At 53.0% G+C, this 128,415-nt stretch overlaps 14 protein-coding genes, 2 long non-coding RNA genes and 1 pseudogene across 23 annotated transcripts in view; 8 read left to right on the top strand and 9 right to left on the bottom strand.

Annotated features, from left to right (window-relative positions):
• Positions 1 to 12,272: 12,272 nt before the first annotated feature.
• On the bottom strand, positions 12,273 to 19,129 carry LOC123387354. Its single transcript, XR_006601796.1, has 2 exons — positions 18,999 to 19,129; positions 12,273 to 12,695 (listed from the first exon to the last, which is right to left on the bottom strand). It is a non-coding gene; the product is annotated as an uncharacterized LOC123387354 (long non-coding RNA).
• Positions 19,130 to 20,102: 973 nt separating this feature from the next.
• Positions 20,103 to 26,452, top strand: SYVN1 (synoviolin 1). 2 transcript variants are annotated; one of them, XM_004770081.3, is made up of 15 exons: positions 20,103 to 20,239; positions 20,474 to 20,566; positions 20,657 to 20,809; positions 20,952 to 21,000; positions 21,425 to 21,528; positions 22,346 to 22,472; positions 22,571 to 22,670; positions 22,755 to 22,820; positions 22,915 to 23,031; positions 23,143 to 23,306; positions 23,586 to 23,714; positions 23,808 to 23,960; positions 24,037 to 24,223; positions 24,988 to 25,139; positions 25,221 to 26,452. In XM_004770081.3, the coding sequence occupies exons 1-15, from the start codon at positions 20,108 to 20,110 to the stop codon at positions 25,325 to 25,327; spliced, it is 1,833 nt and encodes a 610-aa protein (XP_004770138.1). In that variant the 5' UTR covers positions 20,103 to 20,107; the 3' UTR covers positions 25,328 to 26,452. The 2 variants fall into 2 exon arrangements, with proteins under 2 accessions (XP_004770138.1, XP_012900100.1); XM_013044646.2 differs by having other exon boundaries at positions 23,805 to 23,960.
• MRPL49 (mitochondrial ribosomal protein L49) lies at positions 26,361 to 30,428 on the bottom strand. The gene is made up of 4 exons (XM_004770079.3): positions 30,272 to 30,428; positions 28,735 to 28,885; positions 27,790 to 27,914; positions 26,361 to 27,671 (listed from the first exon to the last, which is right to left on the bottom strand). The coding sequence occupies exons 1-4, from the start codon at positions 30,347 to 30,349 to the stop codon at positions 27,525 to 27,527; spliced, it is 501 nt and encodes a 166-aa protein (XP_004770136.2). The 5' UTR covers positions 30,350 to 30,428; the 3' UTR covers positions 26,361 to 27,524.
• A 50-nt stretch (positions 30,429 to 30,478) lies between these two features.
• FAU (FAU ubiquitin like and ribosomal protein S30 fusion) lies at positions 30,479 to 32,037 on the top strand. Its single transcript, XM_004770082.3, has 5 exons — positions 30,479 to 30,618; positions 30,881 to 30,963; positions 31,054 to 31,198; positions 31,637 to 31,692; positions 31,862 to 32,037. The coding sequence occupies exons 2-5, from the start codon at positions 30,889 to 30,891 to the stop codon at positions 31,985 to 31,987; spliced, it is 402 nt and encodes a 133-aa protein (XP_004770139.1). The 5' UTR covers positions 30,479 to 30,618; positions 30,881 to 30,888; the 3' UTR covers positions 31,988 to 32,037.
• A 2,954-nt stretch (positions 32,038 to 34,991) lies between these two features.
• On the top strand, positions 34,992 to 36,371 carry ZNHIT2 (zinc finger HIT-type containing 2). The gene has a single exon (XM_004770083.3). It carries the CDS (start codon positions 35,129 to 35,131, stop codon positions 36,320 to 36,322), a length of 1,194 nt encoding a protein of 397 aa, XP_004770140.1. The 5' UTR covers positions 34,992 to 35,128; the 3' UTR covers positions 36,323 to 36,371.
• A 157-nt stretch (positions 36,372 to 36,528) lies between these two features.
• Positions 36,529 to 41,064, bottom strand: TM7SF2 (transmembrane 7 superfamily member 2). Its single transcript, XM_004770095.2, has 10 exons — positions 40,830 to 41,064; positions 40,243 to 40,439; positions 40,100 to 40,154; positions 39,477 to 39,671; positions 39,292 to 39,395; positions 37,946 to 38,065; positions 37,690 to 37,858; positions 37,371 to 37,451; positions 37,161 to 37,283; positions 36,529 to 36,882 (listed from the first exon to the last, which is right to left on the bottom strand). The coding sequence occupies exons 1-10, from the start codon at positions 40,879 to 40,881 to the stop codon at positions 36,722 to 36,724; spliced, it is 1,257 nt and encodes a 418-aa protein (XP_004770152.1). The 5' UTR covers positions 40,882 to 41,064; the 3' UTR covers positions 36,529 to 36,721.
• A 124-nt stretch (positions 41,065 to 41,188) lies between these two features.
• VPS51 (VPS51 subunit of GARP complex) lies at positions 41,189 to 54,480 on the bottom strand. 2 transcript variants are annotated; one of them, XM_004770086.3, is made up of 10 exons: positions 54,147 to 54,480; positions 53,536 to 53,665; positions 44,985 to 45,131; positions 44,662 to 44,881; positions 43,843 to 44,560; positions 43,240 to 43,455; positions 42,835 to 43,053; positions 42,359 to 42,480; positions 42,179 to 42,266; positions 41,189 to 41,576 (listed from the first exon to the last, which is right to left on the bottom strand). In XM_004770086.3, exons 1-10 carry the CDS (start codon positions 54,369 to 54,371, stop codon positions 41,316 to 41,318), a joined length of 2,346 nt encoding a protein of 781 aa, XP_004770143.1. In that variant the 5' UTR covers positions 54,372 to 54,480; the 3' UTR covers positions 41,189 to 41,315. The 2 variants fall into 2 exon arrangements, with proteins under 2 accessions (XP_004770143.1, XP_044920695.1); XM_045064760.1 differs by lacking the exon at positions 54,147 to 54,480 and adding an exon at positions 54,069 to 54,121.
• A 3,262-nt stretch (positions 54,481 to 57,742) lies between these two features.
• Positions 57,743 to 58,685, top strand: TMEM262 (transmembrane protein 262). Its single transcript, XM_013044691.2, has 3 exons — positions 57,743 to 58,227; positions 58,333 to 58,432; positions 58,539 to 58,685. Exons 1-3 carry the CDS (start codon positions 58,054 to 58,056, stop codon positions 58,613 to 58,615), a joined length of 351 nt encoding a protein of 116 aa, XP_012900145.1. The 5' UTR covers positions 57,743 to 58,053; the 3' UTR covers positions 58,616 to 58,685.
• Positions 58,686 to 58,757: 72 nt separating this feature from the next.
• On the bottom strand, positions 58,758 to 62,741 carry ZFPL1 (zinc finger protein like 1). The gene is made up of 8 exons (XM_045064729.1): positions 62,577 to 62,741; positions 62,106 to 62,215; positions 61,703 to 61,814; positions 60,350 to 60,543; positions 60,161 to 60,233; positions 59,941 to 60,087; positions 59,613 to 59,736; positions 58,758 to 59,111 (listed from the first exon to the last, which is right to left on the bottom strand). The coding sequence occupies exons 2-8, from the start codon at positions 62,205 to 62,207 to the stop codon at positions 58,925 to 58,927; spliced, it is 939 nt and encodes a 312-aa protein (XP_044920664.1). The 5' UTR covers positions 62,208 to 62,215; positions 62,577 to 62,741; the 3' UTR covers positions 58,758 to 58,924.
• A 55-nt stretch (positions 62,742 to 62,796) lies between these two features.
• Positions 62,797 to 69,332, top strand: LOC101670098 (sororin). Its single transcript, XM_004770097.3, has 6 exons — positions 62,797 to 62,994; positions 63,200 to 63,294; positions 63,372 to 63,437; positions 63,517 to 63,552; positions 67,272 to 67,709; positions 67,879 to 69,332. Exons 1-6 carry the CDS (start codon positions 62,949 to 62,951, stop codon positions 67,957 to 67,959), a joined length of 762 nt encoding a protein of 253 aa, XP_004770154.1. The 5' UTR covers positions 62,797 to 62,948; the 3' UTR covers positions 67,960 to 69,332.
• A 2,504-nt stretch (positions 69,333 to 71,836) lies between these two features.
• Positions 71,837 to 75,757, top strand: LOC123388300. The gene is made up of 6 exons (XM_045067763.1): positions 71,837 to 71,872; positions 73,564 to 73,782; positions 73,899 to 74,005; positions 74,244 to 74,342; positions 75,193 to 75,259; positions 75,375 to 75,757. The coding sequence occupies exons 1-6, from the start codon at positions 71,837 to 71,839 to the stop codon at positions 75,531 to 75,533; spliced, it is 687 nt and encodes a 228-aa protein (XP_044923698.1). The 3' UTR covers positions 75,534 to 75,757.
• Positions 75,758 to 76,312: 555 nt separating this feature from the next.
• Positions 76,313 to 78,278, top strand: LOC123388299 (annotated as a pseudogene).
• A 6,039-nt stretch (positions 78,279 to 84,317) lies between these two features.
• NAALADL1 (N-acetylated alpha-linked acidic dipeptidase like 1) lies at positions 84,318 to 97,100 on the top strand. 4 transcript variants are annotated; one of them, XM_045064705.1, is made up of 19 exons: positions 84,318 to 84,526; positions 84,619 to 84,791; positions 84,881 to 85,002; positions 85,325 to 85,447; positions 87,124 to 87,407; positions 87,506 to 87,600; positions 87,728 to 87,965; positions 89,447 to 89,532; positions 89,649 to 89,768; positions 92,836 to 92,921; positions 93,004 to 93,067; positions 93,152 to 93,219; positions 93,440 to 93,531; positions 93,613 to 93,703; positions 95,588 to 95,669; positions 95,756 to 95,929; positions 96,006 to 96,093; positions 96,202 to 96,294; positions 96,632 to 97,100. In XM_045064705.1, the coding sequence occupies exons 1-19, from the start codon at positions 84,333 to 84,335 to the stop codon at positions 96,816 to 96,818; spliced, it is 2,460 nt and encodes an 819-aa protein (XP_044920640.1). In that variant the 5' UTR covers positions 84,318 to 84,332; the 3' UTR covers positions 96,819 to 97,100. The 4 variants fall into 4 exon arrangements, with proteins under 4 accessions (XP_044920640.1, XP_004770155.1, XP_044920644.1 ...); XM_004770098.3 differs by lacking the exon at positions 87,728 to 87,965 and having other exon boundaries at positions 87,496 to 87,600; XM_045064709.1 differs by lacking the exons at positions 87,506 to 87,600; positions 87,728 to 87,965.
• Positions 97,056 to 99,376, bottom strand: SAC3D1 (SAC3 domain containing 1). The gene is made up of 3 exons (XM_045064722.1): positions 99,264 to 99,376; positions 98,519 to 99,099; positions 97,056 to 97,669 (listed from the first exon to the last, which is right to left on the bottom strand). Exons 2-3 carry the CDS (start codon positions 99,090 to 99,092, stop codon positions 97,167 to 97,169), a joined length of 1,077 nt encoding a protein of 358 aa, XP_044920657.1. The 5' UTR covers positions 99,093 to 99,099; positions 99,264 to 99,376; the 3' UTR covers positions 97,056 to 97,166.
• A 420-nt stretch (positions 99,377 to 99,796) lies between these two features.
• On the bottom strand, positions 99,797 to 112,933 carry SNX15 (sorting nexin 15). 2 transcript variants are annotated; one of them, XM_004770100.3, is made up of 9 exons: positions 112,619 to 112,757; positions 109,193 to 109,262; positions 106,537 to 106,572; positions 106,163 to 106,283; positions 104,881 to 104,996; positions 104,615 to 104,762; positions 104,158 to 104,301; positions 100,671 to 100,922; positions 99,797 to 100,377 (listed from the first exon to the last, which is right to left on the bottom strand). In XM_004770100.3, exons 2-9 carry the CDS (start codon positions 109,238 to 109,240, stop codon positions 100,271 to 100,273), a joined length of 972 nt encoding a protein of 323 aa, XP_004770157.1. In that variant the 5' UTR covers positions 109,241 to 109,262; positions 112,619 to 112,757; the 3' UTR covers positions 99,797 to 100,270. The 2 variants fall into 2 exon arrangements, with proteins under 2 accessions (XP_004770157.1, XP_004770156.3); XM_004770099.3 differs by lacking the exon at positions 109,193 to 109,262 and having other exon boundaries at positions 112,619 to 112,933.
• Positions 112,934 to 115,335: 2,402 nt separating this feature from the next.
• Positions 115,336 to 121,439, bottom strand: ARL2 (ADP ribosylation factor like GTPase 2). Of its 2 annotated transcripts, none has more exons than XM_004770105.3 (5): positions 121,289 to 121,439; positions 118,428 to 118,538; positions 118,163 to 118,325; positions 116,624 to 116,704; positions 115,336 to 115,789 (listed from the first exon to the last, which is right to left on the bottom strand). In XM_004770105.3, the coding sequence occupies exons 1-5, from the start codon at positions 121,351 to 121,353 to the stop codon at positions 115,655 to 115,657; spliced, it is 555 nt and encodes a 184-aa protein (XP_004770162.1). In that variant the 5' UTR covers positions 121,354 to 121,439; the 3' UTR covers positions 115,336 to 115,654. The 2 variants fall into 2 exon arrangements, with proteins under 2 accessions (XP_004770162.1, XP_044920631.1); XM_045064696.1 differs by lacking the exon at positions 115,336 to 115,789 and adding an exon at positions 115,984 to 116,143.
• A 5,625-nt stretch (positions 121,440 to 127,064) lies between these two features.
• The window catches only part of LOC123388690, a 2,435-nt gene continuing 1,084 nt past the window's right edge, over positions 127,065 to 128,415 (bottom strand). The window contains exons 2-3 of the long non-coding RNA XR_006603184.1: positions 127,922 to 128,086; positions 127,065 to 127,628 (exon numbers count right to left, since the gene is read on the bottom strand). This is a non-coding gene — a long non-coding RNA (uncharacterized LOC123388690). The remainder of the gene's footprint in view (positions 127,629 to 127,921; positions 128,087 to 128,415) is intronic.

Here is a 128,415-nt window from a genome sequence, read left to right as displayed (position 1 = left end):
AAAAAAAAAAGGATATAAAGAATTTGGAAGTACAAGGATAGAGAAAAAAATTAGGCAAATACTAAAAGAAAGTTGAAATAGCTACATTAGTATAGCTGTTAACAAATTCCAGGTTAAAAGCATTACCAGGCAGAAAGAGGGTGCTTCCGTAATGATTTCTAAAATATATAGCAATTTAGAATTTATTTATTCTTAAAAATAAAGTCCATGGGGCACCTGGGTGGCTCGGTCAGTTAAGTGTCTACCTTCAGCTCAGGTCATGATCTTGGAGTGCCAGGATCAAGTCCGGCAATGGGCTCCCCAATCAGCAAGGAGTCTGCTCCTCCCTCTGCTCCTCCTGCTGCTTGTCCTCTCTCTCTCTCTCTCTCTCTCTAATCAATAAATAAAATCTTTTAAAAAAAAGTAAAGTCCATAAGCAATAAAAATATGTAACTATATTGGGGTGCCTGGGTGGCTCAGTGGGTTAAGCCTCTGCCTTCAGCTCAGGTCATGATCCCAGGGTCCTGGGATTGAGCCCCATATCAGGCTCTCTGCAGAGAGCCTGCTTCCCCCCACCATCTGCCTGCCTCTCTGCCTACTTGTGATCTCTCTCTCTCTGTCAAATAAATAAATAAAATCTTTAAAATAAAGAAAAGAAAAGGGCAGTAGAGCACATGTATAATAAGTAAGAAATGACCAGGGGAAAAACTGTGGACAAAGAAATATTTCCATCTTAAGGTTCATTTCCAAATCTCAGAGTGAGGAGTGCAGTAAACTCTCTCCCCAACGAAACAACCATTTAACTGGGAAAAAATAATTTTGACAACTCAGCTATTCAGTGTCTGGAAGTTATCCTACAGGCATATCCAACAAACGTAGAAGAATTCATTAAGGAAAATCTCAGTAAGAACAGTGAGAGCTTGTGGCATTTGGGCCACCACACACTTCTTTCTCTTCCCCTCCCCCCCCCTTCTGTCTTCCAAAAGCTGTCTTCTGGGGCTGTGCAGCTGAGAAAACAGGGGCCCCCCCCTCCCATTCCAATCCCTATTTCCAAGTATAGAGTGAGTATTTTCACTCCAGGAGGGGCAAACGCTCAATGGTGTCACCCCCTTGTCACGGAAACTCTCTCTAGTCCAGGAAGGTGCAACAAAAAAGAACCAAGCATCTTCTCCCCCGACACAACCCACACTTGCAGGGAAGAAGCTCTACTCCAGGCATGACAGACCTAAAATACTGGATCCCCAGGCTTCACACCCCAGCCGTCTCCTAGGACAGGTGTTGCGTGCCGGAAGGAAAAGTCCAGAAGACCTCAGGCTACTGTCCCCCTCCCCCACCAGCTTACAGAGAAGAGACTTTACTCATGATAATGGCTGCTCTCCCCACCCCTAAATCCCACAGGGTAAGACAGGGGTTCCAGCCCCGGTGGGTGGAAAGGCAGGCCATAAGGAGGAAGAGCTCCATGGTTCTACCGGAAGGAACTGATTTTATCTGGCACAATGGCAGCCTGTGGCTTGTCTTCTCATTCCCAGTTCCTAGGTAATAAAAAGTTGAGTTTTCCATCTTGGGCCTTTCTCGCTTCTTCTCTCTTGGACCAGTTAATCCTGAGGGAAACAGTGTTTCCATCTTTGGCCTTTCTCACTTCCTCTCTCTTGGATCAGTTATTCTGAGGGAAGCCGTGCTGTAAGCAGTCCCACCGAGAGGCCCACGTGGCGTGGAACCTTGTTCTCCAGCTGGGGAGGAGCTGAGGCCTGCCCATAGCCGCGTGAGGGAGCTTAGAATGGAACTTTCTTAAGCTTCGGCCTCCGCGGAGCCTCGAGTTGACCGCAGCCTTGCTTAACTCATTAAGTTAACTCATTAAGATGAGCTCATGAGAGAGACCACGAGCCAGAGCCCTCAATGAGGCCGCACCCAGATTCCAGGCGCCCACAGAAGTTGCTAGAACACAGGAGATAGATAGCTTCATGACAATAGATTGCTAAACAGAGGACCAGTCCTAGCAGTCATTAAAACAAGTATAAAGCCTCTGCAAGTAACACAATGTGGTAGGGGTACAGGAAAAGACAGACCAGCAGAATAGAAGAGAAAATCTAACCGCAGTACAGGGGAAATCTGGAGCGGAACAGGAGGCACAGGCAGGATCTCAAATCCACCGGAGAAAAGGTGGCCTTTATAATAAATGGTGTGGGACCACCACCAGCTCTCTGGACAAAGAAGAGAAAAAAGACCCATTCTTTACACTCTAGCTGAGAATACACTTCGGGTGTATCAGGAATCGAAACGTCAAATATAAAACCATAGGAGTACTAGAAGAAAATATGAATGATTTCCTTATTCCCCCCTGAGTAGAGACGGCTTTTCTAACTCTGATTCAAAATCCAGAGATAGTAAAGGAGAAGATTAATAAATTCTACCACCTCATGTGAAGAAAAGAGCTTTGCCCGGTGAAAACATGAAGAAGCTGTGACGGCCATCTTGGGATCCTGAGAGGACAGGTCAGGAGACAAAAATCAACACGCTGAGAATGTCAGGGGAGAAAGATAAGAAAATCCTGGATCTCTGATGACATCATTGAGCCATTTAATTACCAGAGGCATTTACCACCTACTCGGGCTTCTCATCGTATGAAATAATAAACGTCCTTTATTTTAAAGCCTTCAGAAGAGGAGACTTTTGCTTGGGTTGAAATGATCTCATGCTAATCCTTGATTCACATAAAACATCCCAGCAAAAGGAACATTGTATACAAACTAGAAAACAAAAGCTTCTGAACAAAGGAAGACACCGGACAAATTAAGAGAAAACTTTTCAACCCGTGTCCTTAGTATAGAAAGAACTATTACAAATTGTGAGGCAAAAGACTAAAACCCAGATTTTTAAAAATGGGGAAGAGATCGCAACAGAAAATTCACTGAATAAAAGAAATAAAAATCATTTTCAAACGTATGAAAAAATCTCCAAACTCAAATAAATCAAATTAAATCAAACACCAAAAACACCTACCAGATTGGTAAAAAAGTAAACAATATGACAACATATTTTGTTGGTGAGGCTGTGGTGAAACAGACCTTCCCATGTTGCCAGTGGAAACGGGAACTGTGTGACCCTTCTGTAGGGAAATTTGGCACATCTAACAAAGCTACGTGTGTACTTACTTTGTGGCCCAGTAATGTCACTTCCAGGAATTTCCCCTGATGTACACCTCCAACAAAATGAAAATATATATGCATGAGGTTATTTATTGAAGCATTGTTTGTCATTGCAAATAATTGAAACACACTTTACATACTATGTCGTACATGGGAGATAAGTGAGGGGATTTGGTACATCCAGACAATGGAATACTATGCAGCTATAAAAGGGGGAAATGGGGGGCACCTGAATAGTCAGTTGGTTGAGTGACCAACTTGATTTTTCAGCTTGTCATGATCTCAGGCTCATGAGATCGAGCCCTGCATCAGACTCTGAGCTCAGCGTGGAGTCTGTTTGAGATTCTCTCTCTCTCCCCCGCTGCCCCTCCCTGCTCTCTCAAACAAATAAATAAATAAAATTTAAAAACAAAAAGAATGAAGAAAATCTCTATGAACCACAAGGGAGTAATTTCCACCATATAGGATGTTATCCTTTATGCAAGAAGGAGGGGCTATAAGGAAATATACCTGTATCTATCCATTTGTGCAAAAAATGGGATATTTGTGCAAAAAAGAAAAAAAAAACAAGACAGATAAAACCAGAACTGATGACATTTATTACCTTTATGGAGTAGGTGGGAACAGGTTAGAAAGAAGCCAGGAATGGAAATAGCATAGAAGGGATTAGGGAGGAATGACCCTTCCCTGAGTGTGTTTTTGTATAGCGTTGACACTTAGATCCATGTTAATGTCTCCCTACCCCCAAAACAATAAATAAATAAAACCAACTGGACTATGGGGGGGGTGCCCAAAAAGGAAAATAAATAGAAAGCATGAACTTCACTGCATGAAAAATAAGTAACATGGGGCACCTGGGTGGCTCAGTGGGTCAAGCCTCTGGTTATGATCCAAGGGTCCTGGGATCGAGCCCCGCATTAGACTCTGCTAGCAGGGAGCCTGCTTCCCCACCCCCAACCCGCCTGCCTCTCTGCCTACTTGTGATCTCTGTCACACAAATAAATAAATAAATAGTCAAATAAATAAATAAATAAATCTTAAAAAAATAAGTAGCAGGGGCGTCTGGGTGGCTCAGTGGGTTAAGCCGCTGCCTTCGGCTCAGGTCATGATCTCAGGGTCCTGGGATCGAGTCCCGCATCGGGCTCTCTGCTCAGCAGGGAGCCTGCTTCCTCCTCTCTCTCTCTCTGCCTGCCTCTCTGCCTACTTGTGATCTCTCTCTGTCAAATAAATAAATAAAATCTTTAAAAAAAAAATAATAAGTAGCATAACCACACTGAAAGGAGTGGGGAAGACAAAAAATTCCCCTAAGTCACTTTAGATATCAGTATTTTGACCACATACTGTAAGGCAAAAGACAGAGGTACTGAACAACACAGGTATTATACTCGAATTACAGTATTTGTTTTTTAGACTGGTATGGGTTAGAATTCTGAAACTATCTAATGTATATACTTGTATTAAGCATTAAGTAACATCCTGTGGGTTTCTCACTGTTAGAATAAGGAAAAGGGTGTCTTGGATTGGAATCAAAAGCATTAGTATAAAGTCGTGATCTGCATATATGTTAAACACATATATAACATGACACATGTAAAACATGCATGTGATATATGTAAACACACATGCACACAGAGGAATAGATCTAGAAACAAAGAGATGTATGCAGGCATAATTATATCCCTACTCTACACACTGACAAGGCCTAGAGAAAATGGCCTCCAGCGGCCGTGAGCATGGCCAATATCCAGATCACAGTTCTTCAGTTCCATTCTCCAATAAACGTATTCCGGGCTCTTTGGAGAAATGGTTCGTTTCCAGGCTAGGGCAGTCCTGGTTGACATCATGAATTCAACATCATCGGAGACCCTGACCAAGAATGACCCACCTAAGCAGCTCCGAAATTCCTGACCCACAGAAACTATGAGACAATAAATATTTGTTGTTTTAAGCTACAAAGTTTTAGTATAACTGTTACATAACAATGAATAATGTGCCAATGATATGCAATTTGGAATCCTGGATTGGATTGTGGACAGAATTCTTTTTCTGTGGACAGAAAAAGACATTAATGGGACCATTGGCACAATTAAAACAAGATTTACAGATTAGCTAATAGTATTGTGGTGCTGTTCATTTCCGGTTTCAAGAACAGTCCTGTGGTTGTGTAAGATGTCAGCAGTAAGAGTGGTTAGGTGACGGGTATACAGGAACTCTTTGCACTGTTTTTGCATTTTTTTGTAAGGCTGAAATTATTTCAAAATAAAGAGTTTTTTTAAAAAGAACCAAAATATGCCTAATGAAAGTTGAAGGAGTATAATAATAAAGAGCAGAAATTAATAAAAGAGGAAAAATTTTAAAGTCAAAATTGGGTTCTTTGATAATACCCATAAGATCAACAAACCTCTGGCAAGACTGATTCAGAGAAATTTTTAAAAGAGAAGGCACAGGGGGGCGGGTGGCTCAGTCATTAAGCATCTGCCTTTGGCTCAGGTCATGATCCCAGTGTCCTCAGATCAGGCCCTGCATAGGGCTCCCTGCTCAGCAAGAAGTCTGCTTCTCCCTCTCCCACTCCCCTGCTTGTGTTCCCTCTCTCGCTGTGTCTCTCTCTGTCAAATAAATAAGTAAAACTTAAAAAAACAAAGAGAGAGAGAGAAGGCACATATTAACAATAATAGGAATGAAAAGGGAGCTAATAACTACGGGTATTAGAAAATAAATATATGAGGATATTATAAACAACATTATGACAACTTTTATATTTATATTTTATATACGAAACATATACTGGAGTGCCTGGGTGGCTCAGTCAGTTAAGCCTCTGATTTGGTTTCAGCTCAGGTCATGATCTCACTGTTGTGAGATTAAGCCCCACATTGGGCTCTGAACTCAGCTTAGAGTCGGCTTGAGATCCTCTCCCTCTGACTCTCCCTCCACTTGCATTCTCTCTCTTTCTCTCTCAAATAAATAAATAACTGAATAAATAAAATCTTAAAAAGAAATATATTTATTTTATATACTTAGCTTTGTTTACATGAAAGTAGACAAGTCCCTATAGAAAAATAGAATTCACCAAAACTAAAACAGATGGAAATAGAAATCCTGCTTAGTCCTATAACAGTAAACAAATTGAATCATTAGACAAAATCTTATAAAGAAAACTCCAGGCCTATATGGTTCCACCAGTAACTACAATTCAAAAAATAAATAATTACAATTATTTATTAACTACAATTCAAAAAATAAATAATTGCATCTCACACAAATCTTTCCAGGATATAGGGAAAAAAAAGAGGGCCCTTCCTCCACACATCATCAGGGTACCATACTTGATACCAAAAAGTCAATAAAGACTACATAAGAAATTCTTCAGTTTCAGAACATAGACATAAAAACCTCAAGCAAGGGCGCCTGGGTGGCTCAGTGGGTTAAGCCGCTGCCTTCGGCTCAGGTCATGATCTCAGGGTCCTGGGATCGAGTCCCGCGTCGGGCTCTCTGCTCAGCGGGGAGCCTGCTTCCCTCTCTCTCTCTCCCTGCCTGCCTCTCCATCTACTTGTGATCTCTCTCTGTCAAATAAATAAATAAATAAAATCTTTAAAAAAAAAAAAAAAAAAAAAACCTCAAGCAAATCAATAGTAAACTGAATCTAATAATATATAGAAAAGATAACATATTGTGTGCAAATTAGATTTATTCTAAAAAGGCCAGGTTAGGGGCACCTGGGTGGCTCAATGGTTTAAGCATCTAACTCTTGATCTCAGCTCAGGTCTTGATCTCAGGGTCTTGAGTTCAGGCCCCGACATTGGGCTCCAAGCTGGGCATGGAGCCTTCTTAAAATCAATCAATCAATCAATCAAGAGGCCAGGTTAGAGATGAGAAATTTAATGAATGCAATTTAGCCATTTAACTTAGAGAGGAAAAATTGCAGCCCTTTAATGAAGGCACAGAGTGCATCTTCCCATGCCCAGTGAAACCCACCCCACAGGGCACATTGCAGCAGTAGCGGACATGTGGCCAAGAGTAATGGAAGAGGCAGGGTCTGGGCAGAAAGTCTGAGCCAGTTGTTGAAACAGGATCTAAATCCTGGGAGCTTGATTGGGCATGCAGTCAGCTTCATACTGAAAAAGAAAATCCATGGGGTGCCTGGGTGGCTCAGTGGGTTAAAGCCTCTGCCTTCAGCTCAGGTCATGATCCCAGGGTCTTAGGATCAAGCCCCATGTTGGACTCTTTGCTCCTCGGGGAGCCTGCTTCCCCCTCTCTCTCTCTGCCTGCCTCTCTGCCTACTTGTGATCTCTGTCTGTCAAATAAATAAATAAAATCTTTAAAAAAAAAAAAAGAAAATCCTTTCAATTCTTAACTGGAATATTTTGACAAGCATCTTTAAAATAAAACAGCCACTCAAGTTTATGAGAAACATGATAGCGAGGGAATGACTTTAAAAATACTATAAATTAGGGTTGTGGGGGTCGGGGAGATGTGCTGGGAAGAGGAAATGGGTAAACAGCGATGTCACTGTTCTGGTTTTCGAGCCGGGTGTTTGTTATTTCACTCCATTGCTTATGTATATCTGACATCAATTATTTCGTACATACCAAATATTTCATAATTTTAAAAAGTGAACTCAGGCTTCTTCTCAACTTGTAGTCTCTGGGATTCCCCATCTTAGAGAATAATTCTATCTTCCACCCAGAAGCCTGGGGCTGCTTGGCTCTTCCTTTTTTCTCTCTCCCCCAGTTACTCAGATACCACCTCCTGGCCCTCTCTTGCCTTCGGGGTGTCTGTCCACCCTCCCTAGACCAGACCAGGCTGTTTTTATCTCCGTCTGAATGCTGCATCAGCTTCCTGACCACTCTTCCTGCTCCAGCGGCCACCCCCTTCCCTCCGCCAGTCCCTCCCTCTGCTGCGGCCATGATGACATTTCCCAGAGCAGACCTGCTCCTCCTCCTCCAGCTTAAACCCTGCAGCATCTCCCCACTGACCCTCTTCTGGCTGTTTATTTTATTTTTTTTTAAGATTTTATTTATTTATTTGAAAGACAGAGATCACAAGTAGGCAGAGAGGCAGGCAGAGAGAGAGGAAGAAGCAGGCTCTCTGCCGAGCAGAGAGCGCGATGCAGGGCTCGATCCCAAGACCCCGGGATCATAACCTGAGCTGAAGGCAGAGGCTTTAACCCACTGAGCCACCCAGGCGCCCCTCTTCTGGCTGTTTACAAGGCCAAGCGTGCTCAGTCCCCACTCCCCTCTTCAGACTCATTTTCAGCCGTTCTGTGCCTCACTCCGCAAGCTCATCACTCAGGGATTTTCCTTGTTTCCTATAATTCAACCACACTTTTGGACCAGAGGGTCTTCCTACTGATCCCTGTTCCTCTTCCCCTTCCCCCCACCACATGCTCTAATTCTCTTCCAGTTCTATCCTAAATGTCATTTTCTCATCCCATTTTTCATTATTTTTTATTACTCATTACCAGCTGTGGTCTTTGAAAACTGTCCTAACCATCTCCCTCACTTCCTATATCCCAGACTTCCAGCCCAGTGCAGATCTCCAGGGAGCTCCAAGGCTGCCCAGGGGATGGCAGAGCCACAAGATGGAAGGAGCCTGGGCTCTTGAGTAACCGGGTGGAAGCCTGCCCTCCAATTGTTCCTCTCTCTATTGAAGATACAGATGTATTTGTTATCTGCTGTTGTATAAAAGTTATCCAAGAACTTTCAAAAAAGAATCTACTACCTTGCTGTTCCATGCATTAGGCAGTTCAGGAGAAACAGAGCTAGGAAGTTCAACTCACTGTGTCTCGTGAGGTTTGCAGTCAAAATGTCAGCCAGAACTACCATCATTGGAAGGTTTGGTAGAGGCCGGAGGTTTGCAGGGGGTCCCCCTCTTTGTGGGCTCATTCACATGGCTGGGGGCTGCAGGGCCTCCATTGCACACCACATGGTCCTGTCCAGAGTGCTGCTTGCTTGTCTTCCTGCCATGGCATCTGGCTTCCCCCAGAGTGAGTTGACCCAAGACAGAGAGCACACTGGAAGCCAAGTCTCACAAGTCAAGCCATCACTTTTGTTTGAATCTACTCATTAAAAGCGAATTACTGAGCCCAGTTCGCACTCAAGGAGAGGGGAATTGGGGACACCTCTTGAAAAGAGGGGTATCAAGAATGCATGGATGTATCCTAGAAAGGCCACACCCTGGCTGAACCCATTCGTCCATCTACGTGGTTCCTGCACCTGAGGAGAAGCAAGTCAGATAACCCGAGGGCTGTCTCTGGTCTCACTGTGACCTTGGGATGCAGGAGTCCCTGGGCACACACCTCCTGGAGTTCTTCTTGTTTGTCTATTCAGATCCTGGTCCTTCCCTCTGAGAGAACTGGTCGCCAACTTCTCCTCCCTGCTCCCACCTCCACACACATTCCCTTGTCCTGTTCCCGTATCTCCCTGAACCCATATCCGTGCACACTTCCCACAGGGACAGAAAGACGGACTCTCCTCCCTTCAGCCATGCGGGGTCCCCCTCATCTGTTCCACCTCCCCTCCGCTCTTGATTTTCCAAAGTCAACACTTCCCTGTGTGTTTCCTTGTTTATTAGTTGTCCGTGGTCTGGAAGCTCCAGGAGGAGAGGTTTTGTTCATGAATGCGTTCTCTACACTGAGCACAGGGCTGGCTCATAGTGGGCACTTGGTGAATACTTGCTGGGTAACTGGTTGACGAGCATTAAGGAGGCACATGATCTGATGAGTCCTGGGTGTCATACGCAACTGATGAATTATTGAACACTACATCTGAAACTAACAAGGTACTCTATGTTGGCTAACTGAATTTCAGTTTAAAAAAATACTTGCTGGATAAAGAAATGACTGAATCGGGGGAGCAGGGGGACTCCATTCTCATGGTAAAGAGGTAGGAGGAAAATTATGGGTCCCAAATTTCCTGCACTGTGCAAGAAGGTTCATGAGGGCAGAAAGTGTGCTTTTGCTCCCTACTGAGTCCCCAGCACACAGCCCTGTGCCTGGCATGTAATGGGCCCTACAAATGTGTGCTGATTGCCCAAGCTAGCAATTTATTGCCCCTAATACCTTTCTTTGTCTATATAACACTTTCATAACAGTTGCTATCCCTGGACCTGTCCTTAGCCCAGTCCTATACTATGTCCCTTTCATAGATGCCCTCAGGGTCTCGATTCAGAGTTATGACATGGCCTCACACCTGGCCACCTGCCCCCTGCAACGGGCAGAGACTTGAGCTCCCTGGCCCTGCTCTGCCCTCCAAGGACACTCAGGTTGTGTAGCCCAGCGGTGACTGCTCCCTGGTTTTGTCCAAAGACTGTGGGTAATGAGTGAACCCCAGACACTGCTTGAAAGGGTGGGTGGAACTCACCACAGTTCATGGGGAGAGTTGGGTGCAGACAGTGGGGGCTCTTGGATCACAAGAAGTGCTGGGGAGTGTTGGGAAACCAGACAATGTCCCAATGGTATCCTTAGTGTCCTAGCTCGGCCACTCTCCAGCAGGGTGGCTCTGACTAAGTTCTCTAGCCACTCTGAGCTTCAGCTTTCTCATCAATAAAATGGTAACTTGGGGCACCTGGCTGGCTCAGTCACTACAGCATGCAACTCTTGAACTCGGGATCATGAGTTCAAGCCCCACTTTGGGCTAAGAGTTTACTTCAGAAAAAAAATGGCAATTTGTCACGGGGATTGAGAAAATGGATATGTTGCAAAGTAAAGAGATGGTGAGGCCAACCTGGGTTTAAATCCTGACTTTGTCTTTCCCTATTAGCTGCCCAAACCTCAGGCAAGTTACCTAATCTTTCTGTACCTCAGTTTCCCCATCCATGACAGAGGCAGGATAATAGTGCCTGGCTCATAGGATTGCAATGAGCCAAGCATACAGTCAGAGCTCAGCATACGTGGGCTGTGTGATAATCCTTACAATTTACAACACACACACACACACACACAACACTCTGCCCTGACAGAGGTCCCAGACACAGGAGCAATGACAATATAGGGTCAGATGAGATTGCCCTCCCATTGGCTCAGGGCCATGGGCACCAAGAAAAGGGAGAGAGTCACTTGGGTTTACAGCCGATGCTTGAAAGTATCTTTGGAGGTGCACTAAGCATTTTCTGCGCAAACAGGAGGAGGAAAGCATCTCACACAAAGGGAAAACGAAAGAGAAGAAGGCTACACTGAAGAGACAAAGCAGAGCATGAGGAATGAGGACAAGTTAAGTCTGGCCACGACACAAAGTGCATGAGCGACAGTGGGGGCGGCAGGCTGAGGCAGATCACCGGGGAATCCGAATGCCCAGGGTGGAAGGCCTTCGGCAGAGCAGGGAGCGGACGGGGGTGTAGCCATCTGGCTCCCGTGGCATCCGTCCCAGCCTCCTCCCAGCTGCCTTCTTGGACTTGCAGAGGTTGGAATGAAGGAAAAAAAAAAAAAAAAAAGTTCCAGCTGTTTAGCTGCAAGCTGGAATCACGTGAGACTTAACTCTGGAACTTAACTTTGGAACGGAGTGAAATGGAGCCCCACCCCCACCCCCCCTGCCAGCCCCAGGCATTCCTTCTCCTGGTGTGGCTCCAGCACAGACGTGTGACTCTGGAACCCCTGCACTGTGGAGGCTTCCAAGTCCCTGGATGGTAGGGACACCTCACAGGGACAGCGGTGTAGGCACTGACTGGAACCCTGCCCAGGAAATGAGGTAGGAGAATCCGAGCAATAACAACAAAAACAAAACAAAACAAAAGAAACAAACAAAAAAACCCAAAAGAGAAAAAAAACACACAAACATAAAAACAATTTCAATAGAAACTGTCCCCTCAATCCTCCATGAAACTGCAGCCCCATGTCCCGGGCGGTCAGCTCCAAGTCAGTGAATGTGCCCACCCATCTGTGTATCCATCCAAACCAATGTCTAGTCACTCCTTCAATATCTACTGAACTCGTGTTGTGTCCCAGGCCCTGGACCTGGGGCTGGGAACGGCGAGACAAACCAGATATCATGCCCACTTCGGTTTTGGTTATCTGTTGCTGTGGAACAGACCCCCCTCAAACTGGAAGGTTTGTAACAATAATCATCATGTGTTTCCTTACAATTTTGCCATTTGGGCAAGGGTGGAAAGCTCTTTCTTCTGGCACGTGGCATCATCTAGGGCGGCCCGATATTTTCCCAGCAGAGGACGGGTTTATTCAGCAATCACTGAGAATTACAACAGGGGACAAGCAACCTCCAGCAAACCACCAGCAAGTCCCTGACCCCAGGAGAGGACCACTCTTTTATAGAGGCAAGGGGGGAGTTGGGGGTTACAAACTCAAAGTCCATTGGAGTAAATTGGGAGCTTGAAGTGCAGTCGCTTCTCAATGGCTGAGCTCTGTCTGTCGTTGGCTGGGCTGTTGCTGGGGCAAGAAGAAATTTCCCTGACCCTCGCTTGGAGAGTACAGGGGTAACCACTTGCGCAGTCTGCCTTTTCCGGTTGGGTCTGCGGTGGACAGCTAGCGCCGGGCCCGAGAGCGCCCCCTGCCGGCCTCCTGGCTCCATTCCCAGCGAAGTTTCCTTTTCTTAATTTTCACACCGGCATGGACTTAGTCTAGAGAAGAAACAGAATGTCATAAACGTATGTCAGATAAATGATGGGACAAATTCCTGAAATGTGCCTCTGGAGCCAATACCCAGCTGAACGGAGGAGTGGGCATGGCTTCAGTGACCTTGGCCGCTGGCCCCATCCAAGCAGCTGTAACCCGGAAGTGGGCCCGACGGGTCAAGTTTCCTGGAGGAGCCAGACATCCTTACTTCTTATGCGAAATCTTACACGTTTTAAGCAATGACAACTAATTGATAAAAAATTGTCAGTGCCGTATGGGGCAAATGAAACTCAACCACAGGCCAGATGTGTCTATGGGCAGGCAGCTCAGATCTCTGGTCTGAAGGCTGTTTGCCCTCCAGAATGCCAATGGTGCCCTCCTCGACGAAGTTTCAGGCTAACCCTGCCACGCAGCTCCCAGCAACCCAGGATTGCTGCTGCCCTTATTTTTAAAATCTTTTTCTGCTTATGAAAGGAATCCCCTTTCTTGGTGAAAAACTCAAACCTTACAGAAATTCCAAACACATCCCATAACACAGATCTAATCCTCTCTCCACCTTCCACCCACGCAACCACCCGTCACAGTTGGTGAATATTCTTGCAGATATTTTCAGAGTAATTTTTTTTTTCAGTTCACAAAATTGAAATCTTACTGTATAACCATTTTACAATCTTTTTTCACAATAACATAGAATAGACCACTTTTACATTGATGTAAACTCATCCTTCTTAATGCCTGCGTTTAGGAGACACGGTGGTCAAGGTGAATGATTATAGAATCAGATAGACCTGCGTTCAAACCCTGTGTCCTACTACTTTGATACTAAGTGACTGGTCCAGTGGCCCAAGTTCTCTGAGCCTCGGTTTCCTCACCTATAAAATGAGAGAAGTAATGTCGTCTACCTTGCCAGGATGGGTTAGATGAATTTTAGTTGCTACCGTAACTGTTCTGCTCTTTGGTTATATAAATTTCATCATTGGCCTATTGATGGGCATGTAGGTTGTTTCTAAATTTTCTCTATTATAAACTGCACTTTGGGGAATTCTTTGTCAAGATGATTCCTAGAATTGAAATTGCTGGGTCATGGGGTATCTACATTTTTTTTTTTTGACTCATTGAAATCCTCAAAATCATTTTATAAATAGTTATATAAGTAATAGATGAATATATTCTTTCATATGGTTTTAAGCTGCTCATAAGCCTGCAGGGCAAAACAGCCATCTCTCATTGCAACACTCCTCCCCCCATCCCACCTCCTCCTCTTTTCCCTAGAGATGTGCCCTTTATTTATTTTTCTTTTTTTCTTTAAGTAGGCTCCATGCCCAGCATGGAGCCCAACATGGGGCTTGAACTCACGACCCTGAAATCAAGGCCTGAGCTGAGATCAAGAGCCGGATGCTTAATAGACTGAGCCTCCCAGGCACCCCTCGGTGTCCCTTTTAAAAGTGTATTCTTTGTCAATAGGTGCATGTAATATATAATGTGTTTATAAATACACACAGAGGGTTTATTTTTTCTTTATATCAATGAGGCCATACTTCTAACATTATTCTGGGAGTTACTTTTTAACCTAATAAAATGAGAAATTTTTCTGCATCAGGATATGGAGACTTACCTCATTCTTACTATGTAAAGAACTATTACAGACTACAAAAAGAGAAAAATGTAGGAGTGCCTGGATGACTTAGTCAGTGGGACACGTAACTCTTGATGTCAAGGTTGTGGTTTCGAGCCCCATGTGTGGTGTAGAGATTGCTGAAAAATAAAATCTTAAAAAAAAAATGTAGACCCATCTATGTATCCTCCACCAGCTTAGGAAAGGAAGAGGGGTTTTTTCTTCTTTTTTTAAATATTTTATTTATTTGGAGAGAGAGAGAGCAGGAGGGAGGGGCAAAGAGAGCGGAGAGAAAGAAATCTCAAGCAGACTCCTCGCTGAGTCTGGAGCCTGACGCGGGGTTTGATTCCAGGACCCTGAGATCATGACCTGAGCCGAAGGCAGAGGCTTAACCCACTGAGCCACGCAGGCACCCCTGTTTGTTTGTTTTCTATCGTAATCTTTACACCCAATGTGGGGCTCGAACTCACAACCCCAAGGTCAAGAGTCACACACTCTTCCAACTGAGCCATCCAATCATCCCCACATATATGTACATTTTAAAATAAACTCTTAAGTTCCATGAAAAAGTCTTTTGATTTAGATTGAAATTTTAGGTCAATTTGCAGGAGAGCTGAGATTTCCTGCCAGAAACGCACGAGGTACCAGTATCTCCACATCCTTGCTTATAGTTGTCATGGTTGTTCTTTTTGTGTCTTTTTTATTGTAACCATCCTAACGGATGTGAAGTGATCTCCTTGTGGTTTGGATTTGCATCTCCTTCATGTATCTATTGGCCTTTTCTTCTCTGAAGAAATTTCTGTTCAATTCCTTTGCCATTTTTGAATTGTGTTGTTTTTTGAATTGAGTTTTAAGAATTCTTTTTATATGCTAGATACAAGTCTTTTATCAAATATATGATCTGAAAAATTTTTTTCTTATTCTATGAGTTGTCTCTTCAATTTCCTGATGGTTTCTTTTGAAGCACAGAAGTTCTAAATTTTCATGATGTCCAATTTATCTAGTTTTCCTTACATTGCTGTGCTTTTGTTGTCATATCCAAAAAACCATTATCTAACCCAAGGTCATGAAGATTTATGCCTGTTTTTTTTTCCTAAGACTTTCATAGTTTTAGGTCTTACATTTAGGCCTTTGATCCATTTTGAGCTAATTTTTGGTGTATGGCGTGAGGTAGGGTTCCCAGCACCATTTGCTGACAAGACTAATTCTCTCCCACTGCATCGTGTTGGCACCCTTGTTGATAATCAATTGACTATAAATATTTGTGTTTATTTCTGGACTTTTAATTCTACTCCATTGCTTTCTTTGTCTATCCTCTTATCAGTACTACATAATCTTGATTATTGTGGCTTGGTACTAAGTTTTAAAATCAGGAGGTATGAGCACTCCAGCCTTCTTCTTCCTCTTCAAGAGCATTTTCTCTATTCTGGGTCTCATGCATTTGCAGATGAATTTGAAGATCATCTTGTCAATTTTTGCACTGAAGGCAACAGGGATTTTGACAGGGACTAGATGAATTTAATTTAGATCAATTTTGAGGATGATGCCATCTACCAATATTAAGTCCTATAATCCATACATATGAGATGTTTCTCAATTTATTTAGATGTTTAATTTCTATCAACAATATTTTGTAATATTCAGTGTACCAGCCTTACACTTCTCTTGTTCAATTTATTTATAAGGATTTTATTCTTTTTGGTGCATTGTGAATGGAATTTTCTTGATCTCATTTGTGGATTGTTCATTGCTAGTGAATAAAACTACAATTGATTTTTACACATTGGTTTCTATCCTGCAACCTTGGGGAACTCATTTACTATTTTTTGATGGATTCCTTAGGATTTTCTACATACAAGATCCTGTCATTTGCAAATAGAGATACTTTTATTTCTTCTTTTCCAACTAGATGGTTTTTATTTATTTTCTTGCCTAAATACCCTGACTAAAACTTTCAGTATAATACTGAATAGAAGCGACAAGTGTGGACATTTTTTTCTTGTATCCAGTCTTAGAGGGAAAGTGTTCAGTCTTTTACCATTATTGTAATGTTAGCTTGCATTTTTCATACATGCCATTTATACGGTTCAGGAAGTCCTAACAGATTCCTGGCTTTGGTTTTGTTTGTTTGTTTGTTTGTTTTTTTAAGATTTTATTTATTTGAAGGACACCTGGATAGCTCAGTGGGTTAAGCCTCTGCCTTCAGCTCAGGTTATAATCTCAAGGCCATGGGATGGAGCCCCGCATCTGGCCCTCTGCTTAGCAGGGAGCCTGCTTCCCCCCACCCCCACCTGCCTCTCTGCCTACTTGTTCTCTCTGTGTGTGTGTCAAATAAATAAATTTTTTTTTAAAAAAATTTTTAAAGATTTTATTTATTTGAGTGAGAGACAGAGTGCGGATGGCGGAGGGGCAGAGGGAGAGGGAGAAGCAGCCTCCCTGCTGAGCTGGGAGCATGACTCCAGTCTCTATCCCAGGACTCTGAGATCATGACTTGAGCCGAGGTCAGATGCTTAACCAACTGAGCCACTGAGGTGCCCTCCATTGGGCTCCCTGCTCAGTGGGGAGTCTGCTTTTCACTCTCCCTCCTCCCCTCCCCCTAGCTCATTCAATAACAGAGGTGCTAGGGTGATCCTTTTAGACCTAAGAAGAGGGCCCGCCACCTCCATTCAGCACCCCCAATGGCTCCTCCTGTCATTCAAAGTAAAAGCCAAAGTCCTTATAATGGCTAATGCCATCTGGTTCTTCCTCCTCCTCCCACTTACCCTTTTGCTATTTCCACTCCAGCCATACTCACCTCCTCCCAACAACCCAGGACAGGTCCACTCTTCACCAACGGTGACTCTTTACCCAGGGGTCCCTTTGGCTCATGCTCCTTCCTCCTTCAAGTCTTTGTTTAGCTTCTCACTTACACTGCAACCTGCTTCAAGGAGCCCCACCACACTCCTGATCTCCTTCATTCCCCTCTTGTTTTGCCTACAGCTCTTATTACCTACTTATTACCTCCCAGCACAGTAGCGAATTCCCTTATATCATGTATCTGGTTTATCATCCATCACACCCACCAAGGTAAAACTTCACAAAGGCAGAGATTGTCATTATGTTCACTGATATCCTGAGTTCCTAGAACAGGCTGCATCTGACAGGTTTGCAGACAACTGAATAAATGATTTAATTACCAGTTTGGGTGTGGGGACAGATGGGAAAGGGAGAGGATGAACAAGATGCCCAGGTTTCTGAAGCCAGGGCAGGGGTGGAGGACTACGAACACTAAAATTAAAAAAAAAAAAATAGATATTTCAGCTGGAGACCAGACCTGGGAGTCATCAGCACCTGGGTGGGAGTATGGAGTCCACAGGAGCAGAGGGCATTATGCAGAGAAAACAAACAGAAGGGACCAATATGGACACCAATATCTAGGACAGACGAGATAGGACAGACAGAGGAGAGGATGCACAGCCAGGAAGAAAAGCAGAGGCCTGTGGGATCACAGAATCTCAGGTATGAGACTTCTTGGGAGAGAGGTCGAGTCAGGCAAGAAGGGAAAGTTGACCGCTGGATGCAGTCACTAGAAAGTAACACATGGCCTTGTCGGGGAGCCAACTCTGTAACAGGTTACAGGCTAAACTTGTCAGGCCAATTCAGGAGGTGATGAAGGTGGCTGAGGCCAACAGGATGGGAATTTAGCGTCAGACAGACCCAACGCCAATCCAGGAACAGGTCTTGTTAAACCTCTGAACCTCCATTAATCCACGTACAAAATGAGAATGGCACCTCGTAGCCCATACGCTTTGGTGACTGATTGCTACCCAAGACGGAAGAAATGCAAGATACAAATTGGGTGTACTGGCTTCATTCTGTCAATGAGCAGACTGGTTTGGCTGCGATTGAGACACAAACTGAAATAATGCGCAGCTCAAGACCTGTTGTAGCTGCGGTTATGGCCGGGGAGCGGACAATACAAGGCAGAGCTGTAGGCACAGGGAAACTGAAGTCGAGCCCTTTGCATAGAACACTATTCCAAATCAGCCGGTGTTAAAGATCTGCCTTCTTAGTCCTAGAGACAACAGCTCGCGCCTCTCTTTTGTGGCGCAGCAAACGTTCCCCTTGGGCAGACACAGATCACCCGCCCACGGACTGTACCCCCCTGCACCCCACCCCTCCCAGCCAGCTGTCCGCCCACCGGGCTCGGACCTAGACCTAGGCAACGCTGCCTTTAGCGCCTAGCAACCGCTCACCTGCTACGCTCTCTCCATAGGCCGGCCAGTCTCTTTCCTTTTTCTTATTGGTCCGCGTAACTCTATCTCGGCCAATTAGCAGCAGCCACGGGGACCCAACACACTCCCACACAATTTGGGGGTGATCATGAAGGAGCAAATTTTTCTTTTCTGAACCTAGTTCTCCAGGAAAGCATCTGATTTGCTGTGAAATCTTCTGGAGTGAGACTCTAAGACATTTTATTTCTCTAAGACATTTTATTTCTCTTAAGCCCGTAATGTCGGTCCCTGGCACACTCCCCCCCCCCAAAATGGTACGGCCCGCACAAAGCCCCACCTTCCTCCCCTCCCTGAGAGCCCGAGTCCTCCTCTAGACTGAGTCCGCTCAGAGACGGAGACGATACCATCTGGGACTAATAGTCGGGGGGACTCCAGCCACCTGCCGGGCTGCCCTATTCCGCTGCGACCACCTCTCGCACCTCTTGCTCCGGCCGTGGGCGCGACGCCTGGGTACAGTGGTGGGGCCACCGCTGTCGGCCCCACGGAGGGTGCGCGGTGCGGCCAACGGAAGGGTGCACTTGGTACGACCCACTCGGCGCCACGCCGGAAGTGAGGTGTCTCACTCCCGAAGTTCCGGCTCGCAGGGGGTGGGCAGTGTTGTTAACCGGAGCCGCCTCCGCAGTTGCGGGGATCGAGCGGGCTCGCGGCGCTGGGCTCCTGGTGAGTCGGCCGGGGTCGGGCCCGGGTTGTGGTTGGGAGTCGGGACCTGGGCCCTCCCCTTGAGGGCTCCGGGGTCGGCGCGCCCCCTGAGCCCCGCTCGCGGCTTGTCAGCTGGTGGTGGACCTCAGGCGCCCGCGCGGCCGCTCTTCAGAGGCCGGGCCCCGCCTGCGACGCTCGCTGCTCCTGGCGATCACAGGTGCGGGGGCGTCCCGGGTCCCTCTCCGTGTCGCCGCTGCATCCCGGCGATCGGCCGTTTCTCCGCTGCCCCCGAGTGGACACTGCCCCGGGGGTTGGGGGGGGGGACGCCAGGGTTCCAGGCTGACGTATCCTGCCCGCTCCCGCGGGGCGCGCGTGGCCGCTGCCCACCCTGCCCGAGCTGTCACCGGCGCTGTCGCCTGCCCACCTGCGCCCCCCAGCGCCTGGCTTCTCCCGATCCAGGCGGCACTTTCCTGCTTCTGGAGGTTTCTGCGTGTGCATCCTCCCCATCATCTTCACTTTAGAGGCCGTGGTAGCGGTTCCCTCTCCTGCAGCACGTTTGCTTTTCCTCGTGCCTCCCTAGAGGCGGCGGCTTGGCAGGCGGCGTGGAAAACCCTAGATTTGAAACAAGACTGACCCAGGCTCCAGACCTTGCGTCAGTGGGCTCGCTTAACCCCCCTTGAGCCTCCATTTTCTTATTTGTAAAATAGGGGCGCGTATGCTGTTCTTGGCGTCATGATTGTGAGGGTGAGGCGAGGCGGGTTTGGGGTTTTTTTTTTCCCCACTCCTATTTGGTGACACTGCGTGTCGGGCGGGGGGCTGGGTTTGCACGGTGTACGCATCACACAGGTGATTCCTTCCCTTTCCCCACGCAGGTCTCCAGGCCAGGGCAATGTTCCGCACCGCAGTGATGATGGCGGCCAGCCTGGCGCTGACCGGGGCCGTGGTGGCTCATGCCTACTACCTCAAGCACCAGTTCTACCCCACTGTGGTGTACTTGACCAAGTCCAGCCCCAGTATGGCAGTGAGTTCAGGGCTCAGGGTAGGGGGAATCTCCCTGGGCGGGGAGGCGGAGTCCGCTTGAGGGGGGGGGGGCGGAGTTAGAGGTCAGGTAAGTGGGAGAAAGGCCAAGTAACCCACTAGCTGCCTGCCTTTTAATTAATTGGGATGGGGACATTGGGGGAGGTTCCCAAATGAGGAGCCCCAGACATAGCAGAGCAGAAAGTGACCTCAAACCATAGCTTATTCTCACTCCTAGGTCCTCTACATCCAGGCCTTTGTCCTTGTCTTTCTCTTGGGCAAAGTGATGGGCAAGGTGTTCTTTGGACAGCTGAGGGCAGCAGAGATGGAGGTAAGATGTTCTTGACTCCAAAAGCGAGGGGCAGGGAGCTGGACAAGCAGAGTGTCTTGAGGTCCTCATCATTCCTTGTCCACCCCCCAGCACCTTCTGGAACGTTCCTGGTATGCTGTCACTGAGACTTGTCTGGCCTTCACCGTGTTTCGGGACGACTTCAGCCCCCGCTTTGTTGCACTCTTCACCCTCCTTCTCTTCCTCAAGTGTTTTCACTGGCTGGCTGAGGACCGTGTGGACTTTGTGAGTTGGGTTGAGGGCGTTCTCCGGAGCAGATGGGAGCCAGGGATTGGCTTGGTGGGTGGGCTTGGGCAGTGAAGTCGGGCTTGGGGATGTGGGGTAAGCCCCGGCCTTCCTGATGGGCCCCTTTTCTGCTCTGCCTCAGATGGAACGCAGCCCCAACATCTCCTGGCTCTTTCACTGCCGCATTGTCTGTGAGTGAGATCCCTGGGAGGGACGAGGAGGGAGCTGGAGGGACGAGAGGCTCTGTGGATGATCGGAACACGACAAGTCACTAACCGTGGTCCTGTACCCTAGAGCACAGGCATCCCCCTTGACCCACAGCTGTACAGGAAAGATAAATTTGGAAGTTAATTTGCATCACCTCTGTCCTGTTCCACCCCAGGGCTCCTCAGCTGCCCAGCCCCGAAGCCCTTGGCCTCCTCACCTGGAGCTCGGGCCGCTCTAATACCCTCCTAGGCAAAACTGCAGTTCCCAGGGGGCTGGGGTCAGTGGAGTGTGGCACCTGACTAGATGGCTAGGGCCATGGTGGGCCGGAGGGTGGGGTCTTGAAGGAGGAGGTGGCCATCAGGCCCGGTGCTGACCCCACCAATCCCCCATTTGGGGGGGTCCCCACAGCCCTCATGTTCCTCCTTGGTACCCTGGACTTCCTCTTCGTCAGCCACGCCTATCACAGCATCCTGACCCGCGGGGCCTCTGTGCAGCTGGTGTTTGGCTTTGAGGTAAAACTGCCGGAGGTAGCACCGAACGTGCCTCGAATAACCCAACAGACCCCTCCCGAGCACCTGTTCTGGGGCCGGGCTTGCCGTCAGTCAGCATCAGCTCTTGCCTTGTACACACGCACACCCAGGAGAGCAGGAAAGCGTGGAGGGAGGCGCATGGGGAGGAGCAGCTCCAACCTGGCGCCCTGGGAGGGCCTTCTGGACGTTGTGGCCCGAGGAGTGGGCTACTGCCCACCGCAGGAATGAGCTTGACGAACAGCGGGGTGAGGAGGGGTGCTCGGTGCCAACATTCCCACTGGTTGAGCGCTCACTTGGACGCTAGACCCTGTGCCGAGCACTGAACCTGTGGCTTTTCGTCGGCAAAGGAATGTCGTTAGAAAGAGACAGTTAAGGGGGCGCCTGGGTGGCTCAGTGGGTTAAAGCCTTTGCCTTCGGCTCGGGTCATGGTCCCAGGCTGCTGGGAACGAGCCCCGCATCGCTTCGGCCTCTCTGCTCAGTGGGGAGCCTGCTTCCCCCTCTCTCTCTGCCCGCTTCTCTGTCTACTTGTGATCTCTGCCAAATAAATGAATAAAATCTTAGGAAAGAAAAGAAAAGAAAAGAAAGGGACAGTTAATTCTGTCATTGAACAGACAGGCTGCCAGGGTTGGAGAGGTCTGGTGAGTCACCAGAAGTCCCAGCAGCCGGGGAGTGGAGGAGCTGACGGGTGACGCGTCCCTGCCCATCGCTGCGCTCTGCCCTGCAGACGCCCGGCCCCAGCCGTGTGTGGCTGCCGCCAGGGGGCGCCGTGTGCTGACGTCCCCGCCCCCTCCTCCCACAGTACGCCATCCTGATGACTATGGTCCTCACCATCTTCATCAAGTACGTCCTGCACTCCGTGGACCTCCAGAGCGAGAACCCCTGGGACAATAAGGCCGTGTACATGCTCTACACGGAGCTGTTCACAGGTGAGAAGAGCCTGGGCCTCCTGGACCGGAACCAGCGTCCCCGGCCCTGCCTCCCAGGCCCTGTGACTGCTGCTCTCTGCACTTCTCCTTGCCCCCAGGCTTCATCAAGGTTTTGCTGTACATGGCTTTCATGACTATCATGATCAAGGTGCACACCTTCCCTCTCTTTGCCATCCGGCCCATGTACCTGGCCATGAGGTAAGCCCAGCCCAGCCCTCCCCTACCGGTCCCACACCTGATCCTCCCCCCTTCACCCAGCGCTCACCGCACGTGGTCTTGCAGGCAGTTCAAGAAGGCTGTGACGGATGCCATCATGTCCCGCCGCGCCATCCGTAACATGAACACACTGTAAGTGGGCTGGACGGCTGCTGTCCCGAGCTCTGCCCCTGGTTCCCCCGACTCCGCCTCTGGTCTTGACCTAGCCTTGGCCTGTCTTCACTAGGTATCCAGATGCCACCCCAGAGGAACTCCAGGCAATGGACAACGTCTGCATCATCTGCCGAGAAGAGATGGTGACGGGGGCCAAGAGATTGCCCTGCAACCACATTTTCCACACCAGGTGGGGGGGCGGTGCCCAGGGAGCCGGACATTGGGGGAGAGGCTCTGGAAGGCTCTGGAAGGCTGCCCCCCCGGGCATCTGCAGACCATCGCCTTGTCTTCATGCCCTTAGCTGCCTGCGCTCCTGGTTCCAGCGGCAGCAGACCTGCCCCACCTGCCGCATGGACGTTCTCCGCGCATCACTGCCGACCCAGTCACCTGCGCCCCCGGAGCCTGCTGAGCAGGGGCCACAGCCGGCCGCTCACCCCCCACCACTCCTGCCGCAGCCCCCCAACTGTGAGTGGCCCCCTCATCTGGCCATTCAGCACACCCTGTTCTGAGCTGGGTATGGGAAACACGAGGTGAATCAGACTCCCTGTCCTCGAGGAGCTCAGTCTGGGCAGGGAAGGGGGTCATAGGAAGAGACATCAAATGGCTGGTAGTCATGGGTCATCAGTGCTGAGTTCAGACGGGCCCTTGGGAGCAAAGACGGGGTTCCTAACACCCAGCCCCTTGGGTGTGACTTGGATCTGTCTCACTTGGATCTTTTCCCACTACCCTGTTCTCTCTCTGCAGTCCCCCAGGGCCTCCTGCCTCCCTTTCCTCCAGGCATGTTCCCGCTGTGGCCCCCGATGGGCCCCTTCCCACCTGTCCCACCTCCCCCCAGCTCGGGAGAGGCCGGGGCCCCTCCATCCACCAGTGCAGGTGAGTTTCTCCGGGACTGCGACAGCCAAGGGGTGGGAGGAATGGAAGCGGAGGCCTCTTAACACTCTCCAAACTGTTCTTACCCTTCAGCAGCCCTTCCTCGGCCCAGTGGAGCCGCCACAACCACAGGGGCTGCTGCGGCCCCGGCCCCAGCCCCTGGCTCCGCCCCCGCCCCTGAAGCCGGCCCCGCCCCAGGCTTCCCCTTCCCTCCCCCCTGGATGGGCGTGCCGCTGCCTCCACCTTTTGGTAAGCCGAGCCGCAGGCGGGGTTGATGGGGAGGAGGGGTCGGTGGGACCCAGGCTGAGCCTCGGCCTCTCTCCAGCCTTCCCCCCCATGCCCGTGCCCCCCGCGGGCTTTGCCGGGCTGACCCCGGAGGAGCTGCGGGCCCTGGAAGGCCACGAGCGGCAGCACCTGGAGGCCCGGCTGCAGAGCCTGCGCAACATCCACACGCTGCTGGACGCCGCGATGCTGCAGATCAACCAGTACCTCACCGTGCTCGCCTCCCTGGGGTACGTCCGCGGCCCCCACGGAGGGCCCCCGGCCGGGGTTGCCTCGGCCCACCTATCTGTAGGCAGACCAGGAGCTCCAGGTTCTCGAGGCCTCTGTCCTCTTGCTGCAGAAGGCCTGCCTGGGTCTCAGGAGGGCTGACGGTTAGTAGAGCGTGGACTTCAAATCCCGCTCCTTCAGGTTTTTCTGAAATCGGACGACTCCTAATTCTCAGTGCTTTCGTTCATCACGGGGCCCTTCTCCCAAGTGGTGACCCTGTGCCTGAGAACCAGTGGCCCTGATCTGAGTCAGCAAATATAAAGGCCCCTAGAAGCAGCCCGTCCTAAGTTCAGGTCCTGGTCCCACCACTCGCTTGCCCCGAGACCACTCTCGCCTTATTTGAATAAGTCCCACCCACAGGTCACGTGCAGAGAGCCCAGCACGTGGGGGTGATGGCACAGGCCTGGCGGGGCACTGGAGTCAGAGATTTGAGTGGGGTTTTATTCAGGGGAAAGTCTGCGGGTGTCCCTTGGAGCCTGGCACCCCGCAGTCTCAGAGCGAACAAGGCTACCACCAGTGCTCGCCGGCAGGTGGCTTATGGCACATCTGCGGTGTGGGCCCACGAGGACTCCCACAGCATGTGCTCGCCTGTGTCTGCTGTTCCCTTGGGCCTCAGACGTCCCTCAGCGCTGATGCTACCCTGCAGGGCTCATAAGGGGCAGACAGATCTGCCCAGTCGTGCCAGGATGTCAAGGCCTCACCTGCCCCTTCCTCCTTCTCTTCCCAGGCCCCCCCGACCTGCTGCCTCAGTCAGCCCCACTGAGGAGACGGCCCCTGCGGTGGTCACTGCTGCCTCCCCCACCAGCATCCCCAGCTCTGAGACCACCACCCCCTCCCCTGGGGCCTCCCCACCAGCCCCTGAGCCTGAAAAGCCTCCAGGTAGTCTTGGTCAGCCTGGGGGTTGGGCTGGGGAGTGGGGAAGGAACTTCTCTGGGTTCCACTTCTGAACTCTGTCCGCAGCTCCTGAGTCACTGGGCACGGAGGAGCTGCCTGAGGACGGGGAGCCTGATGCAGCAGAGCTCCGCCGCCGCCGCCTGCAGAAGCTGGAGTCCCCCGTCGCCCACTGACATTACCCCGGCCCTCCCCTGCCTCCCCTCTCTCGGGCGGCCCTAATGTAACACGTCCCGCCACCAAGTGCCCGCTCCCTCTCCGTGTGCACCAGGGAGTACCGACCCCCAGCTCTGAGAGAAAGGAGGAGGCATCCCCTAGGCCAAGTGGAAAGACGCCTGAGGCCCCAGTTGACTCCAGCCCTTCCAGTCCCGGGCAGCCTTGGGGATCTCGGGTCCATTCCAGCCTCCCTCCCCCACCCTTCAGCCTGTTCTGCTGGGGCCGTGAAGGCAGGAAGGCAGTCTCAGAGAAGCTCTCTCTGGGAGAAGGGGCAGCCCCTCCAAGGCCCACCTGTGTGTGTGTGTGTGTGTGTGTGTTTTTGTGAAGTCGCTTTCATGCTAAACAGTATTAGCGCCCCGATCCCATGTGTGAACTTAAGGGCCTGGAGGCAGGCCAGGAACTTGCTCCCTGGGCCACCCACCAAGATTGGTACTGCTGTCCCTTTTCTTACGCTAAACTCCCTAGAGGCCCTTTGTGATGGTGGCTGTGTCACTCGTGCCCTGTGGTGTTTCCGTGTCTTACTGGCAACTGCCCAGCTCAGGGAGAGGCCTGCCTTGGGCTGGAGGAGCAGGGGGGCAGCACTGAGGTGCCCTGCCCCTCTCCCCAGGGCCCTTTCTCCCTGAGGTCTGTCTATCAAGTGAGACCATTCCTGGTCTCACCCAGCAACCACTGCCCAGCCTTGCGCCAGGCTGAGGGCCCGTGCGTCTGCTCCTGAACCACTGCGAGCCCCAGAATCTGTGGAAGGCCACTTCTTGACTTACAGAATGTCTCGGGTTCAGAAGAATTGGAACTACTTCCTTGCTGTTGTCTTTTGGCTTAAATTTTGTCTTTGAACTTGAATGCTTGACCCTAGGAAAGAGGAGCAGGAGTGTCTGGCTCCTGGTCTTTCCAGTTTAGAAAAGGCACTGGGCCAGGTAGGGACCACAGGAGCTGAGGCCCACCTGCCCTTGTCTTTATTTTCCCCTCGGTTCTGTGTTACAAGAGTTGCTGGAGACCGTTTCAGATGATTATTTAATTTGTAAATATTGTACAAATTTTAATAGCTTAAATTGTATATACAGCCAAATAAAGACTCGCCTTAGTGACTGGTGGAGCTGGGTGTCACAGGAACAGCAAGCCAGGCTGCTGCTGCTTGCTCGGGCTGTCGACTTGAGAATCCCCAGGGCCGTGGGTTTCGTCAGACAAGACATTCACTGTTCTGGAGCTACCCCCATTTGCCATATGAAGAAACTGAGCCCCCAAGAAGTTCAGTTCCCTGCCTTCGAGGCTAAGTAGGGGAGCCAGGCTTTGAGGGTGGGAACTCAGGCCTATGACCTTTGTAGCTCCCTAGATGGGGCAACTGTGAAGGTTCACGGGCTGGGGGCGTGGGTCGGGATGGCAGGGGCAAAAGGCCAGCATCTTCCTGCGAAGCCGCTGTCTAGCCTCGATACCAGGCCACCAGGGAAGGCAGGCTGGCTCTGCCCGACTGCTGGGAGCTCCAGAGCACCCCCTTGTGGAGGCACCAACTCAAGCTAATCACTCAGCATCGCGGAGCTGGAGGTGCAGTCAGGCCCAACTCTCCCAAGAATGGAGCCCAGGCGAGGGGCCTTCTACTTCTCCGTGGGTGAAAGGAACGAGTTCAGGGGCTGACCAGGGCCCTCTATGCCTATGCCCCGTGGTGACCTGACTTGGAACTGAAGACCTCCAGGAACCACGCCCGAGTCCTGTGTGTTCTCCACAGCCGCCACCAAACCAGGTCTGGCCCAGAGCAAGGGCTTGAGAACGTCTGCAGCAGTGAGCGTGTGAAGGCCAAGGAAGACACATACTCAGTGGGTCTGCTCTGCACTACCCGCCCCTCAACTGGGTTGGGCTGTTACTTCCACCGGTCAACAACCTCCAGAATCTGAACAGTGAGCCCAGTGAGCTCCACCGGAGGCAGGGTCCCCACTGGCAGGCAGCCCTCCCCGCTGCGGGCATCTGTGGAGAGGGTCACATTCCCCCTAAAGTGAGCGAGGCCTGCTCTGAAGCCCTTTAGCCCTGACTGCGCCCTGCCCAAGCTCTTAGCCCTGGCATTTATACCTCCTGTCCTAGTTGCTCCAACAGTCACCTCACTCCTCCCGAGACCCCCCAGACTCTAGTCTTGGGGGAATGCTATCATGCAGGCTGCTCAGCTGGCCCTCAGAAGCCCTTCTCCAGGAGCCAGGCTTTGAGCTGCTGGTCAAAGTAGCCCTTGATGCGCAGGGTACCTGTCACCTCATTGACCTGGGTGACCGGTGTCTTCCCCAGCAGTGGACTCAGAAAATCTTCCACATCTTTCTGCAGGGCCTGAGGAGGGAGAGGGAAGACCACACATCAAGCCTGGTCAGACCATCCCCTTATAAGACTCCCATCCCTCCGGTCCCGAAAGGGTTAGTATCAGCCCCCGACCCATGTCCTCACTTACCCAGATGTCCCCCTCCACCTTCCGGATGACAGTCATCTGGCGGTTGCCATGTGTGATGTCCTTGTAGACAGGGATGTTGTGCATTCGAGAGCGCCGCACCAAGTAGGGCAGGTCGGGTGGGGGGTCTATTACATGCAAGAACAGTGAGAAGCCAGACCTCCCCAGGCTTTATGCCCCCTCAGCTCATGCCCTTCAGTGCACCCGATGGTAAAGCCACCTCGATTTCAGGTCAGAACACCTGCTCTTTCCCTAAATTGAAGCCAAGACCAGCTGCTTCACCCTGATAACCTCCTAGGCCTAGCACAGGGCGTGGCAGTAGAAGATGCTCAAGAAGAAACAAAATTAGGGCCATGCCTCCCTATATCTTTAGATCCCCATCTGGGGCCAATCCTTGCACTTCTCCCCTGGGTCAGGGAGGTTAGTAGCAATCTCTGACACAAAGAAACGGGGATTTATAGCACTGAACACCTACCTACCACATGCTGGGCTCTGTATTAAGTGTTTTATGTACCAAGCAGATTATCGCCATCTTGCTGAAACTCCATATGGGAGAAGCTAAGTGACTAACTCGTGACCACACTGGCAATGAACAGCAAAGTCAAATCTGAACCCAGAAATGCCCAACAACCAAGCTGTGTTCTCAAAGATGGTACGAGGCCCACTGGGGTGGGAGTGGGGGTTCCAGCTTTCAGGTCTTCTCTCTATGCTTCACTTCTCCAGAATGGGAAGACTTCATCCCGACAGTGTGGATGGATGGGTACTAGTAAAACAGCGCTGCCTTCCCAGGCCCTTCCTTGAACACGAGGCAGATGCTAAGCCCTGAGACACCTCAACACGAGTCCTGAACCCACTGGGGAATCCAGAGCCTCAACTGGGGAGGTAGACCAGTAGGGAGAGGAAGTTTTCCCCCTATAAACCTCAAGCCATCCCAATCGCCCAGCTCACCTCTGGGTGGCTGCCAACCACTGGGAGTGGGATAGTGTTCATGCTTCGGTGGCTTTGGGATGCTGGTAGGGGGTATCAGGCGCTCCACAAAATGGTATTCATCTACAGACTCCACAAAGCTGGGGTAATCAGGAAGCTCCTGGGTTTGGCTCTGAGGCCAAAAACAAAAAAAACAAACAACTATGAGCCCACCCACTACACACCCACCCATCAAAGGAGAGGCAGAACTTGTTAAAAAAGGAAGCACTACAGGTACAAAAAACGGCATAAATAAAAGCCTGGAGACAGAAAAGCCCCAGACTTCAGTCGGCCAGGATAGAGGTGAGAGTAGAAAAGAAATTCAGGCACTCTGAAGGACTTGCCCCCTTAGGATTTCTGTGTGACTCAAAAACCATAGTCAAGGCACCAGGGTGGCTCAGTCGTTAAGCATCTGCCTTTGGCTCAGGTCATGACCCCAGGGTCCTCATCAGGCTCCCTGCTCTGCGGGAAGTCTGTTTCTCCCTCTCCCTCTCCCACTCCCCCTGCTGTGTTCCCTCTCTCGCTGTGTCTCTCTCTGTCAAATAAATAAATAAAATCTTATTTTTTAAGATTTTATTTATTTATTCGACAGAGATCACAAGTAGGCAGAGAGGGAGGGAGGGATGCAGGCTCCCCACTGAGCAGAGAACCCGATGCCAGGCTCGATCTCAGGACCCTGGGATCATGACCTGAGCCAAGGCAGAGGCTTTAGCCCACTGAGCCACCCAGGCGCCCCAAATAAATAAATAAAATCTTAAAAAAAAAAAAAAAAAGGCAATTTACTCTAAGTCTGACCGACTGAATTTTTTCAGTGTTTTAAAGCTTCCTCTAAACGTTCTACTGAAATATTCTAGTTCAGGATTAGGCACTTTCAGCAATCGTGATAATCCCACTCACAATCACCCGTTGTGACCCTCGCTTACCTGGAACATTCTGGCTTCATATAAACACCCCCAGGCAATGGATGGACTAAATGTGTTACGGGTATTTTGACTGAATTCTTACAATGACACAAGTTAGGTATTTTACTACCCCCTTTTACTATGTAGGAAAAATTAAGACATCAACAAACCATCTACCTAAGGTAACTCTCCGCAAACTGTCCTCCCATTCTCCAGCCTGAAGATTCTTTTTGGACACTTTTCCCAAAAGATACCCTGGAGTCCTGATAGGCCCGGGGTTACGAGAAAAGGGAAGCAGATTGGAGTGGACTGTGTATCATGAACTCTAGGTTCTCATTACTGTCGTCAATGATCTAGGGCCGACCACTACCCTGTGGAACCGTATCCCTTTTAAAAAATTAGCCGGAGTCGATGGGCAGCCCCTCCCAGTTCTGACTCACCCAAATGGTCCACCAATCAGGTTCTAAGCCCCAAACACCGAGGCGCACTACAGGCCTTGCGCCTTGCCTCTATCTTGTATCTCAGCTCCAGGGTTACAGGAGTAAACACTGTTACTCCTGTAACTGTTACAGGAGTAAGAGCCCTGTCCTCCCCATCTCCAGGCTCAGCGTTCTCACCAGCTGCCGTAGCCCACAGCCCCGCTGGACGCCGGTTCTCCATCCTCTCAGCGTAGCGCGGAACATGGCCGCTGCCATCTTGAACTTCTCCCGTACACCGGTCTTCTGCGCGCGCAACCGGCCAGGTCCGGCCCCTTCAGGGGCGCGCTCCCGGGACCGGAAGAACGCTTGCGCAAAGCGTAAAGAGGCGGAGCTAGAACTGCAGTGGGCGGTACAACAACCAAAGGCTCTAGCGGTCGCCCAGCAGTGACGTGGCACGCAGCAGGCAGTGTAGACGTGCGCGCCCCTGCTCCTTCCTCTTTCTCGACTCCATCTTCGCGGTAGCGGCTGCGGTGCCCGCGGTTCAGGTAAGATTTGGGCCACCGCTGGATCTGGAGGGCCTAGTAGCAGGTGGGCCGCGAAGTCAGAGGACGCGGGAAAGACAGAGGGAGAGGGTGTGTCCTGAGGGCCAGCTCCCGGTCCCCACCCGACCTCCCTGGCAGGCCCGGCCTTACCCACGTGAGATCCCGCGACCACCTATATCTCAGCGCGATGGGTGCCGGCCCGCTGCCTCCCCCCGACCCCCTTTCTCCCAGAGCATTCTTCTCTTACGAGCCTTTCTTTCGTCAGTCGCCGACATGCAGCTCTTCGTCCGCGCCCAGGAGCTACACACCCTCGAGGTGACCGGCCAGGAGACGGTCGCCCAGATCAAGGTAAGGCTGCGTGGTGCTGCCTGGGCACCGTCCTTCTGTGTTCTTCAGTCTCGCTCCGCGGGGACGCTGATGAGCCTTATTTTACCGTAGGCTCATGTAGCCTCGCTGGAGGGCATCGCTCCTGAAGATCAAGTCGTGCTCCTGGCGGGCACGCCCCTGGAGGATGAGGCTACCCTAGGTCAGTGTGGAGTGGAGGCACTGACCACCCTGGAAGTAGCCGGCCGCATGCTTGGAGGTGAGTTGGGGAGCATTGTACTTTGAAATGTCGGTAAACTCATAATACGAGTGTGGGGTGTGGGGTTCAGTGTCCTAACCCCAGGGTGGTGGTTCCTGTTTACCTTCCTCATTAAGAGGTCTATGGGAGACGGAGCTAGAGCCTAGTTCTGTTTCAATTACTTATTAGCCCCTTGTTCGCTCACTGAAATCAAGTCCGACTGGATCCCTCAAGGTACTTTTCAGCTCTTGTTTAAAGTTGGGCTGGAAGATACTGAAGTGAAACCCTGGAACGTACTGTACTAAACACTCCTGGTCAGAGGTCATATCTCTGCACCTTTCTTTGCAGCCCCTGTTGGTCCCTGTTTATTTTTAAAGGCTTGAGTTGAGGAAGAAAGGATTCTGCTGGGTGGGGCCTTCTTGCTCTCCTAACTGCGTTCTGACTTCTTTGCCACCACAGGTAAAGTCCACGGTTCTCTGGCCCGTGCTGGGAAAGTAAGAGGGCAGACTCCCAAGGTAGGTGACCGTATTCTGGGTTTTTGGGTTTTGTGTGCAGGTTTTGTTTTGTTTGTTTGTTTTTCAGCTAAGCCAAGACCTTTGGTCTTTCCTCTGTTTGCCCTCTCCCTCCCTGGAGGTAAGACTGAGGGATGGTCCGGGAGGTCTGATGATCCTTCCCTTTTCCCAGGTGGCCAAACAGGAGAAAAAGAAGAAGAAGACAGGCCGAGCCAAGCGGCGGATGCAGTACAACCGGCGCTTTGTCAACGTTGTGCCCACTTTTGGCAAGAAGAAGGGCCCCAATGCCAACTCTTAAGTCCATTGTAATCCTGGCTCTCCCCCAATAAAGCCTCTTACGTAGTTCAATTATTTCATTGTTTCATCTTAATGTACAGGGAGGGCCTCGGGAAGATACTTGTTCGGGTATCTTCTGGGGCTGGTGGTGTGTTGATTAGAACAGTGAGGCTTGGTTCTGGTTTCTTGGCACTGTCAGGTTGGAAGAGACGGGCCTCGGGTTGGGGAAGCAGTGGTAAACTGTAGGAAAAGGGTTACCATGAAAATTGGTAACTCCAGATGGCAACTCTTTGGATGGAAATTGGAGATTTTCTAATCCAAATAACTTGACAAGTCTGCCAAATCATTTTTTACTGTTTTGGTTTTTTGTTTTTAATATTTATTTTACTTATTTATTTGACAGAGATCACAAGTAGGCAGAGAGAGAGGAGGAAGCAGGCTCCCCGATGAGCAGAAAGCTCAGTGCAGGACTTGATCGCAGGACACTGAGATCATGACCTGAGCTCAAGGCAGCAGCTTAACCCACTGAGCCACCCAGGCGCCCTTGTTTTTTGTTTGTTAAGGTTTGGTTTTTTGTTTTTGTTTTTTTTTAAGATTTATTTGTCAGAGAGAACACAAGCAGGCAGAGCGGCAAGCAGAGGAAGAGAGAGAAGCAGGCTCCCCACTGAGCAAGGAGCCTGATGTAAGACTTTATCCTAGGACCCTGGGATCATGACCTGAGCCCAAGGCAGCAACTTAACCAACTGAGCCACCCAGGCGTCCCTGTTTTTTAAGGTTTATTTGAAATGGAGCAGGGGAGGGCAGAGGTAGAGAATCTTTGCTCAAACACACACACACACACAGCCCCATCCCAAGCATGAGGTTCTACACAGAGCTCCATCTCAAGATCTGAGCTGAAACCAAGTTAAGACATTAACTGAATAACCCATCCAGGCACCCTGTTCTTGTTCTTCGAACAGAGGAGATAAGAATCCTTGTGGGAGGATTATGGAGGCATCAGCAGAGAAATTTGGGTAGAAAATATATCAGGGAAGGGCAATCTGACTTTTCCTAAACTTAGAACCAGCTATGGCCTTAGTGGAGTCCAGGGCACAGGTCCAGTATGTCCCTACTTGAGAAAATCTGGGCCACCCCTATTGGGGGGGAAGTCAGTGGTGCAGGCCCTGAAAGAGAATTCACCCAAAGCAGAAGGAGATGAAATTTATTGAATATACAGCAAAAGAGCAGGGGGCACGACAGTAAAGGAGAGACTGCCAGGAGGCAGTGGTGGGGGGCCTGAGGTTAAGGGGGAGGGGGGAAGAGTTAAGAGACCTTGTGGAACTTTTACTTTTTTTAGTACCTGTGCCTGGTTGTAAGCAGCCTGTTGCTCAGCTAGGACTTAAGACTATTTTGAGGTGGATCTGTTTGCAGTCAGCCCAGTGGTGGCTGTAGGCCCTTTTATTTTACCTTAACTGGGACTTCATTGCCCATGCCTGTTCCCTGAAAGTGGCTGCCACAGAAAGCCTTGCCTGATGACCTTGGCATGACGGTGACCTTGTTTATAGCTCCACCTGTCCAGCTAACTTCGTTCATGAAATCACAGCTCAGGTTGGTGGGTTGTTGGTAGTGTTCCTGGGAGTGGATTCTCTGGGCTTCATTCAAAGTTCCCCTAGCAACACGCGCACCCACCCATTTTGTGAAGGTTTTCAAACCTGCTGGTTCTCTAAAATACAGTATGACATGAGGTGAAGACCTTGTATCTAGACTTGGACTGCCTTAAGTTTGAGTCCTTGCTTCATTTATTTCCCAACTCTCCAACCTTAAAATGACTTAATTTCTGCTCTCATGTCTTGAGAGTTGTGAAGAATATACAGGATGTGAAGGTCTTAGGTCACCTGCCACATAGGAAGTGTGCAAGCCTACAGGCTCTTTTTATCTCTAGTAATCTTTAGGAAAAGTCAGTCACCTCCCTTCTAGACATTTGATTCTTGTGGGTTAAGTGAGGAAGGTAGTTAACAAGTAAGCGGTAGAGTCTCAAGGTAAGGAGGGTGTTGCAAAGAAAGAGGGGAGGTTGGGAATAGACTGTGCAAAGCTGTGTGGTTTTGTCAGACCTGAACAGGAGTTCGGTTTTGAGTCCAAGGGCAACGGAGAGTCACCAAGTATAGGGAAGGGTTTAAGTAAGGGCCTGATGCGTTCTGACTTGTGATCAATCCGGTGCTTCCTCTGGCTGGTTTCTCTGGATGGCTGGCAAGAAAGGGAACCAGATAAGGGACTCGTAACTGAAACCACCAGTAGTAATGGGATGTGGAAAACAAGCGGACTTGATGGTCTTCAAATCCATCCAGATCTTGAGAGGGAAATAGATGATCCATAAGGAGATAAATACAAGGGATTGTGAAGGCAGAACTTACTGGGGGTGGGACTAAAGAAACAGCTCTCTTTTCATGGGTGTGATGGACCAAGTCCTGGGGGCCCTAGCATGGTTTGTGTGGGTTATCGCCCCCCCACTCTACAAACTAAGCTTCATTAGGGCAGAGACCCCATCTCTTTGCTGCTCAGTGTGTTTCTGGCACCCAGTATGGATTCTGCACTTTAAAGTTGGACGAACCATAGATTTGGAGGGAAATCATACAGGAGTTCAGATACCTGTTAAAGTTTCTCTCTTCTCAAGAGGGGAAATACCTCCAACACACACATACAGAGTCTAGACCAAGGAGTCCATCTTCACCCTTTTTCTGCACTCCCCTTTATGTGTCTGTGTCCTCTAGTAGAATAGCTGCCCTTCCAGTGGAGGGAGGCATCACATCCCCCATAGGCCTGGAGCATTTAGGGGCCTTTGAGGAGGTGCTTCGAGAAGATCCTTTTCCGCCAGGTCGCTTTACCGTGCTTCAAGGAACCACTAGGGGGCGAGCAGGTACCAGCGAAGCACGGGCCTCGGGCACCGGCCCTCGCTCCCTCCCGCGCAGGGCGGGACCCGTGCGTCCCGACCCACTCCTGCGCCTGCTCAAGAGCTATTTGGCAGTGGGGGCGGGGCTCGGCTTCCGAGGGTGGGCGGAAGTTGCCGAAAGGCTTCGGGGGCTTTACGCTCCGTTGGCCTCGCAAGGAGGCGGAAGTAACCGATTAGCACCGGAAGTTGTCCGAAGCCGCCTGCGCGTGTTCGCTAGTACGCGGGGCGCCAGTTGCCATGGAGCCGGCCGGGCCCTGCGGTTTCTGCCCGGCCCGGGAGGCCCAGCCCGCGCGCTACACCTGCCCTCGCTGTAACGTGCCCTACTGCTCGCTGCGCTGCTACCGGGCGCACGGCACCTGCGCCGAAGACTTCTACCGGGACCAGGTGCTGGGAGAGCTCCGCGGCCGCAGCGCCTCACCCAGCCGCCTGGCCGGCGCCCTACGGCGGCTGCGGCAGCAACGCGAGACCGAGGATGACCCCGAGGACGCGGGCCTCAAGTCTGGCCCGGCGCCAGGTGGCCTCACCAGGCTCTGGGAGCTGCTGGCGCCGGCCGAGAAGGCGGCCTTCGAGCGGCTGCTGAGCCGTGGCGAGGCCGGGCGGCTGCTGCCCCCGTGGCGGCCGTGGTGGTGGGGCCGCGGGGCCGGGCCGCGGCTTCTGGAAGAGGTGGATGATGCCGCGGGCCGTGACCCTGCGGAGCTGGAGTCCACGCCCGTGAGGAGCCCACCGGAACCCGCGAAGGAGGCCGCCGCCGAGCCGTTTCTCGAAGACGCTCCCGAAGCCCGCTCGCCCACTGTGCCCTCCCGGATCCCCACGCTGGCCAGCCTGAGCCGCAGCCCGCCCTCGCCACTCGTGCGCTTCCAGCTGCCCAACGTGCTGTTTGCCTACGCGCACACTCTTGCCTTGTATCACGGTGGCGACGATGCACTGGTCTCCGACTTCTGTGCCACGCTGCTCGGCGTGTCGGGAGCACTGGGTGCGCAGCAGGTCTTTGCCTCTGCCGAGGAAGCCCTGCAGGCCGCAGCCCAGGTGCTCGAAGCAGGCGAGCATCCTCCCGGGCCCCTGGGCACACGGGGCGCCATGCGCGAAGCTGCCCGCATCTTGATGGGCGAAGGCCCAGCAGACCAGAAGGGCTACACACTGGCAGCACTGGGGCACCTGGCACAGACCCTAGGCCGGGCCCGGAAGCAGGCCGTGGCCACGGAGGAGCGAGATCGCCTCTACCGGGCGCGGAAGAAGTGCCAGTTCCTATTGGCTTGGACCAATGAAAATGAGACGGCCCTCATGCCGCTGGCTCTGGACTGTGCCAGGGCCCATCGAGCCCATGCTGTGGCGGCAGAGGAGGTGGCAGCCCTCACTGGGGAGTTGGAGCGGCTTTGGGGAGGCCCCCTGCCACCTGCTCCAAGAATTCTCATCGAGGAACTCCCGGGCTGATCTGGGATCTCCCTGTCTTTAATAAAGCTGTGACTGGTCTGCCCTGTGAGCAGTGCCTGCTTCTGACCCACAGCTGCTGCCCACCCCACCCCCCACCCCTGGCATCCCTAGACTCTCCAGCCCAAAGCCACCTCTCAGCTTGTCCTGGATCCGAGCTGACCCAGCGAATTTTTAAACACCCTGGCCCCAGAAAGGGAGGGAAGTGGTACCATGGCTTCCAGATGTTTATCCAGGAGGAAGAGCAGCCCCTCCACTCCCATTGTTGGGCACTGGCTGCATTTCTTCTTGCTCCAGAGCCCTTGTCCGAGACTGTTCGTCCCTGCTTGCTGGAGCTCAGAGCAGCACAGGGCCCAGGCTCCTGGTGCTGGCTGCACTGACAGACGGGTGGGCAGAGCCGCTTCAGTAGACGTAGGGCAGGATTCGGTAAGGCACGCGCCGGCAGTACTCACGCCAGGCCAGGCCGTACTTCCGCAGGCACTGCTGCTCGTCCCGGGCCTCGCGGTGCACCAGCAGTGCCGTGAAGTAGAGGACGTAGAAGTAGGGCAGCAGGTGGGACACTCCTGTGGGGAAGTGGAGGCTGTGACCGCCCAGCAGCCCCCCAGTTCACAAAGGTTTCCGCATCAAATGGCTCACAGGGACACGGGCTCCTTTGGAAGGTCTGCAGTGCGGTGCTGGCTCGCAAGCCTGGCATAGAAGCCCAGCTCCCTGACGCCTCCCTCTGCCAGGGGATGGGACATCCCTGTTCTCACCGCCACACCCAGATGGGGCATCCTGTGGTCACCACCTTTGTCCCCCTCATGTGTGGTCCCCATTCCGTGCCCCCCCCCAAGCCACTCACCACAGGGCAAGGACCAGGCCAGAGCCATGATGAGGTCTCCAAGGTAGTTGGGATGGCGGACCATACCCCACCACCCAGACACCAGCAGCTGTCGCCCCGTGGCTGTGGGGATGGTCTCAAGGCCTGGGGGAAGACAGGGAGTGGGATGGGGGAACCGGCAGGAGCCCAGCTGCACTGCTTCGCTCATGGCTTCCTGGCAGCCCAGCTCACCAGCCACTCTGGGGTCAGAAGGGTTCTTCCGGAAGGTGTTCTTCTGGGAATTGGCTCCCCGGAAGATGTAGTAACCAACAGCTGGGGAAGGCATGGGCAGGTGGTCAGGGTCGAGGTTTAGAGCCTTCTAGGTGACCCTGACCATTCACCCGCAGCCCAGACTCCGTTCGCCTGGAGACCTAGGACCCAGCCCTTCCCCCACACCGCCCCCCCCCATCGCCACCCCCGTGTTAGAGGAGCACCTGAGGCTTAGTATCTACAGGGTGCTGAAGAAAAGGCAGGAATGAATGAAAGGGGGAGGAGTCCCGTCCTGACTGACCATTCATGAGGCAGATGAGGGAGGCCATGGGCAGCCCCAGGGCCTGCGGGTGGTGGAGCAGGAACTGGGCCTGCAGGCTGTAAGTGAAGGGGACCCACGCCAGGTCCCCAAAGGCCAGCATGAAGCCAAACCCATCGTGTGTGATGTCCATGGTGGTGAGGACGGCCTCCTGCAGGGATGGGACCCCGACACACCCGCTTAGTCCCCATGCGGTCCTCAAATGCCCTCCCTGCCTCTTCGCCCGCTCCCGCCTCACCTCGTGCCAGAGAGCATCAGCCACATAGAGTAGCTGGAAGCCATTGACCAGCCACATGGCCAGTGAGGGAGTCCCCCGAAGCTCCGCTTCCTGCATCAGCAGGGCCAGGTTGATGAGGACCTGGGGACGTGGGAGAGGGAGGACAGGGCAGTCTGTCTCCAGCCCGCCCCCACGGAGGTGGCAGCACCTAGCGGGGTAGTGGCCAGCCTTTCCCCTTATCTCTCTCTCGGCTCTCGGCCACTAAGTCCTTGGCCCTTTGCTGAATGAATCCAACCGCTCTACCCAGGGGCAAAAACTGCCACGGATGCGTCCAGAGGGGCTCCCTGCCCGTGTGGGCTCTCGCCTTGACCTGTAATGTTCCTTTGGGGAGAGCAACATAGAAAGCCACTGGACACATCAGGCTTGGTTTTAAATCTCCGCTTTCCCATTTGGGCAAGTTGCTTTCCCTCTCCAAAGGCTCCTTCCCCGCAACACCATGTGGTAAATGGAGTTAATCATGGACCTGCCTCACGTTGCTGTTGGACTTGTTGACACGAGGCATGTTCTTAGCTCACAGCAAATACACATGAGTAAACCCATCTGGTAGCGCTGGGTTGGCGCTGTCACTAACATTACCACTTCTAACCCTCACCAGAACCTTCGCAGCAAGTTCTCACTTTATCCCACCTTGCACGTGGGGAAGTGGCCTCTGTGGCCATGGCGCGGATCCACGGCGGGCCCTGGCCTCATCTCACCTCTGATCTCCAGGGTGACATGAGGGACGCTGCCCAAGAGACCCTTGGGGAAGCTGTGACCACAGTCCAGCATGGGTGACTATAACCCATAACCACAGTTGGCATGTCCTCAAGGCCACTAGTGATGGACAGCTTGCTATCCATCAGTCTCAATGATCAGTCTCAAGTTCTACACCACTAGGACCAGCAGGTGGCATAGCCTCAGCCTCTCCTGTCCTCAAAATAGAGTTTGAGCTTGATTTATTTAAAGTCGCACCTGCTCACCTAACTCCCTCCGTGCTTTTTCTCCCCAGCACATAGCACCCCTGCCGTGCTGTACAGATTTCACTTATGTTTCGTGTGTTTTTCCTAGAGTGTAGGCTCCGTGAGGACAGAGTTTTGTTTTTTGGGTTTTGTTTTGTTTTTGTTTTTGTTTTTTTTTGCTTTCCTATAACTTTCTTTCTCTTTTGTCTCCTTGTACCTAGAGTAGTGTCCAGGGCACTCAACCAGTATTTGTGGGATGAATGACTAATGGTTTTCATCTGTGCAATAGTGGCCCGGCCCTGCCCTGCCCAAGCACTGCTTCCCCACCCCGCCCCCTCCTCCTGGCACACATAGCCATGCCCAGCATACCCAGCCGATGAGGCCAGGCCGCAGTTCACAGAAATATTTGAAGTCGAAGGACCAGATGCGCGGGTTGAGCTCCCGTCCCAGGAAGAAGTCGTAGATGGGATTGCCTGGAGAACAGCGGAGCCTGAAGTCGCGAGCGAGCACCCCCCCATCTGCCTTTATCTGCACCCTACTGGGACCCCTCTCACCTGAGTTCCCCCCAGGCGCCAGGGCTGAGGCAGGGGCCACCAGAGCCTTCAGATAGAGAAGGAGGCTGAAGATGAAGGCTGTGAGGGTGGCTGCAAAGGCCAAGGGCAGGAGCATTTCTGGGAGCTCCCCCAGAGGCAGCCCGGCACACACAGCCAAGCCCACCAACAGGGCTGTCAGCACCAGGGCCTGGAAGCCTGAAACCAGTACACAATGAGTCCTGGGGGCTGCGCCTCTACACCTGCGCCCTTCCCCTCCCCTCCACTCCCTCCCTCACAAACACACACACACACACACACACACACGCGCGCGCGCGCGCGCGCGCCCCGGCAACACACAGACACAGTCCAAAGCCCAAGGTCAATGACCTTGCCCTTGGCTTTCAGGGGGTCTCCCCAACCACTGCTCTGGTGCAGAGTAAGAGCAAATGCTGCGGGTAGGTGTGGAAGAACAAGGGACGTGGAGAGGGACACTGAATCCCCCAAGGCTACCCCGGGCACAGATCCTAACACAGGCATCTAACGGAGCTCGGGGTTGGGGGCTACTCTCCATTGGGTCTAGAGCTCCACCCCCACAGGCACAACTCCAGCGCGGGGATCCATCCCCCACCCCCGCGACCATGCACCGTTAATGGGGTAGCGCAGGCGACTCTTGTCCTTCAGTTCCTGTCCCTCCGCCACCTGTGAGCACAAAGAGGCTCTGATAAGGGGTGAGAGTGAACCCCCTCCCTCAGCCCGCCTCCCCCGCCATCCCCCGCCCAGTCCACACCTTGCGCGCCGGCAATAGGTAGAGAGCCGCCTGAAGGCCGAGCCAAGTGAGCCACAGCAGCAGCATCTGCGGGCTCCACAGCACTTCGGGCCCCGGAAGGTAGGGGGGTGGGCCCAGGAGGCGCGCCGGGCCCGAGCGGGCCACCAGGAGCAGGTGGAACATGGTGGCAGGAAGCAGCAGCATCAGCGCCGCGGCGCCTGGAGACGCGGGGGCGATCGCGTCGGGCGTGCGCTCGGCAGCTGTCCGCCACGGCCCCCTCCGCATTCCCTGCCCAGGACCCCTCAGGGCCCCCCACCTACATTCCCACTGCCCTCTTCCCTACTCCGTTCTCAGCCCTCAGCCCGGCCCCATCTTGAGCCCGGCCCCCTTGCTCCCCCGAAGATCCTCCCGCTCTCGGTGCAACCCCCCACAGATCCGGTGCTCTGCAGCTCCCCAGTCCCCCGCAACCCCCAGATCCCTCTGCCTCTGGACACCCTTCAAAGCTTTCCATTCTCAGATCCTGCTCCTCTGCCCCACTCCCCCGCAGCCGTTTGCAGTTCACCCCACTTCGCTGAGCCTGACCCCAGATTCCACCCTTGCCCCATTACCCAGGGGTCCCCCGAATTCCAGCGGAGGCCGGGAGCCCTGAGGAGAGGCCATGGTCTCCGCTCCACCGAGGGGGGGAGGGGGTACACAAGAGTCCGTCAGAGAAACACAGTCCGTCTCATCCCGAGGACCTGAGCCTGGTGACGCGGGGTATCAGACCGCTACACTGGAACCTACTTGGTCCCCACGCTCGGACTACCACCACCCACGGCCCCGAGATCTTTAAATGGCCCCACCCCCGGCTCATCCTGGGCCCAGCAATCCAGCCAATCGGCTCGGGGGGCGGGTCGGCCACGGGCGCCTCCCGAGCCACCCCACAACTCCACCCCCAGCCGGCCCCGCCCCCGCAAGCCAGAGAGGGGAGGAGACAACACGTCTTTATTGCGGGGTCTGGAGGCCAGGAGGGGAGCGGGCCGAGGACGCACTGGAGACCGGGGGATGGGGAGGCTGGGGCGATAGCGCAAGCCCGCGCATGGCAGCAGCCCCGCCTAGCCTCGCTCACAGATGACCTCGACGACACTGGGTTCCATGGGCACTGGGTCCGGGCAGCGCAGGGCGGCCGAGGCCACCACTTCATCCAGCAGCAGGTGCACAAGCTCCTCATCGGCCACGAAACGCCACAGGTAGAGCTGCAGGAAGTGACAGTCCACCTGCACCTGCTGCAGGCCGAAGCGCCCAAAGGTGCGCAGCCGCACGCATTCGAGCAGCGTCTTCAGGCTGATCTTGATGATGCCGGTTAGCACGGATACCTGCGGGCAAGGATACAGGAATGCAGCCCTGGGACAGCCCGCGTTGGGAAGGGGCACTGGGTTCCTAAGGGCACCCGCGCGCGTTCTGGGCAGGGGCCAGAGAGACAGCAAGAGGCCAGGGTGTAAAAGTCCCAGGACCCCCTAAGAGGGAGGGACAGATACAATGTTGGCACCATCTTCTGGAGAACAGACAGGGATGGCCCAACGATCAGAAGCAGAGGAGGGAGTCAGCACTAACATGGGGAGCCGAGAGGCTTGCTGAGTTAAAAGAACACCAAGTGCCAGAATGTGGGCTGGTTTGCGGAGAGGAAGGTGTGGACAGGAATTCCTGGGGAGGACCGGGACTACTTTAACAAAAAGGACAAGAGTCAAAGAAGCATTCTAATGCACATCCAGACCCAGGCTGGGAGCATACCAAAGTCAGGGCAGAGGGCCAAGGGATATGGTGACAGTGGGGCTCTGAATGACCGTTCACTCCTAGAAACAGCCCAGAGATGGAGCCTGGGTAGGGACAGAGTCCGAGGTTCCCTGACTCAGTATGGGACTGCTTCAGCCAACCTTCCCAAGGGACCCTGGAAGGTGGGGTCACTGCGGACTCAGACCTTGTTGAACTCCACAGGGCTGAACACGTCAATACGCTCAGAAAACAGCTTCTGGATGTTGCTCAAGAGATTAGTGTCCATTGGGGCGCTGGATGGTGGGGAAGACAAGCAATCAGAGCCCACCCTGCACCCCCATCCTCCTCTGTCCATTCCCCCTGGGGTTACCCTGGCCAGCCAGACCTGGGCGTGTAGCTAGGTGCATAGCGGCCCTGCTGCCGAGAGCTGCTGTACACAGAGAAGGTCCTTTTGCTGGAGTCGCTGCTCTGGGCCTTGCGGACACCCTCTTCATACAGAAGCCCCACCTGGTGGTGAAAGGACGCATTGCAAGGAGGCCAGAGCAAACGGAGCCTCCAGGACACCCTAAATGAATCACAGGGTAGTGGGGACCTGGTATCTAGTTGGTACCTGGTCATTGTTTAGAGAACCAGGGGAGTGGGGCAAAGGTGGGACATAAGACTTGGTGCTGAGGCTCCATCTTCCGTGCTAGCCCTGCCCGCCCTGATTCCCTGGATGAAGCGGGGCAAAGATACCCGGAGCCAGGACTGAGGAGGAACAAGGCCACAGACGCAGGCACTGATGTCTTGATCTTCCGAAGGCTGCTACCCCCACACCCACAGCCTGCATCAGGAGCCCCCGGCCAGCCTGGGGGTAAGCACCTGCACGTCAATCGCCGTGGTGTCCTCTACCACCCGCTTCATGACGGCGCGCACGTTCCGGGGCTCCAGGGTGCTGAGCCAGTCCCTGGTCTCCACGCTCTTGCGCAGCATCTGCGAGATGACCAGGCCCTGCACCTTCACATAGTGGGTCAGTAGCCTCCGTGCCGTCTCTCTCGCCTCCGCACACAGCGTGCTCACGGGCGTCACCGGAGACTGGTCCTGAGCCAGGGGCGCAGAGGACAGAGAGACAGTGAGTGCTGGGGGCAGCTCAGGGGCCCCTGCCAGGCAGGAGCAGGGCACAGGCTGGGCTGGGGCAGGGCCTAGGCAGCTGGCCTGAGTCTGACCACGACAGCCCTGCCCGTGGGGGACCACCATCCCTGACCCTGCTGCGAGCTAGTGGTTCACCTGCACGAGAAACTGTTCATCAGTGAGGGTGAGGATGTAGGAGATGGTGGCTGTCTCATAGTCCAGGCAGAGGCGGGAGAGCAGCAGGAGCAGAGCTGGCGGTGTGGCACCCCCCTTCTCCCCAGGGCTGTCACAAAAGCTCTGCGCTGTCTGGCACATGGAGCGGATGAAGCCCACGATGAGGCCCTCGCGAACACCCTGGCTGCAGAACTCGCCCTGTGAGAAGGAGGGCCCCGGATACATAGCAGGTTCCCTCTCCCAGGCAGGGGCTGCTAGCGACCCTTGTCTAGGACTCTAAATGCCCTGGCCCCTCTCCAAGGGACAGCTTCCTCCTGCATTCCAGGACCCAAGAGCAGCTCCCCTGCTTGGTGGGGGGTGGGGGGGGCTGCAAAGGGACAAAGCCAGTGCTGGGGACCCTGCTTGCGGATGCCCTCCAGCCTTCCCCTCCCCTCCAGGCTGTGCCAGCCTTCCTCCTGACTGTCTGAAACCACATCCAGAGCTCCTGGGCAAGGACTGGTGCCCTGCAAACTGCCAAACTCTAGGATGAATAAAAGAATGCCCAGAATGGGGGTGGGGGGGAATATGCCCAAAGGCAGGCCATACCCGGAAGTAGGGCTTGTTGGAGAAGGACACCTCCTTGGCCGTGAAGAGGTGCACAGCTGCCAGGGAGGCCTTGATGTGGCTCAGGATGGAGCTGGCCACGTTGGCCAGCAACTCGGCCAGGCCGGGGCCTTCCTTTCCAGCCAGGCGAGGTGCAGCCAAAGCCTGCCGCACGTCGGTCAGGCAACCCAGGAAGGCGGCGCGCAGGCCCTGCAGGTGGTGGCCCAGGCGCTCCCTGGCCACCCGCTCCACGATCTCCGTGGCGGCCTCCGCCAGCCCTGCAGCGGCCAGCAAGGCCCCAGGCGCGCGCAGGCGCCGATGGAAGCGGTCCAGCGCCCGCACTAGCAGCGAGTTGTCACCACTGCCCTGCTCCTGTGCCAGCCGCCGCTCCACCAGCGCGAAGTAGCGGCCACCCAGCTCCCGGGCGAAGGCCGCCAGCTTCTCGGCACCCGCCGGGCCCTGGGCCGCAAACAGCTCCTGGTAGGCCGAGGCCACCTGGCAGAGGCCACCCACGAAGCCACTTCCTCCGAGATCGGTGAATTCTAAGACGTCGGGAGCGGGAGGGGAGGGCCCCAGCTCTGCCTCCAGGCTCTGCAGCTCGGCCTCCAGCCGCCCGCGGGCATGCGCCAGGAACTCGTCACACAGCTCCTCCGCGGGCTCGCCCAGGGCCAGCAGCAGCTCCACGCACTCTGCCTGCTCCGGGGCGCCAGAGCCGCCCTCCCTGCGAGGTGCGAGGTGGCGGTGAAGGACAGGCTGACACAGGTCGGGGTGGGGTGTGGGGTAGACGCTCGGTGGGGTGGGTCAGCGCCCCGGGGGCCACACCTGAAGCGCTGCCGCAGCTGCTGAGCCAGACGAGCCGTGATGACCTGGCAGTCGTCCTGGATGGCGCGGAACGAGGGCAGGTGCTGGTACTGCTGCAGCACGGCCCGCGCGCGGCCCTGGTAGCGCACCGCCTGCCCGTAGGCGCCCAGCTCCACGCACTTGGTGAGGCGCGAGGGCAGCTCGAAGAGGAACTGCAGCTTCCGCAGCAGTGCGTGGACGCCTGGGGGACGGGGACAGGTGGTGTGAGCCCCAGGGCTCCGGGCGACCCGCTCTGGCTCCGGCTCCGGCTCCGGCTCCCGCTCCGGCTCCGGGGCCCAGCCCACCTGCTAGCTTGGTGATGCGCTCGTGGCGGTCCTGCAGGGTGGCGCTGATGCGCGCGCTGAAGTCCGTGATCACCGCCATGTTGGTGGCCAGCCGGTCCATCTCGTCCTCCATCTTCCGGAAGTCGTTCTTCATCTTCCGGATGGTGTCTGGGCGGGCAAGGGAGCGGGAGAGGGCAAGGGGGATACTTGGCACAAGGGCAGCGCTCAGCTTGAGGCAGGATCCAAATGCTCCCCCCAAACACACACTCATGCACCTGTGTGCCTGCGCGCCTCTTTCCCAGATGCTCCTGAGCCAGCTCAAGGGTCACATTGATGATTCAGTGCAAAAGGGTCTGACATGGTGCTTAGTCACAGTAAATGGAAGGGAGCGCCCCTGGTGTGCCCTGGTGCAGTGTGGAGAGGCTTACGGACCCACAGTCCCTGCACACAAGATGCCAAAGGAGAGCACAGAGCACGTGGCAGGAAGCTGTCTGCTCCTGCTGAGGGGCATCCTCTGTGTCCAACCCACTGCCTGGCACGGAGGAGACACCTTCATGTCCTTCCCAGAACGCCCAAGCCCTTTCACTTCACCTTCTGGAACACAGCCAACCCTCTCTGAAGGGTCCTTTCCCTTTTGTCTTAAGGGAAACCTGCCTAAGGAGACAGTTCTTTTCATACCCAGTGCCTCAGAGCCTGGCCCCTTGACACGTCTAGATAGTTTCTACTCTTCCTCCCTTTAAGACACCCCATCTTCTTGGAAGACCATGCCATCAAACTACACCCTTCTTGCTGCCATCCCTATTGTCCTCGGTGCCACACCTCTACATTGCTGATCACTGTCTGCCTTCTGCTCAGGTCATGGTTCCAGGGTCCTGAGATCAAGCCCCTGCATCAGGCTCCCTGCTCAGCAGGAAGTCTGCTTCTCCCTCTGCCCCTCCCCCCAATCCTATTCTCTCTCACATCCTCTGCTCTCTCTAATAAATAAATAAACCTTAAAATAAAATAAAATAAAATAAAAATCCATAAAAAAAGAAATGTATTATTGGGATAAGGGTACCATTCCAAATCAGTGGGCAAAAGATTAATTATTCTACAAATAGTGTTGGGACAAATGGAGAGCCATTTGAAACAAAAGTATAGCTGGATTCAGACCTCACACCTGACACACACACAATCACACACAGAACAGATGAATCCAAGTTTAAGTGTGATTTTAAAATGTAATCACAAAAGTATGTGAAGAAAATCAGGGAGAATTTTAAATAATATTAGGGATGGAAAGGTCACTCTACAACACCTCATCAGAAGTCATCAAAGAGCAGATTAATACAATTGTTTGATCTGCAAAAACCACCATGAGCTAAATCAAGATGAAATTTTTAAAAAAGATTTTATCTATTTATTTGAGAGACAGGGAGAGGGAGCAGCAGACTCCCTGCCGAGTAGGGAGCCAGATGCGGGGCTCTATCCCCGGACTCTGGGATCATGACCTGAGCCAAAAGCAGATGCTTAATGACTGAGCCACCCAGGTGCCCCAAAGATGAAATTTTTTAAAAAGGGGCACCTGGGTGGTTCAGTCAGTGAATGTCTGCCTTCAGCTCAGGTCATGATCCACTCGCTCTCTCTCATGCTCTCTCGCTGTCAAATAAATAAAATCTTTTTAAAAATAATAAAGATTTATTTATTTATTTATTTGACAGAGAGAGAGAGAGATCACAAGCAGGCAGAGAGGCAGGCAGAGAGAGAGGAGGAAGCAGGCTCCCTGCTGAGCAGAGAGCCCGATGCGGGGCTTGATCCCAGGACCCTGAGATCATGACCCGAGCCGAAGGCAGCGGCTTAACCACTGAGCCACCCAGGCGCCCCTTAAAAATAATAAATAAAATTTAAGAAGAGCTGCAGGTCATTTCATAGAGGGCTATTTTTCCTTAGTATATAAAGAATTCTTCTAAATCAATATGAAAAAGAACAGCCCTATAGAAAAATAGGAAAAAGACATGAACAGGCAGTTCAGAGACAAGGATATCCAACAGCTCTTAAACAGGCAAAAGATGTTCCACCTCCCTCACAGAAAAATGGCAACTACAGAGATTTTCACTTTTCACCTATGGGATTGTCAAAGATGAAAAACGACCAGGGTATTGACCACGGTATTTACGAAGAGCTATGCTCTTAGCTGCCGGTGGTCGTGCAAACTGATGAATGTTTATGGAAAGGAGCCCGGCAACATCTACCTACAGTCATCCGTGAGTCTTCCCACCCATACCTGGTTTGTGTGTGGCTCCTGGACCATGGGAATATTCTCTGAGCAGGCCTGGGGCAGCAAACCAACTTGGGGAGACAGCAAGAGAAGCAAGGTAAGGAAAGAAACATCAATGACAATGACTAGGGAAATCAAAGGGAACAGACACAGAAGTTGCAGGAAAAAAAAACAGGGAAGATAAGAAAGAACCCACAGAGCGAAAATCTATGGAGCAACCGAGAGGTTCTAAAAATTTATACAAGGAAGCCATGAATCAGCAAAACGAGCTGTTCATGTTAGCAACGCGGTCTATGGCACAAGACCCACTCATCCTTATTCTTAGAGATGATTCTCTAGAGAGGAAAGTTGCTAAAAAGTAAACTCACATAAATGAAATGACTATACTACTCGTTGGGGCCCTACTCTGGAGGTGTTTGTATTTTGTTAGAAAAGGATGATTGCATTGCCAAGCCACTGACAGTGAATTAAAGAACACAGCACACACAGTGCTGCGCAGTTAAAAACTGAAGAAAAGGGGGCGCCTGGGTGGCTCAGTGGGTTAAGCCTCTGCCTTCGGCTCAGGTCGTGACCTCAGGGTCCTGGGATCGAGCCCCGCATTGGGCTCTCTGTTCAGGAGGGAGCCTGCTTTCTTCTCTCTCTCTCTCTCTCTTTCTCTGCCTGCCTCTCTGCCTATTTGTGATTTCTCTCTCTCTCTCTGTCAAATAAAAAAATAAATAATATTTTTTTAAAAACCTGAATAAAAGGAGAGCAAAGGCAAAAGAGGGAAGCTGAGGCACCAGAAGGATCATGGGCTAACGGTCATGGAGAAGCCTGGAAGCCCAAGAGGCATTTCATCCTCCCCCAAATTCTGTTTTGCTTATAAACAGTGTAACTTGTTGACATAACCTCCTTCCAGGTCTGTCAAATGATACCATCAAAAGAGCAGATTCCTTTTTGGAGTAGGTATTTGGGTCCTTGAGTCTGACTTCCAAAGGGGAAAAAAAAAAGAATCCAAACACTAAGTTGTCACTGAAACAGAGTAAAAGAAAACCTACTGCTGGTGTCACTGTTGCTGAATGCACAGGCACAGAGCCATTGAAATGGAAACAAAAGTTGTTACCATGTGAAAAAACAACAACACAAAATCCCACACCACTGAGTAATAAAGACTACACTGCACATCCTTGAACTATTTGCAGCCTGTTAAGAAAAGCAGCTGGCACCAGGGCAAATGTTTGGACACCCAGATCCTAGCTTGGGAGAGGAGTGGGTGGTGGCTGGTAGGAGGCTGCAGGGGCCCTGCCAGCCTGGGTGCTGACTGCGGGTGGGTTCCATTCAGGAAACTCCGGCAGCTGTCCTCCTGTGACCTGTGCACTTTTCTCTATGTCTGCGCGTCTTCAATAACGTTTACTGTTAAAGGTTGCTCTGTCACTACCTGGGGAAAGGAATGGGAAGAGGCTTTTCTCGGTACAACCTTTGAGACCTTTTCAGTTTTGAAACAGATAAATGCAATTATTACAAAACCTAAATATCGAGGCCAGAGGTTGGCAAAGTGCAGCCTGGAGGACAAACCTGACTTGATCCCTGTTTAGCATTTTGGTTTTTAACTGGGATATGATCGGGATACCATAAAATTCAGTGGTTTTGGGGGCACCCTGGGTGGCTCAGTCGATTGAGCATCTGTCTTCCACTCAGGTCATGATCCCAGGGTCCTAGGATCGAGCCCCATGTCGGGCTCCTTCTTCCTCTGCCCCTCTACCCCCACTCACATGCTCTCTCTCTCTCTCAAAATCTTTTTTTAAAAATTCAGTGCTTTTTGGACGCCTGGGTGGCTCAGTTGGTTAAGCAGCTGCCTTCGGCTCAGGTCATGATCCCAGCGTCCTGGAATCGAGTCCCACATCGGGCTCCTTGCTCCGCAGGGAGCCTGCTTCTTCCTCTGACTCTGCCTTCCACTCTGTCTGCCTGTGCTCGCTCTCGCTTGCTCTCTCTCTGACAAATAAATAAATAAAATCTCTAAAAAAAAAAAAATTCAGTGCTTTTTAATATTTTTAGTATAGTCACAAGATTGTTTAACTGTTGTAATAAACACTAAGTCTTATAGAAGACCAAGGAAGCACAGACCTATATCCCAAAACAAACAATACATTCTATGGTAATTAACTGGATATAAATTAAAAAAAAAAAACACTAAGCTAAAACTTCCAAAAAAAAGAAAAAAATCATCTAACTGATACCATCATCTAGTTCCAGAACACTTAGCACCCCAAAGAGAAGCCCCGTAGCCCGTGGCAGTCACTCCTTATTTCTCCCTTGCCTCAGGCCCTGCCAACCACTCATCTGTTTTCTATTTCTATGCATTTGTCTGTTCTGTACATTTAACTCAAATGGAATTATACAAAATGTGGCCTTTTGCACCTGGCTTCTTTCATTAGGCACATCTGCAACGTTCTCTACATTACAGCGTGAATCCATATGTCGTGGTTTATTATGGCCGAGGTATGTTCTATTGTGTGGATCCACATCTGTCTCCCCATCCACCAACTGGTGACCATCTGGATTCCTCCTATGGGCTACTATGAATAATGCTGCTATGAGTGCATTCACGTACGTGCTTTTGCGTGAACGTGTTTTCAGTTCTCTTCAGTGGAATTTCTGGGGTGTATGCTAACTCTGTGCTTAGCTCTTTGAGGAACAGCCAAAGTATTTCCAGGTGCACCATTCTGTCTTCCTGCCAGTAATATGAGAGTACCAAACCCTCCACATCTTCATCAACATCTGTCATATTCCATTTTCTGGAAATCCCAGTGGTGTGCAGTAGTATCTCACTGTTTTTGTTTTTTTAAGATTTTATTTGGGGCAACTGGGTGGCTCAGTGGGTTAAACCTCTGCCTTTGGCTCAGGTCATGATCTTGGGGTCCTGGGACCGAGTCCCGTGTCGGGCTCTCTGCTCGGCAGGGAGCCTGCTTCCCCTTACTCTCTCTGCCTACTTGTGATCTCTCTGTCAAATAAATAAAAATCTTAAAAAAAAAAAAAAAAAAGGTTTCTTCTGACAGTCTGGCAGCAGATGCTGTGATTATCTGACATGCTTCGCCCCATAGGATCTCCCAGGTTCATTTCACGCCTGGCTCCCCTTTAGAGGTAATAATCCAACCAAACTAAACCAAAACTCTAGCTCATCATGACCCTCTTCCCAACCTGATTTTCTTGCGGTTTCTTGAGCACCACACCCACCACCCGACCATCAAGCTGAAACCTCGGGGTCATTCTTTATGCCCAAAGCTCCTCAACACCATGGCCCATCGATACTGTCGCAGATATTTCTGTTTGTCCATCACCGTCCATCTCCACCGCTACCAACCTGATGTAAGCTCCCCAGATCTCTAGCTTGGACAAGCGAAAAGGCCTCCCTCCAGCCACCTCTCCAACCCACTCCTCCCAGAGCAGCTGGAGGGATCTTTTCAGAACAGAAATCTGCCGTATCACTCTTGTGTCTGAACTCCTTGCTTAGCTTAGTGCTTAGTACGGATAAAGGCAAACTTCCTTACTATGTACTTATGCTCTCCAACAGCTGCCCGCCTGACTGGCCCTGCCCACACGCAGCTCTCCCTGCTCCAGCAGAGGCGCTCCTGACCCTTGGTGAAGGCCAACCCCCTGCCCCTGCAATGCTCTATCTCCTCCCCCTTTCCCAAAGACTCTGCCCCTGCCATTCCCCTCTCTCTGCACCATCCATCAGCACTCCAAATGCTAATGTTTCAGCCAAGCGGATCAATTCTATTTTTTGGAATGCTTCCCTCCTGTGGCTGCTCAGATACCCAGGCCCCTGACTGTCCTCAAACCTCTGCAAATGAGATCCTCCTTCTCTTCAATACTTCTGAATGTCAGGATGCCCCAGGGCTCAGTCCTTAGACTTCTTCTCTCTGCACACTTTCTCCATCAGAGCCCCTCCTACTCCCCCGTACCTCGAGTTCCAGCCTTCTCTGAACTCCACACCCTTCAAGTAAGCAATTCAAAACCAATTTCAGATCCTTCCACTTTCCCCTGCTGCCATCTTGGTCCATGCCACCAGCATCTCGCCTGAACTGCTGCAACAGCCACCTAATGGGGGGCTCGGCCACCTGTGCCTCCCTCTAGTCCCTTCCCCACAGAGTGGACAGACGGGTCCTTTTGAAATAAAAGTTAGGTTACCCCATTCTCCTCATTTCAACTCATTCCAAGTAGAGAGCGGGATCCTCATAAACACTTTCATGGCCCTACAAAATCTGGTCTTCTACAAAAGCCTCTACCACCATCCACCTCTCTCCTCCTCCCTCGCTCCCCCTTAACTTCCTGCCATACCCTGAATTCGCCTGACATGACCTTTCTTCAGAGCCTCTGCCCCTGCTGCTTCCTCCCCAACCAGGGCTGGTTCGCTCTCCTGAAAGCCCTGCTCAAATGTCACCACCTCCAAGGGGTCTTACACTTACTCTAGCTGAAGACAGACCCACACATACATCACTCTTTTCTCCCTACTCTATTTTCTTCCTCTAGCACTTACTACTGCCTTGGTGCATTCATTTATTGACTGTCTCCCCAACAAGGATACGGGCTGCAGGAAGGACCTCGACCTAGCTGGTTCTTTACTATACCCTCAATATGCAGAACAGCTCTTGGCAAAAAAAAAAAAAAAAAGAGGGGGGGGAGAGGCATTCAATGAATACTTCTTGAATGGATGTAAGACTTTAAAGTATTTATAGATTTAGAACCCCTGATTCCAACACTCACTTTATAATTTTCTCCCTTTCTTAGGAAAAAGATAAAATAACAAGCCATCCTCATTAAGAGCTCAATGTCAAAACTATACAAATTCTGGGCGCCTGGGTGGCTCAGTGGGTTAAGCCGCTGCCTTCGGCTCAGGTCATGATCTCAGGGTCCTGGGATCGAGTCCCGTATCGGGCTCTCTGCTCAGCAGGGGGCCTGCTTCCCTCTCTCTCTCTCTGCATGCCTCTCCATCTACTTGTGATTTCTCTCTGTCAAGTAAATAAATAAAATCTTAAAAAAAAAAAAAAAACTATACAAATTCTAACACAGGGAAAATGCAATGCTTGCAAAATTCTGGTGGGAAATTTCGTAGCTCAGAGATTACGATGATTTCTTTTCTTAAAAACGATTTATTTATTTTAGAGAGACCATGGTGGGGGAGGGTCCGAGGGAGAGGAAGAGTGGGAGAGAGAAGCAGACCACCCACGGAGCTTGGAGCCCCAACAACCAGGCTCAATCTCCATCTTGTGACCCTGAGATCACAGCCTGAACCAAAATCAAGAGCTGGATTGTTAGCCAGCTGAGATGCCCAGGGCTCCCTAGAAATTCTTTTTGGTGGATGCTATTAGCAAATAAAAGATGCCTACTCATTGAACCTGCTTCACATCAGACAAAAGAACAATGACCACACCCAGCATTGTGACAGTAGTAGGGTAAGAGATGTCAGAATGAACCTCACAAAGGTTCACCCAACATTCTCAGAAACCACAGACAGACCCTGAAGACCCGCTTCTAGGACTAAGTACACAGGGGTCCAAAATTATCATGAAAGTCATTTCACCAACATAAGAAGAGTAGTTACTGTGACTGATAGCTGAACATTGTCTAGCACTGTCCCTAGACTGAGAATAAAGGGGGCAGGAAGGGGGGGAACCACCTTTACATGATCTTTGTGTCCCTTAATGTCCTAAGTTTTCTGTTTCTTTGCTCGATTTAAAAGGGGAAAAAGGGGGTGCCTGGGTGGCTCAGTGAGTTAAGCCTCTGCCTTCAGCTCAGGTCATGATCTCAGGGTCCTGGGATCGAGTCCCGCATTGGGCTCTCTGCTCAGCAGGGAGCCTGCTTCCCCCCCCCACCCACCCCCCGCCTGCCTCCCTGCTCTGCTTGTGATCTCTGTGTGTCAAAAAAATAAAATTTTTAAAAATAATAAAAGGGGGCAAAGGATAGAGGAAGGGAGAGAAAGAGAGACAAGCCCAGCCACAAGACAGACCTGGACAAGAGAAGAAAGCTACCACGAGTAAGAGAAACAAACTCATCCCGAAACATCCTTGGTGTCAGGGACTCCAAGTGGTTCAGGTAACCCACGTCAGTCTAAAATTTCATTTTGGTTTTTCCCCCCTTTGATCCTTAGAGCAACCCTCTGAGAGCAGCTATGACCTCGCTAGTCATTCGACCACCAAAGCTCTCAGAGAGAGGTGACATGGGATTAATGTCAGGGAAAACCTACAGTCTGGGTCTCCTCCCCCTGAATCCCCTGCTGGTTTCCCCAACACAGGACAACAGGTAAGCAGCGGGACTGTGTGTCCCAGCGGGAATCACCTGTGGCGGAGATGAACTTGTTGTAGTTCTCATAGACCAGGGTCTGCATGTCGCTGTCCAGAGCCCGGATCTGCCGCACCATGTCTGTCTCACTGTCCATCAGCTGGGCCAGGGGGCACTCTCTACGCAGCTGGAGGAAATCGGGGTTTTAGTGCTCAGGTCCGGGGACCCCCATGGCCCTCGGCTAACCCCTACCTGGTCGGTTTTTCGGTGCAAGAAAACCCTCATCCGACCCCTGTCAGGAATCCTAGACATGGGGCCTATCGGTGGCATAGGTCGTTACTGGATTCGACCCTGTTTGGGGTTTGTCAGCCTTTGAAATGCTCAGACCCAGCCAGGGCCCAGTCCAGAGCCCATTAGCGCCCGGGCCACGCCCCCTGCCGCCGGCCTACCAGAACACCAGCCTCGGACACCTCACACTCCACACCTCCGTAGGCCAGGGCAAGCCTGCCCATGCCCCCCTTACACTCCAGCTCTGCCCCCGCTTCCTCCCCGAGGGTCGTCTTGTTTTTAGGAGCCCCTGCTTCCCTCACCCCCGCAACAAAGTCGAAGTCATGACCTGGGGGTGCAATGTATCAGGGGTTTGGTTCCCCCAACACACAAAAACACACCTTGTCCAGGTACACTTCCGGGTCGAAGTGCGCCCCGTTGAGATCCGTCGGGTCCAGGGGGTCCGACCCTGGGGGGCGCCCCGCCGTCTCCCCCTCCGAGAGACCGTAGTAAAGCTTCAGCATCCCGTGCGCCTTCCGCCGACGCTCCGGGGCCTCTGCCTCAGGCCCCTCGGGAGAGTCCCCAGGTCCAGACCCCGTACCGGGCCCAGCGGCTGCCGCCGCCATCGCTCCAACTGCAGCCCACAGGCGTGAGGCTGGGAAAAGGACCGGGAGGAAGCACTTCCGGGAGCCATAAAGTTCTTGTTGCAACGAGGCAGTCCTTTAGCTGAAACGTCCCCCTGCAACCCTGGGTCCTTCGAGACTAGCGTTCCCCCGTCCCTTTCCTCCGCGAGCGAAGAGGTTCCGGAAGAGCCCTAGGTTCCCACGAGCCTCTCGAGCGGAAGGAGTGACTGGAACTTGTGGGGTGCTTCCCTCCCAGAAGGAAAGCGAGTCGTGGCTCCCAGTCCCGCAGCCCCACACGCAAAAGCCCCCGGAATACATCCCTGGATGCCGCGGACGCAGCGCCGACCGTGGAGCCAGAGAGCGTGTGCCTGACATCCTGGCATTGGCTCGTTACCGGGGGGGGGGGGGGGAGGCTCAGTTTCCCCCATTCCTAATCCGGGGTGGGGGGCGACTTCACAGGAGTCTGCGAGAAGGCTGAGAGGGTTAGATGCCCGTACAGGGCGTGCAGTGCCTCTAGCTGCTAATGCTGCTGCCGCTGCTGCTGCTTTTTTTTTTTTTTTTTTGAAGTCCCCAAGCGCAACATACATGCTTAGAAGCCCATTTCTTGAGATGCCAGGGACTGGTGGGCCATACAAGTGAGGGGCTGGTGTTGATGTCGAGGATCATTCTCAGGCATCCAATTTCATCAGAATGCAGGTGTCCACCAAGGTGCAGCGCTCAGTCGGACAGCAATGAAGTTCAGATTGAGAAAGGATGAGTTTTAATAGAGAAAGCGACTTTATCGAGGTGGTCCTTGGAACATTTCTTGTGATTGGCTGGCGGCGGGGGCGGGGACTGGGGTGGGGGCGGGGGGGTGTTGGAATGGTAACCACCTTGTTTAATCATTCCTTGGCAGGGGTCCCACAGGCCAAACACATCCCACCACCTGTTTTCATTTGGCCTGTGAGCTAGGACTAGTGTGTTGCTTTTTTTGCTTGTTTTTAATGGTTAGAAAAATATATATAAATGACATTTCATGAGCTGAAAATTTTGTAACATTCTTATAATCAGAGTAGATCTTTAAAGTTCTCAACAGGAGAAAAACAGTTGTAACTTGTAGGGTGACAGATGTTAACCAGATTTGTGATCCTTTTAAAATATATACAAATATCAAATCATTACATTGTACACTTAAAAATAATGTAATATGTCTATCTCAGTTTAAGACAATTTTCATAAAATACGAAAATCATGTGAAAGTATATGAGTTCTGCCAGTGTCTATAATTTTATTTGAACACAATCAGGCCTCCTTGTTTACATATTTTCTATGCCTGGTTTTGCATTACAAAAGAGGTGTTGAGTTGTTGTGAGAGAAACTTTATGGGGGCTCCTGGGTAGCTCAGTTGTTAGGCAGAAGGTCAGGGTCCTGGGATGGAGCCCCTCATCAGGCTCCCTGCTCAGCAGGAAGCCTGCTTCTCCCCCTCCCACTTCCCCTGCTTGTGTTCCCTCTCAAGCTGTGTCTCTGTCAAATAAATAAGTAAAATCTTAGAAAAGAGTGAGACCGACCAACCTTATGGGAGCCAAAACCTAAATGATTTACTGTCCGGTCCGTTACAGGAAAAGTTTGCTGACCCCTGCAATCTGTGTTCAGAAATGTTCATGTTCCAAAGGATGATCAGAGGCGGTTTAAAAAATACGGTGTCAGAGGGCACCTGGGTGGCTCATGGGGTTAAGCCTCTGACTTAGGCTCAGGTCATGATCTCAGGGTCCTGGGATCGAGCCCCAGGATCTCTGCTCAGCGGGGAGCGTGCTTCCCCCTCTCTCTCTGCCTGCCTCTCTGCCTACTTGTGATCTGTCAAATAAATGAATAAGACCAAGAGTATAGCATGTCTAGCTGGTGCCACTCCTAGGGCCTTGTTTAGTTACTCATAGGAACGAATATTTGATGTTGCTATTTACCATTACATGTTCAGATGCTGATATTACAAGTAGGTATTGTCCAGGAGAGATACAAAACATTTATAACCGGTAGAAAAAATAACTTGAGGGGCAACTGGGTGGCTCAGTTGGTTAAGCGTCTGCCTTTGACTCAGGTCATGATCCCAGGGTCCTGGGATCAAGCCCCACATCAGGCTCCCTGCTCAGCAGGAAGCCTAGTTCTCCCTCTCCCATTCCCCTGCTTGTGTCCCTATCAAATAAAATCTTAAAAAAAAAAAAAAAAAAAAAAAAAAAAAAAAAAAAAGAGGGACCCAAAAGATGCCCACTCACCAAACTGTTGAGGGGATTACCTCTGTTAGGTAGGTAGGAGTGGTGGGAGGGAGGTCATTGCCTTCTCCTCTGTATGCTTGTGTGTTACCCAAATCTTGTAATTACAAGAACATAGTCATACGCTACTTAAACTTTTAAATGGCATTGAGCCAGAAGCCCTAACGTATGAAAGTTTACTTGTAGTCACATGAGACTAGAGGTGCAGTGATTTCAACAGTGGGCCAACGGCTGAGCATTGGGTGAGTCACCCCTACGTCAGAATGTGGGGTCTGAGGGACTGTGGTGATTAATGACACTGGGAAGCAAGCATGGAGATGGCAGGGCATTTTGGGTCTTGACGGAGAATCTAACTTCTGTGGCTGGCAGAGAGGAAGGCGGCCGCGGTGGGGCAGAATTCAAGCACCCTTCTTCTACTCTAGTCCCTGAGAGTTTCATGTCCCTCCACACCATTTCTGCCCATTTTTCTGGATGATACTTGTGAGTTCTAGAGTTTTCCTCTCTTCCATGTATGGAGGAAATGTTTTCTTGTTGCTTGGAAGGGTCCCTACCCAGTCAGTCACAGCCTTGGGTAGAACTGGACCTTCATTTCAGTCCTCAGTGCATCCCTCACTCATTGGCCAGAAGCGCCCGGGCTGACACTCCCTCTCTGTACCTCGGATTTGGGCGCAAAATAGGATTTATGCCACCTGCCTCACCTGGGACTCTTGGAAAGGACGGGGCTGGTGGCTGTGAAAGTGCTGAGTGCTGGAAGGTGGCAGATGGTTAAGCTGGTTGGCATCAAGTCCCCGGACCTTTGAGGCAGGCGGAAAAGCCAGGTGCTCTCTGGGCCATGCCAAGGGAGAGAATGGCGAAGGCCCCAGGACAGCTGTGGGCAAGCTCTTGTCTCTTCCCTTCGCCTTGTTCCTCCCCATTCGGGAATGGAGCAAAAACTTGGGAGCCATTCGGCCCAGGCCTCCCCTCACCTGGGGGTCCCCTCCAGCTACACATCCAGGGCCTAGTCTAGACTTGCACGTACCTAGGACATGCCCTTCCACATTCTGAGCCCCAGCTCTGTAGACATGTGCCCACAGTGCCCCCTGTGTAGAACCATCGAGGGACTCGGTAAGCAGATAGGCATGAGCACACGAAGCGTGCGTGCAGGCAGGATGGTGAGGGACACCGTTCCTTCCTCGACGCTCCTGCTGGTCTGTACCGTCAGCCCTCCATCTGACCTTCCATAACCCGGAGCTCCCCCAGCCACCCCTGAACCACTCCCATACTGGCTGGAATCAGCCTGTATTCTAGAATCTTGTCCCTCTCCTATGTCCTCGTGGTTCTAGCATCACACCACAATTCCAGACCACGCACTCGGGACCCGGAAGGGTCAGCTGCTGCTCCCGAACGGGGCCGGTTTGCTCAGGTTCCGCTGTCAGCCTCGCGTCTATGCGGCCGCCACAATGCGGTGGGTGGACCGGCTAGCTGTGCTCTTCTTCCCACAAGGCATGGTGCTCACCGCCGCTGCCCTGATGATCTTCTTTATACACCTCGGCGTCCTTGCCAGCGACGTGCACAACTTCTACGTCACCCACCGCTACGACCGCATGAGCTTTCAATACACGGTGGTCCTGATGGTAGCCTGGGGCCAGGGCTCAAGGGCTGGTCGGGGGAGGCCCAGGGGCTGATGGAAGCCCCACTGTTGTCTCAGGGGCCACTCCCCCACTGGACGGGGCCTACAGTTCTCCCAGGTGATCAGTATCTGCTGGGCTGCCATGGGATCACTCTACGCTGAGATGACAGATGACAAGTTTCTTCGGTGCTTTGCCCTGACCATCCTGAGTGAGTGGGGGAGGGGGTCGTGCTGAAGGGGAGGGGGAACTCTGGATCCCCAGACATGGCAGAGAGCGGGCAGGGAATGCTGATAGGGGCTCTCTTGTCTGCCCAGTCCTAAACGGAGTCATGTTCTTCAACCGCCTGTCCCTTGAGTTTCTGGCCATCCAGTACCGGCAGGAGAACCACTGAGGCCTGAGGACTGGGCTGAGAAGGGGGAAGGAAAAGGCGGCTTCGGTGTTTTAATAAAGTCTGTCATTTATTTCCACCTGTCATCTCCTTTGTGGGGAGGGCGGGGGGGCTGGAGACTCAGGGTAAGCAGGTCAAGACAAACGTTTGCCCTGCGGGGGCCCCAGGCCCAGCCAGCAGCCCCTCTCATGGACTGGACTGGGCCTGGGATCTTAGTGTCTCAGGCTTGAAAAAGAGGAGCAGAAGGAAAGTCCCTAGACCGCCCTACCTCAGGCCCCCATGTCCTAGGCTGGCCCGGCTCCCAGCGAGGGCTCAGGAGGGACCCACACGGATGTGAGGGTTCATGAGGGGGTCCAGGTTGGGATCGCTGTCAGCTGCGGCTCGGCCCAGGCGAGACATGAGCGCGAGGAGGGCCAGAAAGCCCAACAGCCCCAGGAGCAGCAGCAGCCCTGCCCGCTGCAGCAGGGTCAGCGGCCGCTTACGAGACCCAGCCCGGCTCCTGGGGGGGGGGGGGACGAGGGGGAAGTCAGGTCAGGGGCCCCTCGGCCCAGAGAGGAACCCCAGACATGATGCCTGCCTTCTGGCCCCGGTGCCACTATCCCCAAGGCTTGCTGCTTCAGTGTGCAAGCTAATCCCCACGCCTGCTTGTTACACAGCAGACAGTGCAGCTCCAACCGGCGGAAGCAACCACCGTTCTGCAAACCAGAACGTGTCAGGCACATCAGAGTCGCTAGGCTCAGGGGTTGTCAGAGCAGGAACAGGCCTCAAAGAGCCCCACCTCAAGCCTCAGATACCTAGCAGGCGAGGAAAGAGCCCTATGGCGGACCAGACTCAAGACTCCCAGGGCTGAGCGGGGGCCTGAGTAGCCAGACACCAGGTACTGTGGTTACCCAAACTGAAGCCCATCTTCTCTATACCACAATGATCACGCCTGGGGCCTCTGGCTCTCATTTCCTCCCCTCCCCCTTTCTGGCAGCCGGGCCCCCCTGCCCCTGCGTACCTGAGCAGCTGGGCCAGCCAGCCGAGGGCAGGCCGGCGACGGTACTTGTCGTCATCACAATCCCCGTGGAGGCCTGGTGAACGGTCATCATCCCGCGTGTCATACACCTTCCTCGGGGCTGAGGCTGCAGGAGCAGAGCCACCGGTATCCACAGGCTCAGTGAAACTGGCCCGCAGCAGGGTGGGCAGGAAGTCCTTGCCCTCTCAGCCCACCAGAGCACCTCAGAATTGTGGGGAAGGAATGCCTTTGTCAGAGAGAGGAGGGGGGCCCCCCGGGGTGGCCCATTCCCTTCCTATCCTCCCCCAGACCGTACAATTCTCTGGCTCACCGTGAGTCAAGGGCTCAGGATTGCCCATGTGAATCACTGTGTGCTGCTCGGGCCGGCTCGGGGAAGCGGGGGGCCGGGGGACTTGGCTGTAGAACGATGGGGCAGCGGAAGCGCTGGTTATCTCCTCCTGTTCAGCAGTACCACTGGCTGTGGCAAGAAGGGAGCGGTCAGCAGAGCAGGGGGGCTAGGGCCCCCAAAGGCAGTGCGGACCGCCACTTACCATTAAAGCTAGACCAGTCAGAGAAGTCAGAGGTGTTGAGGGGCTCGGGTTCCGGGCTCACCACCTCATCAATCTGCAGGAAGGAACCTGTGTCACCAGCAGGCCCGGGGCTGTCCCTCCCCACCCATCTGTCCCAGGTGGGACCCAGGGCAGATGCTCAGTCAGACAGACAGACACACAGGTTCTCACCAGAGGAAGGCCCAGTCCTGCCCGGGCCCAGTTGACCGTGGCCAGCTTCTCTCTCAGTGCGGAAGCCACAGGGCCAGCCAGGTTGTTTGAGGGGAAGATGGGCCCACTGCAGGTGGGACACTGGTAGCCAGCAGGCGCTGTGTTTCGGGGTAGCTGGGCAGCACGTTCATTGAGGCAGGCCCAGTGGAAGAGGTCTTAGGGCCCATGAAACAGGGGAAGAGAGGCATGAAGACACTTAGGACATCTAGCCCAGCAACAGCCCCTAGCCTGCTACACAGACGTATGCACACCCACGCACATAAGCCCACAGCTTTCTCCTTCCTGTCCTCGCTCAGGTCCGTTTCAACAGTGTTCCCTAAGCATGTGGCCTTCTTGGCCACCATTACTTGACCCAGTCAACCAGATGCTAGCAAGATCTCCAGCGCAATAGAAGGGAGAAGCCCACTAGGGTGTGAAGAAGACGTCAGCGACCCTTAAAGTGAGTCCTCTCTGAACACACACTCATCACAAGCTCCTTGGGCTAACAGCTAATCAAGAACAGTTTCAGAAAAAGTTTCTAGACACACAGAGGCACACGTATGCCCACGAGCGCATACGCACACGTGCCTGTACACCTACAATCAAACACAAATACCATCCCCTGCATCTATACTTGGGGGCACACTGATTCCCACATGTACACACCTATACATTCACGTTTGCTGAAAACTAGCACTGTCACCCACACATTCTCCTGCAACCTCCCAACATACTTTTGTTCATACGTGCACATGCATTTCCCCATTCATTCATCCGCAGGTACGAAAACACTACCACACGTAAAGTCATAACATTAAATTCATGTGCGTATGCCCACACACTCATCACACTGAGAAACACACACATGGAGCTCTTTTGCACTAGCTCCTTCAAAAAGTGGAGTTAAGCTTCTTACACCAGCGTCAAGTCAAGGTCATGGAACATGTGAGTGCCAACTTCTTTTGGCTGAATGTACTGTGAGAAACTCCCTTCCTGTTTAATTGAAATGAATAGCAGATCCCAAATGTCCAAAAGCCTCCTGCCTTCAGCTCCCTGCTGGTCCAGCCAGCTACTGCTTACAGCCAAAATGATACCAACAAGTTGGACTGGCTCTCACTCAAGCCTCAAAATGGGAAAGAAATAAATTAAGAGCTTTAATTTTTAGGGAAAAACACGGAGGCCTAGGAAGGGAAAATGACTTGCATGAGCTCACACAGCAGGTAAATAACATAGGACTAGAATTTGGGGCTCCAGCCTCCCAAGCTTGGGAAGATCTCATTGCCCTGCTGCTTAGAGAGGACCCAGAAACTGGTCACCAAGCTGGGCAGGCCTCACCATAACAGACAAGGCGGGTCGTCTCCCGGTTGGCGAGAGGTATGTTGCACAGGCGGCAATTCGGATTGTAGTCACTATCTTGGAGCCACTGCAGATAGGACTGGACGATGCACTGGAGTGGGAGAGAGAGGTCACAACGGGGGCCCATCTCCTCAAGGCCCAGCTGCTTGTCTCATCACAGAGGAGAATCATCCTTTCGTTTGTTCCATCAGTAAACATTTATTGAGCACACACTGTGCCAGAGTCTGTCTTATGGGCTGGAGATAGAGCCGAGCACAAAAGATACAAAGTTCCTGCCCTCCTGGAGCTTCATGCCAACCCCTGGCCCTTCATGGGAGTTGGAGGAAACCAATCCGGCCGGCCCACCCACTGCCCTGCTCAGCCCCTCCCCTGAAGGCCCCACCTTGGCGTGATTGGCTACCAGGCAGTGCTCGCAGACGTTGACCCGGTGTTCGAAGCAAAACAGATTGGTGACCTTCCTCTTGGGGCACTTGCAAAGTCCCATATTCGACCCTGAGAAAGGGGTCTGAGTTGACAAAGAGCCAGGTTCCGATGTTCGCCACGACGAACTCACAAGCCCAGATCGTTTCCACTCTTAACTCCCCTAAACATCTCTCATAATCGCCCCGACCCCCAATTCCTGCCTACTGCCCCTCTACATTCCGGGCCACGCCCCCCGAACGAATCCCGCCTGCGGTGACCCCTCCTCATTCCTCCCCGCTCCCGCCCCCGGCCAGGTCCCTCCACCGGCGAGCCTCCGATACCACCGGCCCCGCCCCCAGGGGCTCGGCCTGAGCCCCACCCCCTCCAAGCTCCGCCCCCACCTTCAACACAGGTTTCTCCCCCCCCACCCCCGCCCCCGCCCCGTGTTTACCGATTGACCGCCGCACCGGTGCCGACGGGCGCGAGCGCTGGCCCGAGGCGCGGAAGGAGAGACACCGCGCTCAGCCGACCTCCCGCTCTGCGCTCTCTGCCTCGGGCCGCTCCGATTATCCCTCCGCTGCCACGTCTCTTCCGGGTGCGGCGCGTGCTGATGACGCCAGCGTGTCGCTGGCCCCGCCCCTGCTGACGCTAGACGTGAAGACCGAGGAGCGGTGAGAGGAATACAGCGGCCCGCCCGCCTTACGCCACTTCCGCTTCCTCCAGGCAGGGCGGGTAATTCGAACGTTTAGGTCTCCGTCGACCCTCCGGGTTGGCGCGAGCCCCGGCGGCGGAGACCGCGGCAAGGGTTGAGACCAAGGCTAACATGTCCGAGAGGCGAACGCGGTCCGGAGGAGCCGCCCAGCGCTCCGGTGAGCGGAAGGCGCGCGGGAGCGTGGGGCCGAGCCGTTTGAGGGACGGAGTCCCGCGAGGAGTCCCTCCCCCCACCGCTCTAGGAGGCTCACTCCCCGGGAAGCAGCTTGTTTGGGAGCCTTCTCTCGCTCACTCCTGATCCTGTTCTCCAGACTCTGAGGCCTAGAGTCTGCCCCGACCTCCTAACTTTTTTTCCCTTCCCAGGGCCGGGGGCCCCATCTCCTACTCAGTCTCTGCGGAGGTCCCAGCGGAAATCAGGCCCTGATCTCCAGAGCACCCTCCCTGAAATCTGGCCCAAGGTGAGCCCCTGCTTGCTCGTTTCTGCCCCGGAGGCCGCTGGGCTAATGTGGAACTCACACTCACTCCTCTTTTCTAGGCACCCCATGCGGCTCCAGGCAGAAAGCCCATCGTTTTAAAGAAGATCGTAGCGCATTCTGTAGAGGTGAGGACTGAGGGAAGCCTTGTGGGTTGGGAGCCAAAATTGGGGTTGGCTATGTTGTCAGTTATTATTTTCTCCACAGGTGCCGCCTGTCCACACACCTCGAAGGAGCCCAAGGGTGAGTTCATTTTTATCTGCTTAGCGGAATGGAATCCAGGGCACCCTAGAGATGGGGCAGGACATACTGGCTGCTCACATCTGCCTAGGGAGCAGTTTTGAGGTACAGATCTTCGTCCAGAGATTATACTGAATGAAATAAGTCAAGCAGAGAAAGTCAGTTATCATATGGTTTCACTCATTTATGGAACATAGGAAATAGCACAGAGGACACTAGGAGAAGGAAGGGGAAATGAAGGCGGGGGGGGGGGGGGGGGGGGGGGGGGGAATCAGAGGGGGAGACGATCCGTGAGAGACTATGGACTCCGAGAAACTAATTGAGGGAAAGGGGCTGAGGGGATGGGTTAGCCCAGTGATGGGTATTAAGGAGGGCACCTGTGGCATGCAGCACTGGGTGTCCAACGCAAACAGTAAATCATGGAACACAACATCGGAAACTAATGATGTACTGTATGGTGACTAACATAACATTAAAAAAAAAAAAAAGCTCTTTCTCCAGTTAGGATTGGATAAACCTAACATAAGTTGAAACTATTACAAAACAAAAATCTGTTTAATACGCCGAATCTATCAAACATCTTAATTTAGCTTAGCATGCCTTTAATGTGTTCAGAACACCAACGTTCGCATGCAGATGGGCAAATTATCTAATACAAAGCCTATTCATAATGAAGAGTTGAGTATCTTTTATTTTCTTGAAAACTGTACTGAAAGTAAGCAATGGAACGGGTATAAATTTATCAGTTGTTTACCCACGTGATGGCGTGGCTGACCGGGAGCCACAGCTTCCTGCCATTGCTAGCATCACAAGAGGATCTTACCACATACGTATCACCAGCCTGGGAAAAGATCAAAATTCGAAGTATGATTTCTAGTGAATGCCTATCAGTTTTGCTTCACTATGACATTGGAAAACTTCTTAAGTGAAACCGTCACTGGGTCGGGAAGCATCTGTGGATTTTTTTGTTGTTGTTTTTAAATATTTTATTTATTTATTTGACAGACAGAAATCACAAGCAGGCAGAGAGGCAGGCAGAGAGAGAGGTGGAAGCAGGCTCCCTGCCGGGCAGAGAGCCCAATGCAGGGCTCAATTCCAGGACCCTGGGACCATGACCTGAGCCGAAGGCAGAGGCTTTAACCCACTGAGCCACCCAGGTGCCCCAGCATCTGTATTTTGAAACAGTTTGCCTCTGGAGACTCTCATGCATCACCAGTCTTGCTCACTTCCTTGTGGATTTCCTACGTTTAGGTCTCGATGTCCTGATGTTCCCCCAGTGTTTTCCTATGAGAGCTGAGCTGTGTCCCTAGTATTCCTTCTCTCTAGTCCCATCTCAATTTGTGAGAACAGGTTGTTGTAAAATACGTGTACAGCATTTTTACTGTTTTAGCAGAAGTAATTAAGGATGTTTTGTGAATAGAAAACCTGTGCCTGAAAATATAAGTGAGAAATGCTAGCTACCTTTTAGGGGTGGGGGAAAAGGTGAACAAGTGATAACAGCTGCGTGCCGAGGACTACAGTGAGAAAAGTACTAGATGTTACGAAGACACCTAACCCAGACCAGCTTGCCCTGGGGCCAGGTAGTCACTAAGGTATGCTTGAGTGTTTTGGGAAAAAAAAATCTCTCTGGGGTCTGGGTGGTGACTGAGGTGCAAACAGCCTGCCGGGGACCCCAAGACCAGGTAGGAAGGCTTGCCAGGAATCCTGCAGCGAGATGGCGGAGGCCTGAAGTAAGGTGAGGGCAGAGTGCTGCTCTGTCCCTCCTCTCATCACGTGACCTTCCCATCACACAGTACGGCGCTGAAAGGACACCTTCCAGAAGGCTTTCCTTTCCACTTGTGCCCCGTCACACACACCACTTGTGTCCTGTTTCTCTATGTAGTTCTCCTTAGGCCTTCTCCACGTCTGAATGTCTGCGTGTTGTCCTACGGGCAGTGACTTGTGCCTCCCTTGTAATCATTCATTCTTGTGGGTCGAACGATAGATTGCTGAGATGGAGCAAGAGAAGCGACGAGGACTTGTGCGAGTGCTTACTGTCGGGCATGAGGAAGGGGTCTTCGGGGCTAACCCTCATTTTGGGCAGCATCCCTTTTACTCAGACTCGTTACTAAGACTCCAATTGCCTGTGCTTGTAGCCAGGAAGAGTCTCTCTGGATAATCAACGCCATTCCTTGTGTTAGCCCCCAAGAGTAACTGCATTTGTCCTGTTTCCTACCGGGTCCGGCTGCCAGAAAGCTCAGTGCCGCGTTTGGGGTCCATTAAGGTATCAAACACCTGTTCCACGCAGGGCTCTGCGGAAGGTGCTGGCTAGAGGCCGGGTCCGCCGGACAGATAAAGACCCCTGCTCCCAGGAAGTTCGTGTTCTCGTTGGGGTGATAGGTGACCAGTGTATAAGAGAGGTTGTTGGGCCAGGAGTAAAGAGCAGGGGTAGCGGGGCTGGTCCCTATTCTGTGGTAAGAAACGGCTTCTCTGAGGAAGCAGTATTTGAGCCGAGAGTGGAATTTTAAGGAGCAAATACGTGAACCTCTTTTTTTGTTTGGTTGTTTTTTTTTGCTTAAGATTCTATTTATTGATTTGACAGAGGGAAACACAGCAAGAGAGGGAACTCAAGCAGGGAGAGCGGAAGAGGGAGAAGCAGGCTTCCGGCCCGAGGCAGGGCTTAATCCCAGGACCCCAGAATCATGACCTGAGCCAAAGGCAGACACTTAACAACTGAGCCTCCCAGGCACCCTTATGAGATTAATATGCATATGAGATTAGGCTTTTTCCCGTTCATAATCTTGTTGTGACTCCCTGGTTCTCAGAGCAAGGGTCTCCATGGCCCTCCCCTTCCAATGTCCTACAGATGGCCCTGTAGTGGCCCCCATCACCTCTCGAACCCCATCTTCAGTTTCTCTCCTCACTTTCTCTCAGCGACCCTGGCCTTGTTCCTTTACCTTTCCCTGCGCACCTGTACCTCAGGACTTTGGCACCTCTGTTCCCTCTGTCTACAACACTTGGCCTCCATGTGACTCACTCCCTCACCTCCCTGAAGTTCTAACTCAGACGGCTCCCCAGTGGGGCCTACATTGACCTTCACCTACTTAAAATCCCAGCTCACCCCTGGTGCTATCCTGTTCTGTTTTTTTCCAAAGCACTTAACACTTCTAACGTGCTGCATGACTTTTACCTGTTCGTTACCCGTTTTGCCCCCCCCAGAATGGAAACTCCATGGAGACAGGGCTTTCTCTGTTTTATTCCTGGTCATTCTCCCGGTGCCGAGAAAGTACCTGGAACTGGGCAGGTGACCGGGAGGTACTCGTTGACCAGATGGATGTGTTAGGAAAACCATTGCCAGCTGTGTAACACATGGACCAGAGGGCCCAGGTGGAAGCAGGCAGAGGCATCGGGAGCTTGTCGAACTGGTCTAGATAACATGAAGGGGCTTGCAGTCAGTAGGGGTGGCTAGATTCTGGTCGGTTTTTGATGGGAGGCAGAGCTGGTAACATCTGGTGGTGAGAAGTCTTGCCTTACCAAAGTGGACTCAGAAGTGAGGACAGATTCTTCTTTTCTTCCCCTCCCCAAATCTGTCTCAAGGTCTGACTTGGTGCCTGACCTGTCTTCTGTTTTTCCTTTTGAAAATGTCCTATGGGTTTTTTCACCCTGAATCTCCTCGGACCTTTCTGGAAGTAAGTAATACAGCTAACTAACAAGGAGGTGTTCTCTCTTCTGGCCCGGTGCAGATTGCTTTTTTCTTGGAGAAGGAAAACAACCCTCCTAGCAAGGAGCCTGCGAAGGAGGACCGCTTCAAGGCATGTGGAGTTCCTGTCACGCCCACCACCACCCCCGTGCTCTGCCCCCTGAATGCTGAGTCTAGCTCCAAGGAAGGAGAGCTGGATGCCAGAGACTTGGAAATGTCTAAGAAGGTCAGGCGATCCTACAGCCGCCTGGATACCTTCGGCTCCGCCTCTACCTCCACCCCGGGCCGCCGGTCTTGCTTTGGTTTCGAGGGGCTGCTGGGGTCAGAAGACCTGGCCCAGGTCTCGCCTGTGGTGTGTTCCAAGTCAACCGAAGCCCCCAGGGTCCCTGTGAAGCCCTGGGCCCCAGATACAACTCTGCCCGGAATTTCGCCGCCAGCCGTGAAGGAGAAACGCAAGAAGAGAAAGGTGCCCGAGGTCCTGGTGAGTGAGGGCCAGGGCTTTCCCCCACTGTTGCCCCAGATGTGCCGGGAGGCTGCCAGGACTTGGGCCGGCCTGGGGCTCAGTGCCTGCAGGGTTCTGGGTACGTGTGCTCTGGCCAGCACCCCCTGGCCCCCGTCCTCCTCACCTGCCCCCTTTTCTCTCCCCCTAGAAATCGGAGCTGGATGAATGGGCCGCGGCCATGAACGCGGAGTTTGAAGCTGCTGAGCAGTTTGATCTCCTGGTTGAATGAGATGTCGGGGAGTCCCTGGCCATCCTCTCCCCTCCCCTGTACATAGCTCCTCCCTGTGGAGAAGACACTTGGGGCCCCTCCTCTGGCCTTGTTCCATGTACATAAGCAGCTACTATGCGAGGCCTGTGTTCCTCAGGGGGCTGGGGCGGTGACAACAGCCGTCTCAGGAAATGGGGCTCGCTGGGCCTGGCCACGCTTTGCTGTCCTGTGTCTGGTCTGGCCTCCCCCTGCCTCCCAGTGGAGTCTCGCCGTTTGACCGCTGGGCCGCACACTAGGGAGTAGGAGCTGCTGGCCCAGCCAGAGGAGGGGAAAGGCCTGGGACTGCAGGTGAGCGGGGACCGGGGCTGTGGTTGGGAAGCGCAGCTGCTCTGCGCCGCCCCAGAGGCCTCATTCCCAGCCACAAGCCCATCTACGTAAAGAGGCTCTCAGATTCTGTAGATGGTCCAGGAGAGAATTCATGGGTTGGGAGGAGTTTAACCTGTGAGAAGAAGACACTGGACACTGTAGAATTTTACATTTTGAAGGAGGTGGGGAAGCCTTGGTTGGGTCTGAGACCAAAAGTATTTGCTCAGAGATGCTGTGTTTAATCACTCTGCCCTGCTGCTGACATGTTCGGTTAAATGCCAGGCGGGAGGAGCACAGGCTGCTTGGGGTAAAGAGGGTGCGTTTCCCCGTGTGGCCGTCAGGTCCCGGAAACTGAGGCCCAGGCTTCTGGACCAGACACCTGCACAGGGCCAGGAAAGGGGTGGTGGCGGGAGGTGCCCCAGTTGCCACACACACCTATTACAAAACAAAGTGCACAGAGGCTCCTCCCCCCAAGAGGGGAAAACGGGGTTGTATGCTCCGCCCCCTTGTGCTAGACCTGCTAGCTTTGCAGTTGCAGCTCGCTGGTGCATGTTTTGACATTTCCAGGGTCATAGCAGTAGAGGCTGAGAGGAGCGTGTCAGGGCTGGTGGGGAGCAGAATACCGGGGAGGATGCGCTCATGCTTGGTTAGGGGACCTGAGACCCCGGGCCACGCCTGGAGGGTGCTAACAAAAGCCCTTGCAGGGCCTGGGAGCCCTGGGCTACCTGTTCGACACTTCGTGATTTGTCAGACTGCCCTGCCCCAAGCAAGCCCCACTGCCAGGCAGCCCAGATGCCCCTGAGCCGGACAGCTGACGAATTCTTGTCCTCCCCTGCTGCCGGGGCAGAGCTCCTGGGAAGAGCCTTAGTCCTGCAGAGTAGGGAGTCACCAGGTGGTGTGGAGTTGATGTCATCATGGCAAATTGTTTCTGTCCCTGAGAAATTAGGACTGTGGGGTGTAGGGAAAAACTGTGTTGCTGTTGTTGTTTGAATTAAAAAACAAAACCCTGATTAAAAAGTTTCTGCCTATTTGAGACCGTTGTTTTATGGAGGCAGAGGCGAAGGTGGGAGGTGCAGGAAGCCAAGCCTCCTTTGGGCTGTGTCACCAGGGTTGTCCCCTTGTACGGGAGACCGCCAGCCTGGCCTCCAGTAGCCCCGTGGTCACTGCTTGGCCTTCACATCGGGCTTTTTCCGTGTAGTCCCAGCTGCTCCTCCAAGGTAGGCCTGCTTGCAAAGGAGGCCTCCAGGGAGCCCCAGCCCGTCCTGTCCCAGGAGGAAAGCCGCTGGTCCTGGGGTGGGGCTGCTGGGAGCCTCACTCAGAGCCTGGAGACCCCAACCCCACAAGGTCCAGCCCTCTTCCCCTGCAAGCCAGCTCCTCCCCTGGCCCAGCCCCTGTGTGCTCTACGGCGCTGGCACCCGGAGCCTCCCGGGGAGCTAGTCAGAGATCCGGGTTCCTGGGAATTCTCCGCCTCGGCCCACGGAGGGGCTCGAGGAGGCCCAGAGACGAGCGTGCAGCTTGCGGCAGGCGGCACAAGCTGGCATCCCTCCACCTCGTTACCCTCGTCCTTGCCTCCTGGTCCTTAGAACGCAGTAAGTTCTTGAAAGCTTCACATTCTCCCTACAGCCTCCCAAGCCCCGCTTCTACCCCGGCCCCCAGGAGAGCAGTCCTCTCCTTTCAAGGCCAACTTCCCACTTGGTCTTTTGATTCAGTTCTCATCTCTCGGACCTTGCTCAGTCCCGAACAGTCTTCTGTTCATTACGGTAAAAAACAACCACCAAAAAGTCGACGAGCGTCTGTTTTTAACTACTACCATTAGTCCTTTTAGGGCTAAGCTCTTTGAAAGAATGTTCGGGGGCTCTCTGCTTCTGTCCCACTTACTGTGATGTGTCCCACATCGCCGCCCTGTTCCCTTCTCAGGCAGAAGCAACCAGCAACCCCGTGATGACCCAAGCGACAGGCTCCGGTCTCCGCCACACTGCCAGGCTGAGAACACCCCTTTCACCCCTTTCGGTGCCATGGCATCACTGGGCCCTCTATCTTGACTTCCCCTAAAATTTCAGGGCACCCAGGTTCAATCCGGGGCCCTCTTTCCAGCCTGCTGGCTCTCCCCAGATGAGGACAGGCTCTCTGGGCCGCCTTCTTTTCATTCATGGCCAGTCTTGATCTCCATCCCATACCTTCTTCCCGAGCTCTGAACCAGAATCTAAAACTACCCTTTGACTCAGAATTCCTCTCAAACTCAGATCATCCACGAGCTCTCCTCTCCCTGTGCTCCCTATGACTTCCGCGTTCCCCCAGCTGACCTCGCCATGCATGCCAGGAGCCCGGGCATCCTCGTGGGCAGCCCTACCCTCTCCCCGCTCCGTCCTGTCAGCCCTAACTTCAATCTCTTCCCCACAGCCACCGGACAGCACCGGCTTCCTAGCAGATCTCTCCTTTTAACCTCTCCCCTCTCCAAACTGTCTATACGGCAGGCAGACTGCGTCTCCTAGAAGACAAAATGTGATCCCGCTTTTCCAACATAAAATCCTTCGATACCATTCTACTTCAGGGTGTAACACCCAGAAGAATGGAAAGCAGGATCTTGAAGACCTATTCGTACAGATCATCGTGAGGCTTCCTTTTGTGGTGTTGGCATCTCCTGCACACGTCCCCTGGTATCACCATGCCGACTCTGGTCACGTGGGGTAGCTTGTACTTGCCTCTCTCCATTTGCACGACCTTCAGCTTCCCGGCCACAGTGTCTTCTTGTCCCAGTTACGGCCCAAACAACCCACACAGAGACACACAAAGGTTTCCCGTACCGCCTTGTCACTTGGGGGCTACAGCCCAGGCCCCCTCACGCTGTCCCAGCGGGAGTGCCCTTGGGCACGAGCCTGCCCCAAATTGCTCCCCTACTTCTTGATGCTCAAGGAGCCCCTTCGTGGTGGTCTCCAGAGCTCTGAGCCGAATGTGTGGTTCCCTTCTTTCGTGGCCAGGGCTGTCTGTACCGACGTCTGTTAGGGCCCATCTCCCTGAGCTGCGGTCACCTGGGAACCTGGGGTCTCCCCCAGCCCCGGGAGCTTCTCCTGGGCAGAACTGGGTCCCGATCACCTGTCTGTGTATTCTCAGGACCCTGCTGAGGTGTTTCCCCTGGACGGCATTTGGTCAACCTTTTACCACAGAGTGAATGGTGTTCAATTGTGTTCAAGCCATTCTTTACTGGTCTTGTCTTATATATTGGCCCCTTCGGGCTGCTTCCGGTTTTTCCTCTTGGTGTAAATTGGCCTCTGTGTAAATTTTTTTTTTTTTTTAAGATTTTGTTTATTTTTTTGACAGAGGGAGAGATCACAAGTAGGCAGAGAGGCAGGCAGAGAGAGACGGGAAAGCAGGCTCCCTGCAGACAGACACTTAACCGACTGAGCCACCCAGGCGCCTTTAGAGTTGTGTCTTTAGGCCTAGTTACCAAAGTGATATTACCAGGGACAAAGGGCCTGGTTAGTTTCGTGGATCTCATTACACGCTGGCAGCTTGCCCTTGGGACAAGTCAAACATGGCGATGCGAGTCCTGGTATTACCTTGGAGCTCAGTGAGTCCCCAGAATTAGACAACACCCCTTTCCCAGCAGGGTATTGCTGGCCACTAAGATCCTGTTACTGTTGGGGTGCCTGGGTGGCTCAGTGGGTTAAAGTCTCTGTCTTCAGCTTAGGTCATGATCCCAGGGATCAAGCCCCACATCAGGCTCTCTGCTCAGGAGGGAGCCTGCTTCTAACTCTCTCTCTGCCTACTTGTGATCTCTGTCAAATAAATAAATAAAATCTTTTTTAAAAAGAAGATCCTGTTATCATCATGTGGACAAGAATTTAAAAATTTTAGGCCATCTGGAAAGGCTCGATGTACTGCGGAGAGCACATGATGTGGGATCCCCGCCCCAGCCCGCGGGCCTATCAAAAGCCCAGATGGAAGCTCTGTGTGAAGGCCACATCTGAGGTCACTATTTGCCATGGGATTGGATTGTCCTCCGTCGCAAGGCCCGCAGATGTACAAGATTCTTCTGGAAGATCTGGGAGTGAAAAATGGTGATGATTCCATCTCTTGACTCGCGACCTTCTGTCACTTGGGGAGAAGCTGCTATTTCAAGCCTGCTCCAGGGGAACATCTAACACCGCCTTGTAGAGACAGACGCATCCTCGGGCTCAACCCAGCTCTGGCTCCACAAGAACCTATCCAAGGGGGTCCCAGGGGAAGGGGGTCCCAGGGGAGGCACATTTGCTCAGCAGAGAAAAGAGCCGGTGCCATTCAGATTGCAGCGGGGAGGGAACAGGAGAGGGAAGAATGGCATAGGCGAGAGCGTGGAGGTGGGTCAAGTTCGAGCTGGTGCTGGGAAGTGAGGCTCCTGGGCGGTCCTGCACCGTTGTTCAGGGACAGCGAAATATTAAGGGGATTGGGAATGAGGGTGAATGAGGCTGCTCGCAACGTGGGGCTGGAACGGCCTCTTTGCCTCTCCCCGGCCCATTGATCATTTCTACACCCAAAATGGGAGGGATTCTCTACCTTTTTACAGGCTACTATAGGATTCCTTTCAATAGGGTGCCCCTCGTGCCTCCACGCCCGATAATTTGCATTTGCAGGGATTCAGTTCATGAAATATTGTCAACATGTGGTATGTTGCCACCTAACACACAGGCCACCTAGCGGAATTTGAATTTCACACAAACAATGAATCTTTTGTTTAGTATAAGTACTGCCCAAACATGGCATGGCATACTTAAACCTTTTTTTTTTTTTTTTTAAGATTTTATTTATTTATTTGAGAGGCAGGCAGAGAGAGAGAGAGGGAAGCAGGCTCCCTGCCGAGCAGAGAGCCCGATGCGGGACTTGATCCCAGGACCCTGAGATCATGACCTGAGCCAAAGGCAGCGGCTTAACCCACTGAGCCACCCAGGCGCCCCAACCTTTTTTTTTTTTTTAAAGATTTTATTTATTTATTTGACAGAGAGAGACAGAGATATAACAAGTAAAGTAGGCAGAGAGGCAGGCAGAGAGGGAGGGTAAGTAGGTTCCCTGATGAGCAGAAAGCCTGATGCAGGGCTCGGTCCCAGGACCCCGAGATCATGACCCGAGCCAAAGGCAGAACCTTAACCCACTGAACCACCCAGGTGTCCCACACTTAAATTTTTAAAAAGTTCTTGCTTTTCGTCTGAAATTCAGATCGCACCATGTCCTTGTATTTGCTAAATGTGGTAGCCCCAATTTTGAGGGGTCTGGTTTGCTGGACAGAACTGGTCGTGGAGGCTGCCCCAAGGAAACCAGACAGGGCTGGCAAGAGGGAAACCGGCAGGACTGGTGGACGCGGCTTGCCAACTGCGCGTCTGTGTCCTTCAGTCTCCCAGGGGAAGACAAAAAGCCTTCTCTAACCCCGTGGTAAAGCCAAAAGTACAGCCTCCGGAGAAGCCTAAGCCAGAAGACCCTCAGGTCTCTGGGGAGCCAGGCTTAGAGGTGATAGGAAGCCCCGGGGCTCCCCAAGTCAGAGAGCAGGGGCGGCAGGGAGGGGGACATCCCCGATGCTACCAGCCTCATGCTGTGCCATCACCATGGCACCTTCTCTGCCAAAGCCACCCTCTTCAGAGCAAAAGTTAGACCTGCAGCCAGAACCCACCGTGACCTTCCTGTTAACCCTCCTGAGCACAGCGGAGCCCACGGAGTCCAACAAGCCTGAAGAGTAAGGCTGCGTGTGTGCGTGTGTGTGTGTGCGCGTGCGCGGGGGAGAGAGGCGGAGGGGACTTCCCTCTGCTAACATTCAGAGCCAGGCCAGGACTCAGCCTTGGGGTGGGCAGAGGGAAGACCCTTGTACAGGCCCTGGGCCTGGGGCTGCCTCCGCCCCCTCCCCAATCCGCCCAGCCCACCCTCCCCCAACCTCTAGACTCCCTGGTCCCACCCTCTCTGTGTACTCGTCCCAGGGTCCTAGAGAACCAAGAGTGCCAGTTCCTGGACAAGGAAGACTGGGGCCCCCAGCGGACCTCAAAGGAAATCAGCCATTTGCAGAGTGATTGCAGGAGGTGAGCTGGCTGGGGACAGGTTGGGGCAGATAGGGGTGACAGAGTTTTTCCCCACTGAGGTCAGGTCCTGGGTTTGCATCTTCCATTCACCCTCCTCCTTCCCTCCTTCCCTTGCCTCTCACCCGTTCTGCTCTGAGTGACCTCCTCACTGGCCAGCGGGTCCCTTCCCCTCCGAGCATCAGTGTCCTCCTGTGTGAGCGGGACCTGCCCCTCGGCCTTGGGGGCCACAGCTCTTCGCCATCAGTCGACTGTGTGCCCGCACACCTGGTCTGCAAGCAGTCTCTGGCGGCCTCTAAGGGACCCCCCGCCCCTCCTTTCATTGCCCAAGAACCAGATGGGGAAGTTTGGTCTGTGAAGCAGCAGGCGTGGGGCGGTCTGGTCTCAGGGTGGGGCAGTGGGAGCCAGTCCCTCGGGGCTGCACGGGGAATCCCAGAGCGTGGATCTGGGTGGTCAGCACTTTCGTTCATACCCAGAGCACTCAAGCAGGGCTGGTTCCAGGCTTGACCCTCTTGCTAGCCTGGAACCTCAGAGAATTCGGTCAGCGTCCCCGCTGGAGCCCGACAGGGTGGGATGGCTAGCCTGCTCCCTGGAGCGGCCGGTCCTTCGCTTGCTAAAGAGGAGAAAAAAGACACGTCATCCCCGTCTGCGCCTGCTGCTGCCAGCCACTTGGGAAGAACAGTTCCGTCCCTGCCTGTGGCTTTGCCACGACGAGAAGACTGGGCTCCAGTGAAACCCTGTTCCCGGGCGGCTGCTCCAGGCCACACAGCTCACGCAGGAGATGGGAGCCGGGGCCGGAGGACGCTGCTTTGGACAAGAACCTGTGGGCTGAATGGATATTTTTCAATTCTAGACTCTGGGAGTCACTGAGCACTATCCAAGCAGACAACCGGGCCCTGGGGGAAAAGCTGCAAAACCTGGTAAGGTGCTCTGCCCAGGCCGCCGCCTCCCTCCCTCCCAGCCCTGCTAGGGCACCTCCCGCAGTCCTGCCTGGGGTCGCTACCCACCTCTGGGCGCTGCAACCTTCTGTTCCAGCCAACCTTGTCATATGAGAGCCTAAGGAAGGAAGCAAAGGCCCTCCAGGAGGAGGCGAAGGCTGTCGCGGACGGAGCCCAGGCTGTCCAGGAGGGTGCCCAGGCCATCCAGGGGGTGGCACTGTTCCAGGTGCAGGGGCAGCCCCACTGCTGCCCGTAGGGAGGAAGGGCACGCCTTCCCCGGCCCCTCCCTCAGCTCCCCGAGCCTGTAGCAGCCCAGCTCCCGGAAGGTAGCACTGTTCGTCCCGTAGCCTGGGGCTCCCATGTCCCACAGACACCAACATCAGCCCTGGCCAGGCCCAAGGCTGGAGACTAGACACTTCCCCGGGGAGCCATGCCAGCAGCTCCTCTCCAGGTCACAGTAATAAACTTGTCTGAAGCTGAGCCGCCACTCACCGCCTGTTTGTGGGCCCTTGGAAATCAGAGAGGTGGGAAGTCAACCTCTCCAAAATGAGCTTGGTCCCTGGGCCCCCTCGGACATCCCCCCCCACCTTACTCCTCTGGTCCTGAACACCCACCACCTCAGAGGGGGTTCCAGGTCTGGTCGGTGTCAGCCTCAAGGGCAGTGTCCCAGGGATAAGCGCTAGGGTAGGACTGGAAGGGGGCCACGCCCCTCTCCCCCAGGGATGGAGGCCCCTGGTCTAACTCCAAAGGGCAGAAAGAGACTAGGGAGCGGCAGTCAGAGCTGTGCCTGCCTTGAGACTTTGGATAAATCTCTTCCCCTTTGTAAGTCAAGTCAAGGGCAGGGATGGGGACTCCTAGTGGGAGCTCCCTGAGGGTCCAACACCCAACACCCGCCACACTCCTGAGTCCTCACACACTTCCCCAGTGGGACCATCCCACCCTTGGCAGCAACTGGCTGCCTGACTTCCCACTGAAGCAGAGAGAGAGAGAGAGAAAGAGAGAGAGAAAAAATTTCCGTACAACTAGACAGGGAGCATGCTTCAGTTCTGTGAGGAAGTTGATGGCGACAGTAAGATGACAGAACCAGTTTTAAGGAGGTTACAAGAAAGCAATCCAATCAAGAAATATCTCTCTCTCTCTCTCTCTCAAAAAAAAAAATATATATATATGTATATCAGATAGAGATCTGAGAAAACAGAAGGAATCCTGAAATAAGATCACAAAGTTAGATAAAAATTGGTCAATACCTTCTGGAAAAGTTTTTCTCAAAGCCCCGTAATTCCATGGGGGATTGAACTGCTTATCACTGGAACATTGCCCTTGTGGCTAACACCAACCAGACCTGGAACCTCTTCTGGGGTGGTGGGAGTTCAGGACCAGAGAACCAAGGCAGGGTGGATGTCAGTGGGGATCCAGGGACCAGGGAAGGTCTCATGGAGAAGCGACACTGCAGCAAAGATGCGGGGGACCTGAGGGAGGAGCCCCAAAGATGGCTGGGGGAACAGTGTTCCAGAAAGCCAGAACAGCAGACTGATGGTGAAATTGCCCTCTAGGAGCGAGGAAGAGTGAGAAGGCCGGGACCAGGCGAAGACAGTGGGGTTGCTGGCCAGTGGTGAGGGCTGGCTTGAGGTTTGGGATCCTAAACTTAAAGCGAGACCAGTGAGGTCCTGTGAGTCGGCAGGCCCATTCAGGGACAAGGGTACAGGTGCAGGGTGGGCAGAGAGTCAGGTTTTTTCCCCAGTGGAGGTGACCAAGACAGAGAGGAATAGGCGAGTGGAGAGGCTTTGCAAAGGGCTGGGCCGGAGGAAGGACAGGGAAAGTGGGAAGAGCTGGCACCGTACGTCAGGGGTCCTGGAGGGACCCGAGAACGCTGCCATCAGTGGGATCGATGAGCGAAGTGGGAAAAGAAAAGGAGATGAGTTTGCTACCTTAAGTGGTTTCCATCAGCCCCACAAACCAACATGTTCAGGGAGGGCCCCAAGGCCACACTGCTGTGGCGTGGGAGCAGAAAAAGCCTGTGACAGGGATATCTTGGGGACTCACTACCAGGCCTGCTTGTACGCCAGCATCAGGATTGCTGGGACAAATGCTGAGGTCACGCCCGTCCAGTGGGAAGTCTGGACAGGACCAAGAGAAGGAATCGGCGCGAGAGATCATCTCTGGGTGGCCTCTTTCATCTTGCGTCATGTATGTGAAGACTCTGCAGCGATAGCAACCTTGGATCCTGGGCCCATTCCCAGGAACCGGGATGTCTATGCCAACTTCAGTGCCAAGGCCACGTGAGAAGAGAATGATCGGAAGTACATTGAGGAGTCCATCGGGAAACCGAGCAAGCGACACCAGTACGACATCAGAGCCTACAGACTCGAGGGGAGCCTGGATAACGCCGGGCACCGAAATGGATTTCGTGAAATGTCCAACATCACTGACTTCTCCGCCAGTGTGGCCAGCTGGGGGTTAGCATCAGCGTTACCTGGACTGTCAGTCAGGAGAAGACCCCTGCCAACCGCGAGCCCTTTCTGGTGACAAGAGCCCTCATCCACACGAGTCTTCTCAGTGAAACTGGCGACGAACCTTCCAGAACAAAAACGAAGGGGACTAGACTTGCCGCCATCAAACCCCTCCCAGCCCTCCATCCTGCCTCCATGTTTGCCCCTTCTTGGCTCTCCTAATAGCTGTAACTTAAAGGGCAGAATATCAAGGTCACTTTTATCCCTCATGCCCAGGTAATATCTCTTGCTTTCTTTGGCCAGGGTCAAGTTCTTAATCTTCTTACAGCCCCCACCCCTTTCCTCCCCTGTCACTGAAGCGTCTAATACGTTAGCAGGGAGGGGTAGGGAGACACACCACTGTTTCCATTCAGTCAGGGGCCCCTATAACCAACTTTCTATTAAAAGGGAGATTTATCAGAATGGCTAAAATTAACAAGTCAGGAAATGACAGATGCTGGAGAGGATGCAGAGAAAGGGGAACCCTCCTACACTGTTGGTGGGAATGCGAGCTGGAGCAACCACTCTAGAAAACAGCATGGATGGGGCGCCTGGGTGGCTTAGTGGGTTAAAGCCTCTGCCTTCAGCTCAGGTCATGATCTCAGGCTCTCTGCTCAGCAGGGAGCCTGCTTCCTTCTCTCTCTCTCTCTGGCTACTTCTCTGCCTACTACTGATCTCTGTCTGTCAAATAAATAAGTAAAATATTACAAAAGAAAACAGCATGGAGTTTCCTCAAAAAGTTGAAAGTAGAGCTACCCTATGACCCAGCAATTGCACTACTGGGTATTTACCCTAAAGATACAAATGTAGTGATCCGAAGGGGCACGTGCACCCGAATGTTTATAGCAGCAATGTCCACAATAGCCAAACTATGGAAAGAACCTAGTTGTCCATCAATAGATGAATGGATAAAGAAGAAGAGGTATATATATAATATATAATATATATTATATATATTTATATATATATAATGGAATACTATGCAGCCATCAAAAGAAATGAAATCTTGCCATCTGCGACGAGGTGGATGGAACTAGAGGGTATTATGCTGAGCAAAGTAAGTCAATTGGAGAAAGACAATTATCATATTGATGAAGTTCTTGAACCTAGGTGAGGTTCGGAGCCAAAGGCTAAGAAAGAAAGAATTCTTAAGATGTCTTTGGTGCAAAAAGGTGGTTTATTAGAGCGCGAGGACAGGACCCGTGGGCAGACGGAGATGCTGCCCCGGGGATGTGAGGAGTGGCTTCTATACATAGGAGTTGGGTAGGTGAGGACAAAGAGGGTGTTCAGAAGGGCTATCAGGGTAAAGAAGACTGTCAGGATATGGAAGGCCTGGTTACTATCAAGCCAAGGCCATTTTCCCTCTAATGAGGCGCTAACATAAAGACAATTGGGAGTCTCCCGGTAAAATGTCACATTCCTGCTATCCAGCGTCCTTGTTAGTGAGATTTAGGTTTAGAAGAAATTTAACTCTATTTACTTTTCCTTCTACCTCAGCCTCCTTCAGTTTTGTTTATGGAGGGGAGGGTGACATTAGGGCTTGAGGAACTGAGTTCTGTGCCTCTGGAAACTGGGCTATTGATAAGGTAATTTCTTTTTTGTAAATCTCAAGGACATTTGTAAACCAAGGGAGACTCCTGCCTTGCAGGGTTGTGATCTCTGCAGGTTAACTATTTGTTTTTCCTTTAGGGCAGCCCGGGGTGCCTGAGGAATGTCACACATATTACCGAGGGGAGCGGGTGGAGACGGGGTGCAAGGCGCCAGCTTTTGCTTTGTCCCCAGCCGGCCTCCTGCTCCCTCATCAATATGATCTCCCTGATATGAGGAAGTTGAGAGGCAACGTGGGGGGTTGGGGGCATAGGAAAAGAATAAATGAAACAAGATGGGATCAGGAGGGAGACTCTTAATCTCACAAAACAAACTGAGGGTTGCCAGGGGGCAGGGGGTAGGAAGAGGGGGGTTGGGTTATGGACACTGGGGAAGGTATGTGCTATGGTGAGTGCTGTGAAGTGTGTAAACCTGGCGATTCACAGACCTGTAGCCCTGGGGCTAATAATACATTATTTTAATAAAAAATTAAAAATTAAAAATAAAACGGAGACTTATGAGGGGCACCTGGGTGGGTCAGTGAGTTAAGCATCTGCTTTCAGCTCAAATCCTGATCCCAGGGTCCTGGAATTGAGCCCCACATCGGGCTCCCTGCTCCTTCTCCCTCTCCCCCGATCCTGCTCTCTCTCTTTCTCTCAAATAAATAAATAAAACTTAAAAAAAATCAAAGTGAGACTTAGGAGAGAACCAAGCAGGAAATGCCCCTCCCCCCATCCTCCTGGTACAGCTTCCCTCACGGGGGCAAAATGGCCCTTCCCTGGAGACAAGAGCATCATGAAGGGATGACCCCATTCTTGGAAGAAAAAGTCCTTACTGCTTGGTCCTCCATTTATAACACAAAGCAGGGTAGTATTTCCATATTTAAATGTAGAACATGATATATATGGGTGTGCAGATTTGTGTTTTTTGTTTTTTTCTCCTAAAGGAGGAAAAACACAGCGGTTACTGGGAGTCAGATACGGGGTGAATAATAGTCCGGTTGGACATAAGGGTGAGCGAGGCAGGGCTGGCAAAGCTGGCGATCTGGGGCTCTCTGTTATTCCCTCCTTGTCACTGCAGGGTCCTCTGTGTTCTGCCCACCCTTGGTGGGGGGCAGGGAGGTGGATACCGGTCAGGTAACAGGTGGAAGCGCGTTGTAGAAGGGGCAGTCACCAGAGTCCTGTGGCTTTGGTTTAAAAGACACACACGTACATGTGGCGGTTTAGAGAGAAGAGTTAGCTGGTCGACCTGAGCGTGGTACTGACAAGGAGCTCCTGGGAATGTATTCTAGCACGTCGCTAACGCGGGTCTTCTGATACATTAACATTTTTCAAGAAGCAAAAGAGAGAAGCTTAGCTTTTAATCCTATCTGTAGTGCTTCTGAGCCTTTGTCTTTGCAGAAGCCCTTGTAGGCTTCAACTGTCCCCTTCCCATCTCTGCTCTGTGAGGAGATGGGACAGCCCCGGTGTCAGAACCCATGTCATTTTGTGTCTTCGTGTCTATTCTCTGGGTGTGAGATACACCTTTTCTCTCTTAAGATTCCTGAGAATTACTTTTTCTTTTACAATAAAAAAACAAACCCCACCTTCGTCCCTACACTTTCCCGGCTGTGTCTGGCTGTTTTTAATGTTGGTTACACCAGGCCGCCCGTGGTTTTTGCCTGCCACAATGACTTTTCACTGTCACGTGCAGTAAGTTCAGAGCTGGACAGCTCCTCGTGGTAAACAAATTGTTTACCCCCTAGAGAAGCTCCTATAAATCAACCAAACATTCCTAAGATCAATTCTTTGTGTTTCTTTTAAATTCCTATGTGCCTTTTCATTCTTTTCTTTCCTACCAAAAAAAAAAAAAAAAGGAAAATTTTTAAAAGACAAAGGAAGCTCAAGTTTACTTGTTCAAGGAATTTTGAGAAATCTGTTTTGAGTCCTGCTGCCAAAGAGCTCTTCGCTGCACTTCGGGTGTTTGGAATCTCAGGATGAAGGCATTCCCCGGAGCTACAGGTTTGTAGCCCTCCCCTCCCTGCGCTCCAGACCTTGGCTTTGACTTATAATGCTAGAACACTGTCTCAAAAAAGGTAATGTTCAGGGAGGGGTCACACCTCCCACCCAGCCAAGATGGGTGTCTACAGCTGTGCGGACACCAGCTGACTCCAACAGCCAGAGCTGGAGATCTCAGATCTCACACACAGCTGTCACACGCTCTTGTCCACATATCCTGTCTGGAACATCCCATGTTTAAAAGGCAAAATTCTTCCACGAGCAGGCGGTGTAGAACATGCAGCAGCTGCTTCCTCGTGTCCTCACCATGTCTGTTCTTTAGCTTATCAGTGGATCTTGGTGTCCCTCCCACTGCCTGCCTGTCGCTCTCGGCCCGCAAGAACGACACGGAGACACGCGTGGAGGCAAACTTCTTTAATGGCTTCTTTTTATCTTCCCCCTCTGGCGCAGCACAGCACGCAGCTCCCGCGGCCCCGCTCGGGTGCGGCCGCCGCCTCCAGGGCCGCGCGCCGCCCCTCGGCGCCCCCCGCCGCTGCCACAGTCCGGGGTGCGGCCCCCTTGGGCGGGCGAGGCTCCGCCCGGCCTGGCTCCCGGGGGCCCGCCCCTCTACAAGTCCATTCAAGCATATATACACCGGCAGCTTAGCCCGCCTAGCCAATCACCGCAGTGCTCATGCACCTCCCGCGTGAGTGGACCTAAATGAACAGCCAATCATATTCAGTCCCTTACAGCTCTTATAGTAGGCCTCCTGTACTGGCTCCCGACACCTGCCTCCCTCCTGTGTCCTCACGAATGCATCTGCTCCCTACCCAGATGGGCTTCTGATAAGATCCAAGGTCATATGTGGAGCGCTGATAATCACCCAGCCAGAAACTGTGGCTTCCTGGTGTGCCTCCCTGAAGTCACTGATCACGCTAGGCCCCCTCCGTAGTCCTGCCACACTAACATGCTAATCCTCCCGACCGGGCAGCATGCAGGGAGATGGACATGGAGAGTGAGGGGCAGGTGGTGCCCACGAAACAGGGTTGTGAGCAGGAAGGAGGCTGATCTGAGACTGGGCAGTGAAATATCTCACACACACACAAACACACCACACACACACACACATTTTCCATGGCCTGGCTCCCCCAGCTCTTCGGGCATCTTTGGGACAATCAATGGCTGCCAAAGGCCCAAGGCAGGATAGATGATGGTGGGTAGGAGGAGTCACAGCCCAGGGAGCTCCTCAACCCTGCCCAGCTCTCTGAGGCCCAGAGGAGGCTCAGCATTTGTGCGGAGGAAGTACTCTCCCTCTCCCTGTGCACATGCTGGGCCATTTGCATTGGCCCTTTTGCCCCTTGCCTTCTCAACCTTGGAGGATCCCCTCAAATGTTCCCTCTTAGAAGTCCTCATCCTCCCCAGGGGAAACACACTGGTCCTCCCTTTATAGGGGCGCTTACCACATGGTTGAGCCCAAAGCCTGCCTGTCTCCCTACTAGACTTGAATTCCTGGGTCTCCCAGGACCTGGATCTGGGCACCTTCTCCTCCTCAGGGGCTGGCATGGGTCTTGCACAGAGCCAAATGAATGAATGAAGTTTGCAGGAGTGAAGGAGTGAATAAACGAATGGCTAGATGGGTGGGTGGATAGGTGGATGGATGGGGGGCAGGTAGCTGGCTGGCCGGCTGGCTGGAGCGGTGGACTGACAGATGGCTCAATGGATGGATGGAAGAGTGGGTTGGGGGGTGGGTGGGTAAAGTAGGATGGACGGATGGTTGAAGAGACGAATGGATTCCAGATCAGGTCAGGGGATGGAGGTCACCTAGCCAAGGAACAGTGGCCTTCCTTGGCTCTGACCTCTAGAATGGCCTCCCTCTCTTAGAATTCGATGTCCTCCCATAAGCTGGGACCCCTACAGGATACATAAAGAGAATTCTTGTAAATCCCTCTTCACATTTTAGGGATCCAGATGAGGCAGGAGTGGCTAAAACTTATTGAGCTCCCACTAGGTGCCCGACACTGGCTAGATGTTTCCATGGATACAGTCTTCTGAAATGGAAATAGCATTAGTTTTGTGAAATAAGCCTATTATCCCTATTTCACAGCTAAGAAAACAGGTTTAGAGAAGCTAAGTGAATTGCCCAACATCACACAGCCCATGTCTAGCAAGGATGGCAATTTGAACTCAAAACCTCTTCCAGCAGCCAGGGCTGGAAATGCTGGAAATCAAATGACACTGAGGAGGGGCCCCTGGGTGGCTCAGTTGGTTAAGGGTCTGCCTTTGGCTCAGGTCATGATCCTGGGGTCCTGGGATGGAGCCATGCAAGGGACTCCCTGCTTAGTAGGGAGTCTGCTTCTCCATCTCCCCCTCTTCCTGCTCACTCTCTCTCTCTCAAATAAAGTCTTTAAAAATATATATTAGAGGGGCACCTCTAATGGGTGCCTGATTGGATTATAGCCTCTCCCTTTGGCTCAGGTCATGATCCCAGAGTCCTGGGATGGAGCCCCACATTGGGCTCTCTGCTCCGTAGGGAGCCTGCTTCCCCCTCTCTCTCTCTCTGCCTGTCTCTCTGCCTACTTGTGATCTCTCTCTTTGTCAAATAAATACATAAATAAAATCTTTAAATATATATATTTATATATATTAGAAATGACACTGAGGAGATAGGTAGGGATGGCAGGGAGTTGGCCCAGTCTTGCTCTAACCGGGGCTCTGAGTTCCCATTCGGGCTTGGCCCTCTGTTTTACTGGGAGATCTGGCTGAGCCCTTGTCCCTGTCTGGGTCTCAGTGTGCCTGTGTGGACTTGACATCCCTGGGGGTCCCTCCCAGGTGACTGATGCCAGAACCGAGATGGCTATGAACCACTCCTGGCCCTCCCTGCAGGATGCTCCGGGACTCTCCCTAGGGCTGGAGGCCAAAGGGCAGGGCCACCCACCAGGTAATGGTTAACTAGACCTGCACCCATCTATAAAGAGTGACCCCATCTTGCCAAGACACTGCAGGATGCAGTGGGTGAAGGTGCTTGGTGGGGTGGTGGGGGCCGCTGCCCTCTTGGGGCTGGGGATCATCCTGGGCCACTTCGCCATCCCTAAAGGGGCCAATGTCCCAGCGCCCAGCGTCTCCCAGGACCTGGACCTGGAGATCCTTGAGACCGTCATGCAGCAGCTGGAAGCCAGCAGGATCCGAGAGAACCTCAGGTGAGAGGGCTGGCTCCCCTCCCCGCCTGCTTGCCAGAGCCACCCCCCTCCCCCTGCATCTGCGTCTGCCCATGCCTCTGCCCACCCTACAGAGAGCTCTCCAGAGAGCCTCACTTGGCCTCCAGCCCCCGGGATGAGGCCCTGGTGCAGCTGCTGCTGCAGCGATGGCAGGACCCAGAGTCGGGCCTTGACGCAGCTGAGGCGCCCGCCTATGAAGTGCTGCTGTCCTTCCCCAGCCAGGAGCAGCCCAACCATGTGGCCGTTGGTGAGGTGCCGCTCAGGCCGGGGGGCACCTGTGCGGGCGGGGCGGGGGGAGCTGCCAGGCCCAGTCCTGAGGCCTCCTCCCGTCCACAGTGAGTCCCACCGGGAGCGTCGTGTTCTCCTGTCGCCAGAGCGAGCAGAACCTGACTGGGGAGCAGGTGGGGCCTGACGTGGTGCCCCCATATGCCGCCTACGCTCCCCCAGGAACCCCACAGGTGGGTCTGGGACATCCCCTCCACGCCCAGCGCCAGCCCCCCCCCCCCCTGGCTCCAGCCCAGCTTCTCCCTTCCTGACCCGGGGCCCTCCCCCATACTCCATTACTGCTCCTTTACCATCACCGAGTCATTCTGCAAACCCTAGCGGCCCTTACTCAAGACCAGACCAGGGGTAACTCTGCTCCTGGGGGGCTTACAAGCTCTGACTGAGGAGGAAAATCGAATCCAATGTCATCACCCTGCCACGCAGCAGCCACGCTCTCCTGTCCTCACCCCCTCTTTCCTGGGGCGGGTTCTGAGAATCACCTCCTCTTGCTACCAGGGCCTCCTCGTCTATGCCAACCGCGGAACGGAAGAAGACTTTATGAATCTACAGACTCAGGGCATCAAACTGGAAGGCACCATTGCGCTGACCCGCTATGGGGGTGCAGGACGGGGGGCCAAGGTGAGCAGCCAGCGCCAGGGAACTGGGGGCTGGGAACAAGGCAGGGAACTGGGTGGGCCAGGAGCCAGCCCCTGACGGGATGGAGTGGTGTTGGGTGGTGAACCGAGCCCTGGGTTGGGACAGAAGCAGCGGGCTCCATTTCTACTGTTGGCACTCGTGATGTGCTGTGTGACCCTGGGGGCTTCCTCTTACCCCTCTGAGCCTTGGGAAATCAGTGGATCAGGCAAAGTGTTCACCTTTGTTATTCTGGAGTCCAAGTTTTCCTGCCAAGGAGTTCTGAATATTTAGCTTAAATCCCTCTGGTTGGTTGCCTCTCAGCCTGCATCTTTTCAACTAAAAATTTTGACTAATTATGTCATGTCTGTGGTTTTTTAAAATTTAGTTTAGTTTTTTTTTTTTAATTAAAAAAGGTATAGAGTGAGGGAAAAGACTAGGTACGGATTAGTGTTTGGTGACTTCAGAGTTTCAGGTTGGCAAGATGAGGAACTCAGTGGGTGGTGGCAGTGGCAGTATAGTAATGTAGTATGTCCTTCATCCCGCTGAACTTTGTGCTATAAAGTGGAGAGGGCAGTAAATTTTATTTTATCTGTAGTTGAAAGAGGTGCCCATAATAAAAGCTGCAAAAAAAAAAAAAAAAAAAAAAAAAAAAGAGGGAAGAGGCATGGTCTAATTATACAGATCACAGAATTTCCCTTTAAAAAAAAAAAGTCGAGTGGGAAAGTTCTCCTGTAATGCCATCCTCCAAAGAGGTAACCTGCTGATTTGTTTATTTGTTTTAGTTTTTGGGAGATCAACCCACAGTTTCTTTTGGAAGAGGTGCATATGAATATGATGTTTTATTTCCCCCTTCTTCTATAAAAGCAGCGTAGTAGGGGCGCCCGGGTGGCTCAGTGGGTTAAAGCCGCTGCCTTCAGCTCAGGTCGTGATCCTGTTTTGTTTTTATGGTACTAAAACACGCCAGCATAAAATTAAATGGAATCAAATTATAAAATAAATCTCCAGTGTTTAATGCTGGCCCTTAAGCACCTTTACAGTGTTGGACAACTGTCGCCCCCATCCATTTCCAGAACTCTTGATCATTCCCAATTAAAGTGCCCCTTAAACACTCAAGCTCCCCCCATTCCTCCCCAGCTCTGGGGAACCTCTCACTCATACGTTCTAGAAACGTATGAATTTGCCTGTTCTAGAAACCTCACATAAGAGGAATCCCGCACTATCTGTCTTTTTGTGTCTGGCTTCTCACCGATTGTCATGTTTTCAAGTCACATGGATGCAGAGCCCGAGCATCATTGCTTCCAAAGGCTGAATTATATTCTCTTGCACGCGGGGGGCCCCTGGTTCGTCCACTCCTCCCAGTGGGCACTTGGGCCGATCTCCGCTAATGGCTCCTATGAACAGGGCCACTGTGCCCGTGGCCGCACCATACCCTGCTCCCCTAGGCAGCTGCCTGGCGGCCGCGGCTCAACACTCCATTTCTGTGCCCTCCACCCTGATCAGCATTGGCCCAGCTGTGCCCCTGGTCCGTTGCTGCCCCCAGCCGCACTGCAGTCAAGGACTGGTGCCAACATCCTCTTGCCTGTGGGAAGACAGATCTTCCACAGCAAGGAAGGAAGTGGGAAAGGGACCTGAGCCCGCCTCCCCCTTGCCCTAAACACAGTCTCATTCACCTCCCGCAGGCTGTGAACGCTGCCAAGTACGGGGTCGCTGGGGTGCTGGTGTACACGGACCCCGCAGACATCAACGACGGGCAGAGCTCCGCCAACGAGACCTTCCCAAACTCCTGGTGCCTGCCTCCGTCTGGGGTGGAGCGAGGCTCCTATTATGAGTATTTTGGGGATCCCCTGACTCCCTACCTTCCAGCCAATCCCTCTTCCTTTCGCCTGGATCCTGATGCTGCCCCTGGATTTCCTCCGATTCCCGCTCAACCCATTGGCTTCGACGATGCCAAAAGCCTTCTCTGGTAAGCTCTTGTGCCCGCCACCCCCGGGGGGGACCCCTACCCACCCTCCAGTGGCCCCAACCATCGATGCCCACACCATTCACACCAGTAACCTCCAGGGACCTGTGGCCCCAGCTGCCTGGCAGGGAGCACTGGGTTGTGACTACAGGTTGGGGCCCGGCTTCCGGTCTGATGGCGACTTCCCAGCAGACAGGTGAGCTCGGGCCCCTCCTCCTCACGGCTCCTCTCCTCTGCCTCCTCTCCCCTGGTCATGCTTGCCGGTCCACCTCAAGGCCTAGCCTTTCCCTTTCTTCTCTCTCCCAACGGTCCCCTGACTCCAGAACACCTACCTGTCCTGTCTTGGGGAAAGCCAGGGAAACAGCTGTGCGGCCCACAAGGCCCCGTGGAGTTTCACGCCCACTTCACCTCTGACCTCCACACTTCGGCCACCCCCTCTCTTGAACTACCAAGCTCATTCCCAAACCAAGACTTCCGCACTCGCTGTTCCCTCTGCCTGGAACACCCTTCCCCATACTCCTGCCATTCCTGGCCAACACTAACCTTCCCACCTGCCACCAGGTAACCTCTCAGGGGTGGACCCCTTAGTGTCCTCCCCATTTCCCTTCAGCCAGTTCTCCTCTGCAGTCGCTCAGTTCCTCAGGCTTCGTCTTGCTGGGGGAGTGGGGATGGGACATCCCACAAAGGCGGGGCTGTGTCTGTCTCAGTTACTGCCCAGTGCCTGCTAAATATCCAATAAGTACTTAACTGAATGAGTCCATGGAAAGAACTGGAATCAGACGACTGGGGCTTGCTTCCTCTTTTTTTTTTTTTTTTTTCCTGTAAATAGAGGACATTTTTTTTTAAATATTTTATTTATTTATTTGACACAGAGAGAGAGAAATCCCAAGTAGACAGGCAGGCAGAGAGAGAGGGGGAAACAGTCTCCCGGCTGAGCAGAGAGCCCAATGCGGGGCTCGATCCCATGACCCTGAGACCATGACCTGAGCCAAAGGCAGAGGCTTAACCCAATGAGCCACCCAGGTGCCCTAGAGGACATTTAATATTAAGTGCTGATCAAACAGAACACAAGTGGAGAGTTCATAGGCGAGGGGTAGCTTGTGCAGGGGTGTGTGTGTGGGGGGAGGGGTTCTTGGAAAGTAGTCCCTGGAGTCTCCTGAGCAAAGGGGTCTGGCCTTTGGGTATGATGTGCATCCAAGGCACCCAGTCCTTGGCCTAAGTTGGGCCCCCCCACAGGGTGTCTGTGGAGTCTCACCTTTTTTCCAGCTCCTTTGCTGGAATCCACACTCCCGGAGTGATAGGGGACTTGGTCCTTGCGAGGGGTCCGGAGGGCGTCCAGGAAGCAGGCCAGGGTTGGGACTAGGGCTCAGGGCCCACTGCCCGAGGAGAAGAGAACCCCTAGGGCTGTGCACCGTCTTTCCCTCTGCCCCCATTCCTTCCTCCAGGCTGGCCAAGAGCAGAGTGGCGGTGAGCAGGGCCCCCAGCCTCTACTGAGTCCCAGGGTCCTCAGAGGGTGGGGTGGAGGAAAGGTGGAGACAGGGTCTGGGCCACCAGCTGACACCACCAGTTTAAAACTGTACCTTAAGGGATGCCTGGGTCTTGGCTCAGTGGGGAGCCTGCTTCTCCCTCTGCCTGGGCTCAGCACTCTCCTTCTCTGACAAATAAATAAAATCTTAAAAACAAAAACAAAACAACACCTGTAACTGAAGTGGGGGGGGGCTTCCAGCCTGGGGTCAGGGTGGGAGCGAGGAGGAGGAGCTGGAGCGGGAGTGCGAAGCGGCCGAGGGAAAAGCGAACAAGAAGTTTTGGGTTTTGCTTCCGGCATAAGAACGATTTTGTTTTTGGATCCTGGTCTTAGGATTTACTGGGGGTGGTGGGAGGGGGAGGGAAGGATGGTGCGGAGGTCCTTGCTGCCTCTCTACTTACCTGCGGGCCAGAGACTTGGTGGTGTCCCTTTCTCGTTCTGGGTCTCAGTTTCCCCTGCATCGGGTTGGAAGCGGGAGTGGGCAGGGCCAAGCCTCTGGTCGCCGGGGCTCCCCAAGCCAGGTGAACGTGAGTGTCCACAACCGCCGGGAGCTGCGGAACTCCTCCAACGTCCTGGGGATCATCCGCGGCGCTGTGGAGCCAGGTGAGTCCCTCGGGCTGGGCCCCGCCCCGGGCGTCTCTAGCCACGCCCCCTGCGCCCGGCCTGGCTGGCCCCGCCCACACTCCCCGGGGAATCTGAGTGTCCACTCCTCTCGCCAGACCGCTACGTGCTTTACGGAAACCACCGCGACAGCTGGGTACATGGGGCCGTGGACCCCAGCAGTGGCACTGCCGTCCTCCTGGAGCTCTCCCGAGTCCTGGGGACCCTGCTGAAGAAGGGTGAGGCAGCCCCGGTCTCTGGTCTAGGGACCGTCCCCGCAGGCGGTCACCTCCAGCCCGCGCCTCCCTACGCTCGCGGGAGTCCTGCCCCACCTCCTCTGTCTCCCGCTCCAGTGCTCACTTGTGCCAAGTTCGAGGGCCCCGGGGGCCGACCTGCATGGACGCCAGCCCTGGCCTAGCTCAAGTCGCCCGGTGGGATGTGGGGAACTCGTGCAGTGGTGAGGCCGGGTGCCGCCAGGAGCAAGGCGGTCCCCAGCCTCTGCTTTCAGGGAGCTTCAGCACAGTTGAGGCAGCGATAACAGACAGTCGCTAACAAATATGTCCCGTGTGCCTGCTGTATGCCAAGCCAGTTCCAGGCACAGCAGACTCCACAGTGAACACCCCAATTGCTGCATGAGAAGACGTCGCCGTAAGGAGGACTATCCAAGGGGCTTTCCGGGCACACGCCTGAGCTCAGGAACGCCTCCCTGTGGAAGTGGCAGTTTGGGGTGGGGTGGGGATCCAGGTGGAGGGCATAGCATGTGAAAAGGAGGGCCTGGACCAGGGGCCACCCAGCTGGGGAGTTTGGGGTTCAGTCCAAGGTTGGGGGGAAGATGGCATGGGATTTTTTTTTTAAGTTTTTAAAAAATTTATTTATTTATTTATTTGAGAGAGAGAGAACGCACAAGTGGGCCTGTGTGAGGGGATATGGGAAGGAGCAGAGGCAGAGAGGCAGAGGGAGAGGGAGAAGCAGGCTCCACGCTGAGCAGGGAGCCCCATGTGGGACTCAATCCCAGGATCCTGAGATCATGACCTGAGCTGAAGGCAGACGCCCAAATGACTGAGCCACCCACATGCCCTTAACCATGTTTAAGTGTACAGATCAGTGGCATTAAGTATATTCCGTGTTGTACACCCATCACCACTATTCATCTCTAGAACTTTTCATCACCATTCTAAAGTTCTAACTATATAATTTGAATTGGTACCAACTGAATCTCATACAAAAGCTCACTCCTATAGAGCTCTGTCCTTCCCCGTTACGGTACTGATGTCACAAATTACATCTTTATGCATGTGTCCCCCTTCACATTGATTTTAAGGTGCCTAAGAGACATTCCTGGGGGGAGGGCAAGCAGGCAGTTGAAGGTGCCGATCTCCAAGCTCAGAAAAGAGACTCCAGACATCCACTGAGGAGTTCCTGGCATCCATGACTGGTAAAACCACAGGTGTGGTTGAGATCAACTGATAGCGGAGGGAGGGGCTTGTGGAGAGAGACTGGGAGTGTGGCTTTACTCCCTTTGGTAGTGTAGGAATTTCTGTCTCTGTTCAAGTGTTTAATTTTTTAAAAAAATATTATTTATTTATTAATTTATTTGACAGAGAGAGAGCACAAGCAGGTGGAGTAGTAGAGAGTGGGAGGGGGAAAAGCAGGCTCCCTGCTGAGCAAGGAGCCGGATGCAGGGGCTCCATCCCAGGGCCCTGGGATCATGACATGAGCCAAAGGCAGTCGCTTAACTAACTGAGTCACCCAGGCGCCCCACAAGTATTTTATTTTGAAATAATTTCAGACTTACATGAGACTTCCAAAACAGTACAAAGGAGCCTTGGACACCATTCACCCAGATACTCCTGATACTAAGATTTTACCATGTTAGCTCTTTCTCTCTCTGTTGTTTTCTGGAGTGTTTGAAAGTTGCAGAAACGTGGCACCTTTACCCACAAACATATCATGGTGTATTTCCTAAAAATAAGGACATTTTCTTTCAGGGCCACAATATAATGATCAGAATCAGCAAAAGAACAATGTTGCTACCTGTTCTTATGATGACCTTTAAGGAGCAAAAGAAATTTCTGACCCAAGGTGTCAATGCAGGGTCACACATTGTATGTGTGGTAGTGACACGTGTCATCTGTAAGAGTTCCATAATTCTTTTATGATCCTCATGTTACTTTGTTGAGGGTCCCTTAATTTGGATTCATCTGATTAGAGTCAGGTTATACATTTTGGGCAGGAAAGAGTGTGAGAATTAGTCATGGCAAGCACATAATCCTTTTATATTTTAACGATTTGGATTTAAAATAAAAAGCTGAGAGGGGCGCCTGGGTGGCTCAGTTGGTTAAGCATCTAACACTTGATCTCAGCTCAGGTCTAGAACTCAGGGTCGTGGGTTCAAGCCCCAAGTTGGGCTCTGCATTGGGTTCCACGCTGGGCATGGAGTCTACTTAAAAAGATAAAATTAAAACAGAAAGCTGAGAAAGGATCAAAGGGCACTGAGATGGAGCTCAAGATGGAAGCACACACAGGGACGTGTGGTGCTGTAGGCTGCCAGGGGCTGTGGGAGGCAGGGTTGCCAATTCCTTAAGCCCCTGGACTCTGGAGCCAGACCCTGGACTTGAACCCTGACTTCATGCCTACCAGCTGTGTAATGCTGGGCAAGTCATTTAACTTTTGTGTGGCTCAGTTTCATCTGCAAAATGGAGACAGTAAGCCTCTGTCTCTTTTTTTTTTTTTTTTTTTTTTAAAGATTTTATTTATTTATTTGACAGAGAGAGATCACAAGTAGGCAGAGAGGCAGGCAGAGAGAGAGAGAGGAGGAAGCAGGCTCCCTGCTGAGCAGAGAGCCCGATGCGGGACTCGATCCCAGGACTCTGAGATCATGACCTGAGCCGAAGGCAGCAAGCCTCTGTCTCTTAAGTCCCTAAGGAGAGCCTCACTTTATTATCACCGAGTGAAGGTTGCGGGAGAGTTTGGCACGGGGTGCCGGAAGGAGACAGTGGGGGATGGAGTGTCCGGAGGTCTCTACTCCCCTCTAAGGAAGGGGGAGGCAGGGCATTCTGGCAGAAGGGACCACCTGGGATTGGCACAGAGGGCAGTGTTGGGGCAGGGTCCCAGCCCTCGAGGGAGCCTGGGAGAAGGGGACGGAAACTCGAAGGATGGCCTGGAGAGGCCGGGGGACCTAGACCTCCTGTCACTGGCTGCCCCGCCACGGCCGGCCCTTCCTCCTCTCCGCGTCCCCGGCGTTCCCCCCAAGCCACCCCGAAGATCCGGCGACCCTGTCCTCCAGCCCTTTATCCCGCTCCCCAGGAACCTGGCGTCCCCGCAGATCTATAGTGTTCGCGAGCTGGGGCGCAGAGGAGTTTGGGCTCATTGGCTCCACAGAATTCACCGAGGTGAGTGAGCCCGGCGAGGCGGGCGGTGGCCGGGTTCCCGAGGCGGAGGCTGGCCGGGCTCACGTGGGCTCCCGACCCGCAGGAATTCTTCAGCAAGCTGCAGGAGCGCACCGTGGCCTACATCAACGTGGACATCTCGGTGTTTGGTATGGGGGCCGGCGGCTGGGCTGACGGGGACAGGGAGAACAAGGGGCGGCGGCCCGAATAGTCTTTCTGCGGTCCGCCCACAGCCAATGCCACTTTGAGGGCGCAGGGGACGCCCCCGGTCCAGAGCGTCATCTTTGCTGCCGCCAAACAGGTGAAAGGGGCGGGGCAGGGAGGAGGGCGGGGCGGGTGGGGCGGGCGGGGCTGGAGCCGGTCCTGATCGCAGGGGCCTGGCGGGGATACTGAGGCCGGGGACAGGCCTTGTGGGACCCTCAGGCCTGTGCTTAGGATGGATACTCGGGTGGGCCCGGCGGAGGGCCACCTGTTGGGCCTGGGGAGGGGCCGGCCCCAGACTAGGTTCCCCTCTGGTTCAGATCCCCGCACCAAGCCCGGTTGGCCTCAGCATCTACGACAACTGGATCCGGTATTCCAACCGTAGCAGCCCAGCCTACGGCGTGGTTCCCAGGTGAGCGCAGGGCCAGGACAGGGGCCCTAGGTGGGCAGCCTGGCCCAGTACCCTCCAGCCCAACCGACTTTCTTTTCGCAGCCTGGGCTCTCTGGGCGCTGGCAGCGACTATGCACCTTTCATTCACTTCCTGGGCATCTCCTCCATGGACATCGCCTACACCTATGACCGGGTGAGTGCGTACCCCTCTGTCCCCCAGCTCCGTAAGTTGCTCCCCCAGCCCCTTCCTCTCTTAGAGCCTCTCTAGTGCAGCCGAGTCTGGCTCACTCACTCAGTAGCTTAAGAAACTTAGCCTCTCTGAGCATCTGTTTACACTCACCTATGTTATTTTATCCAATTTAAGCTACTACTGATTTTAAGATGCAACACTGTGGTATGCACCATTGGCGGAGTTGGGGGGCGCAGGGACACACTGCCAGTTAGTTGTAGGATGACATTGACTTGAAAAGCATCCTGGCTTTTCAGCTCTTCAAGGAGCTTGCAACTCTTGATCTTGGGGTCATGAGTTCAAGCCCCATGTTGGATGTAGAGGTTACTTAAAAAAATAAAATCTTAGGGCGCCTGCGTGGCTCAGTCATTAACCTTCAGGTCATGATCCCAGGGTCCTGGGATTGAGTTCCACATCAGGCCCCTGCTCAGTGGAAAGTCTGCTCCTTCCCTCTCCCACTTCCCCTGCTCGTGTTCTCTCTCACTGTCTTTCTCTGTCAAATAAATAAATAAAATCTTAAAATATATATATAATAAAATCTTAAAACTAAAGAGGCATCCTGATTCAAGATCTTAAAAAATGAAAACATGTTTACCCCAGAATAATTAAAGAACGGTATGAAACTGTGGAAGGCCACGGGAAGGCTTGAGACGAGAACCAGGCCCTGGTCCAGGCCCTGACCTGTGCCTCCTTGAAAGGCCGAATAGCTGAACAAAAGGCTTAGGTTGATAAAGTCGAGTAGCACTGAGAAAGGGTCTGCTCGCCTACGTGACTTCCCACACATTTGCTAGTCAGATAGAAACGATTTGGCTGGGGTCAGAAATTCTTGGCTGGTCCTTGCAAGGGCTATAGACTACACCGTTTTTTTTTGTTGTTGTTGTTTATTTTTTATTTTTTATTTTTTTTAAATAAACATATATTTTTATCCCCAGGGGTACAGGTCTGTGAATCGCCAGGTTTACACACTTCACAGCACTCAAGAAAGCACATACCCTCCCCAATGTCCATAATCCCACCCCCTTCTCCCAAACCCCCTCCCCCCAGCAACCCTCAGTTTGTTTCGTGAGATTAAGAGTCACTTACGGTTTGTACACCGTTTTTAAGACTGTGCTGTGCTTACACAAACTATGTCTTGAGTGGCCTTGAAGTCAGTACATCTGGCGCTAGAGGGTCTGCTATTGGTGCTTGGGAAATAGATAATAGGAAAGCTTGAAGGATTTTCTGTGCATGTTGCAAACTCTTTAGTAATCAGCTAAAAATAAATACTTTCTTATGATTGTTTCTGTTAGCTCTATAATGCCTCACAGCCTTGGATAAAATCGGCACTGTTGGACATCCTCCTCCGTGCTCCTCCTGTCCCCATCTCTTTGTCTCTTAATTTCTTTTCACCATCCTCTTACCCTCTCGACCCTGGTCGATGTGTCGCACCGGCCGCGACATGAACAGGGATGGATTGGTAGCACTGGTGTGCGGGGATCAAAGAAGGTGAGGCATACGGAGTGCCCAGCTGTGTCTCCCTGCCTGATGCTCCAAAAGCTTCTCCCCCTCATGGCCCTACCGCTCCTGGGTGGTAGAGTTGGGATTGGAATCCTCTGATTTGAGTCCCGAGCTTTCTCCTTCATATGAAATAGGAAACTGGCAGCGGACTCAGCTGGGCCACTATTAGCTGTGAGGTCAGGCAGGTAATGTAATCTCAGCCCTCAGTTTCCTCCTCTTTAAGTGGAATTCTAGAACCCACCTCGTGGCTGTAGCGATGATTTGAGATAATATCCTTCTGCTGTAGCTCACTGTTGGTACATGCCCCTCTCTTCTCATCCCAAGCCTGTCACCTTGGCATTGTTCCCCTAGAGCAAGACGTCAGCCAGGATCTACCCCACTTACCACACAGCCTTCGACACCTTTGGTTACGTGGACAAATTTGTGGACCCTGGTGAGGAGGGGGCGGGCAAGGGGAATCCTGAGGTTGGGGGAGGAGGGACTGAAGACTGAGCCCTGGCCTGGTCACCCTCCCCGCAGGCTTCAGCAGCCACCAGGCTGTGGCCCGGACAGCAGGGAGCGTGCTTCTTAGGCTCAGCGACAGCCTCTTCCTTCCTCTGAATGTCAGTGACTACGGAGAGACCCTCCGAAGTTTTCTGCAGGCTGCACAGCAGCACCTGGGGGGCCTACTGGAGCAGCACAGCATCAGCCTGGGTATGGAGCCCCCTTGACATGGAGGTGTGGGGAGCGCTCTGCCCTCCAGGGCTAAGATGCTGGCTGTTCCCCACAGGCCGTCTGGTGACTGCAGTGGAGAAATTTGAGGCCGCAGCCAAGGCCTTGGAGCAGCACCGATCCGCGCTGCAGAAAGGCTCCCCTGAGTGAGCGAGGGCACTAAGCAGGTGTCTGGGAGGGCGGCATCGGGGCCAGGAGGCAGGCTGCCCACTGGGCTGCTGGTTCCGGGGTAACAAAGGTCCCGCCGCTTCCAGCCCCCTGCAGGTCCGGATGCTCAACGACCAGCTGATGCTTTTGGAGCGGACCTTCCTAAACCCGCGAGCCTTCCCAGAGGAACGCTACTACAGGTGAGCCTGTTCCAAAGCTCTTGGGAAGTACAGTGGGGGGAGGCTGGGCAGGGGCAGCCACTGGAGGGAGGAGCTAAGAGATTTCCTGGTCTTTAGAGCACAGCCCAGCCCCTTCAAACAGTTGGGGAATTGGGCTCAAAGGATGGGCGCAAACCCATCAAGGTCACCTTGGGACTATAAGTGGTCTCTCACCACCACTGCTTTAAGGGTCCCAGATTTCAGAGGCAGTGGGGAGGCGCCTCTGTGCCTTGCTATGTACAGATGAGCCCGTTCCAGGCTGAAGCCCCTCTCTTTCCTGGTCCCTGAGTGACTATGCTTCCCCCATCTCTCCCGTCAGCCATGTGCTCTGGGCACCCCGCACCAGCTCCGTAGCCACATTCCCCGGCCTGGCCAATGCCTGCTCCAGGGCCATGAACACCAGCCTTGGATCGGAAGCCTGGGCTGAAGTGCGGAGGCAGCTCAGCATCTTGGTGGTGGCCCTGGAGGGTGCAGCGGCCACCCTAAGGCCTGTGGCTGACCTCTGACCCCAGCTCCTCACGGCCTTCAACCTGACGTTCTCCCACTCCAGTTTTCTTTGAGTGTGTCCCAGTCTTCCTTGATGCCAACCTGAGGCCAATCACGGGACCCTATCAAGCTTCTGAGACAACAGCTTAGGGTCCCACCAGTTGGGGACACCGGAGGGGAATGAGATGCTTTCCTCAGGGTATACCCCTACCCTGTCTCAACTCCTCCCTGCCCTCCCCCAAATCAACCAAGCAGAGTTATTGCTCCTACAAAACAAATAAAACACTTTTATTGTGTAGGAACTATGAAAAAAGAAACCTGAGGGCTCAGAGCCAGTCCTGGGCTCTGGGAGAGTGTCCGGCTCCTCCTCATGCGGGGGACTTGGGTCTGTCCACACCCTCCTCTTCCTCCTCAGCCATGACCACCTCCTCCAGGGTGCGCCCTGCAAGTTTGCTCCCCACCAACACTTGGCAGGTGCCAGCAGGTGGCAGCCCTTCCTCAGTGTAGCGACCTCTGAGAAACACAACTCTTTCCTGTCCATCCAAGGGCAGTCCGTGGGCCTGGCACAGGTCCCGCGCCTCTTCGGGCCCATCCAGGGCCAGGAGGTGGACCATGAAGGCCAGAGGCAAGGTCTGGCCTTTGGGGGTGCTCAGGGCACGAGCGAGGCGGGCCAGGGCTCCCCGGCGAGCACGGCCTACGTGACACCGGACAGCGCAGCTCTGCAGGTAAGGCAGGACGCGGAGCAGGCGGAACAGGCGGGCGGTGTTGCCTTCGCGAAAGGCCGAGTCCACAGCCAGGGCCCGGCGCAGGGCCGGGCAGGAACGAAGGGCGTCAGGCAGCTGCAGGACCTCATGCAGGGCCTCCACGGAGCCTGTAAGGGCGGAAGCCAGGGTGAGGAGAACTTGTCTTTCCCATACCGGGCCCCCCTCCATCCCGTCCCGTTAGGCCTCCCTCCCAAAGGCTCGGTCCTCAGCCCCGCCCACCTCCCCGCCTACCGCCAAGCGCACCTGCGACCTTGGCCCGCCTACTTTCCACTTTGGCCGCGCCCCTCCCCTGGGCCAAGCTCACCTTCCCGCGGGCTTTTTTCCATCAGCCCCCTGCAGAGCCTTATCTGAATGTGTGGCCAGAGCCCCTTCAGTCCGGATCCTCGTAACGAAGGGAGGCATTGTTTTTGGATGAGGGAGACAGGCCCAGATAAGTTCACGACTTGCCCGAGGGCTGTCTCAGAGTTCCAATGTAGCAGAATTTGACACAACAAAACCCAAGTTTCCTGACTTCAAATCCACAGCCCTTTCTCCAATTGCCCTAAAAAGCTGGCTCAGGTGTCCACCCGGTTAAGGCCTTTTCTTTAGAGGACATTCTGCCTCTGCTTCCCCTGCAGGAGAATCATGGACACTGGAACCTTGGACCACTTTTGTAAACTGAGGCTTCTGACCCATTAGTGGGGTTTGAAACCAAGAGCATTTTATCACAATTAAACACGACAGAATTTATTAGAATGCACCGTCCGTTCATGGGAAGGATCTAATGTTTTGAAACTTGTGTGTCACCACGTGAGGGTTCAGTGGATCCTGTGCATTGACTTGACACACATTTAGAAGGCAGGGGTGGGGAGGGAGCTAAAGGTGAGATTGCAAAGCTTCTCTTTCCTTCCCCGGCCTCCACTGTCCCCACGGAGGCACCACCTCTACCCCGTACCGCCGCGGAGACCCCGACTCACCCAGATTATAGAGCAGAAAGAGACCCTGGAAGGCGGCCTGGCGGGGATGCGGCCCGGCACCCTGCGCGTAGCAGCGCCGCAGGGAACCGAAGCCCTCCTGCACCTGGGCCTGCAGCAGCACCGGGTCCGCCGGCCCGCGCGCCCCGTCCGGCCCCAGCCGCGCCGCCACGGCCAGCAGCACGGCCAGCGCGGCCTCCAGCACCGCCGCCGCCTCGGCGTCGCCCGCGCCCTGCAGGGCCAGGTCCAGCCGTACGGCGCGCAGCCGGTCCGCCACGAAGCTGGCCACCTCGGCGCAGGATGCGTCGGCGCGCTCGGCCACCTCGCCGGCCAGGTAGCGCACGGTGGCCAGCAGCACGGACGGCGGACGCAGCTGGCTCGGCGGGGGCCGCGCCTTGCCGGCGGCCGGCCGCTGGTACTCCTTCACGGCGCGCTGCGGGTCCGCGCGGGGCGGGTCGCTACCGCACCCCGGCGCCACCTCGAAGCGGTGGAGGCGGCGCTCCTTTTCGCGCTCGGCGCGCTCGGCGGCCGGACACATGTCTGGGCAGGTGCCCATGGGCAGCTCGCAGCCGGCCATGGCGGCGCTGAGGGGAAAGGATAGGGTCTCAACATCCCGGAGACGACGGCGGCCGCTCGCCCCGTTCTACGCGAAGGCAGGCGGAGGGCGGCCGGAGCTCGAGCGCCGGGGCGGGCGGATCCCAGCTGGGCCCCGCCTACCCGCCCTACCCGGCTCCCGCCGTCCTCTCACCGAGTCTTGTCCCCTCCCACAAGGCCTGGAGTAGGCCTCCCGAGACACACTGCGTTGTAGTTCAGCGCCGCCACTTCCGACTCAAGCGCGGCCAAAGCGCCCAGGATGCACCGCACCCAGCCCAGCCCACTCCCATGATGCACCAGCCTGTAGTCCCTTCCGCAACCAATCGCTTTGCCGGAGAGGCGGGGAAAGCCGTGGAGCCACGCCCTCCGGGCTTCAGCTAGCCAAACCGTGAAACCTCGCGCTTAGCTTTTGGGCACCTCCCAAGATGGGTAACCCCAGTTTCGGTTCCTCTTCGTCATCCCCTTCACCCAGTAACCTGGCTCAATGGGCCTCACTGTCATTTTCTACTCGTTTCCCTGGAGACTGTTCTCCCCATTTTCTAGATCAGGGGTCAGCAGACTTTTCCTGCAAAGGCCCAGATAGTAAATGCTTTGGGATTGGCAGGTCGCAACTGGGCAACTCGGCAACTATTCACCTCTGCTGGTGCAGCGGGAAAGCAGCCACAGACAGTATCAAGTGAACGAATCTGTGTTCCAACAGAATTTTATTTTCAATACTTAAATTTCATTAATTTCCATCTGTCACAGAATACTATGCTTTTGATCTTTTTTTTCAACTGTTAAAAAATGTAAAAACCATTCCAGCTCATGAGCCTTACCAAAAAAAAAAAAAAAAAAAAAAAAAAGGCCTTGGGCAGGATGCAGCTGCAGGCCATGGTCAGCAGAACCCTGTTCTAGATGGGTGAACGTCTAGCTCAGGACCAGGGGTGCGGCCCCCACAAGATACACAGGTGGGATCAGAAGTGTTTTGTCCTGATTCCAAAGTGGCAGTTCGGTCAATGAGCTCTGAATTCGTATTTGTCTCACTGTTGGTCCAGTTACATACAGAAATGACCCCTAGAGTTACAAGACCAGGACCCTGGGCCAGGCCCCAGGGAGTGTGAAAGGGAGTGGTGGCTGGCAGTGCTGGAGCTAGAGTCCTGGGCTGGGGTTCACTCCTCCTCAGGAGGGGAGCTGGGACAGGTGCATGTGCAAGATTTCTTCTGCTCTCTTCAAGTACTCAGCTGCCTTCTTCTTCACACCCTCCCGGCGGGCAGGTGATGGGTCACCTGTGGAGAGAGAATGGCTCGGCTGAGATCCCTGGGTTCAAAACCCTTGGCCAAGCCCCTTAACGGCTCACAGAGCATCAACATGTGTCTTTCCCCACCTCCCTGGAAACCCCATCTATTTGCCCCATTTTACAAATAAGAAAACTGAGGCCACAAGAGGTAAAGAAACTGTCGGAGGTTATGCAGTTGGTCAGTGGTGGCAATTCTGATCCTTGACTGGTTTGTCTCTCACTTTCAGTTCCCTTCACACCCGAGACTCCAGGCCTGACCTTCCACCTTCCAGTCGTACTCACCAGGAACACCCTGCAGCAGGATGTGCACGCCGTCCCGGTAGCCCTGCAGAGCTGCAGCGTAGGCACCTGCCTTCTCATCCCGCAGAGCCTGGGTGATGAGCTCTGTGGCTTGGCTCAGGTAGGCAGGGGCCGGCCGGCCTTCCTCGTCCTCCTCCTGCCCTCCAGGCTCCCAGGGTTCCTGGTCCAGCCTTTCAGTCTCTGCCTCCATCGCTGCCAGCTCACCCATGTGGGTTGGACTGGGGCCTGCACCTTCTACAATCAGATATGAAGGGCTCAGGCCAGGCTGCCCTCCATTTCCCAGGGCCTGAAGCCCCTCCCCAGACCTCTCTTGCCCATCAGGGTACCAACCTGCCGCAGATGGAGGGAAGCATTGCCCAAGGAAGTCAAAAGCCATTCATATATAACAGACTTGCCACGATCGATTTAATTGGTGGAGTTCCTATGCTTTTGTAAAGACAATATTACCTTCCTAATTCTTTCTTTAGGTCTGTATTAACATTAGTTTGCAGGGTCTGGGTCACTGGACCTACTTCCCTCCTGACTACAGTTGATCTACAAATCTAAGAATTCCCACCACAAAGTTTAACTGAAGGACGCAGACCAGGGCAGAAATGCTCCAAACCCTGGAATGTCAGAGTAACAGATGCAGAGAATCTCACATCTTACAACTTTAGCTGAGGACCCAAACAGGAAGACAGTGGGTGGTGGGTATCCTCCAATTCCAGAGAGGGCTCCTTATAGACCCCAGGACTGGCAAAAAGGAGGCCAAACATCCCCTCTGCAGCTTATACAAGAGAAGGCTAGGGGTGCCTGGGTGGCTCAGTGGGTTAAAGTCTCTGCCTTCAGTTCAGGGTCCTGAGATCGAGGCCCTCATTGGGATCTCTGCTCAGCATGGAGCCTGCTTCCTCCTTTCTCTCTGCCTGCCTCTCTGCCTACTTGTGACCTCTGTCTGTTAGATAAATAAAATCTTTTTTAAAAAAAAGTTTCCTTAAAAAAAAGAAACAAAAGGTAAGGCTAGTGATATGGCCCATCTTTGGTGAAAAGGCCTTTAGAGGGAAGGTGCCAGAAACAGAAGCACCAGGGCGCACCACTGGCCTGGAGGGGGAGGGGCGGGCATTTCTTTTAGCTCCAACCCAGTGACCCCAGGAGGAGACTGGAGGACCTCCTGAAGGAAGTGAAGATGACCTCTCACTTCCCAGCTGTACATACAGGCCTCCCTATGCTGCTCATGGAGCAGAAGGCAGAGAAGTTCTGGGGATGCCCTAACGTGAGTTCAAGAGTCTGATGATGCACGTGCTGAAGAGAGAGACAAGTGCCAGCTCCTTGCTTGGACGATTCTGATGGTGAGGGACTGGCTAGAGGTGCCCACAACAGCGGGACAAGGAGGCAACGCACCATCTGAGGGAACGGTACTTCCAGGCTTTTGCGGGGCAGGAGTTGGGGAGTTAAAATTTTCTTTCCTTTTTTTTTTTTTTTCTTTAGGATTTTATTTATTTATTTGACAGAGAGAGAGAGATCACAAGCAGCAGGCAGGGGTTGGGGGAGGTGGGGCAGGGCGGGGAGCAGGCTCCCTTCTGAGCAGAGAGCCCGATGCGGGGCTTGATTCCAGAACCCTGAGATCATGACCTGAACCGAAGGCAGAGGCTTTAACCCACTGAGCCACCCAGGCGCCCCAAGTTTTCTCTTCTTTTTAAAGGTTTTATTGGGGCGTCTGGGTGGCTCAGTGGGTTAAAGCCTCTGCTTTCAGCTCGGGTCATGATCCCAGGGTCCTGGGTTCAAGCCCCGTGTTGTCGGGCTCTCTGCTCAGCAGAGAGTCTGCTTCCCCTCCCCTCTCTCTGCCTGCCTCTGCCTGCTTGTGATCTCTGTCTGACAAATAAATAAAATCTTTAAAAAAAATTTGACAGAGAGATCACAAGTAAGCAGAGAGGCAGGCAGAGAGAGAGAGAGAGGAGGAAGCAGGCTCCCCGCTGAGCAGAGAGCCCGACACGGGACTCGATCCCAGGACCCTGGGATCACAACCGGAGCCGAAGGCAGCAGCTTAACCCACTGAGTCACCCAGGCGCCCCAAGATTTTATTGATTTGTGAGAGAGAGAGAGAGCGAGAGAGAGAGCGAGCAAAAGCAGGGGGAGCGGTAGGCAGAGGAAGAGGGAGAAGTAGGTTCCCCACTGAGAAAGGAGCCCTACCGAGACTCGATTCCAGGACCCTGATGCTTAATCAACTGAGCAACCCTGGCATTCCAGTCAGCTCCATAAAACCTCCCTCCTACCGTTCTTTCTGCCAATGCCAGCATAAAAAGCAAAATTTCAAACTGGAAAAATTCTAGCACTTTACAAAGTGGAATGAAAGAGTATGAAATTGTCTGGGGACAGTCCTTTGCCATCCCCACCTCTGGCAGACAACCCTGGCATTCCAGAGTTCGGGAGTTTTCTTATGGGGCAAGGGAATGTCTGATGGGAGCTACTGACAGGAGTCTTGACAGTTCCAGTCAGAGCATCTGGCCACCGGGCACCCGTGGGGGTTCAACTGGGGCAGGGAGGCAGGCCCCGGTGACACCAATCCCTCCTTCCCCCCTAACCCCTTCTCTCCTATCCCAGCTATGGAGGGGCTGAAGGAGCCCCTGGAACAGGAGGAGGCAGAACGAGAGGAGTAAAAGGACACCCCTCCCAGGTGAGTGGGGCGGCGGTATGGAGCTGAATAACCGGGCGGAAGACTGAGGTCCCCATGTGGATCGGAGCCGGGGCGGGGAGCGAACCCAGATGCCTGAAACCAATCACAAAGCTGACAGTCTGCCCAGGTCACCAAAGGCCAAAGAAGAAAAACCAACAAAGCAGGCTTCAGAATACGGCAGGATTCCAAACTGAAACCCTTTCACAATGATCCCGAAGCAGAAGAGCCGCTTCCACACCCCAGCTGGAGGAACCGCACAGAGTCGGAGACTTTGAGAATGAAAAGGTCCGGGGTCTCGGAGCCGGGGACTCTCAGCTCCAGGACCCAGACCGCCACGGGAAGTGGGGAGGCTTCTCCTTCCACGGCAGGTCTGGGGTGCCCCCGCCATGCCTACGCCTCCTGCAAGAGGGCATCCTGTGCTGTTCTCTGAGTCCGAGCCTCACCCCCCTGACCAGAAGCCTGTCCTGCCTTCCGGATCTGCGGTGTGAGACCCCCCAGCCGGCCAGGACACCCCGACCTTGGGCTTCCAACGGAAGGAACTCAAATACTACCAAGACAGTGTGACCCCTGACTGTTCCAAAGCTTTCTTAGAAGAGCCAGCTCTCCCTGAGCAGACCTCCCTTTCCCCTGTGGTTGCTCACTGTCCAGGGGCATCTACCTCATGGGCCCTGGCAGCAGGGTGCCTGCTTCCACTGCTCACTGAGGCTGCCCACTGCCGCGTGTTTCTAGGATTTACAGGTGCTACGCATGTTGGTCAGCGGCTGCCCCCCTCTCCTTGCCCCTACCGCAGCCCCCCCTCGGCTTGTCCCAGCTTGTTACCTTCCCTGGAGAAGGGGTCGAAGAGGGCGAGCTCGGCCTCTGTGAGGGGGCCTCGGGCAGGGGAACTGGACGCCTCCTCGGTGCTCCCGCAGTTAAAGAGGAGATCCAGGGCCTCCTGGGCAGGGCTGGACGGTGGGGGATCCGCTGTGGAACCAATCATTGGGAACATTCATGCCCGTCCTTGACATTCCCAGCTTTCAAATACAATTACCCTCTCACTAACGCCTTGTGGTGCCCAAGGGCATCGACAAGCCCACTCTTCATATGGGTTGTACTGCTTTTACAGATGAAGAAACTAGAGCCAAGAGAAGGAAAATGGCCTGGCTAGAGCTTCTCAGCACGTTAGCAGCAGAGAAGCTGGGACAGACCCCAGAATTTTTTCTAAGCTCACCAAGGAGGGAGTGTGTCCTCTCCAACACCCTCCAGCCCTGGCTCCCACCCCGACACAGAGATGTACCTGGCACCTCCAGTTCCTCCAGGCCTCGCCTCTCTGCAGGGAGCGGCTGGGGCAACCAGGGCTCCTCAGGGGGCGGCGTGGGGATCAGAGGGGGCGGCAGGATGTGGAGGTCTCTGGACATGTCGGAGGGCCGGGTCACCTCCCCACCCTGCAGGAGAGAAAGACAGGGACGGGCAGCGGGGATGGGGGGGTGGCCTCAGGGTGCAGCCCAGGGGGCAGGGAGCTCTCTCAGGCACTGGGGAGGAGGGACAGGCAGCGACACATACCCGGAAGAAGGCCTGGAGCTGCGGGCTGTTGTTGAGCGCAGGGATGTGCACAGTGAAGCGAAGCAAGTCCTCGGCCCCCTTCCGCCGCTCTTCAATCACTGAGGCCTCGAACCGGCCTGCAGCGCCCAGGAGGAGAAATGGGGAGAGAAGCAGTGGTCCACAGGGGTCGCTTTCCTTTTTCTGCCTCGGAGGATCCCAGCAGCCAATGGCTCTCCCGCCCATTCTCCTTGCTCCTGGGGGAGCAACCTTCTGGGGCTCCCCCAAGGGGGCAGGGACCAAGCTCCCTCGTCCTCTATGTACCAGATGTTTATCAAGCACCTACTATGGTGCAAGGTTCAGCAGGTGAATGGGAGGAGGGCACGGAGTCCGCTGTCACAGGATCACATCCCAGACAGGGGGAGGCGGGCAACCCACAAGAAACAAAATAATTTCGGATGGCTCTGATGCAACAGAGAGGAAGGTTAAGACTCAGGGAGGAGAAGTGACTTGCCTAAGGTCACACAGCTAGCAGCTGCTTTTTCCCAGTCTCCCTGCTCTGTTCTAGGTATGCTGCGGAATTAGCTACCTCGGACCTAGCAGCCGGCTACAGTGCCCACAGCCTGGCACCACCCTCCGGTAGCAACCCTTCACCTTGCTGTGAAAGAGAATCTCCCGCGAGTCTAGAGATCCAAACAGCAGCTCACTCCTGTCCACCAGAAATACGTCACGAGTGGCATGTGCAATTACTAATTTTCTCTTAGCCACGTTAAAAAGAAACAGGTTAACTCAACTTTAGTAATACATTCCACTTAACCCGGTATATCCGAAATAGTCTCATTTGCACGTGTGATCGATATATAAATTATTGCCACAGTTTACAGTCCATTTCAGTGGGCATTCGACCCATACGGCAAGCCTCGGCTCAGACTCCCCACATCTGGCTCACAGCTGCTGCTTCTGGACAGTGTGGGTCTAGAGGTGAGACCAGCTCCTGGGGAGGAATTCTGGTTCTGCCACTGACAGGCCAAGCCCCTTTAGGACCCTGAGCCTCAGCTTCCTTGTCCTGGAAATGGGGCTAAGGAAGATGGACTGCTGAAGGGCTCCACACACACTGAAGGCTCGGCTGCTCTGAGCCTGCCTCAGTTTCCCCAGGTGTGAAATGAGGCTGTCTCTAAGCCCCCCCCCCCCAAGAAGTGCTTCTGCTGGGGGTTTTGGGCCCCCATCAGGCTCCCTCCACCAGCAGGGGTCCCCTCTGCCCACCTCTTCCTCCATCTCTGGCCTGAATGCATAGATCAACACTCACCAAACACTTGGGCGCGGGGGAAGGCCGGGAACTCCTCCAGGCGGCGGAAGAGGTTGCGGTGGGTGTAGGCCAGGTCCCCGTGCAGCTTGCGGAAGTCGCTGTACCGCTTCCAGACCACCACCTGCCAACGATGCAAGACTTGACCTAGGCTGGCAATGGTGGCGGATGAAAGAGGCTTTCCCCATTCCCAGCCTGGAACAGCACATGTGTGCCTGTGTGCGTGTGTGAGTGCGTGCCTGTGTGCCTGTGTGCATGCGTGTGTGGCTTGGGGCAGAGGGCCAGTTCCTCCCAGGGCTGAGGAGTTACCAGCTGTTCCTTTGCTGCTCCTGCATCTGGACCTGGGGAACGGTTCCCCTTCCTCCCAGGAGCCTCACCTCTTTGACATCCTCTGGATCCTTCTTTGAGATGAACTGAGGAAGAAAGGCAAGAAGCAGATGAGACCAGAGGCTGACATCTGACACCCCATCTCCCAGTAAAATCCAGCGACGCCCCAGGTACCTCCCAGCCCTCATCGTGGCCTTTGGCTGTTGGCCACTGGTATCAAGGGATCCTGGCTTCAAGGCTTTGTGTCACCTGAAGCAGTTTTTCTATCACGTGCTAGTTTCTTCATCTGCCTGATGGAAGAATCCCATCCAGACCCCTTGGTCCTCAGCCCAACTTTCATCTCCGTTCCTTCACGAATCTGCATGTCATCCTGGCACAAGGGGCCACACTGACCTCTGCATCGTTCCCGTCTTCTGTGTGTGCTGCCGAAGCGAGCACTATCGCCCTTCCTTTGAAGGCCCAAGTCCCTGCATCTCCTTCTGAAACTAGAGACCCTCCAGTTCTCTAAAAAGTGAGCTTCTGTCCCAGGAGCCACTCCTTCCTTAAGTGAGGAAGTCTCTGTGGGCAAACACTCCTGAATGCAGAAGACAGCATCACTGGGTTGTGACCCCCGGAAGAGAAGAATGGGGTCTGAGCTGGAGAGAAGACTCTGTACTCACTATGGTATATTCATAATAATTAGAAAATACCACTCCAAGGGCGCCTGGGTGGCTCAGTGGGTTAAAGCCTCTGCCTTTTGCTCAGGTCATGATCCCAGGGTCCTGGGATCTAGCCCTGCATCAGGCTCTCTGCTCAGCGGGGAGCTTGGTTCCCTCTCTCTCTCTGCCTGCCTGTGATCTCTGTCTCTCAAATAAAAAATAAAATCTAAAAAAAAAAAAAAAAGAAAATAACACTACAGTGTGGACTATTTGATAGTTTTCCAGAATCCCCTTTAATTATCCTAGATCCCGAGGCAGCAGATAGGATTAACATGCCCATTTACCAGTGCAAGATTACACAGCACATTTTGCAAATGACCTATCTGATAATGAGCTGATATCCAAAATATATAAAGAACTCCTACTCAATACCAAAAAACCCAAAACAATCCAATTTAAAAATGGGCAGAGAGAGGAGACTGGTGGCTTAGGTCATGATCTCAGGGTCGTAAGATCGAGTCTCATGTAGGGCTCCGTGCTGGGTGTGGAGCCTACTTAAAGACTCTCTCTCTCTCCCACTCTTTCTGTATCCCTCACTGGGTCAAGGAAGGAAGGAAGTAAAGAAGAGAGAGAGGAAGGACACGAGTAAAGGTAACTAAATCAATCCCCAAAAGGGGGGGGCAGAGGGGCGCCTGGGTGGCTCAGTGGGTTAAAGCCGCTGCCTTCAGCTTGGGTCAGATTTCAGGGTCCTGGACTCGAGCCCTGCATGGGGCTCTCTGCTCAGCGGGGAGCTTGCTTCCTCCTCTCTCTCTGCCTGCCTCTCTGCCTACGTGTGATCTCTGTCTGCCAAATAAATAAATCTTTAAAAAAAGGGGGGGGGAGGCAGAGGACCTGAATAGATGTTTCTCCAAAGAAGATATACAGATAAGCAACAAACAGATGAAAAGATATCCATATCACTCACCACCAAGGAAATGCAAATCAAAGTCACAATGAGATACCACCTCATGCCAGTCAGAACAAAAAGGTAAGAAATAACAACTGTTGGTGAAAATGTAGAGAAAATAACTTTGAAGCACTGTCTGTGGGGATGTAAATCAGTGCGCCACTATGGAAAACAGTATGGCGTTTCCCAAAAAATTAAAAATAGAAATACCAGGCGCCTGGGTGGCTCAGTGGGTTAAGCTGCTGCCTTCGGCTCAGGTCATGATCTCAGGGTCCTGGGATCGAGTCCCGCATCGGGCTCTCTGCTCAGCAGGGAGCCTGCTTCCCTCTCTCTCTCTCTCTCTCTCTGCCTGCCTCTCCATCTACTTGTGATTTCTCTCTGTCAAATAAATAAATAAAATAAAAAAAAAATAGAAATACCACTGGAGCTGGTAATCCCACTTCTGGGTATTTACCCAAAGAATACGAAATCACTAATTGGAAAAGATATATGCACCCTTATGTTTATTGCAGCATTATTTATAATAGCCAAGATATGGAAGCGCTCTAAGTGTCCACCCATAGGTGAATGGATAAAGAAAATGTTGTAGATACAGACAATGGAGTATTACTTAGCCATAAAAAAGAATAAAATCTTATCATTTGTGCCAACATGGATGGACTGAGAAGATACTACACTACGTGAAATACGTCAGACCCAGAAAGACAAACACTACGGGATTTCACGGATTTCACGGATATGTGGAATCTAAAAAACCAAACAAAATAAACAAAACCAGGAACAGACTCATAAATACAGACAAGGAACTGGTGGTTGCCAGAGGGGATGCGGATGGAGGGAATCAGTGACATAGATGAAGCAGATAAGAGGTACAGACTTCCAGTTCGACAATAAATAAGTCATCGGGATGAAAAGTACAACACAGGGAACACAGTTTATAATACTGCAATAACTTTGTGTGGCAACTGATGGTGAACTACACTTACCATGGTGAGCAATTCCTAATGACGATAAATGTCGAATCACTATGTTGTGCACCTGAGACTAACATAATATTGTAATATTCTATGTCAACTGTACCTCAGTTGAAAATAAAAATTAGAAAGAAAAAAAATCACATACCAAGTATGAGGGACTGCTAGGATCAAAACCCTGGCCTTTGCTTTTCATGCCCGAGTCAGCCTGAAATATCCTGGGTAAAAGAAACTAGATTTAAAAACTGCTCAGGAATATATATGCCTGACAAAGGAGTCAGATCTAGAATATAGAAAGAACCAGAGATCAGTACTAAAGACAAACAACTCGACTTTCAAAACTGGGCAAAATATGGGGTGCCTGGGTGGCTCAGTGGGTTAAAGCCTCTGCCTTCGGCTCAGGTCATGATCCCAGGGTTCAGGGAGCCTGCTTCCTCCTCTCTCTCTCTGCCTGCCTCTCTGCCTACTTGTGATCTCTGTCTGTCAAATAAATAAGTAAAATCTTTAAAAAAAAAAAAAAAAAAACTGGGCAAAATATTTGAGCAGGAACCTCCCACAAAAGAAGGTGTTTGAATGGGCAGTAAGATAACGAAAATATGGGGGTGCCTGGGTGGCTCAGTCAGTTAAGCATCTGTCTTTGGCTCAGGTCATGATCCCAGGGTCCTGGGACTGAGCCCTGATTTGAGCTCCTTGCTCAGCAGGAAGCCTGCTTCTCCCTCTCCCCCTCTGTGATCTCCCTCACTTTCACACTCTCTCAAATAAATAAATAAATAAAATCTTAAAAGAAAAAACGATGAGAATATGCTCGATATCATTAGTCATCAGAGAAATGCAAATTATACCCTAATGAGGTATCACATACCCACCCACCTAAAATGCCTAAAATTGAAGATGCTGAAGTATTCGTGAGAAATGGGAGTATAAAACGATACTTTAAGCACTGTACCACTTTGGAAAACTGGTAAATTCCTTCCTTCCTTCCCTTCCTTCTCCTCCACTCCCTTCCCTTCCTTCATTTTTTAATGATTTTAAAGCAATCTCTACATCCAATGTGGGGCCTGAACTCACAACCCTGAAATCAAGAGTTGCATGCTCTAGGGCGCCTGGGTGGCTCAGTTGGTTTAGCGACTGCCTTGGCTCAGGTCATGATCCTGGGGTCCTGGGATTGAGCCCCACCAGGTTCTCCCTCCTCTGTAGGAAGCCTGCTTCTCCTTCCTCTGCTTCCCACTCCCCGTTTGTGCCTTCTCTCTGTCAAATAAATAAATAAGATCTTTTAAAAAAAGAGTCACACACTCCAACAGAGCCAGCCAGGCACCCCAGAAGCTGGTACTTTAAAGAGATGACCTAGATAAAAGCTCCTGGAGAAGATCGTAGCACACTTAACATCTCAGAGGCACAAGGAGGAGCCTTTGGAGATAACAGGGGAGGTTTAGGGATCAGTAAAAAAAAAAAAAAAAAAAAATTGGCTTTGAATTTTCCGGAGCCTCACCTGTGGTTCTGTAAAGACTCAAGGTGTAAAACAGGGACAGCTGCTTTTAATTCTTCAGGGAATTAAAAGATATGAAAAGACTGATCCATTTTTGTTGGAAAGTTCTTCTGTCCCTTTGGGTACATTTAGCATAGGGGTAAAGGCCAAAAAACAAAAACTAAGACAACAAGAAACAAGTTCTTATCAGGCTCTGAGTATCAGCCACTAATCTGGCCAACTTCCACCCACAGAGCTACTTAAACACTCTTTTAAATATTTTGTCAGTTTCAGCTAGGATGAACAGCAAAGGGCACATGGGAAACTGGTAATTTCTAGGACAACTACATACGTAGCTATCAAATGACTGAGCAATTCCACTCCTAGGTACACACCAAGGAAAAATGGGTGCACAGGTCCCTAAAAAGACTTGTACATGAATATTCCCACAACTCTACTCATAACAACTAAAAAATTTTTTAGACACAACTCAAATGTCCATCAAAAGGAGAATGAATAAAGAAATGGTGGTATATTTCTAGAAAGGACTACTATCACATGGCAAAAAAAATTACACATGCAACAACATGGATGAATTCCAAAAACATTATATAGAGAGTGTAAAATGCCAAATACAAATACTTGCTGATTTTATTCGGTTGAGGTTCAAGAACCAACAAAACTACTCTTATAGTGAAAGAAGCCAGGACAGCGGTTACCTCTGTGGGAGAAGAACTATAGACGGAAAGATACAAAGAAAGTCTCTGGGGTGAGGGAAATGTTTGTATCCTGATGTGAGCACTGCCTACGCGGATCTATAGGTATGAGAAAATTACTGAGCTGTACACTTAGGGTTTATGCACATTATGTATACAGCTTATGTCTCCGTTTTAAAAATTTTACAAGGGGAAACAACAAGACACTGAGGAATACCGGCATGTGACTTGCGGAGCTGTGCGTAAATGATAAACTGGATACTCATATCTGCTTTTAAATGTAGGGTTGCTGTGCAAGGATAAACAAGGAATTAGCAGCATTGGTTCTCACCAAAATGGCAGACGAACAGGGATAGTAAAAGAGGGAAAACTATTTCTCTTTCAAAGTCATAAAAACATACCGATGTAATGCATGTTACTTGCTTAAAAACCAACAGAAAGATTTATAGGAAAAGGTTTAAGTCCCTTGCCGCACCTTTCCCACCCCCAGTCCGATCTTCCTAGGGACTGTGTGTGTGTGTGTGTGTGTGTGTGTTTGCAGAGGCAAGAGAGACATAAAAAATATGGGGAAAGCTGTTTTAAACATCTAAGATTCTGTACTTAGATCGCTTTGGAAGGAGGGTCTTTGTGTTTTCACTTCCCTTTAATAGTTACTAATGCATCAGTTTAATAGTTGCCTAGTTTAAACTTTGAAAGGTACGAAACAATTTACAGTGAAAAGTCTCCCCCCCCCCACCAGTTCTCGGGTATCATTCTGCAGATAAATTTTATACCGTTCCTTTTTTTAAATTCCTCATAGTTTCCTCCCTGTATCTATAAAATCTGCTTATAACGTTGTTACTGCTTCGTAATCAAGTTTAGTCTTTATTGACTTCCTGCTGTGACCGTGAAGATAGAGACTTGAAAATTTCTCCGGAGCTGTACGAATTTTTAGGCATAGATAGGTTGTTTTTTTTTTGTTGTTGTTGTTTTGTTTTTTAATTAAACTCTTTTCAAAGGGGTTTTTATGTAAATATCAAACAAACCAGTTAACACAACTTACTCCAAGAGACTGGAGAAATAACGAAGATTTGGGCGGAGCCAGAGTTTTGGCGTTAATTTAAAGAAATTCACAGTCTGATGAGCAGACACCACACGTCGGGCGTGGGAACCCACCCCTCCCACTCCAAGAGCTGCTGTCCACGCCCTTTTAAAAGGACAGCGCCCTCCCAGAGCCGCACCCCCCCCACCCCGTTAAAGAAGTAAACGCAGGCTCCTACCGCAGCCTCCTCTTAAAGGGGAAATGCATTTCTGCCATCTAGAAAGGGAGCGTCCAGGAGTGACTTGCCTTAAAGTAAAACACTGCCCCCCACCTTGTTAAAAGGGTAAAGGTCCCCTCCGGGCCCCACCTCACCTGCGCGGTCACTTTATACTCGGTGTAGCCCTTGGGGTGGGTCCGGGGGTCGGAGACTGTGTAGTGCCGCAGGAAGTCGTCCTTCGCCTGGCGGGACATGGCAGCCGAGCGAGAGTGGAGCTGACCGCCGGCCTCTGCCTCCTCCACGCCGCCCCCGCCCCTCCGGGTCAGTCTACGCCAGCCGCCGCCGCTCCGGGGCCTGCGCCCGCCTTCCTCGGTCCCAGGGAGCAGGTCGCAAGTGACGGCGCAGTTCTCGGCCGCGGTGTGCATCCAGGGAGCGTCTAAAATGTTCTCGGTGGCTGGTAAAGCGTAAACTAGGTGATTTGAGAGTTAAGGACTTGGGAAGGTTGGATCACTCCGCTCCGAACAACGTTTAAGTCAGCCCAAGCCTACGTATCCAAAGACTTCACCTCTGCTTCCCGGTTCCCTTCTTTTGGCTACCCACCGAAGTTTTATCGTGTCCAGTGCGTGCGAGGTGTAGCCAATCATTTCCCTGTCTCCTTCCATAGGATTCGCTAGCTCATGTTTTCTGCAAGGGTAGAGGGGGCAAAATTGACCTCCAGAGCAGCAGAATGGTTTCACAGTTTCCGAAGTCACACTTCTTACCGGCTGCGCGAGTTTCCCTTAACTACTGGAGCCCAAGTTTCTTATCTCTAGAATGTTTATAGTGTTTATGATAGGAGATATTATAATAGAATCTACTTCAGAGGATGACTTTTTTTCCCCCTTCTTGGTCTGTCCAGCGTTCACTGCCACCTCTCCATTAGAACCGTATCTTTGTTTGGAGGTGGTTCTGTCTAGGTAGCCCTTCAGCTTCCTACCCCAGAATCCAAAGGTGCCAGGTCCTTGCCCCAGGTCTTGTGTGGGGCAGGTCTCTTCTGAAGTCTGAATCTTGAGTTTCTTGAGTGAGGGATAGAGGGCACAACACCAGGGCCAAGGGACCACTGTGTTCCTCATGTGCAGATTGAGCCTCTGGGCCCTCTGCTTTCTGAACCTGATGTTGGACATCTGGAGTCTGCCGTCAGGATGCTGTGAGTTCTTAGTATCCCTCCAGGAACCATCCTTTCTGGGGAAGGCAGTTGTGATCCATGTCTGGGGCAGGTCGCTGGGGACCCTGACCAATACCAGGACAGCCAGGTTGTGAAGGTTCAAAGTGGTAGTGTGTGGGTGAAGCATTTAAGGCTCACGGCCACTCTTAGAGGGGACACTGTATGGCTAGTTTCCAGAAAGAGACAAAGCCAACTCCCAAATGAGACTCGTGGAAACTCGGACATGGGGTAGATTATCCAGGAGCTGTTTGGGAGGAGGCTTAGATGGGGTGGTGTCCCCTTGAACAACACACACCTCTAGAAACCCCTTTTAGCATCACTTCTGTTCTCTCAAGCTCTCCCAGCAGGACTGGCCCCAAATCTCTTTCTTGCCCATTATTCTCTCCCCTTCCTGGCCCTGCATTGCATTTCCCAATTCCCCAATTCTCATCTTTTTCTCTTTTTTTGCTCTGTCTCCTCCAAGCCCATTCCTATTTAGATCAGTCCCCCCCAATCCCACTACCCCCCCCCACCCCGGCTTCAGACTCCAACTCCACCATTTCCATCACCAGAAAAAGCAAACAAAAGAGCTTTCTCCCTGGGCAGGAGAGAGGAAAGCTGCAAAGGCACAGCTGCCAGCCTAGCTCCCCACATCCCCACCCTTGAGGGCCTGACCACAGGATGCAGACTTGCTGCCACGGCTCAGACACCCACCCCCCTCCACAGGCCTTGGTAATGAGTATAACCTTGTTATTTCCTTGTCTCCAACCATGCAGAATTCATGCTTTAAACCAAGGATGCTGCTTACTAAGCTTTGAGCAGAAACAAAAACCTGGAATAGTATGGTGTAGTCGTTAAATGTGCTGGGTCCATATCCCAGCTCCCCCACCTCCTCGCTGGGTGGCTTTGAGCAAGTCACATTATCTCCCTCCTGGAGGCTCAGTTGCCCTATAGACGGGATCCGGAGAGTCTGTACTGCTGAGGGCTGTTCTTCAATGTGATGATACCGGGAAGAGCTTCGAACAGAACCCAGTGGAGTTAGCGGCCACCGGTAGGACCAGGGCAGGGGGCCCTGTGAAAACAGCCACCTGTCCGGACATCTGTGGGGCAGCCCTGCTCCGGAGAGCGCCTTAGTCTTCAGAAGACCCTTCCCTGCTCTGTTTGCTTAGCAAGCTCTGTTTGACCTTGTCCTCTTACACCTGAGTCCTCTCCCCTCCCCACTTCCAAGAGTCCTTGAGTTTCATTTCTCGGTCACGTGCTTGACCCAGACCTGCCTGCAGAGCTGTACAGGCAGTCTGCTGCCTCTGGGTTCCTGGCTGTGGTGGGGAGTTGGGAGCTGAAATTCAGCCCGTATTCCATTCAGCTGAGCCCTGATGGGGGGCTGTGTCCCTTTTCCTTATTCACTGTTACAGTAAACTGCCCCTTCCCCTTCCTCTACATAGAGAACTTCTACTTGGCCTTCATGCCCAACGTTAATGTCACTTCCTCCAGGAAGCCTGCCTGGACTCTTCCAAATGGAATTAGTTTCGGCCCCCGGCCTGTGCTCCTGTAATTCTTCATGTGTCCCTCTGACACTGCAGTAGTGAACCCTTTGACTGGAACGACCTGTTCCTTTCGGTGCCCTGCTACTCTGTGGGCTCCTGGGGGTCTTGCAGAGCTGTGGAAGCAACAAATGACTCCACGAGGAACTGGGGCAAGGAACAGTTTATTCTCACAGCGGAGTTAAGGGTGAGGCCCAAGCCTTGGTAGCAGCAGAGGCAGCCCCCTCCCGGCCCCAGCCCTGTCCCTTCAGTGTGGCAGCTGCCCGCGGTGGGTTGGGAGGCAGGGTGACAGCCTGGGGCCACAGAGCAGCAGTGGGCGGCATTAGCAGCAGCAGCAGGTTACAGGGTGGGGGTCAGGGCATTGGTCAGGCTGGCTGACTCCCATACCCCCACGGATGGCGCCTGAGGAGGGCTGGGGTGGGGGTGGGGGAGGGCCGGATTGTGAGGTGAGGGGCATCCGGAGGGGTTCAGTCAGCTGTGAATATGCGGCTGGAAATGTCATCCAGGAGCCAGTCAACACCGAGCAGGAGGTTCTCGCCGGTGACGGCACTACAGCCCCGGATGCACCAATGGTGGCTGTGGATGGAGTCCAGTTCCAGGGCCTGGAGAGGCGGGGGTCGGGGAGGGAGAGAGCAGGGAGGGACCCCTGGTGACCACAGGCCCTGCCACCCACAGCCCCTTCCCCTCTCCTGGCCCAGGAGAAATCCGGGCCTCCCTCAAAGGCTCTCAGAAGTACCCCCCTGGCCCCTGGGCCCTGTGTACACCCCCAGACCAGCACTACCCCTCAGTAACAGCACAGCACCTGCTGCGGCTCCAGGAGCACCTGCTAGGATCCAGGCCTTGTGCTCTGTGCCACACAAACGTCCTCCCATCCATTCCTTCCAAGTCCCAAGGAGCCACAGGGATTGCTGGCCATTTCATGGAGGAGAACACCTCAGAGAGGTCAAGCAACCTGCCTAAGGTCACACAGCTCGTAAGAGACAGAACCGAGATTCTAACCTCACTCTTTCTCATGCTGGTGCTCACGTTCTACAGTAGGAGGCAGGATACAATCTGGGGTCCCAAGGGCCAGCACGGAAACCCTGGCTCTGCATGACCTCGCTTCTCTAAACCTGCTTCGCCCTCTGCAGAAGGATTGTAATGGCTCCTCCTGCTCGAGCCGGGGGTGAGGACTGAAGGGGTTCGTCCACGCCAAGATCTGGCACAGAATGAGGATTCACCACTGGGCCAGCTGCTGTTACCCTTTAGGGTAAGGTTTGCATGTCTGCCTTCCCCCAGCCTGGGGCGTAACAGCTCACTCTTGTTAATCGCTCCATCTCTAGTGTCCTGCATACATCCTGCCCCAGAAGAGGAGCTAACACATGCTTTTTAAATAAGTTAACCAAGAAATGTAGGCCCCTTTTCCTCCATGGGCCTATGCCAAGGCCCACACTCACCTCACGGATGGCGTTAGAGGACAGTGCTCCAGGCAGGTCCTGCTTGTTGGCAAAGATGAGGAGGGTGGCTCCAGCCAGGCGCTGGGGGGAGAGAAATGGGGAGGGTGGGGAGTAGGGACTCAGAGGGCAGCCCCCCCTCCTCTGATCACCCAGAGCAACCTGGAAAATTAGGGTAATGCCTCAGGGTGGTTGGAGAGGCCCAAACAGGGTAATGAATGTGGACGTGCCTTGTGAGTCCAGCCATGTGTGGGGAGGGGGCAGGGAAGGAAGGAGCCCTAGGTGGGGGCCCAGCAGACACTTCTCTCCTCCATGCCTCCGTTTCTTCCTCCATAAATGGGAAGGGGGTGATGGACAAGATAATGAGCCTTTTGTTCTAGATTGCTCTGTGATGACCTGAGCTGCCCAAAGAATGCAATCATCCCAAGGCCACGGGGTCTGCTGGGAGTGACCTTTCTGTCTTCCAAGGTCATGTAGCACTTCCACTGTTCACTACCCTGCTGGGCCTCTCTCTCTGCCTCTGCTTCCAGTTCCTTCCACGTGTGTTTCTGACTGGGAGTCCCTCCAGGTAGGTAGGTGAATCTGGGCATGATAAAAGGCCTCGAGGTGCCAGGCCAGGGCTGAGCACGGACAGCCACGATCTCACTGGACCTGCCTGACACCCCCGGGAGGTGGCTAGTGCTAGACCAGGTGACCGCGCCCCTGTATGCCCAGAATGGTCCTGTTTATGTCTGTTGACCCTGTATAATTAGGAACAAGTCCCTCTTTCATTCTTAAAAGTCTCTTGGTTTTCAACTAAATGCCAGTGCAGTAACCTGGATCAAGTACTGGGGCAGAAAAAAGGGGCTTAATAGAAAAACTGGTGAAATCTAAGTAGAATCTACAGTCAAGACTAACTTGCCAATGTTAATTTCTTTGTTTTGCCAAATGCAGGTTGTTACGTGCAAGATTACCACTAGGGGAAGCAGGGTGAACAGCAGACAGGGTATCTCTTCAAACTCCTTGCAACTTTTCTGTAAACCTAAAATTTTATTTAAAGAAAAGTGTATGGGGCCATATAATGAGTTATATGATCCCCCTAATTCAAATGCCCATCTCAGAAATGAGGACATGAAGGTTCAGAGAGGCTAAGTGTCTTGCTTGTGGTCACACAGCAAAGAGTCCAACTCCTGAGCCAGGCTCCACTGCCTCTCAAAGCTTCACACACTGGCCTCGAGTCATCCTCCTTAAAGCCCCATTCAGGTGGAGAACCTGAACTCAGGGCAGTGACATCAAAGGGACATGAACCCAGGTCTCAGTTCATAGCACGTCCTGCCCACAGCACTTTGGGGCTTCCTGGGACCAAGCATACAGGTGGTCTCTGTCTCCTAAAGGGTGATCTGAGAAGAAAGAGACCCCGCCCTAGGTGTTCCTCTGGGGTCATGGGCCCCTCAGGGAATCCGCTGAGGAAGGGGTTCGCGCATCCACGCCTGGGCACCGAGTCTTGGGGGCTGGATGGTACTGGAAGCCTGGCTTCCCAGGCTTGGCAGGTGCCCTGCCCACCTCCTCCACCAACAGGCTCTGGAGCTCCCGCCGGCAGTCCTGCATGCGTTGGCGGTCAGCGCTGTCCACCACCCAGATGAGGCCATCCGTGCTCTCGAAGTAGTTCCTCCAGTAGGACCGCAGGGACTTCTGGCCACCCACGTCCCAGATGTTCAGCTTGAACCTGGGCAGGAAGGGGGGGGTGGTGGCGCAAGGCTCAGCCAGGCCCCTCAACCATGCTCCCTGCCCCACTCCAGGGCCAGCCCTCCGCAGGGTCCCCGCTCACCCTCGGTGTTCCAAGGTCTTGATGTTGAAGCCCAGCGTCGGGGAGATGGTGTCAATGTCTTCCCCATTGAACTTCTTGAGGATGGTTGTTTTGCCAGCATTGTCCAGGCCACTGGGGCACGGCAGGTTAAGGAGAAGTCCCCAGGCCCTTGTTTTAGGGGAGATGCTGCTTCCCACCACGTAGCATATTAGTTGAGCCCATGCCTGACACACACATTAATTGGCCCAGGATAAGTGGGAAAGGTTGGAGCATTTAAGACTTTCTCACCTCCGCCTAACCAAAGGCTGCTCAGGCTACTCCACAGTATTTAATGAATGCTTACTATGTGCCGGGCCCTATTCTGGTGCTGGGGGTACCCCAGAGCCAAAGTCCCCACCCTGGGCAGCTCCTACTCCAGTATGGAGACAGTCGACAGAGGGCAAACAAATGAGAAACGAGGCACCGTCAGCTCGTGGGGAGCATAAGAAATACAACTAAGGAGTTTTCAGAGAGGGCCACCGCAGGAGCCTTCTTTAGCTGGGGCCCCTCTAGACCTGAGGCCCAAACTGCAAGGAGCCAGCTTTCCAGAGGACTAGGGAAGAGCCTTCCATACAGAGAGAACGGCACGAGCAAGTATCTGAAGGTAGTCACCTGCACCTGTTTCTAGACTGTTCCAAACCCTTTGCTGCTAAGTTGAGTGTGCAAACGAATGGGTGAGTTCAGCAGCTAGTGGAGCCCCACCCCCCCATCCCATCCTTCCAACACTTAAGAGGGCTGGCACCCAAGAGGGGGCCCAGGGGACTCAAACCAGTAGAATGACGGTGCGAAAAGCTGTCTGGAGGCCCAGCCTTCAGCCTTCGGCCCCCCCGAACCGCCTTCCTCCACCGGACCATTCCCATCAGCTGACAAGCTGGAGTCTCTCCCCACACCCGCTCTTGATCCCTCTTCCCTCTACTTATTCCTTGATTTCTTTCCCTTTATAGCAAATCTCCCCCCAAATGCTGTCCATACTCACCCTCTCCCATTTCTGTCCCCCTGCTCTTTCTTGAACCCGTGAGACTTTTGCTCCCACTGCTTCCCTGAAACTGCTCTGGCCAAAGTCCCTGAAGACCTCACATTGTTCTCCGGCTGGGCAGTCCCCAGCCCCCCTCCTCCTCCCCATCTCCCACCTCCATTCCCTTGCCTGGTTCCCATTGCCCCAGCCTATAATCCAGGCATGCCTCAGTGCTCCTCTGTCCACATTCATCCCTTAGTGCTCTCACCCAGGATCATGACTTCAAATACCATCTTTATGCTCATGGCTTCCAAATGTACACATCCCACTCAGCTCCTCCCCTGGACTCAGTCCCTCTATCCAGCTGCCCATCTGACACTTACACGGGAGTGCCACACCCCGAGTTCCCATCTTTCTGAACCTGCTCCCTATCCCTTCCCCATCTCAGCGAGTGGTTCTTCATTCTCTGAACTGCTCAGGCCAGAAACCTAGAAGTCGGACTTGACTTCACTCCCTGCTTACACCCGAGTCCAATCCAGTAGCAATGCCTGCAGGGCCTCCGGTCAAAATGTCCCCCAACACCCATGGCTTCACAGATTCCACTGGTCCAAGCCATCATGCTACAGCGCCTGTGGTGCAGCAAGCTCACACTTTAGCTCAGATCACACTCCCCCGGCACTTCTCATTTAAAGGAAAAGCCAAGAACCAAAAGGCCTTACACGAAGTGGCTCTTCTGTCCCCTCTGTCCTAATCTCCTTGCACACTCTCTCCAGCCACCAGGCCCTCCTCGACACACCAGCTGAGCGCCTCCTTCCAGACCTTCCATTTGTTGTTCCTTTTGCTTAAACAAATTTCCCCAGATAGCTACATGGTTCATCCCTCATCTGTCTTTACTGTCATTTTCTCACTGTGGCCTTCGCTGACCTTGTTTAAACTGCATTCGTCTCCACGCATCTTAGACATTTTACCTATTTGCTTTGTCAACATCTTTCTCCCCACGGCATTACAGACCATCCCTGCCGTTAAGGATTTGTTTTGCTGTTTTACCCCAGGCCCTACGACAGTGCCTAGCACAGGGTAGGCACTCAATAAATATAATCGGATGAGTGAATTCTCTGTGCCTTTCTCTGAGCTCTTTATAACAAACACGATGTGAATATTATAAAGTTATCTGCGCACTTCAGTGTCTTCTCTGCCGGGATTGGGGAGCTCCGGGTAAGACCCGCCCAGCTCTGGGATTTCAGATTCGCAACGGGGCCTGGAACGGAGGAGAGGGCGCGAGTGCAGGCGCCCGCTAACCGGACTCAGAAGGTCGGCGGGGCCCTCGGGCCTACAAACGTCGGGGTAGTGATGCGGGTGGTTACTGACCGGCCGTGCGGTCACAAAGACGAGATACTGCCCACACGGAAAAAACAAACCTCGCGGTCTACACCCACCTCGCTAGGAGCGCAGGGCGGGGCCCGCACACCCCCGGGATTCCGACCTTGAGGGCGGGGCCGGGGCCTGGCACCCTCGGACGTGGGGGGAGGAAGGTCAGAGCCAGGGGGGACAGGGGCCTCACGCTCGAGCCAGACCAACGGGTGGTGGCATCCGAGACGCCTCCGAGCCCCCCTCCCCCCCTACATAAGGACATGTGGCCCGGCCGCTGCGCCTTTAGGCCCTCACCTTTGGCCTTGGGAAAGGAGCCCCCCCGCCCCGAGCCGGTGGTACGGCCTCCTCCCGGCCCCCCGCCGGGGCGATTGGTAGGGCCCACGTGCGTGACGCACAATGGGCAGTTGGTGCGCGCCGGCCGCGCCCCCCGCGCCCGGTAGGGGGCGCCTGGCCCCGCCCGCCCGGCGAGGCTTCCCCCACCCCGCTACCCTCGCGGCTCCGGCGTCCGGGAGGATACAGCATGAGCAGTCGCAGCTCCCGCTCTTTCTGCTTCATCTTCTTCAGAATGGTCAGGAGCCCCATGGTCCCTGTAGCCCCCTCCCGGCCGCCGTTTCTTCCTAGTCCCGGGACTCCTCTCTCTGCTCCTATTGGCTATCACGCCCACCGACAGCGCAGTCTATTGGTCGGCCTCTCGTTTGGTCCCGCCCTCGCTCCCACGTGACCGCGAAGGCGCCGGGCAGTGCTGGTCCCTCTAGCGGCGCTGGGGGCTTCTGCGGGGCCGCCCGCGTTAACCCTTCGCTTCCCGAGGGCTTGGGGTACAAGGGCCCCGCCAATCCTCCTCCCCAGAAACCCAGGCTCGGTTGGGAACGGAAACCCGGGTTGTATCTTGGCTGCATAGGAAGTAGGAGATGTGACCCAGGAGTCGGAATTCAGAGCCCCAAGGAGGTTGACAAGCTCGTTATTGGCCGCGTTCCGCGGAAACAAGGTCCAGATCTTGCCCGTCTTGGACCTCGGCATCATCCTCCACTTGCCAGTTAGCGGGCTTCCCCCTTCCTCCGTCTCCTGGGTTTGTCGAGGGTGGGCGGAGGATTCTACATCGCGGGCGAAAATGCCCCCTAGGGGTCGTTTCGAAATGTGCGGGGGCATTTTGGGGGTGTCCCAATTGCAAGGTACAGCCCCTGTCGTTTTGAAGGTGGGGAGCAGGCCCGCGTGAAGCACTGTCCCGCCCAGGACGTCCGTGGTCTCTCCGTTGAGAAGCCCTTTCCCATGATGCTTATACCCTGACTGGCATATAGTAGGTACTCAATAAATAGTTGTTGAACGAATGAAATTGTTCAAGAGTTTGGTTCTTCACCTCGGCTCTCAAGTCCTGAAGACGGGAAGAAAACGAGGATAGGGAGTAGGCAAATTGTAAACTCAAGAGTGGGGAGCTAAGCTTGTGGTCTTAGGCTGAGCCCTTCCCCCAGCCCACTGCAGGGAAAATGCAAGTAGAAGGCTCTCTCTGTTGCTTGGGAAAGAACAGTTCCACCGGAGCTGAAGATAGTGGCTGATTTCTGTGAATTGTTTATAAAGCACTCTACGTTTTCTGCTTCATCCCCCTGGCAACCTTTTTGTTTCCTTATTGTACATGTGAGAGTGACCTCGGGAGAATCTAGAAGGAGCTTGGGCAGCAGGGAAACTCAGGTCCGGTTGACAGGAAGATGCCCCGTTTTTTCAGGGGCTCTCCATAGTGTTGGCCTAGAGAGGGAGAAGTCTGGAGCAATCCCGAGCTTCCAGTCCTGCAGAAGAAGGTTGTGGACAGATGCGGGCTGGACAGAACAGGGTGCCTGGGGGAGTGCCCTCAGTCAGTACTGTGTACCCTCCACCAGGCACACAAAAGGGGAGACAGCAGCCTAACTCTTATCCAAAGGCTTTGACACACAACTAAGATCACAAGATGCCTACCGCTCTGCCTCCGAGAGTCTATGCTCCAGAAATTCCAGCACCAGCGAGTGAACAGTTACGATAAGGAAGTTCTCCGTGACAGGGTTTGGAACAACAAGAAACGGGGGAGAAAATGCCTCCAGTGGGGAATCAGTTACCTAAGCTGGGGTACCGGTGTGGTAGATCCCATGAAGCTTTTGAGAAGGATGAGATGGAGCAGATGTTATGACACGTTAAGTGAAAAATCCATTTTCAATCCTATTTTAATTTAAAAAATAACAGTAATAACAATGACTCACAAAACAGTGTTTTCTTATGGGGTGCAGCCCATTAAGCAGAATGAGAAACTACTTTAGGATCACAAATTCGTTGAACCATAGGAAATCACTCAGATCTGACTGTTTTGACTACAAAGATGTCAGTTTTGTATGGTTCAACCCAGCAGCATTAGCAAAAAAATTATGTGGGGGGGCACCTGGGTGGCTCAGTGGGTTAAAGCCTCTGCCTTTGGCTCGGGTCATGGTCTCGGGATTCTGGGATCGAGCCCGGTGTCAGGCTCTCTGCTCAGCTGGGAGCCTGCTTCCTGCTCTCTCTCTCTCTGCCTGCCTCTCTGCCTACTTGTGATCTGTGTCTGTCAAATAAATAAATAAAATCTTTAAAAAAAATTACGTGGAATGAACCGACTAGACCATATCGCTGCCTTTGCCCATGGAGTAAAGGTAAGTCACATTTGTTGAAAAATCCGGATATTTATATGTACGTGAGAGTACGTACATCTCTTTGAGTGAGAGTCCTAGTCATGGAAGTTTGAAAATCACTGCCATTCAACTGTTAACTCTCGAGTGGGTTTGAGGGAAACTTAAAAATTACCTTAAGGGGCGCCTGGGTGGCTCAGTGGATTAAAGCTTCTGTCTGTCTGTCAAATAAATAAATAAATCTTAAAAAAAATTACCTTAAGCACACCTGGATTGATTTACTTTATGACCACCTCTAGTATCCAAACCCTTGTTTAAATGTCAGGATCAAAGCCCTGCTCTGTGCAAGCTGTTGTAGCCTCTCACAGGCCACAGGGTAGGATTATAATGGATAGCAATTAAAAAAGCAAAAAAAAAAAAAAAACAAAACAAAAAACAGGCGCCTGGATGGCTCAGTGGGTTAAACCTCTGCCTTTGACTCAGGTCATGATCCCAGGGTGCTGGGATCAAGCCCATCAGGCGCTCTGCTCAGCAGGGAGCCTGCTCCACCCACCCCACCCCACCCCCCAGCCTGCCTGTTGCTCTGCCTACTTGTGATCTCTCTTTCTGTCAAATAAATAAATCTTTAAAAACAAAAACCTGAAGGCTCTGTGAAATAGTGGTCCAGGATGTAACTGTATTTAACTTTTTTTTTAAGATTTTTCTTAAAAAAAAGAAAGATTTTACTTTTATTTATTTTTTTGAGAGAGAGAGAGAGAGCGCGCGAGCAGGAGAGGGGAGAGGTCAGAGGAAGAAACAGATTCCCCGCTGAGCAGAGAGCCCGATGCAGGACTCCATCCCCAGACCCCGGGATCATAACCTGAGCCAAAGGCAGATGCTTAACCCACTGAGCCACCCAGGCAGTCCTATATTTAACTTTTGAATAATAATTGCCTAGGGAGGCACCTGGGGGGCTCAGTGGGTTAAGCATTGCATTCTTGGTTTGGGTTCCTGTCCTGATCTCAGCATGGAGTCTGCTTGAGATTCTGCACATGCACACTCACTCGCGCTCTCTCTCTGGAATAAATAATAAATCTTAGAAAAATAACAATCACCTGTAGCTAGAGATCTAGACGGGAGGGTAGAGAGGAGGGGCAGAGCGGGTTTTAAAGACAAGGTCAGGAGCCTCGAGAGTGACAGGCGGTATTTTTATTTGCCTGATCGAAAGGAAGAAAGGGTGTTCTTAAGAAAGTCAAATCTTTAGGGAATACCTTTGGAAGAAAACTGGAAAGATCTATATAGCTGTCGTTATATATAAAACTGTGAATATATATATATTCACAAGAGAGAATCGGGAAACTGAAATACCAAATCTTAACAACTGTGAAACCTGCTGTTGGAGGGAGAGTTTCTTGAGGCCCAGTAAATGGATTAGAACTTGAGGATGGAGCTCTAGATGCCTTTTAAAAAGGCACACGTGTTTACCCAATGTCTGGGGAGGAAATTTTTGGTATTATTTTAATTGTAAGAGGTGCACCCTTTCTGAGTCGGCAATACATTTCGTGTATCACCTTTAGAATCATAAAAGAAAAGTAACAGAACTCTTTTTATCCTGGAACAACAGCAAGCCGGGGGAAAAGATCCTGCCTTACTTAAATTGCTAGTCATGAAGCACTGGCCAGAGCTGTACCTAAGTATTTTATTTATTTATTTGTGTATATAAGTATTTATTTTTAAGCTTGCCCTCGATGAATTTTCTATAATGAAGTATAACGTTCATGGACGTTGTTTAAAGCTATAGTTTTGATAAGAGAAAGCCTATTTTTTTTTCCCCTGGTGAGAGTCATCTTTGAGCCCAGGCGAATGACAGAAGCATCAACTATCACTTGGTGGCAGCATACCCAAGTGTAGGTCTTGTCCTACTAATCAGTAAACGGAGAGCTGGAAGGCGGAGTGCGTGCGCTGGAATGGCCGTGGCCTTCAGACCACAGTTCTGCTCTGGCCCGTTCTAGGACTCTCACCCCTGATCTTTCTGTAAACCGCAAGCACCCAGGAAAGGCGCTGTCCCCGGTGGGTGTGTACGACGTGCCGGCCCCGGCCGAATAAATCCTCACAGGGCAAGCAGGAGTGTCCAGGCCTCCTCACTCCTGGCCTCAGCCCGGCTGCCTCACTCCAACTTACAGATGACAAAACAAAGTCTTCACGCACACCTCCGTCCAAGGGCACATGACATCCTTAGGCTTTTCCAGAACCTTTAGAGTGGGGGAAGGTCTTGAGAGCCTGAGCTCTTCCAACAAACACGACCACGTGTGCCTGTGGGGTCCTCGAGAGCTATACTGTGCCCAGGCTTCTCGTGGCCACGGCGCCTGGCGGGGTGAACGGACTGGTGGGGTGCGTGGTAGCTATGCCTTCCCTCGGCAACCTGAGAGGCAAAATGATTGACCTCGGTCACCGCCTAAGGTCTACAGCATGATGGTTTGACCTGGTGAAATGGTTGCTGTGATAGGTTTAGCTTCTCATGTAAATACAATAAAGGAAAGAAAAAGAAAAAGGAGAAGAAATTCTCCTTACGATGCTAACTCTTAGGATTTATTCTCGTAACTTCCCTATACCTCTCGAGGCACTGTTGGCTCTGGGCCTGGGGGGTCTCCCCTTACGTCGTCGTCCCCAGTACTTCGTTATCTTGCAACTAGAAGCTGGTGTGTTCGGACCACCTTGCTCCATCTGCCCCTCCTGGATTATCCATCTCTGGTGCTGGATATGGATCTTTTTAATACTTTTTTAAAAAGATTTTATTTATTTGAGAGAGAGACAGAGCATGAGCCAGAGGGTGGGGATGTGGAAGACAGAGGGGAAGGCCACGCAGACTCCCCGCCAAGCAGAAAGCCCGACTCGGGGCGCCATCCCAGGAAGACCAGGTGGGCAGTCTCGAGTCTTCTGACCTTGACTTACGGCCAAGCTGCCTTGCCAAAGTTCTTGACCCCCTTGGTACAGTACTTGGGATGGGTCAGCCAATACACGTGCTCTCTTGTCTCTTGCTTGGGGGACACTGGCCACGCTGAGCTGGGCTCATATATCCCACCGCACTAAGCCTCTCCAGACTCTGGCTTGTGACCTTGCCTGGCCGCCCCCCACCCGGCCCCCCACCATTAGCCTCCAAACAAGGCCCAGAGCTCTTATGGGAACCAACACCAAAGACAACATGAGGGAATGCCATTTGGGGAGTGGAGAGGCTCCCTCAAAGGCCAAGGTGACAGTCCCTCCTCTCGGTGTCTAGGATCTAAGCAGGGTTCCCAGCCTGGGCTTCTCTGCCGTCTGCAGCAGACCCTGGAGATGGGACAAGGGAGAGCTGGCCAGGGACTCTGGGAAAAGAGGGAAAGAGGGAATTTGCTGGTGACTTCCTTCCTGATTTTATTTTCATCTATTTTGAGAGAGAGAGTGTGGGCAGGGGGAGGGGCAGAGAGGAAGAGAGGGAGACAGAGAATCTCAAGCAAACTTCACAACCGGAGCCCAGAGCCAGACGTGGGACTTGATTCCATGGCCCTAAGATCATGACCTGAGCCAAAATCAAGTGTTGGACACTTAACCCACAGAGCACCCAGGCACCCCTGGTGACTGCTTTCCATCCATGGTTTCCATCATCATGACAGCTCTGGCCAGGGTATTATCCCCATTTTACAGACAAGGAAACTGAGGCCCAGAGAAACCACAGGCCATGTTTAAGGTCACACAGCTGGAAGTGACAGAGCAGGCATTTGAACCATAGCCTGTGTGGGACTTGGGCCACCTGAAAAATCCAGGAGCTGCTGTCCCCCGGGTCACATCCTGCAAAGCCCTGGGAAGGTTTGCTGACCCCAGTACTCACTTGTTGATTATTTATACTCCCTGCCCACTCCCAAAGTTTGAGTCCGCTTGCTGGAAAGATGTGTATGTTCAAGGAACAGAGAATCAGAAGCACAAAGCTTGGGGGCAGCAGGAGGCCTGGCAGGATGAGGGCTGGGCACCTGCCCCAGCTTCCACTAACCACTGAGCAGTGACGGGGTCACTGAGCCCTGGTGAAGTCATCCAGTTCCTGGGAAGCCCGGCTATTTGCAGATGGCAGCTGGGATGGGTGTTCACAGGGTGCCCTGCTGAAGTGAAAGTCCTCTCTTCCCTCCGCCCTGGGGAGTCCCCACGATGTTGCTGCCCTAGTCCCAGCCCAGCATTCGGTTCATCTGGAATCTTCCCCTCAGCAAGCCACCACTTTTCCACCCCGAGTCCCTGTGAAGCAATGGAAAGAGGGGGTGCAGGGTTGATGTCAGAGATGGGAGGCATGGAGTCCATCCCACCTAGGGATGTGACTCCGCCAAGGGATAGACGGCTAGCGGCAGCCTCTGCGTATCTGAATCTGAGCCAAGATGGTGGCGTCAGCCCAGTATCCGTTTCCCCTTCTTCTGCCAACAGCCCTGTGGGGGTTGCCCTTCCCTCACCCCTCATCCCTTGGGTTAAGACAGGGCTGACCCCTTCTCCTGGACTCCAGGATGGGCCTGGGACCCCAGCCTTGCCTATCTTACCTTACCACCTGGCCACAGTGACTGACGTCAGGAATAGCCACATGACTTAAGCCAAACCAAGTCCTGGCCCTTTGTGGAAACATGTGGGATGAGCGAGGGTGAGACATTGGCTCCTGATGATGTTGTCTGGGCTTCATGATCCAGCTGTGCCTGAAGCTGGTATCTCTAGACATGTCAGTAACGTAAGCTGGAGTTAGATCACTTAGAAAAGTAAGAACCGAGAATTCTAATTTCCTACCTTTTATTAATACTCCTTTATAAGCATGAGAACTTTTGAACAATTGATTTCAAGTTTTTTTTTTTTTGAAGATTTTATTTACTTATTTGACAGAGAGAGATCACAAATAGGCAGAGAGGCAGGCAGAGGGCCGGGGGGAAGCAGGTTTCCTGCTCAGCAGAGAGCCCGACTCAGGGCTTGATCCCAGGACCCTGAGATCATGACCCAAGCCGAAGGCAGAGGCTTTAACCCACTGAGCCACCTAGGCGCCCCGAGC

Source organism: Mustela putorius, unplaced genomic scaffold, assembly GCF_011764305.1.
Source record: "Mustela putorius furo isolate JIRA1106 unplaced genomic scaffold, ASM1176430v1.1 tig00000127_pilon_pilon_pilon, whole genome shotgun sequence".
Classification (NCBI taxonomy): Eukaryota; Metazoa; Chordata; class Mammalia; order Carnivora; family Mustelidae; genus Mustela; species Mustela putorius.
This window is presented reverse-complemented; position numbering and strand designations above follow the sequence as displayed.

What these genes read in the sequence shown, in the direction of transcription:
- SYVN1 (XM_013044646.2), top strand. Translation starts at nt 20,108, where the DNA reads ATGTTCCGCACCGCAGTGATGATGGCGGCCAGCCTGGCGCTGACCGGG. An exon ending in CCCATGTACCTGGCCATGAG is followed by an intron (nt 22,671 to 22,754) that starts GTAAGCCCAGCC and finishes GTGGTCTTGCAG; the next exon opens with GCAGTTCAAGAAGGCTGTGA. An exon ending in ACCGTGCTCGCCTCCCTGGG is followed by an intron (nt 24,224 to 24,987) that starts GTACGTCCGCGG and finishes TTCTCTTCCCAG; the next exon opens with GCCCCCCCGACCTGCTGCCT.
- MRPL49 (XM_004770079.3), bottom strand. Translation starts at nt 30,349, where the DNA reads ATGGCAGCGGCCATGTTCCGCGCTACGCTGAGAGGATGGAGAACCGGC. An exon ending in TGGTTGGCAGCCACCCAGAG is followed by an intron (nt 27,915 to 28,734) that starts GTGAGCTGGGCG and finishes TGCATGTAATAG; the next exon opens with ACCCCCCACCCGACCTGCCC. An exon ending in AGGTGGAGGGGGACATCTGG is followed by an intron (nt 27,672 to 27,789) that starts GTAAGTGAGGAC and finishes CTCCCTCCTCAG; the next exon opens with GCCCTGCAGAAAGATGTGGA.
- FAU (XM_004770082.3), top strand. Translation starts at nt 30,889, where the DNA reads ATGCAGCTCTTCGTCCGCGCCCAGGAGCTACACACCCTCGAGGTGACC. An exon ending in AGCCGGCCGCATGCTTGGAG is followed by an intron (nt 31,199 to 31,636) that starts GTGAGTTGGGGA and finishes TTGCCACCACAG; the next exon opens with GTAAAGTCCACGGTTCTCTG. An exon ending in TAAGAGGGCAGACTCCCAAG is followed by an intron (nt 31,693 to 31,861) that starts GTAGGTGACCGT and finishes CCCTTTTCCCAG; the next exon opens with GTGGCCAAACAGGAGAAAAA.
- ZNHIT2 (XM_004770083.3), top strand. Translation starts at nt 35,129, where the DNA reads ATGGAGCCGGCCGGGCCCTGCGGTTTCTGCCCGGCCCGGGAGGCCCAG.
- TM7SF2 (XM_004770095.2), bottom strand. Translation starts at nt 40,881, where the DNA reads ATGGCCTCTCCTCAGGGCTCCCGGCCTCCGCTGGAATTCGGGGGACCC. An exon ending in GGCCTGGCCTCATCGGCTGG is followed by an intron (nt 38,066 to 39,291) that starts GTATGCTGGGCA and finishes CCACGTCCCCAG; the next exon opens with GTCCTCATCAACCTGGCCCT. An exon ending in CTGATGCTCTCTGGCACGAG is followed by an intron (nt 37,859 to 37,945) that starts GTGAGGCGGGAG and finishes CCATCCCTGCAG; the next exon opens with GAGGCCGTCCTCACCACCAT.
- VPS51 (XM_004770086.3), bottom strand. Translation starts at nt 54,371, where the DNA reads ATGGCGGCGGCAGCCGCTGGGCCCGGTACGGGGTCTGGACCTGGGGAC. An exon ending in CAAGTTCATCTCCGCCACAG is followed by an intron (nt 45,132 to 53,535) that starts GTGATTCCCGCT and finishes TTGCCCGCCCAG; the next exon opens with ACACCATCCGGAAGATGAAG. An exon ending in CAGCTGCGGCAGCGCTTCAG is followed by an intron (nt 44,561 to 44,661) that starts GTGTGGCCCCCG and finishes CGCACCTCGCAG; the next exon opens with GGAGGGCGGCTCTGGCGCCC.
- TMEM262 (XM_013044691.2), top strand. Translation starts at nt 58,054, where the DNA reads ATGCGGTGGGTGGACCGGCTAGCTGTGCTCTTCTTCCCACAAGGCATG. An exon ending in AATACACGGTGGTCCTGATG is followed by an intron (nt 58,228 to 58,332) that starts GTAGCCTGGGGC and finishes CGGGGCCTACAG; the next exon opens with TTCTCCCAGGTGATCAGTAT. An exon ending in CTTTGCCCTGACCATCCTGA is followed by an intron (nt 58,433 to 58,538) that starts GTGAGTGGGGGA and finishes TTGTCTGCCCAG; the next exon opens with TCCTAAACGGAGTCATGTTC.
- ZFPL1 (XM_045064729.1), bottom strand. Translation starts at nt 62,207, where the DNA reads ATGGGACTTTGCAAGTGCCCCAAGAGGAAGGTCACCAATCTGTTTTGC. An exon ending in GACCCGCCTTGTCTGTTATG is followed by an intron (nt 60,544 to 61,702) that starts GTGAGGCCTGCC and finishes ATGGGCCCTAAG; the next exon opens with ACCTCTTCCACTGGGCCTGC. An exon ending in TGACTGGTCTAGCTTTAATG is followed by an intron (nt 60,088 to 60,160) that starts GTAAGTGGCGGT and finishes TTCTTGCCACAG; the next exon opens with CCAGTGGTACTGCTGAACAG.
- LOC101670098 (XM_004770097.3), top strand. Translation starts at nt 62,949, where the DNA reads ATGTCCGAGAGGCGAACGCGGTCCGGAGGAGCCGCCCAGCGCTCCG. An exon ending in TCCCTGAAATCTGGCCCAAG is followed by an intron (nt 63,295 to 63,371) that starts GTGAGCCCCTGC and finishes CCTCTTTTCTAG; the next exon opens with GCACCCCATGCGGCTCCAGG. An exon ending in GAAAGGTGCCCGAGGTCCTG is followed by an intron (nt 67,710 to 67,878) that starts GTGAGTGAGGGC and finishes CTCTCCCCCTAG; the next exon opens with AAATCGGAGCTGGATGAATG.
- LOC123388300 (XM_045067763.1), top strand. Translation starts at nt 71,837, where the DNA reads ATGGCGATGCGAGTCCTGGTATTACCTTGGAGCTCA. An exon ending in TGGTATTACCTTGGAGCTCA is followed by an intron (nt 71,873 to 73,563) that starts GTGAGTCCCCAG and finishes TTTGCTGGACAG; the next exon opens with AACTGGTCGTGGAGGCTGCC. An exon ending in GGGAAAAGCTGCAAAACCTG is followed by an intron (nt 75,260 to 75,374) that starts GTAAGGTGCTCT and finishes CTTCTGTTCCAG; the next exon opens with CCAACCTTGTCATATGAGAG.
- NAALADL1 (XM_045064705.1), top strand. Translation starts at nt 84,333, where the DNA reads ATGCAGTGGGTGAAGGTGCTTGGTGGGGTGGTGGGGGCCGCTGCCCTC. An exon ending in GTGCAGGACGGGGGGCCAAG is followed by an intron (nt 85,448 to 87,123) that starts GTGAGCAGCCAG and finishes CACCTCCCGCAG; the next exon opens with GCTGTGAACGCTGCCAAGTA. An exon ending in TCGCCTACACCTATGACCGG is followed by an intron (nt 93,704 to 95,587) that starts GTGAGTGCGTAC and finishes TTGTTCCCCTAG; the next exon opens with AGCAAGACGTCAGCCAGGAT.
- SAC3D1 (XM_045064722.1), bottom strand. Translation starts at nt 99,092, where the DNA reads ATGGCCGGCTGCGAGCTGCCCATGGGCACCTGCCCAGACATGTGTCCG. An exon ending in CTTTCTGCTCTATAATCTGG is followed by an intron (nt 97,670 to 98,518) that starts GTGAGTCGGGGT and finishes CCGCCCTTACAG; the next exon opens with GCTCCGTGGAGGCCCTGCAT.
- SNX15 (XM_004770099.3), bottom strand. Translation starts at nt 112,888, where the DNA reads ATGCACACCGCGGCCGAGAACTGCGCCGTCACTTGCGACCTGCTCCCT. An exon ending in AGCTCCAGGCCTTCTTCCGG is followed by an intron (nt 104,763 to 104,880) that starts GTATGTGTCGCT and finishes TCTCTCCTGCAG; the next exon opens with GGTGGGGAGGTGACCCGGCC. An exon ending in GGAGGAACTGGAGGTGCCAG is followed by an intron (nt 104,302 to 104,614) that starts GTACATCTCTGT and finishes TTGGTTCCACAG; the next exon opens with CGGATCCCCCACCGTCCAGC.
- ARL2 (XM_004770105.3), bottom strand. Translation starts at nt 121,353, where the DNA reads ATGGGGCTCCTGACCATTCTGAAGAAGATGAAGCAGAAAGAGCGGGAG. An exon ending in AGAGCCTGTTGGTGGAGGAG is followed by an intron (nt 116,705 to 118,162) that starts GTGGGCAGGGCA and finishes CTCTCCCCCCAG; the next exon opens with CGCCTGGCTGGAGCCACCCT. An exon ending in CCTCTAACGCCATCCGTGAG is followed by an intron (nt 115,790 to 116,623) that starts GTGAGTGTGGGC and finishes CCGCCTCTCCAG; the next exon opens with GCCCTGGAACTGGACTCCAT.